Source organism: Panicum virgatum, chromosome 6N (genome assembly GCF_016808335.1).
Source record: "Panicum virgatum strain AP13 chromosome 6N, P.virgatum_v5, whole genome shotgun sequence".
Taxonomy (NCBI): Eukaryota; Viridiplantae; Streptophyta; class Magnoliopsida; order Poales; family Poaceae; genus Panicum; species Panicum virgatum.
The window spans coordinates 45,033,577-45,173,908 of record NC_053150.1 but is presented as its reverse complement, the minus strand read 5'-3'; the positions used below and the strand labels follow the sequence as shown (position 1 = coordinate 45,173,908).

Here is a 140,332-nt window from a genome sequence, read left to right as displayed (position 1 = left end):
TATAGCTTAACCGACATTCTCCTGCTGACTGCTGTGATGTACGCCTCACATTTCGGCTTTTGAAAAAAATAAAAAATGAGAGAAGATTTACTCGCTCAACTTTATAACACGGAAAATATTGTCAGGTTTACGTAACTCAGGACATGCATTCAGTTCAGTTGTGTTGTTATAAAGGTGAATTCAGTTGTCTGTTGCCGTTTGGACAGTTTTATGGGAGCGCTTGATGTGTGAATAAGGGATGTCGAGCAATTTTCACATCAGATGGTGATATTTGTGCCTTCACTTCAATTTAGATAAGTTGAGTTTAAATCTACAACCACGCGTGTACAGTTTTGTATTGCTGTGGGACTCGCATTTCATTTTTCGTGCTAGGACGCTTCCATCTTTAATAATTTTTTTGGAGAAAAATCCATTTTTAATATCATTTGAAATGATTTGTTTTCGTCTCTTTTAGACAATTTTTTATTATCTTGGAGAAAGTGGAGTGCTGTGCTGGATCCGAATTAAAATGGGCCACACTGTCCCAACTACTACTCTTTGCGAGCCATGTTTTAAATGGGCTATTTTCTTATCTAGCGAATAGCTGACGCCCATAATCTCCAACTTTTCCTCATCAAGACTAGCCTAAAAAATTTTCACGGCCTAGTTTGGAAACTCAAATAACCTTAGGTTCCCTGACATTTTCCAGGATGAGCAATCTATGGGATGTCATTTGAATAAGACATCTAGTTATCGATGGGAGGTTCTCCTTCCCTGAGTTTAGAGCATCTGTAACAGTTCCTCATCTCTCTCCCCCATTCTTAATTTTTAGAAAAAGAATAAAAAAAAGTCTCCAATAATTCACCATCCTACTTCCCCATCTGCTAATAATTGACAAATCGACCATCCTCGTACCTAAATATACACACGCATCCGTCGCCCCCCCATCCGGCGTGCGTGACCAGGCCCTCCTCATCTTCCTATGACGGCGGCGGCGGCAGGTCCACCTCTACCTCTCTGGTGCCCCTCGCGACCGCGACCCACCCGGCAGTGTCCCGTCTGAATGCGCCGCCGCATCCCACCAGCCCCGATGGGGCCGTCAGCACCAGCGCCACGCCAATGGACGCACCAAGCTCAGCGTGGAGGCGAGGCAGTGGGCCACCATGGCAGCAGCCCGCGCCAGCAGCTAGCCGCAGGCAAAATCCCGATCGGTAAGGTCGACCGCCGAGGAGGCGGCAAGTGCCCGGAGCCACTAGCACGAGTAGGAGCCCGAGCTCCACCACCGCCATAGGGGAGCAGGAGCAGCGCCGCTGCGGGGGAGCAGGAAGAAGGAATGAAGAAGGAGGACGCACAGGAGATGCGTAATTCATCTTGGGGCCATATTTTTTCATATTTGGGAAGTTAGAGCATCTCCAAGAGTGCCCAATATACACTTCCAAAAAGTAGTTTTGGCAATAAACTAAAAAACAGCAGCTCCAACAGTTCCCTAAACCACTGCCCAATATTCCCGCACGACCAAAACTGGCTGAAACTCGAGCCATTTTTGTGCCGCTCGGTCGCACTCCCAATCCTTGAAGTTGAACGGATTCCGCGCGATTTCTTCTCCTCCCTGCAGTGCGGTTTCTCCCTGGGTGCCGTTTTTCCTCTGTTCCATATGTCCTGCAGTGCGCAATGACGCAAGGCCCTCCACTGTTGAGGAGTTGTAGCTCTGCTGATGCTATCGAGGCTTGTGGGTGGAGGAATGGCAGATGTAGAAGTGGGGCGGCTTGAGTTGCTAGCAACACTGGTTGCCTATTTTGCTCAAGGAGTGGCGCATGGTACTCGGCTTGGACCTTCAGCAGCTGATTGCTTCGGTGGAGAGAGGAATAGAAAGAGAGGGAGAGGGAGGAGCTCAAGCTGCTTCGATTGGAAGTTAGAGAACAGATATTTACTGTGCAGTTAAGTGGATGATGTGGTAGTAATTAAATTATTTTACAGCTAATTTTTGGGAACTGTTGGAGGAGGGGGACTTTTTTTCTCCCAATAGTTTTTGGCAAGGTCCCAAAACTAGTTTTTTGGGCTTTATTTTTTAGGCACTCTTGGAGATGCTCTTAAAATGGGTACTCTTGGAGACAATCTCTTTTTTTCCCTCCCCATACATATTTTGGGAGTTGGCAAACAACAAGATTTGGGGAGAAAAAATAAAAAACTATTGGAGACGCAATTACCATCTTTTGGAAATTAGGCATACAAGGGATTTCCAAATTCAACACCCACCAAAGCAATTACCATCTTTTGGAAATCTCCCACCCAAACATTCGGCATCAGCGTGCTTTCAGGGGCATAAATTCGAAATCAAATTATTCAAAGAACATAATTTGCAAAAATCTGTGGGGCAGGAGGATGAATGTCATTGCCAAAGATAGACCTGAACTTTAATAATGCTGCCAAAATATTCAAAATTATACTATTACGAAATTTTGCTATTCCCCTCTCAAGTTATGTAAATTTGGTCCTCAGTTTCACAACCATAACCCCACAACGCGAAGTGCTATGACCTCGAGCGAGACATGTAAATTCGCAATCAGTAATTGCAAGGATGAACCATACTATTTAGGAACATGACACCCGAATCACAAAAGCACACGCACAGCCTTCTTACATCATTCAGGAGACCAACTATTGGAGATAGATTGACGACCAGGGTAACTTCCACCACTGCAGCACCTAGTACATAGAATTTTTTAGATAATGAAAAAAGTTCCAGCTTGACACCCCTCAAGAGAGGCTCCTACTACAGATCTAAGCACGACAGAGACGATCACAACACAACCGCATCGCCTAAGAGGTGGTGAACTTGGTGACGGCCTTGGTGCCCTCGGAGACGGCGTGCTTGGCGAGCTCGCCGGGGAGGATGAGGCAAACCGAGGTCTGGATATCACGGGAGGTGATGGTGGATTTCTTGTTGTACCACGCAAGCTTGGCCGCCTCCGCCGCTAGTTTCTCGAAAAGATCATTCATGAACGAGTTCATGATGGACATAGCCTTGGAGGAGATTCCCATGTTGGGGTGGACCTGCTTGAGCACCTTAAAGATGTATATCTTGTACATCTCCAAACTCTTGTTCACCTTCTTCTTGCCCTTCTTCTCGTCGTCCTTGCTGGCGGACTTGCCGGCCGGCAGCCTCTTCTCAGCATTAGGCTTCTTCCCGACTAGGGTCTTCTCCGCCTTCTTAGTTGCCATCTCCTCCTCAGCGAGCTTCTTCTCGATCTGCTTTGGGTGCCTTCGGGATCAGGTGGGTTGGCTTCTCTACTATCTTTGGGATCAGGGGGATTAGGAAATTCTTTGGGGATTTGGATCTGCTTGATGAAGAGGAAGGGAGGGTGGGGGTGTGGCTTTATAAAGGTTGAGAGGTGGGCCGTGATTGGTGGGAGATGCGAGCCACAGATTAGTGACGTGGATGGGTTAGATGGATTCGGTTGCACTCCGCCGTTCCAGAGGAAAAACAAAATGGAGATTGATGCGGATCGCTAACATGGCGCGAGAGATATGGGAGAAGGAGGATTTTTTAGATGCCGCGGATCAGTGACGTGGCACTATGAAGCGGCCCTACATGTTGGTGTGCCAGGAGATTTGGCATGACGGGTGTTTGACTTCGACTGTTTTTCGTTTGGTGCCTGTGTGGGGAACCAGTAGGCGGCACAACACTCAGTTGGAGAACTGAATGCTAAATTTGGTAAGACTGGCCACATGGTGTCGATGAAATCGTGATACAGTGTATATATTAACATTAATTTCAACTTATAATCATTGCTGATAAAGGATAGATGTAGGGTACACAACGATGATTTTTTATACCAACTAATTAGCTATGGTGATATGTAATCTCCTTTTAAACTAATTGCATGGAATGTTGTTCTAGTTTATTTTATCAAGTTTTTTAATCAATTAGTGACTCAAAATTATTAAGACTCACATACCTACTAGTGATACATTACAAATAGACAAGGAATGGGGGCGGACCACGATGGATTTTTCTTGTTTCCATAATGTTCACAAACCCAAATAGATTATGTATAGTTTTGGTGACTGTACATAGCTTTAGGTACTTTCGTACTTTTATGCAAAACAGTGACGATACATAGTTAGATCCAGGATTTCCTCTCGGGGCATCTCCAACTCATACTTTACTTGTGCTTAGCAAACGGAAACAATATTTCACATGGGATGCATGAGGTGCTAGAAACCAATTCTCGTTTAGACATCAATGCTTAGCAGATGTTAGCACCTATATTTGATATAGATAGGAAATGGAACAATTGAGCCACCTCTTTTTGCTAGTAAAATAAGACACGAAGCTAATTAACCATGTGAAATGCTGCACAAAACATGGCATAAATTGTAATCCTTTACACTTTTGCACATTCTATAAAGTTGTAGTAAATATAATGAGATGTGCATAATATATTTGGGGCTTGCCTTGAAAGTTGGTCAAATGTTTAGGACATGTTGCATTCCGGAGTCAGGTCGGTGGGGAGGCCATGACTAGAGGATGAAGAAGATGGAGGTGGCGGTTTGAAAAGGGATGCTTGATAACCATTTGGACAAACTGAGGGTGATGAGGACATCCCTTCTATCGATACAACCATGCCTATTTCACAGCAAGGACCAATGACTCTTCTACCGATACAGCCATGCCTATTTCACACAACGATCAATTACTCGAGCTCGTGCACAACAACTCAACTATCAGGTAAAGTCATTTCTCGCTGTCCAAACAAATTATCCTCCAAATGAGGTGCTACTAAATCCTTGTGATGATTTTCTTATGATTAGGAACTTGAAATATGAACCAGATTGGAGAATGGAGTACAATGACAACAAACAAGTGGAAGGAGGCATGAGGAAAGAAATGTTCTTTGCTCCAAAGGTTGTTCGAGGCCCATGAGTTCTTGTTAGAAAGGTCTTGGAGTCTACTTTCAGATGGATCCAACCTCATGATGAAATTCCACCGAAGATAAGCGGAATCGTCAAAATGACGTCCGGACTTCCAGACATGGGAATGTGTAAATACTGATGGTGATCAGGCAATTATCCATGAAATAGGAATATTATTTACCTTACAAAATAAAGGCACCCTAAAATAAATATACCTCATGCTAATCAATAGCAGAACAACAATACAATATTGTTCAAGCCAAATGTTTTGTCATATGTGAAAAGGTAACTAACAGTAGCAGGAAACAGTTTAGACTAGCAAAAATAATTTTATCTGCCGAACAGTACACATGAGAGGCAGATCTGGCTAAGGGAACTTGCTAAGGATACTGTAATTGGAATAAACGTAGATACGAGACTTGACCATGTATTGTAGCCTGCACGCCTGAAAAGGTGTTGCAGTATAATCACAGGAAGAGAATAGCACAAACAGAATTTCAGCAACAATTATCTCGCGGCCTAGAAACTATAATAATGATATTTCTCAAACGGACTATCCCCTGGGCCGGCGCGGTAAGGGGGGAATCCAAAAAGAGCAGTAAGTATAGGCAACAATAGGCCACAGCTCGCAAGACTTGATTCCACACAATGCCTCCTGATTCTGTAATGTCGATGTTTTGACAGGGAGAGGCGCAGTCAATGGACGAGCACCATGGAAAGGGGTAAGGCAGAGTATCCACTGATCTCATGAATTTCTTTCAAGAGCGTGAGCTCTGATCTATGGACTACACATGAGAGGCAGTTCTTGTTTCACACTTGATGAAGCACTGGATTGGTAATGAGATGCGCGGGAAGAGATGGGGGAGGGTCGGAGGAGAGTCGATGGGGCAAAAAGAAGATCAATCACCTGGCGCGGAGGGGCGGGACGAGCCGGCGGGTAGGGCGGATGGTGCGGACGACCAGCAAGGAGGGCGGCCCGGCGGCCCGGCGCCGGATGGCAGTCCGACGGCCGGCAAAGAGGGCGGCCTGCTCCCTGCGGCCTTGCAAGGATGGCCGGCGAGGAGGGCGGCCTGCACCTTGCGGCCTTGCAAGGGCGACGGGGAGGATAGCCGGCGACGAGCGCAATCGGCGGGGGGCGGCGGAACGGTGGCAGACGGGGGGTCGGGGGCGGAGCCTCCCTGCGAGGCTGCGAAATGGGAAGACTCGGACTCGCGAGTCACTAAAACTCATTTCCACCCGTACCAATAAGACTCAATAAGACTCATCTCAGTACCCGACCCGAAAAACCCAAACGGACCCGTCCCACTAGCAGGCCTAATTCCACACTTCACACCCATACGTTCAGTTGGAAACATTTCTAGGAGCCTGGCTGGCACTAACCTCATGCATATTTGATTGATTGGAATATGGGATCATACGGGGGAATGTATATATATCATTTTAGATACAAGGTAAAATTTCTAGACGCATGAGTATCCTGGAAACTTGAAGATACTAAGTGAAAATGGCTCAAATATCAACAGTTATTTATTCCAATCAGTCAAATTCAAGACATTTTGCATTTGTTGGTGAAGTTACATTTTCGCCATTATCTAGTATTTTATTAGAATAGGATATGTTTGTTTCAACTATTCCTTTGCATTTTGCCACTAAAAGTAAAGATATGGCCTATCCAATTATAGTAATTATTTTAATTAATTCAAAGCTAAGTTTGCTGCTAAAATCAACAATTGATTCTATATCAATTCATTTACTTGCGCCTTCCTAAATTATAGTTCGTTTTGACTCTTTTTAGTTACATAGTTTTTTTTCTATGCACCTACATATACACTATGTCTAGATTCATAATAATACATATGTATCTAACAAAGTCAAAACGACCTACAATTTTGAACAAATTGAGTAATAAATACCAAGTATCATGGTTTGTTGGAGGTTTACATCAAGTGTAGGATGTGATAGCAAAACATGGATGCTAAGTTTCAATTATATTTTCTTAAAACATGAGATACTTTTTGTGTAAAAGTGTACATTCATGACTTTATTCCATTATGAAACTCACCAAACTAACAAAAAATTAATTATACTATAGATAAATAGTATATTAATAGTGAACCGCTATCACAACTAAATAGTCACAGAAAATTAGCAGTGGTGCAAAACAGTGTGACAGGCATTGCACATTCCTTTGTATAAAAAATTTAAACTTGTATGTTTTTTTTTGCAAAAAGTAGATCTGTTGGAGATCTTAGGGTATCAAGCAGCCATAGCTATAAATTTAGCCCAAAATCTATAGTGCCAATTAGCACAGCTGTGATTTCAATTAGCACAGAAAAGTAGCCCAAATGTATTGAAGATCTATAGTGCCAACAAACCATAACAAAGGGGCTGTTGGGCAATCTGTTAAGAAAAAACTAATGTCATCCATTAATTGTCCTGGAACTTTGATAGATAGGCTTATATAAATTTATTATATTACATGTGTCATTGCTCATTCAAGAAGGGAAGTAAAAAATTATGTCACCCACAAAAGGGCATAGCGCATGGGGTGACCCGTATACAAAATAAGGTAGAAAAAAAATCTAATTAGGAAAGCACCCTCGTATGATGAGGTTCACATTATTCCAAGAAACCAAGAAGGAAATCATCTCGCCCAATCACGCCACCAATCCGCATTAGATCCCTTGATGGCAAGGGCTCGGTGCTTACGCGTCGGAAGAGCTGCTGCCCGATGGTGAATGCCTGATGGGAATGAGTTCGATCCGGATGGGATTGTCGATTGGGTTGTCTAGTGGGGATAATTTGGTCATTTCCCATTTCTTTTAATTTAATCTGAATAAAAATAGACTTCAATCTCTTGTAGCAAACAGGGATATTTGAATAGTGTCTTGTAGCAAGGAGATGATTTTTTAGTGGTTAGGAGCAAAAGTCACCTTCCTTCAGCCAATTTTGCCAGGTTTTAAAGACGCTTGACAATAATGATGATCAAGGAGTGAGCGCCTGGTTGATGAGAAAGCTGGGAAATGTAGGGAGAAATCTATTCATTGCTCTTTTTAGACTTTTGGGGAAGTTGCATGTATAATTTCTCTATCCTTATGTGCAGCACGATGAGAATGTCACACTATAAACATGTGTTTAAGAAATATTTCAGATTTGATCGGAACTTCCTTGCTCATCCACCCGCGGTTGGTGTCTTTTGAAGTGCTTGTTTTTCTATGAAACAGTTTTGTGTGTGCAAACAAATTTTCTTATATTATTGTGTTTCTATTAAATTTTGCAATTACTAATAGAATTGCTTGTATTAGTCTCATCTGATAGTAGCTGAGGCAACTTTGTCGTATTCATTCACTGTCCTATTGACCAAGGTCATTGAATTTCTAGTAAGAAAGCTGAAGCATCTCGTGCTGGTGGTTGGTCAAGTGCAGACGACTAGTTTTTCCCATGATCATTTTCTAGACATGTATATACTAATTCTCATCTTAATTGGTTCTTAGACTATCTAGATATGAGTATTAATCATGACTTATTGTAGACTTTCTAATCCCAAGGTGGATGTCCGGTACTGTGAAATGTTTTTGAATTTGAGGAGATGAGAGGATGTGGCGGATTTCAAAAGGTGAGGTGGTGAAACTTGAAATGTATATCAAATCCATATCATGTGTTGGTCTTTGTAATTTATGTGAATGACTACAATTGTGTGGCTTGGGATGCAGTTACACAGCGATGTCGAGTTATCCTATCTATCTATCTATCTATCTATCTATCTATCTATCTATCTATCTATCTATCTATCTATCTATCTATCTATTTATGTATAGGACATGTAAGACTATGATTGTGTGGCTTGATTGTGTTGAACTATGTGATGTGTGGATGAACTCTATTTATGATTAGTTAGGGCTTGTGAACCTTATACTTGTGAAACTCTATTTGCTAGTGTGGTGAAGTGTGGTGAACCATCTGTGAAATGTGACGAATTATGTTTTTCTACTGTTAGTGATGTATTGTTGGTTCAATTTGTAAAACCATATTTGCTAGTGTGGTGAACCATCTGTGAAATGTGATGAATTATGTTTTCTATTGTTAGTGGCGCATTGTTGGTTTAATTTTGTTGAGTGATATGCATGTCAAATGCATCATGGATATTTTGGACACATTGTTGCACCCCATGGATATATGTAGAGTCTGGGGCGCACCGGAGGCGCACCAATCTTCCAGCTCAATGTAGAATACATTTGAAGAACATTTAGGCTCGTGTGCGTTTTGGTGATTAATGACAATAGTCTTAAGGAATTAGCACATATGAATGAGAACACTTTTAGATGTTGGATCATAGTTATAAAAAAGATTGAAAACATGGAGACCCTCAATATGAAAAGAAAGATGGCATGAAAACCCTTCTAGTCTCAATTTGAATAGTCATTTTTTTTAGTTTTAGGGCATGGCATCTATCAAGGGTGATGAAAAATTATTTGACGGAAGTATATGTGAAAGGACATTCACCCTCCTAAGTGGGTTTTGGTGATTTTAAATGACAAAGTAGTTAAAGTTCTAATGTATATAAGTATGAGCGCAAATTATAAGCTATAAAGGATGATTGACGACCCTCAAATATCACTACTGGAAAAACGCACATTCGTCCGTGGCCGTTAATACCGGTTACGGCTTTGACCGGTACTAACGTGCAAATTTAGTACCGGGCCAAAGGAACAGTGGCCCTGGGAGCCTATTAGTACCGGCTGGTGGCTCCAGCCGGTACTAAAGTCTGCCACCGACAGGCTCTGACATCCGTCACCGACAGCTAGTGACAGTTTAGTACCGGCTGGAGGTTCCAGCCGGTACTAAACTCCGCGAGGAAATTTAGTACCGGCTGGTGGCTCCAGCCGGTACTAAATGTGGCGTGTTAGTACCGGCTGGAGCCACCAGCCGGTACTAATGCGCCCACTATAAATTGGTACCCTTCTTCCTCCCCGAGCCCGAGCCAGTGCCATTTCACCAGAGAAGCTCGAGCTCTGGGTTGTTCTTCCCTTAGAGAGTTGCCGCCATTTGTTCTAGTTTTAGTGAGTGTTCTAGTTATCCAAGTACGCCAAAGGTTTGCAACTTCATCCTCTCTTCATTGATAGTCTTTATTCTTCGTTTTATGCTCTATAGTTAGAGAAATTTGTGACTTTTAGAAATAGTGAGGATGAGTATGATTTCTTTAATTTATGCAATGATTTGAGATATATAGAACCGATGACTTGAATGTGGAAGTAGGTTTATTGGATAGGTTGAATATGAAAAATTTATAGACATATTTTTCAATCATTTTCTATATATTACAAATGACCGTAGCACATTTTTTATTTTTAGATTCAGATGAGCATGTGGATAGTAGAAATTTTTATAATGAGTGTAGACAATACATGTGATTGTAGTAGATATAACCATAATGTGGATAGTTAATTTTTTATAATGAACTAATGAAAGAATTATAATAGATTTTTTATTATGAATTGATTATTTTGACACTCTAGTGATGTATTTATTCAGGCTCACATTGAAACTATCTATAAGCTAAAAAATCTTTATTTCGAAACAAGTATACGTCATTAATCTCCATCCAATAGTGATGACACTACCTTTCGGGAAGACACTATGCGCTATATGGACGTCGCGAATCGGTTGGTCGCATCACCAGCACTTCCGATTGATGCGAAGACAGCATTTGACGCAGTCAGTGTGGCCGTTGTTGCACTGAGAGCATATCAACGAGCACGCTGCCTGTGCCTAGTGATGTGTTCCTATTAACTGGAAATGTTGGTGCTGCGACTGGCCGATTGGTGACATCCTTGTACCGCACCGTGTCCCCCCGAAAGGCATTGTCATCACCGCAGGGTCGAGGTTACCGACATACACATTTTCCGAAATAAAGTTTTTTCTTCTAGATGGTTTCTGGATATTGAAAAGAGTGTTCTCCTGGAACTGAAGGGTGTCAAAATAATTAGGAGTCATCATCCTCTCTTGTTTGATGGTATTTATTATTTGTTTTATGCTCTGTAGTTTGAAATATTTGTGATTTTTAGAAATATATAGAATGAGCACGATTTCTTTGATTTATGCAAGGATTTGAGATGTATAGAATCCATTACTTGAATTTGGAGAAGGTGTATTGGATAGTTTCAATGTGGATAATTTATAGGGATTTTTTTTAATTTTTTTCAAGTGGCATGGTTAATTAGTTTGGTATTTGTTATGTATTTAATTGCATTATTTTGGCACTCTAATGATATATTTATTCGGGCTCATATGGAAACCATCGAGAAAGTGAGCCTGAAACAAAGCCACGAACATTGATTGCGCATCCCTTATGGCGTGGAACGACGTGTTCGCGTTGAATTGAAGAGTGTCAAAATAATTCTAGTTTATAATTTATGTTTTCATTTTAATTCTAATAATTTGTTCAGATTTTTATATTTATTTGATTAGTTTACTGAAATTAGTTTTGTTTCTTAATGAGACATATAATTGACATGCTATTAATATTACTTATTAGAAATGCCTTTGCAACATGATGCCTTTGAGCGCCGAGCTGCGGCTCAGGCGGCGGTACGCAATCAATTGGAGCGCACCGGTCATTCGCTTGAGTCCCTTGGCAAAGAAATACGTAAATTTTGTCATGAATTTAATGTCGAGTTGCATGGTACTGATGATGATCGTGAGTTGATGGCTCTATATAATGCAAGACGTGAAGAGTCGGGGCTGGCGGAATATGACCATTCCGTGTCAAGACTTCACGAGGCATTGGTCCAAAGATCTCATGATGAGTAGTTTGTATTAGGTAGCTAGCATGTAGTGTAATGTATATATTAATTTGGACTTCTATTTATCATGTTCTATAATTTAAGCATGTAGTGTAATGTATCTATTAATTTGGACTTCTATTAATTTTGTATTTCAATGTTAAATTCATAAAAATGGTTTTTGTATTTCATTATGTTATGTGCCAATTTAAATGATATGAATACAAGTAAAATAATGTTGTTACTTAATTCAAAATTGTAGATCGATGGACCGACAATGGATGTACGGCGACCGGAGCACCATGGCGTGGATTCATGGTCTAAAGTCTTTTCTCGATGCGGTGGAGGCCGACAAGTCATCGAAAGGTTTTATGTGTTGTCCGTGACGCGTTTGACAAAATAAAAAGGAATACTCTAAGAGGAGCACTCTACATGCCCACATTTATGAAAAGGGTTTCATGGATAACTATGCTCTTTGGACCAAGCACGGTGAACCTGGAGTTGTGATGCAAGATGGTGAAGAAGATGATGATCATAATATTGCAGACTGGGCTCATCTATATGAAGCGGGAGCCTTTGAAGATGAACCCATGGACGATGCTGAAGAAAGGGACGAGGCTGGAGAAAATGCAGCAGAAGACCAACCACCTGATGAATTAGGTCAGGTTCTAGTGGATTCACAAAGAGACTGTGAAACTTTAAAGGAGTCAAAGAAGTTTGAGAAGATGTTGGAGGATCACAAAAATTTATTGTATCCAGATTGCAAGCAGGGGCTTAAAAAGGTGGGTACCACACTTGAAATGCTGCAGTGGAAGGCAGCTAATGGTGTCACCGATAAGGGACTTGAAATGCTACAATGGCTTGCTAGGGGACCATCGGCCACAATCATGCAATACCAAGGATACGAGATCAATGGATATATGTTTTACACAAGAGCCCAAGATGAAAAGAGCAGGACAGCTACTTTGGTGTCATAGAGAAAATATGGGAGCTTGACTATGGCCCCTTGAAGATTCCTTTGTTTCGATGCCAATGGGTGAACCGAGCAGGTGGCGGTGTAACGATAGACCGGTATGGAATGACAATAGTGGACTTCAAAAAGATTGGATATAAAGACGAACCATTCGTCCTCGCCAAGGATGTGACGCAGGTTTCTATGTGAAGGACATGGCAAGCAAATCTAAGAAAAATCAAGGCAAGTCCGCCGACGAGCCAAAACGCCACATAGTTCTTCTAGGAAAAAGAAAAATCGTTGGAGTTGAAGACATTTCGGACAAGTCAGAAGATTTTGATCAGTTTTACGACCGTCCTCCATTCTCTGTCGATGTTGACCCTAGCATCCTGTTGTCCAAAGAGGACGCTCCTTACTTACGCCTCGATCATGATCAAGGGACATTCGTAAAAAGAAAGGTTGTCAATGTTCCATTAAACAATGATGTGTAATCATTATGTTAAACTTTCATATTCATGTAACCAAGTGATTGATGTAATATATGGTGTATGAAATAATTTATATTTTAATTTTTATGCATTTATATAATAGTTTGCACAGAAAACACAATTGAAACAGATATAAAAAATTTAGGCTCAATATGATAAATTAATTAAATGCATACTCAATGTGATAAACATAATTAAAACAGAAAATCTATTTAATTAAGTGCATGCACATATATGATAAAACACCCAAAAACAGAAAATCTATTTAATTAACTGTTTAATTAATATGTATGAAATAACTGAGATTTAAATTTTTTATGCATTTATATAATAGTTTGCGCAGAAAACACAATTGAAACAGATATAAAAAAAATTTGGACTCAATATGATAAATTAAGTGCATACACATTAAATATATCCAACATAGTGACCTATAATACATAAATATAATTTTGCATGGTGAAAACAACATATATTTGTATTTATAATTAATTTATTATGAATAAACAACATGTAAAACACTCAAAAAGAAAACAGAAGAGCTATCTAATTAGCTGTTTAGTACCGGACCGTGACTACGCCCGGTACTAAAGAGCTACGTGAAAATTTTCCCACCATATGGGGCAGGTTAGTACCGAGCGATGCCCTTGACCGGTACTAAATGTGGCCATTTAGTACCGGGCCGTGGCTACGCCCGGTACTAATCTGTGCTGGCGCCAGTTTAGTACCGGGCGTAGCCACGGCCCGGTACTAAAGTGGCACCCCTATATAACACAGCCCCGGCCGTTCCCCTCACCTTAAACTCTTGCCTCCGCCCAGATCGATTTCGCCGCCGCTGATGCCGCCGCCGCTACTGCCGCCGTCACCATTCTGAGAACTGGGGCTGACGTCAGCACGAGTACGTGCTGACGTCAGCAAAGCTATTTAATAGTTAGAAATTTGCAGAAAATTGATGAAATTATTAGAAATTTGTTCAAATCGATGGAATGTCTATAGATATTTATGAACTTTGTGAACATTTGTTAAAATCGACGAAATTTATGAACTTTTGTACAAATTTGTGAACATTTATAGAAAATGATGAATTGCATCGAACATTTGTGAACATTAGTAAAAATTTATAGAAAATAGTACGAATGGTTACAATATTTTTCATGTAAAAAAATTATAGTAAATTTGTCGAACATTTGTAGATATTTATACAAATGAAGTAAATAGACGAAATTATAGATATTTTTTCAAATTATAGTAAATTTGTAGAAAATTTGTAGATATTTGTAAAAATTTGGTAGATATATACGTAGAAATAATAAAAATAGTAGGAAAATGTTAGGAATTGATACGCAATAGTGAAAATTGTAGAAATATTAGAAAATTCGTAGAAAATTATAGATATTTGAGCAAATTGTACTAAATTTGTTGAAATTTGTAGAAAATGTATGGAAAATTATAGAAAATGTAGAGGAATTATGTAAAATTATGGAAAATGTATGGAAAATTATTGCTTAGGTATATTGTGTAAAAATCGTCATGTCTTTACAGCTTTATTGAAGTTATATTGCTTAGATTGAATTGTGTATTAGTAGAAAATCTTAGAAAATTCAGGGCACATTTTATAAAATTCCAGGGCACATTTTATATAAGATGTATGTGATGTAAATTTTAGAAATTTTGATCTTGTATGTGTTGTCCGGCTTTATTGAAGGTGCACTTGTAAATTTTTTATACATTGTCAATTAGTACAAAATTGCATATCAAACATATGTTGATTCAAATAGGAAACGAAATGGAACCCTTTCACCGTGATGACGACGAGGCCTTTCTTGCGGACATAATTGGTACGGGCACACACCACAACGAAGAGGATGCTGCCAAGGACGATGGCAGCCAATACCTTAATGATACTGGCGATGGTGATGATAACCAGACAGAACAAACGACTGTGCAAGATGATAGCGCAGAGGTATATACAATTCGTGCTTATATATATAAACATATGCATTAATTCTGTATGTAAGTATAATGCATACTAAATACATATTTTTTAGGCATCCAGATCGACTAGGAAACCAAAACGGAAATGAGGGTCGAAGAAAATCATGGAGGGGCACACTATTATCACTTCATTGCATCCTGACGGTGAACCAAAGTCTCCGAAGGGTGTGAAGACGACGGTGGTGAATCAATGTGGATGTTATGTCAGGGACCACAGTCCCATTAGCTTCAAGCTATGGAAGAAAAATAAATCCATAGATATCGATGCTGACGTCGTTCCCGAGACCACCGAGAAAGAAATATTATGGGCAGATGTCAAACGGCACTTCACCTTTCCGGAGGACAAAGAACAGCTGTTTAAGGATTGGGTCATGAAGAAGATGGCTATTGCTTTTCAGATGTTCAAGAAAAAATTGAACAAAGATTATGTTAAAAAGGGACTCACGCCAGACTTCGAGAAAAACTTCAAGAATCAATGTCCTTATTGGGAGGCATTCGTGCAGTACAAGTTGTCCGAGGATAGCGAGAAGAAGACAGCCCAAGCCAAGAAGAATGCGAGCAAAAAGAAGCACTTCCATCATCTTGGGCAAGGAGGATATGCGTCGGCGATTCCAAAATGGCAGAAGATGGAAGATGATCTCGTTGCCAGAGGAATCATACCGGCGACTTTCAACTGGCCGTTGCGAGCAAAACATTACTTCTACGCTCATGGAGGCTCATTGAATATGGAAGATGGGTCGTTCGTCACTAGCGATGCCATAAGGGAAGCGGCCGACAGGCTCGATGTGGCACTAAAGGCCGTGTCCGAAGGTAGCTTCAAGTCAGACAGAGAGAAAGACGTGCTGACGTACGCTCTTGGCACACCGGAACACACAGGACGTGTGCGAGGCATAGGCGTAGTTCCATCGAAGCATGGCTTCAGTGGCGACATAGAGACGTATCAAAGCTGACAGAGAAGAAAGGCTGAAGTAGCAGAGAAGGTGCGTGCCCTAGAAGAACGGGTTGCTTCGATCGAAGGTGCACTTACAGCTAGCCAACAGCAGCCACCAGAAGCTAGATCAACGGCTCAGCTGGAGACTAGCCCCGTCGGCTCACAGCGTCGTAGCAGCATTGTTTCAACGGAACACCCAGCCGCAGATCGAGAGGAAACGGTTGCAGAACATTACCCCGTGGACGACATCGCCGTGAGGACCCTGTGTGAGCTTCTATTTCCGCTAAGGAAAAAACTGAAAGTAGTCGCTCACGGGGTTGCTGAAGTCCCTGTTCAAGGCGGGACAATCCATGGCATGACGATTCCAGAAGGATATGCTAGAGTCATGGTTGACCGTGTCGAGAAAGGATGGGAAGACCTCGACCTCGAGATCCCTGGAGGCGATGGAGAAGAGGAACTAGGACAGGCCCTCCACACTTGGATCTGTTGGAAAAAATAATACATAAAAATTGCAAGAAGGGATCCTAGCCCGTCTCCGAGGTCACCGCCAGCTACTCAAGGGTCTACGAGGCCCAGTGTGGATCCACCGTCACCGCCCGCAGCCCAGGACCCCAGCGTTAGTCCATCGTCGTCACCGGCCGCTTCCGGGGAGCCTAGTGTTAGTCCGCCTCCGCCATCTCCTCGCCCCGCAAAGAAGAAGAAATCTACTTAGGTGCCGCCACCACCACCTCCAAGATATAAGAAGACCCGAGAACGAAATAAGAAAGAGAAGCCCACGCCAGAGAAGTCAGGTTACGAAATGACTCCAGAGGAATTGGATGCTTGGGTGCAAGAAGACATGCGCAAGCAGTTGAAGCCAAAGAAGCCTCCGCCAAAGGAACCAGTGGATCCGACAGCGAAGAAATTCTATCTATCCATGATGTGCCAACCAAAGCCTCCACTGATATCGGACTACGGCCGCTCGATTACAAAATCATGGGAGAAGAAGAGTAATCGGAGGTACAACCAAGTTCCCCAGCTCGGCGAACAACCCAAACAAAGCGTATCCCCTCTAGTAGTGCTTTCAAAAGAGGATGAAGCTACTGCTGAGTTTGTCAAGAAAACGAACCTCACTAAAGCTCAGCTCCTAGGTCAGGAAAAAATCCCGGTTCACCAAGGGGCAGGAAGAAAGCCATTTGTACTGGGGGAACCTCTGATGTGGCCAGAGTTAATTGACACCCTACCAACAATAATGCTAGCTGCTCGAATTAAACATACCCATTTCTATCGGGGAATGGATGACATTTGGATTGATTTTGACCATTTTTGGTTTCTATTCCATCAAGACGCCCTAGACAAGTCCATCGTCAGTGTATGGTCTATGTAAGTGTTTTTTTTTGTCAATTGTATACTCTAGCTCTACTAAGTCGTTTAGATTTCTCATTCCCTCCTTTTATTTGTAATCGTGTAGGATGAAAATGCAAGAATACCGGAAGAGCGGGATTTACAACGTTGGCTTCATAGATCCGAATGTTATACATGAGGAGTGTGTACGCCAATATCCTAATCAGACCGAGAATAATTTAGTCATGTCCTTGGAAGGGCAGCACAATCGCATATTCATTCTGTTGTCGTACAACTTCAAGTGAGTCCTTTCACTTTTTGAGTCACTTCAACTAGCCAATAAGTGTATATATCTAACATTTCTTGTATCCATATGTATGTATCAATAGTTTCCACTGGATCCTACTTGTGATCGAAATTGATCGGTCCCGAGTTACTGTGTGGGACTCCTTGAATAAGCCACCAAAATTATATCAAAATCTCGTAGACATCATGCAAAGGGCATGGTCTCAGTTCCTCAAAACACAATTAGGAGTCGCGTCAACACCGACTGAGCTTGAATTCAACCATAACAAGCCGGTACGAATATCGCACATCTACTTTCATTTATTCAAACAACATGAATATTTCATAACATGTATATATGTATATATGTATATAGTGTTTGAGACAGAAACAAGGAACCGACCTCTGCGGATACTACGTATGTGAGCACATGCAATATTTTTGCAGAGATACCAAGAGGGTGACACAAGAAAACTTCGAAGTACGTATAACATTAGTAACAATTTCTTGTATCTAATTCCATCCAGGTAATAAATTAAACTATTGGTATTTATTTGTTGTTGACAGATTTGGAGACTGAAAGAGAACCTCATCGAACCGGAAAGAATTAGGGCAATTCAAGAAGCACTCTGTGGATTCCTGTTGGATGAGGTGATAAATCCAAATGGTGAATTTCATTCCGATCCAATGATAAGTGTGGCTCGAGCTGATAAACTCAACAAACACCGCAAGAAGGATGCCGGTGCCGATGACGATGCAGATGATTAGAATTATTGAAGAATTTGTCGGAAAAAACTAACGAGAATTCATACTTGTAAATATTATTGTCTTTTATCCATGTATGTATATAATTTCTAACATTTCTTTTATCCATGTATGTATATAATTTTTTTATTTGCTTTGCTCCATATACAAATATGAATTCTAGATACGAGTACGAGTACGAATACACAAACCGCTGCGAGTACGACTACTAATACTAATTAATTGAAATTGAAAGGAAAAGAGAACAAATATAAAGCATCAAAAAGAAGAAGAAAAAAATCGTTTAGTACCGGTTGGTATTACCCACCGGTACTAAACGCCAACCGGTACTAAACTACTCGGCCTAGCTGCTAGCGTGGCCAGCAGTTTAGTACCGGTTGGTGTTACCAACCGGTACTAAACAGGCCGTTTAGTACCGGGCCAGATGACCTGTACTAAGTGCGCGTGCACTTAGTACCGGAGGAGCGGTACCGGTCGGGAAACCGGTACAAACCGGGGTTCCCGACCGGTACTAATGAGAGATTTTATAGCAGTGTATGAAGGTGAAAACGAACTGTGAAATTCCTACTCAAAAAAACAAAGATTTATTTGTGTTTTATTTTTGGGAAAATTTGAAGCTATTTTGTATGTATGAAGGACAACATCAGAATTGGAGGTCTAGATGGAGAGATTTTCTACCTTTATATTGAATCCCTCTTAATTGATATTTTGGCTCATTGTTGTGTTCAATGGGCTTTGTACGTGAGCCTTTTAAAGATATCAGTACAGAGATGATATTTGTTGGTGCCAAAAAGTTTGCTACCAGATTCTTCTGAATATATATCCATTAGTGTTTGGTTAGTTTTGAATGTCGACAATTTTTTGTTGCCAAATCTATCATTTTTTCCTTTACTTACGTGTCAGCTTCTGATTTTTCAAAAAAAAATTGGAAAATGTGGATAGGCAATATCTGTCGACAGATGTAGGCCCATGTGCGATTCTACACCTTAGTTGTAGAAGTTTATTCTGCATCATATTTTTCAGTAACCGGCGAGCTATTACTGAACCAGGGGCGGAGCCAGTGGGGCAGGGCCTGCCCCCTGCTCCCGTATCACCACTACTTCCTAATGAAATGTACTAATCCTCATCTTATTTTGTTATCTTTATGAGCTAATTAGTAGGCAATTGTATGCTGCAATTCGTGCTCATTTACTTATTAACAATGCTCTATTTGAGTTACTAAATGTGCTTGTGTCAATGTATCATGTCATATTTTTGTCGCTCATACCCAAGACTGTTTGGCCCACCTATATCCAAATCCTGGCTACGTCCCTTAGCTGAACATTTCAGTGGTTCAATGATTTGACAATTATTTTTTCTAGCAATAGAAGGTGTGTTATATGTAAAATATGTTTACTTTATTTATATATATGGTACATATATATATGTATAAATAAAGCGGCTGCGTGCGTACGTGAGCAGGCTTTAGCCATTGCGTGCGTGTCAAAGTCGAATCGCGTCACCCATGGTGGCCCTGCTGGTGGGCGCAACACGATGGCGCCCGTCCTCGCGTAATTCAGCCCGTCCTCGTTAAGTCCACTAAACTAAGCATGATTGAGATTTGAGAGATGAAGAGAGCGAGCTCCTCGCGTGTTTTACTTGTAGGCTTGTAAGCTCACCACAGTAGCCACCATGCATGCAGAGTGATGGCCTGCCGCGAAACCTTAGCAGTGGTCTGCTGTCTGACAGCTCCGTGACTCCAAAACAGCAGCGAGCACATTACACGTAAGCAACTCCGCTCTTTGCGAGGCGCATGATTGAGTTTTGGGGCGGAGAGGGTATGGATCCATCTCCGGTCTTATCCACGGCGCTCCAATCGGCGGCGAGCCCTCCCGGCGCCGGCCAACTGCGCCCGCCACCCAATCGCGGGCCGCCCAAACTGCCAATAATTTAGCACCCCCGCGAAGGCGACGGCGGCTTTGTTTGCTGTGCCTTCTTCTCCCTCCTCTTGCTCCGTCGTGCGTGGAAAGGCCAGCGCACCCAGCAACCGGCGTACGCGAGGCCGAGGTGCCGATTACGTTGGGCGTATCCGCTAAAGCAGAATGGTTATACGCATCTGGTGGGTGGGTGGGGGGGAGGGGGATCCCCGCCGCCTTTTCGCGGCGCCAAAGCCACCGGCCGGGGACTCTCCGGCGCCCGGTGCCCTGTCAACCTGCCTGCCTGGACTGCTCTGCTGGGATGAATGGATGATGATTCCTTCGTTCGAGAAAGAGTTCGATGGTTCGTGCAGTGGGGCGTGGTACTAGGTTGGGTGCAGCGATGCAGTGCCCCGGCTGGCAGCGTCGCTTTCGCTTTCGCAGCGCGGTGGTCAGTGATCAGTGGCCACCCCGTGTGCCGCCGGCTGCTCCCTGACCTGCGGCGACGTCGTTGCCCCCTGGCCCCGATCCTGAATCCTGATGGCTGGACGACGCCTAGGCCGCGGCGAGGCGAGGCCCGGTTGGGACGGACGTGCGCGTACCGATCGATCGCCAGTGCAGCCGCACCACCGGCAACCAGCCAACCAGTCGGATCGGACTTGGACCCCCTGGGAATAATAGCGGGGGGAGAGAATCTCCCGGGGTCTGCGTGCGTGCGTGCGTGCCAAAAAGCGGGAGGAGACCGACCCGCTCCACCCGGCCGGTGCGGCAGGGACAGGGCGTGACCCGCCGTGGGGTCTGGGCCGGGCCGGGCGCGCGGCTCGCCTCGCCGGCGATTCGCCCCCCGTCGACGTATCGCCCGCCGGGTGGCCGCGGCCGGGACGCCGGCGCCGAGCCGCGCGCGCGCACGTAACGCGTCGGGCCGGCGTGTCGCGCTCCCTTTCGTTCAGGGACAGGTTACTGGCGGCTGATTGCCCATTTGTGGCATGCGATTGGCCAGTTCCGAGGGGGCCCGATCGCACCATCTTTGGGCCAGGCCAATCCGGTCGCTCGCGCCCGTTTACACATGGGTGGTGGTCAAATTAGAGCACCGTCTAATCCGCGGACGTTGTGCTGCGGGCACAATTATGGGCAGACTGGCCGGCTTGTCACCGGATTGGACTCGCCGCCACGATCTACGGCCACTCCGGCCGGTGGGGTGCGCCGGTGACCGTCGATCGCCGGAGACTTGGTGCTTTGGGGTGGCTGCTGCTGGTGCTGCTTCAGCTCGATCTGACCGGACTCGTCGTACGGCTGCAGGCACGCCCATTGCCCACTGAAAAAATATATTTTGATCCATGGTGCCGCCTGCTGCTGGATCATATCCGAGCGTTTTATCGATCTCCACGGTTCTGCAAATCAGAATCATCGGTGCCTCAGTGCGTGCGCAACCAGCTCTGTTACTTCGCATTTGTGCAAAAGCGGTGACACAAAAACTACTGATTACTAGTATGATCCACTGCGAATGCATGACGAGTTGCGTGGGCAGTTTGACCTGCGCACACAGCTTGTGCAGATCGAAGCGCTGTCCACTTGTCAGTATCTTAAGCCTATCTAGACAAATACTCCTACTCCTGGTTAGCAGGTGAGCTGAATACTTAGAAAGCACTCAGCTGGAGTGGTCTGATTGGTCGACCCCAATCAGAAGAAGGTAGCAGTCCTTTATATTACTTCATTCAGTCATCTGATGCAATAAACCAGATGACTGAATGAAGTAATATGAAGGACTGAATGAGTTGTGTTACTGAATGAAGTTAGATTCTTTTTCTTTTGGGTGGGAAACGTTTTCAGAGCTGTCCTAACATAGCAAGGCAATCAGAAATTCAGAATGTACTACTCCACATGCATTGGCTCAATCATTCACGCCTGATGGTACACACACGCACGATCCATCCTCTTTAACGCTGAGCAAATTAGTGGAGACGTCACATGATCCTGGCTAGTGTGTCTCACGGCCGGGCAATGCCGGAGCGCCCGGGGGGATTAAAAAACTTGCCGTGACAAAACTCGAAACCACTCACCCTTCGCCTAGCTTTTGCGTACAAAATATCGTGCGTGTGCATCCAGGCCCCGGTGACGCTCGTAGCCGAAAAAGAAAAGCAAAGGAGAAAAGCTGCGTCGTCTCTATCCCACAGCACACTGATCGATATAACAAGTCCGGAATAATCGTAGTGTATTTGGGACGACGTCAGCTAGAAAGCCTGAATAGTTCGGTTGCTGCCTGCTACGTGTCTGTCATAGGAGAGCTGCGAGCAGCAACTCGTGTCCCCAGCTGCAGGTTAAGGAGACTAAGCATCCTCTGTTTTGTTTGGTCAGAGCCTCAGAGGAAGAGTGGTGCTATTGCAGAAGCATCAGGTTGGTGTCTGAAGACTCTGAACTCTGAACTTCGTGTTACATTTTGTCGGATACGGCGCAGGGCCAACCCTGCCTCAGCACTTCATTTTCGGCATTCCTATCATGTTTGAAAACGAAAACTGCGATGGATGGTTAGTGACGGTAACTGAATTGATGGAGCTGTCAACTGTTGGCGTTGGCGACACATTGAGTCCCACCGATAGGGAGGTTTCTTTTTATTCCCTTCACTCCTGGTCTTCTGCGACTTTTCTTTCCCCCCGAGGGAGAGCATAGGCACCACAGATGTTTTCTCTCTTTCTTTTGTTCTATGGATGGGATTGTTCTCGCACCTGAAGATGCTGAAACTAGGGAAGATATGAATCGTGAATCATCTGGAGAATTAGAGAAGTGTTTAGTTGCTGGCCTGGCCTAGCTATGCTGTGCTTTAAATCACCAAGCATAACAGTTTTACTGAAGTGACCGTGTGCTAGGTACTAGGAAATTTTGGATAAACTCTGCTCAAAGCACTGTCAAAGTGTATATTTTGTGTCCAAAAATGTTGTCGAAGAGATTTTCCTTCTTTTTTTAAAAAACGCTTTGAATTAGACCATTTATATATTATATTCTAATTTTGATATCTATAGTACCTCATCTTAAGCATAACCCCTTCTTGTGTTCATATCTGTGTAGCTTTACCTAAATCTATTATTTTATTATTTGGCCAACAAACGGAGCCTCCACATTCACTCTCAAGGACTAGAAATTCACACGTTAATCGAAAAAAAATAGAAAAACAAAAATTACCCACCACTGCCATTACAATAAAAATTAGCCTAAAATACATGTGTGCCTAATTAAAAATTGCCCATCAATGACATTATGAAAAAAAATATAAATACCATTTAGCTTTGTATGAGTTACAAACATACTATTAATAAAAACTAAAGCTAACAACAATCAATCAATATAAAAAGAAAATAAGAATAATTATATGCATAATATCATTAAAGCTCATATTTGAATTGTTTTAATCAACAATAAGACATAATTTACGATAATGAACATGATGATGTATGATAACAAATAGTATAATCTTTAAAAAATAGTAAGGATGCGACGATATGCAAATTTTTGAATTTTCAATACTAGCCACGCAAATGCGCGGGCCATATGCCTAGTTATTCTGATAACACAATTCTTCTGGCCAATAAATGTGTAAACTATTTTTAAAGTGGTAAAAAAATATTAACATGAACGAATTGTAGGGTGCCAACATAATATCTTTCTGCCCACTTCACATGTTCACACAGTAGGACCACCACAAGATATACGTGACTTTAATTCATTCATATTATTACTCTTTTAGAGCATATGTTCTTGATTCTCTCATTGCTAAGTGGCATTCCATCCGAACGATCCTGTGTTAGGCACTTTGTTGCATGATCAATGATGCAAAGCTTCAAGCTAATTCGATTCCTAGGAATATTACCTCGGAGAAGATACTCGAAGGAGATAACTACCAAGGTGAAGCTCAAACCGCATCTTTCATGCTGAGTACGTATATGTTTGTTTAGTGTGCCCTTTACCCTTACGTGACAGTTGAAATGTGAAGGCACATATAAATAGATCATTTTAAAGTTTTTTTTTTCACCTGTAACAACGCATTCGCTTTATTAAACTGTGTATATCAACATTGGAGATAGCAAACATGAGTCAATCAAGGTGTGTGTGCGCGCGCGTGTGTGTAATTAAACTGAACAAATCAATATGTTCTACCTCTCTAGTCTCCTTTAGTAGTTTTTTCCTCCTTTTTGGGGCTTGGAGCCTTGTAATCTCTTGCTTGTACATACTTCCTTTTTTTTCTTTATATATGGAAAAAAATAGGTTGGGAGGTTCCCTGCTGACTTTGGTCAAAAAAATATGATCTTAAGTTGGGTTTGTCAATGGGAGTTTTAAGTAATCAGATTGTAACTGTATAAATCATATGCACATTTTAATACATAATTATCCTCAACTTAGCCTCAATATTCAAAATTAACTTGTGCAGTGTCTAGAGCCGTGCCCCCCTCATTTGAATTCACATATGACAGAAGCACATGATGGAATAATTTGTGACAGCATGACAGATCAAATCAGTACATTCAATTGTCGAATAAAGTTGTAGTATCCAAAGACTTAGGCAAAGAGAATTAAGCATCTTGTTACTGGCGCTTTAACTTTCATTAAAACTGCAAGTGTCTGAGCACTCAAGAACGCTCTACATAATATTTATCACATTTCCTTCAAAAATTCCACTAAGCGCATTCCGTTGACTTTTGAGTCAATTCACTTTTTTATGTGCATGCTTATATTTTCTGCATTCGTGAATTACAATGTAATCGCATTATATTTTGTCCATCCCCAAAGAATATACATATTTTTCTATATTTCTTGCCCCTACCTTTTTCATAATATATATATCTCAAATGTCGTATTTTGATAGAACAAAAAAACTAGTCAAAGTGTCACTTCATAGACCGCGTCGATGTCCTAAATTTTAAATATAGTTTGAATTGGAGTATAAATAGTTTAATTGATATTATCCATTTCTTGTGTGACCTAACTAATGTTTATAGGAGGGTGGGGCCATTGGAATGGACATGCACCTCAATCAACGAAAAGCTTAATGGCCCCTGCCCTTCTGCCTTTCAGCCTTTGCACAAAGCAACCACTTGGATGGCGTCACCCTCCCCCGTCCAAATCCATTTGGCAGCCTCAGCCACAAATAATGCAACGTCGTTACTTGCAACTTTAATTTGTGGACAATGCTCATTCCTCCCCATACGACTCCGGCTACAATGATTTTACATGGACAGAACGCCACGTCCGACTAGCTTTGGTGTCACTATTATATAGTACTTGTCACCCTAGCTATATGTTCGTGTAATAACAAATACTGCAAAGTACTACGAATCGCTTCAATAAAAAGGACAAAAAAAATGAGTGGACATTGTTTGATCATCCACTGCACTAAAGTGTCGAATATTATCGCCAAATCATTGGAAAATTTTCATGCATTCTCGTCATTACTAGATCATGATAAAGCAATTTATTAGGCACACATTTTAAACATTATTGATTTTGCGTGTCAATTAGGTGTTTACCGTTACAATTTCACATTCGATGTATGTGGATATTGTGAAGCGGCTTGGGCGCTAGGATTGAGGCTAGGTTGCTGAACATTATGCTTGCAAAAGCACAATCCGACACCGTTTCCACAAGTTGCTCCACTAATGATGCTATTTTAGTGTTACAGCGCCTGTCAACAAGCCAGGCAGGCAGCAAGTGGCTGTCTCTTGTGAACTTCGCACCACTCCAGCTGAAAAACTTTTGCATAAATTAGGCCATGCATGCTGTAATCTATACTCGACAATTTAAAAGTGGTAACCGAAAGGAGGGTATCTCTAGAGAATACGTAAAAGCCAGGAGGAGGTTTGGCATGAATATATCCAGGCTAAATTCATCCAAGATGAGCCAGCTGATGACTCAAGTCAAGTCATGCAAGAAATAAAAAAAAATAATCCAAATATTCTCTTGGGAAGACAAGATATGAAGTGAGCTATATAGGAGAAGGATCTACAAAAACACACATGGAGCACTTGGACATGCCCGTCCTCAAAAGCTCACTATCCATGCCCATATTTGCAAGCTACCAAACTCTACTCAACAAGATTCTCAAAACTGAAAAAAGAAAATAATAAAATATAATGCATAAACTAGCTCAATATGGTGGACCAAAACTAAAGTCTTCTCTCTCTGTCTCAGATGGGATCGAACAGAGAGATTATTTCTCTCTTAGGCAAGCAAAGCTACTGTGTGCCTCACTATAAAAGGCCCTCACCAACCCAGGCCTTCTTCTCCAGATCACCAAGAGCAAACCAAAGCTCACTCATCCAACCAAGCCGCAGCTTGACAGCTAGGTACCGAGCCTCTACCATTCACAAGCATTAGCAAAGAAGAAGAGAGCAACACGAGCAAGATGTACCACCATTTCCATGGCGAGGTGGCCAGCCTCCGCTTCCTCTCCCCGCCGAACGCTTCCTTCGCGCACCACCACATGAACATGGCCTTGCCGCCTCAGGCCTACTTCCCGCCGCCCTTCGAGCCGGCCTCGGCTTTCCATGACGACGCTGCTTCTCTACTCTCCGTCGACGGCGGCGACGTGGCCAGCTTTGAGCTGGACACCGTTGTCCGGGAAGCGGCTCACCTCGCCGGCCGCAGTGGCTCGCGCTCGCCCAGCTCGGGCTCGGGCTCGGACGGCGCCGCGGGCAGCGGCTACCAGATGAACGCGGTGGCGGTGGCGGCCGAGGAGGAGCGTCGGCGTCGCCGGATGGTGTCGAACCGGGAGTCGGCGCGGCGGTCGCGCATGCGCAAGCAGCGGCAGCTCACCGAGCTGTGGGCGCAGGTCTCGCACCTCCGCGGCGACAACCGCCGCCTCCTCGACGATCTCAACCGCGCGCTGAGGGGCTGCGCCGACGCCCGCCGCGAGAGCGCGCGGCTCAGGGATGAGAAAGCCGAGCTGGCCAAGAAACTCGAGCAGCTGCTGCGGTCGGCCACGGCCACGGAGAAGGCCACCGCCGCCGCCGCCTCGAGCGATCGCACCTGCTCATCGGAGCCATGCAACAACACCAGCGCCGATACCTCTGAATGACCGACTACATTATCCCACCCAATTTTTACTTGAGAGGATAATATAATTGGGGTATATCAATAAGAGCATGAGCATGTGTGATTATTGATTAAGCAAGAATTTAACCAGACGGAGGCATGCATGCATGCACCTTCAATCGATTCAATATTTCTAGGAGATTTTTTTTGCTGTTAATAAGGAGGTGTTTTAGTATTTACCAATGGATAAGTTAACGTGGACCAGATATTCAGATAATCATATATTATTACTCTATTCTGCGAGTTGCAAATCTGCAGCCAATGGAGCTGTAGGAACAGTGGCAAGACCAGAGGATGAGGCATGAGAGGACAGGGGTAATTTTTATTTTTTATTTTTTGCGGGTAGACAGCGGTAAAATTGAACCGTGAGATTTCCCGATTTTACTGCGTTCCTGGTAGATTTCTTGCGTTCCGTACGAGACCTTATAACTCGAAGGTTGCCATAATCCTGCGCAACTGATGAGTGATGACACGGCTCCAACTTAAATGTACTTTAACTGATCAATTATATGCTAAATTTCCTTATTAATGGATTGTATTGTATGCTTCGCGTAGTGTCAGTTGTCGAGTAGAGCTTCTGCTTTTCTATTTTAGCACAGCAGAAGCAGAGCCTGATCATGCTGTATCAGTATCAGACATTCAGACAAGCTTCGGCATATGTATCAAACAGTTTTGGCATATGAATATTGTAGCATCAAGATCTCGAACAGAACCAACCACATCCCATTCATTGAGATGCTTACCGCACAGGATTCCGGAGAACCTCAGGCAAAAGTTCAGTAACATGTGCCGCAACACAAAAATCCATGCTTTTCCGGCTTATAATCCAGTGCCAAATGAATAAAAATGGGCACAGCGTTTATCTAAAAGGAAAAGGAAAGGTTGATCATTCGTAAGAAAACACAAATAAGCACGAATTTATTATTCTCATACAAAAATGATATTTGAGGATCAAAAGCGAAAAGTAGATGCGAAAAATTTCGCTTGCAAGGCATATGAATTCATATACAATTTTCAGTTGCAAACATGCACAGGAACTCCAGGTATTTCACTGTCAAATGTAGATATGGGCTATGGCCAGGAACTCTTTGACAGAGCATGAACACACATAAATTCCAGTTGACCAGAATAGAGGAAATATATAAAATAACTGCAAAACTGTGTGGCTGAAGATAGGAACGGGTCCTGTGCACGAGCACTGAGAAAGAAAAAACGCAGAACAAAACAGATCAAGACCCTGAGGATGCGTTGCGAGTGCAAGTGCGGCATCAGGTCAGGCATGTCCAAGGGTACGTGTGAACACCGGGGTGAAAGGCAGCCACCAGCGCGAGATGCTCACATCACAGGGCCCGAGCAACAGTGAACAAAAGGCCTGGGGCACTGGCTGACACCAGGCGCCGGGTGGAAGAAGCACCAATGCACCATGCGATGTCTCGCAGTGGTGGCCATGGAGCTTTCCTTATAGCAGGAAGAAACAACTGGAAAGTACAGGAGGGGAGAGCACTTCAACAAACTGTCCCTCCCAGGAGCCAGCTTACCTGCGCAGGTGCAGTTGCATGAAGATAAGAATGACTGCTGTTGGAGTGTGTTCATCATCTGCTAGTCTTCTACTCATCATGACTTCATGAGTCAGTCCATGGGAGCACTTGGAGATTGAAAGCTGTAGCTTGCCATTGATGTTGCAGATGCATTGCAATAATTGGCATCAGAGGTGGTAGGATGTCGGTACTGCAAACGGAATATTAAGCGACAAGATGCTAGTGCCCTACAAAATTACATCATTTCAGCAGAAAAGGAATCGGAAAATATGCAAAGATCATGGATATGACACCTATAGCAGGTAAAAAGTTGAAACATCCCCATGGAGGAATAATGTTGATAGCAGTGTACTTCCATAGATACAGGTTGTGATGGGTTACAGTACACCTGCAAACATGTCTACAAAACGAAATTCAGGTTTGGTTCAAATCAATATAAGGTTAATTCGAGCCTGTTGAAAATACACAAGCTCCAAGTCGCTCATTTTAAGGATAACAGGTAGAAGTTAGTGATGTAAACTACTGAGCCCTTATCCATCAGATGGTCATGATGGATACTTGCTACACGCGAGGTGAAGATATTTCTTCAGCCAAAAATGAGGTGCTTAATTATTCGACAAGGCTGCACCAGCCAGAGATGTAGAAACGCCCTTCTCAGTATAGTTTTTTTCCTGGCAAAATTTTGCTGGATCTGCAAATAACCTTGTAAACGGCCACCTGAAAACAAAAGGAAAATGGTTGTTGCAATCAAACTCCAGATCAGTATTCCAATAAGTAAACTGAGATAACAGCACCTGCTAAGCCGAATGGTCTCAGACTGTATCACGATTTCTTCAAACATGTATCCTGTTCACAGCGTGGTGAAAAAACAACAACAAAGAGAATAAGAATTACACATACAACTCCATTACCAGTTTGCCAGCACAGACCATTGCAGTCAATTAATCAGTCAGAAAAATATAAAGTGAACTTGACTATCACAATTGTCTTATTGTTTCTACAAAGTGAAGCAATCAGTCATGAAAGAACAACTTATATAATGGCAAGGCTTTGGATTACCGATCAGTTAATCACACATGATTGACTTGTGCTATAATGGATCCGCTTATGCAGTTTTAGGGATGTTAAGCTTGGCCTCAAAGAAAATATTAGATTTCAATCTGCATGTCATTATTGTGTCAACTTGAATTTCTAGGCCAGAATCTTGGTTCAGATTAAAAGAATGGACTTTTGACATTTAATAGTTGATACCTGCACTATCAACACCATTAAATGTGCCCCAAGACTGATGCAAACTTTCAAAATTCAAACCAAACAAGACATATTCAATACATTGTCACATTGTAAAATTGAAACACCCTTCCTCAGCTGCGTCATTCTTGCTAGAATCGAATGACCAGCTCAGCTGTATTTCCATGAGTCTAGGTTACATATACAAGATATGGGCCGAATGGGCCATATGGCATACTGGGCCAAAGACTAGAGTAAGCCTATATACATATTAACACCCCCCCTCAAACTAAATGTGACTGTAAGGAATCTAAGTCAGACACATTTAGTTTGAGTACATGAAAATGATGTTGATCCCGAGTCTGAGCTTTGGTGAAGAAATCTGCTAGCTGTAGTTCAGACGGTGTATACTGAAGATCCACAACAAATTGTTGGCAATGGGACCGTATGAAAGAGGCATCAACACCAATATGTTTAGTGAGCTCATGCTTGATAGGATTGTTGGCAATCTGAATAGCACTAGTGTTGTCACAACGGAGAATGGTAGGATCAGCACAAGTAACCCCAAAATCAGACAGCAGCCAACGTAGCCAAATAATTTCTGCTGTCGTTGTAGCAAGAGCTCTTAATTCAGCTTCAGCACTAGAGCGAGAAACAGCAGTTTGCCGCTTGGACTTCCATGAAATTGACGAGCCACCAAGAAAAATGCAGTAACCAGTAACGGATCGACGATCAACATGTTCACTGGCCCAAGTAGCATCAGAATAAGCATGAAGTGTAGGTTGACTTGATGTGGCATAGAAGAGTCGGCGGGACATTGTCCCCCTCAGGTACCGCAAAACCCGAAAAATCTTTTGCTCAAATGGTCCATACTCAATTTTCTTCTTCTGTTCGTACTTTTCGTTCTGATTCAGGGGGGAGTATATTTCCACAGTTTTTTGTCAGTTTCTTTCTTTGAGGGAACCCTGCCTCAACTCTCTTGCCCTAGTGCTTATGCTCAAAATGGCGTTGCTGAGCGTAAGCATCGTCATATTGTTGAAACTGCACGAATTCTTCTCATTTCCTCTTTTGTGCCCCCTCATTTTTGGGCTGAAGTTGTATCTACTGCTGTCTACCTCATCAATCTTCAACCATCATCTCCTCTTCAGGGTAAATGCCCTGGAGAAGTATTGCATGGATCCCCTCCTGGATATGATCATCTTCGTGTTTTTGGCTGCACATGTTATGTTCTTCTACCTTCCCGTGAATGCACCAAACTAACAGCTCAATCCGTTGAGTGTGTTTTTCTTGGTTACAGTCTTGAACATAAAGGTTGTCGTTGTTATGATCCCTCAGCTCATCGTATTCGTTTTTCTCGTGATGTCTCTTTTGTTGAAAACAAGCCATATTTTCACTCTTCCAGTCCTACATCATCGAAATCTGCTGAGCACCTTTCTTTCCACTTCCTCCCACCTATCTCTCCTTCCCCACCAACTTCCTCTGTCGACATGGTTCTACCTCTTCCTTCTGACTCCTCTGCCATTCCACATGTACTACAACCACCACCTAATCCAACACCTCCACCTCCATTGTCTGTTCCACCATCACGGTCTCCACCTTCATCTGTTACTCCTTTTCCTTTTCACTATAGTCATCATCCTCGTGTTCCTTCTCCTAACTCCAGCCCTACCTTAGACGATGCTTCTCCTATCCCCACACCGCTTTATAACCTCAGGGATCGTTCTAATATTCATGTTCCCGATCGATATGGTTTTCCCACTACTGGTGCTGTTTGTGAGCCTTCTTCTTATCAGGAAGCAGTTAACCTCCATGTTTGGCAAGATGCCATGTCTGCTGAACTTCATGCCTTACACCGCACAGGTACTTGGGAGGTTGTTCCATTGCCTCCTAATGTTGTTCCGATCACCTGCAAGTGGGTATACAAGGTTAAAACCAAAGCTGATGGCTCTATTGAGAGGTACAAAGCTCGTCTAGTTGCTCGGGGTTTCCAACAGTCGTATGGTCATGATTATGAGGAGACGTTTGCTCCTGTTGCTCATATGACTACAGTACATACTCTTATTGCTATTGCTGCTGCTCGGTCATGGACCATCTCTCAAATGGATGTTAAAAATGCCTTTCTTCATGGTGATTTGCAAGAGGATGTTTATATGCATCCACCACCAGGGGTTGAGATTCCTCCTGGATATATTTGTCATCTTCGGCGTGCTCTTTATGGCCTCAAGCAAGGACCCCGGGCCTGGTTTGAGAGGTTCAGTTCAGTTGTTAGTGCTGCAGGTTTCACTCCTAGTGACCATGATCCAGCTCTGATACCATGCTAGAATCGAATGACCAGCTCAACTGTATTTCCATGAGTCTAGGTTACATATACAAGATATGGGCCGAATGGGCCATATGGCATACTGGGCCAAAGACTAGAGTAAGCCTATATACATATTAACAATTCTCCCTTAGCTCCTCTGGTTTTTCTATATGATGCAGATTTGCATTGGAAACAGATGACTTGTAGGTTTTAGAAGATATTTCGCTCATACTAAGTGACATTTAGTGATAACAAATCAAAATTCTCAGCTGTGACTTTCATTTTAATTAATTCAATAAACACGTGACGAACTACATATCAACAGCAAACCCATCTTAATTTACCAGATCATTCAGTTCTTATGAATTACCTTTTTCGGAAGTCTTGTTAGAAAAATATTTGGCCTTCAATCGTGCTGCAAGCATACCCTGATATCTGTTGATTTTCTCTCCATGCTCCTTGGTCTTTACCTCTCTAGGAAGAGTAACAAAAAGAACATTTAGGGTAAACTTTCATGTTGGGTTGTACAAAAATTCAACAAATTACTGAAAAGAGCATTAATCATTTACAGTCACTATAATTTTTTTATGGATGTAAAGATATATTGTTGATTTGTTAGGAAGAAAAATGGCAACAATGTAAAGATCACAATAAGACCTAAGTTGAAAAATATGAATCAAGTTGCCTTGGGCTAAAAGCTTGTTTCATAGTTCCAGATGGACTAACAAGACTTTTGGCATAAGCAAAACAGTGGCAGTAAATAGGGCTTAAGGTGTCCATACATTTATGCTGTGAAATACCATGATCCATCGTATACAATAATTCTCGACTCCTACTATGACAACTTGTGTAGGCATATGAACTCGAGAAATGCATTTACTGTAATGTGAGATTAGAAGTTAACTGTCAAACCAGAAAGATCAGAGCAATCCCATCACATCACTCTTGAAGAACAGACACTGTATTGTCAATGGTTCCAAACTGCTTGCAGTAACTAGCCAAGCTTCCCACGCCCAGTTTATACATAGTAGGAGAAACAATTGCTATGCAAGCAGGACGGTTTGGAAATGATATGGGTGTATCATTTTTGTTACTCATAGTACAGCTGCATCTCACACAAAAAGCTGGGGCACATTTGTCCTCAACCTCTGCAATCAAGTTTCTCACAACAAGGGAAAGCAAATAAGAAACCGCGAGACCTAAATCATCTCAAAGCATTTATGTACGTTAGGAATTATTCTGGTCAGTTCGCACATCATTTAAGAATCCATAATTGGGCACACGTGTGCAGACGAAGAAGTTCGTGTAGAGCACGGAGGCCGTGGATATCGTTTATCACCAAAAAAGTTCCAGGAAACCATTCTAGCAAGACAGCATATGACAATGCGCTTAATTCGCGAACCCAAAACCAGTCGGCCAGACGGACAGTACCCGGTACAGCTACTGAACTCGTGGCGACAAATGCGCAAACATAGCACGACAGAGGAGGGCAATTGAGAGGGCCTTACGAGAAGTAGTCCACAGACAGAGGCCGAGCCCTGGCCTCCTGCGCCGAGTCAGCTACGGCGACGGACCCTTCCTCCTGCGCGGGTGGAGATCGAGAACCCTAGGTGGTGGAGGTCAGGTGAGAGCTCAGCGCGAGCTGAATGGAGACTAGGGCGAGAGAGAGAGAGAGAGAGAGAGAGAGAGAGAGAGAGAGAGAGAGAGAGAGAGAGAGAGAGAGAGAGAGAGAGAGAGAGAAAGAGATAGGGAGGGGGGACTGGCACCTCGACGGGGCGACGCTCCAGCGCCTCGGTGGAGACCATGTCCTGCGCCGGTCGCGGCGGCGGAGCTCCGGCAGTAGGAGGCCACGGGGAGGACGGCATTGGGAAGAGGGAATGGTGCTGCTGACCGATGACCGATGAAAGCGGGCGGGGTCAATCTTGCGCGAGACAAAAGCTCGTCGCGTGGAATTCGATCTGGATGCTTCATTTTAGATCCGACAGTTTGAACTTTTCGAGACTAGTCTGAAAATTTTGAAATTTTCACACGGCAAATCTAATTGTTCATAGCAAAAGAAGGCAGAAAATGTTCCTCAATACAAGAAAAAAAAAGAAAATGAGTTAACTTTACACATGTGAGGTTTGGATTTTAGGAGAAATGAAATGGTCCAATGTATTAAGGGGCCGTTTGGATCCTCTCATTTTGAAGAAATTAAAATTAACTTAATAATCTAGGCTATTTGGCTTACAATTTAACATCCCACCACTTTCCAAACTTTAGATATAAGTCTATCCAAAAATTCGTAGGGTGAGAGATGAAAATTGATTGTATACACTACCAAACTATATTTCTATTCCATAACTTAGAACACACTACGCTGTGTTCGCTTGGCTGTGGCTAATGGCTAGTGCTGATTTGTAATGAGAGAACAGTACTGCTGACTGGCTGGTAGCTGGTGACTGGTGCTGATTTAGTATGAGAGAATAGTACTGCGGGCTGGTTGGATGACAAGCCAAGCGAACACAGCGTTTGGCTTATTTCTCTATAGTAGAATATAGCATATAAGTATCTCCTTTGTATGGCCAACAGTCCTGTACAAATATATTCCGCATATAATCATATTAGGTTAATAGATTTGTGTCATGATTTATATTATTAGAATGGGATTCAATTCCAAGGTTCCAAATAGGACTTAAGGAAAGAAATTGTGAAATGATAGAGCTCATCTTACTACTACTAATTTGAGACTATTTTTAAGACTCCACGTGAAGCCACTTAGGATACTAGGTGGACACTCTGAAAAAATTGAGAGATCCCAGAAATTCTCATAAAAATCAGAAACATATGGCCATCAATTTGACAACTATTTATGGTCATTGGATCTGTCATCTTTTCTAATAAATTATCCACCTCTGCCATTATAAAAATCGACTAAAGTAAACCCCTAAACATATATCTAAATTACACACATCTGCCATTATAAAAAAAAACTAAAGTAATCCCTAATCTTTGTGTAAATTACTCACCTATGCCATTATAAAAATAATGCAAAAAACCTTCTAAATTTACATATAAATTATAAAATTATGTCATTATTAAAAGTTAAACGACCTCTAAATCTAAATCTAAATTATATAATTATAAAAATATTAAAGTACAGCAATATAAATTTCTAAATTATTATTCCTAAAATTATTAGTATATTATTTATATTATTGTTTATATAAAAATACTACCCATGATATGTGTCACCATGTATTCATGTATGATGAAGACTAATTCACAAACAAATAGTTCAATTAAATATATATATCAAACACATATGGAGGTGTGATGCATAATAAATCTGTGGCAACTAGATAATGATAAATATTTGTATTTAAGAGTAAGTGTTAGAATATAAATAGATGAAAGAAAACATGAGATAGATAATTATAATTATTAGTTATAAATTTATTGTTTATATTAATTCTAATTAGCACGTGCAGAATCACGGGTTGATAGGGTAGTATTGAGTAATATGAATCCGTTATCAAGGTGTTGTTGTTGGAGATGACCAGCTCAAAATCCATATTGCACAGTTTTATAAGAAACTCTTTGGGACTCCAGATGTTTCGGAGATTACATTGGTGGAAAACCAAATTTCAGATATTCCACAAGTATCTCAAGAGGAAAACGACGTGCTCGTTAGTGAGTTCACGAAAGCTGAAGTAAGGGAGGTAGTGTTCCAGATGGAACATAATAAAGCCCCGGGTCCTGATGGTTTCCCAGCATAATTTTACCAAGTTTTCTGGGGATTAATTAAAGACGACCTTATGGCTCTTTTCTCGGATTTCTTTAACGAAGATCTTAACCTCTTTAGTTTGAATTTTGGGATAATTACACTAATCCCTAAAACTCAGAAAGCTACTAAGATTCAACAATACAGACCGATTTGTGTTCTTAATGTCAGCTTTAAAATTTTTATCAAAGTTGGCACAAATAGGTTGAATAAACTAGCTCAGACAATGGTTAGTCCTACACAGACTGCCTTTATGCCAGGCAGGAATATCATGGAAGGAGTAGTAATTCTTCATGAAACTATCCATGAACTTCATACAAAAAAGAGAGATGGGGTCATTCTTAAAATAGACTTTGAAAAGGCCTATGATAAAGTTAAATGGTCTTTCCTTCAACAAATTCTACGCATGAAAGGTTTCTCTCCTAAATGGTGTAGATGGATTGAAGGAATGGTGACTGGTGGGAGTGTGGGTATCAAGGTTAATGATGACATTGGTCCCTACTTCCAAATGAAACAAGGGCTCCGTCAAGGAGATCAAATGTCACCCATCTTATTTAACATCGTTGATGATATGCTGGCTCTCCTAATTAAGAGAGCAAAAGCCGATGGTCAAATAAGAGGTGTCATCCCTCATCTTATAGATGATGGTCTGTCAATTCTACAATATGCTGATGACACCATCATTTTTATTGATCATGACTTAGAACAAGCAAAAACTCTCAAACTTTTGTTGTGTGCTTTCGAGCAATTATCTGGGTTAAAGATCAACTTCCACAAGAGTGAAATCTTCTGTTATGGTGCAGCTAAAGAGATGGAGGACATTTATACCGATCTCTTTGGTTGCAATGCAGGGGAATACCCGTTCAGGTATTTGGGAATTCATATGCATCATAGACAACTCCTTAATTCAGAATGGAGTAAAGTTGAGGAGCGCTTTGAAAAAAACACTCTTGTTGGAAAGCTAAGTACCTGTCTTACGGTGGACGTCTAGTTTTGCTAAATTTAGTACTTAGCAGTCTTCCCTTATTTATGATGTCCTTTTTTGAAATCTCCAAGGGGGTACTAAGAAATCTTGACCATTTCAGATCAAGATTTTTTTGGCAAGGTTCCTCAGAGAAACATAAATATAGACTTGCAAAATGGGACATCTTGTGACGCCCGAAGGATCAAAGGGGACTAGGAATCTTAGATTTACAATTGCAGAATAAATGATTATTGGCTAAGTGGTTGGTAAATTTGCTAAATACTACTGGCATGTGGCAAACTTTACTTACTAATAAGTATCTAAGATCTAAGTCTCTCACTAAAAGCCAAACCTTACGACTCCCATTTTTGGAGGGGCTGATGAAGATTAAAGATGAGGTGCTGGTGAATGGCTCCTTTATTATTAAAGATGGGTGCCAAACTAGGTTCTGGGACGATACTTGGGCAGGTGACTTATCATTTAAAGTTAAATATCCATCAATTTATAATATTGCTCGAGATCCACATGCCTTTGTGGCTCATGTTATGGCTTTGAGACCCCTCAATATTTCTTTCAGGAGGGCTTTGGTGGATAATAAACTTGTGGAATAGTAAAATCTGGTAGCACAGATCGTTAATGTTGAGTTGGTGGACGGGTAAGTTACTTTTAGATGGAACTGGACCAAATCCGGGTTGTACACTGTTCGATCGTATTACCTGCATCTTATTAATAAACAGCCACCTTTTCAACATAAGATGATCTGAAAACCTAAGATCTCTCTTAAGATTAAGATATTCCTTTGGTATTTACAAAGGGGTGTGGTTTTAACAAAGGATAATCTCGCTAAGAAAAACTAGAAAGGGAGTAAAAAATTTTGTGGATGTAACAGTAATGAGACTATCAAACATCTCTTTCTGGATTGTCCTTATGCGAGAATGGTTTGGAGGGTAATATTTTTTGCTACTGGTTTATCTAAACCTATTTCTATTCGCCATATATTTGGTTCCTGGCTTTCTAATCAGAATAAAAAGATTAGAAATTTGATTTGGGTTGGGGTCGCTGCTGTCTGCTAGGCTATTTGGCACTGTAGAAATGATATTATTTTTAACAAAATCAAAGTTAAGTCGACTTTGCAGGTCATCTTTAGGGGAACGTACTGGTTACGTTTCTGGTCGCAGCTGCAACGTGATGAGCAAGCCAAGAACACGCCCTCCTCGTTGAGCAAGAATGTAGAGATGATTGCTTTGGAGCTTGCTAATGGAGGGTGAAAGCATATTTATCATTTGCTTTAGTTCTTGTCTGTTTTTAGACTGGTTTTGCTATTTTGTGTTTGGAACTATATGTAATAATTGGGTTGTGTACGTCTTTGGTTGTAGAGGCCGGATATCTCATCCTTTATTTAAAAACTAGTGGATGTGCCTGTGGCACGTGTTTAAATAACAATTATATTTAAAAATATCACATGTTTAAGAAATAATTATGTTTAAAAATGTATGCAGTAGCTATTATGTTATAGAGTACAAAATAATAAGTAGCAATACCCATACAGAGTAATTGTAAACTGAGGCACAATATTATTTTAAAATAATGAAATTTAAAAATACTTCAGAATATATATATATATAATCTTATTCACACTCAACAAAATTCTGAAGACAATTGCATTACCTTTTAAAGGGTCGCCCCGCGGACCCGCCTGATCCGGGGTGACCCTGGTCAACCCCGGGGCGTTGCCCGGGGTGGCTCTGGTTTTACTGCAATGGGAGCGCGGTAAACAACGGTGGGTCCCGGCCACCGTCCATCTTCAGGCCGATGGGGCGGGTAGCTCAGGGATAAGCTATCCGCCGCCTATCGTCTTATCTTCTGAGCGCACGGCATCCCCGTAATCATGGTGTTCTTACGGGGAAGCCGCGCACCCCCTCGGGCTCTGTACCGAACCCGGCGGCTGGGCGCCACAACCGCCTGGTAAAGATATTTTCACCAGGCGGGTGTCTTCGAGGGGAAGGAAGCATCCTTCCCGGGCTTCACGCGCCGGGTCAGGCCCGAAACGCTCCTGGTGGGTGCCCTCCTCCATGGGCAGACGTCCCTGGTGGGGGCCCACAGCTGCACTCAGCTGACGCCGCCGGCTGACACTGCTGGTGGGTCCGTTCTTCCTTAATCGCGCATTGATCCAGGACTATGGGTACCCAAATTCTCATTATGCTGACAATATCCCTAAGTAGGCTTGGCGGCTAAATACCAAGAGCTGGCGCGCCAGGTAGGAGATTCGGCGAGTTCATTAGTGAATTCAATGGCTGAATCAAGCGACACCAACACTCTGCCTGAAGGCACAACCCTCGTCTTTGGTTCTTGGGCCTCGGGCGGCTTCACTGGCCACCTGATCATGCCAAAGGAACCGGAGGAAAAACTTGACGATCAACCGGCCAGAGTAGCTGATGATCTCAAACTCGGCGGAAATCAAGCTTCACCCGAACTCGATTCAGAAGACCTCGGGAACATGTCGACTCCAACTCGTGCAGACGGGTTAGCCGAGTTCGACATCAAACCAAATTCTAAAAATTTCTAGTTTTCTCAAACTCTGGCAAAATATGTGGCTTATCTCAAGTCAACCAAACATCCTAAGGTCGTCAACTCAGAACTACTCGATGGAGTAGATCAAGTTTCACAATCGTTTGAAGGATGTATCAAGCTCGCAGAATCTGCTCTCGGTCCATCCAGGATACAGCAGAACCCAGAACCTTTGAACCCACGACACTCTCGGCCGGCTGACATGTTCTTTGGGATCGATCGAGTTGATTCTTCACTCATCAACTGCATCAACATAGCTGAGAATATTCTACAACACAAGAAACAGGACTCGGCGGGAAAATCCTGTGGGAAACCCGAGAAGGCAAACCCCCCGCTTGAACGGATGGGACCGCCTCTCTCAGGAAAACCTCAGGATTCCTCATCAAAACCTGTTCACAAGTGGACTCCTAAACCCAATGACATCTCTGATCCCCTATTCGATCAGGATTTTGATGAGTTCATGGAAAGCCACGACAACCTCGAACCATACGATGATCTTGAGAATTGGTCAGACGATGTAAACTTGTTCATGGATGCCATGAGCCACCCACCCTGCAAGGCTGATTCCCTATGGCAGGAAATCAAGCTTAAGAAGCAAGGAGCAACATCCAAAACCCCAGAAAAATCCAGCGAGTCTATTTTTGACAAGCCATGGACTAGAAAGCCAGAAGGACTAACCCCTACTCAATCCTGGCTACACTGGATGAACGAGAATGCCCTTCAGGTAGAGATGGGCATCCCGCTCCTTACTCACCCAAAACACACATACTAAAAAATTGGTGGTTTAACCGATTTCGAGTCCAAGTACTCCTACGATTCGAAAGAGGACTTGGACAACCTAATCCAGTACAGCAAAGAAGCCGAAACCAAATCGATTAAGAGCTCCAAAACCGATCAGGACTCTTTGCCAAACTTGGTTATATATGCGACACTGGAAGGACGGACGATGCTTCTGGAAAAGCCGGGGCTCAATACTCGATCCGTCGGGGCCTCTTGTCCTCATATCGATGTACCTAAATTCTTAGTATTTGTCAAATCATTGCTTGGAAAGCTTTGGACATTATAACTTCAAAATCACAAAACAAAAAATTTATATCTTATATACTTAGAAAAACTTTTCCTCCTACATATATCCGTAGGGGAGTGAGTTAGGGGGCAGATGCCCCCTCCTCCCCTATTAACAGCAGTTGTTCTTCTCCGAAGGGCGTCCTCCTCCCATCTACTATTCAACTACTAGCTGCTCGTTCCCGCAGAAACATAATTACGATTACGCGATCGCGCAGTGGCATCATCTGCCTACGAGAGCTGCACAGAGGAGCCTTCAAGGACACCCACTGGCTCTGTGGTTTCAAGGTTGGCGTGTCCGTCTTCCGCGACATGTGTATCGTCAGCTACTAGAATGGAAAGATGACCTTCTTTCCCAACACCGCCTCTTACCATATAGTTTCGAGCAGATGAGACCTTGCTGTGGTATACATGGCAAGATATTTGAGAATGATGTCCGTGTGCTGGCGCAGGCTATGGTAGAGGGGACAATCGCCTCTTCTCGGCTGTTTGCTATAGGGCAGAAGGTAGTTGATGCAATTGACTATCAGCTCAACCTCTACACAGCTGCGCGGTGCTTGCCATCCTTGGCTCATGAAGATTGCGACTTCTGCCTCCAAGAGCTGATGCAAGCACTGTCCGGTTCTTGTGAGGAGCATATTAGGCGGGAATGAAGCTTTGGTGTGGTGCGGCTATCGCTTGTACTACACCCCTTCTTAGGTGAACAAATAGTAGACACCAGACATAATTGAAATATTTGTTATTCTTTTAGTGATTGTAGTATGTTGTTATAACTGTTGTTTGAAGAGGATGATGAGGTAGTTGCTCACCGCCGCAAGAAGGAAATAGCCATCTAGGTTTCAGTGGGCGTGGTTGTTGCGATAGCCATAGTGCTCTTCTATAGAAAGAAGAAAAGGTTGTCAAAGAACAACTTGCCCTCTGGTAAGTTTCTCTTAATGACAGATTGTAATTGGAGGATAGTAAAATTTCATCCTAAACAACTGACTAACAAATATTGCTAATCAATGTGCAGGTGAAAAGGGAAAAGAGACTAAGTTGAAGGACATGGCATGTGAAGAAGTAGCATATCGCGTCGATTCAGAGATAGGGCAGACAGTTCTAAATTTTTCTATTTTAAAAAATAGCTTAGATACATGGATTGATTGCTTGAACATATCTCGTCCACATAGGTAGGTAGAGGAGGCATATGCCCCCTCCTCCCCATGGCGAATCCAGATGTCAATGTAGGGTGGTACAGTGCAAACCAAACTTTTTTTAAGTAGCCGTGAGGTTGAAAATATAGTCAATTTCTTTCAAAGAAAGAAAAAATACAGTGGATGAGTTTGTTGGGCCAAATCTTAGGGTGGACCGCGGCCTACCCAATCCACTCTCTAGATATGTCGCTGCCTCCTCCCTTATTAACATAATTGATTGAACGTTCAGTTTTTTTTTTGCAACAAAAACTAGACCCTCCACAGTGTGGAGTGATGCTGTTAAAAAAAATCGGGCCCCATGGTGAAAATGGGCATAGATTCCTAGACAGCTGCAGCGTTAGAAATTATAAGCATTGGAGCCATCTAAAATCACCTGGATATTTATATTAATAAAATAGTGCTCCGACCCTCGCTTTGTTACCTGTGTAGCTTCATTTGGACCACTTTATAGTCCATCTGTCGTAAAAATAAGTTATTATAGGATCCAAAATTTATCCCAACAAATAAGCTATTTTATCTTATTTAGAAAGTGCGCATGTGCATATAACAATCAATTATAGCCAATATGGGTAATAAATAGGGGTAAACATGATCATTTTGTCTTCTTGTTAATCTATCATAGAATTTCTAGAATGGCCGAAGGGAGTTATATTAGCAGTTGGCCTCTCGCATTTAATTTTTCTAGTTCCCTCCCTAGCTAATGTCCCTGTTATCATAAGCTAAGATTATTGATTCGGCATCGGTGTGTTTTGTGTGTATATGTGAGAGAGGTACACAATATCATGACCACGACTAAATTATGCCACATAATGCGACTAAGTTGGAGAGCAAGCTAAAGAGAAGTGGGAACAAAGTCATTACTCAATTCAGGATGTACTCTTTTGTTACGTCTACTTTGGCTTTGGCGTACTAAAACATGTAGGTGAACTCATCATCGAGTTCCACAAAAATCACCTTGTTCTCTTCTCAAAATGCAAGTAGAGTCAAACTCGCAAATATAACCGAGCTTACTCACCATCACAAAATCTCAATGCAACATACTAGATAACTTTGACTATGCCAGTAATAACTTGAGCATTTACGATATATAGAGTAACGAGTTACACTTACCACTAACCACTAACCAATCTTGGATGGATATGGAAAGTTAAAACATTTGAAACCTTTTCTCATCAAAGTTAGGCCCACCATACCCCTTACAGAGGTCCCACTTGTCAGGTCAAAAGTTTTGACGAAAGGGGTTGGAGTCCCATTTTTTGATAGATAGAAAATGTTTCCACCCCAAAAGCCTTGTTTTTTTTACCAAAAAATTTACCATACCCACCACTATTTTTTGGAAGTAAAAAGATATAGGATGCTGTTTTTTAGAAGTAAAAAGAGAGAGGATGGCTGATTTTGGGGATGCTGTTCTTTTGGAAGTAAAAGGAGAGGACAGCTGATTACCATACCCACCACTATTTTTTTGGAAGTAAAAAGAGAGATGATGCTGTTTTTTGAAAGTAAAGAGAGAGAGAATCGCTGATTTTTGGGGTATGCTGTTTTTTTAAGTAAAAAGAGAGAGAGGATGTTGTTTTTTGGAAGCAAAAAGAGAGAGAATCGTTGATTTTTGGGGGATGTGTTTCTTTGGAAGTAAAAGAGAGATAATCGCTGATTTTTGGGGGGATGTGTTTTTTTTTGGAAGTAAAAGAGAGAGGATCGCTGGTTTTTTGGAAATAAAAAAGAGAGGATCGCTGATTTTCTAGAAGCAAAGGAGATCTTGTCCCGTTCGTCCTGTTCTGGCCGCTGCTTTCATCGCACAGCACCACGCTCTAGGTGCCGGCTGCTCGGTGCGCTGCATGCCCGCCCGTTCCTCCGCTGCTCTTATCGCATGTCAACGCGCACTGCCTGCCCGTTTGTTCAGCGTGCTCGCAAGTCACCGCGCGTTGCCTGCCCGGCCACACCCTCGCCTCCTCGCCGCCCTCCCTCCTCCCCACGCTGCTTCATCACAACTGTGGCCTCGCCTACTCAGAGTACTCCATCCGCTGCACGTTGCCACGCTCTGCCGCATTCCTAACTGCCCGCATGCTCGGCGCGTGGGGTTCAGCTGCAGGCACCGACGCCCTCCTGCATGTTTGGTTGATCGTCGCCACCGGTGCCCCTATCCACCGAGAAGGGTGCCATTGAGGTGCGAGACTCCATTGGTTGGCGCCATAGATGGCTCTGGTCATCACCATCCGGCAGCCCTGTTCGCCAAGAAGGGAGCATAGAGATTCGAGGTTTGATTCACAATTGTTCTCCAAATGTCTCCCCCCTCCTGCATGTTTGCTCACAGAGGTGATTCTTCATTTAATTAACCAGCACCGAGATGATTCATTATTTATATTTTGTTGTGACATATTTTGATCGGTTGAAGCAAATGGATGGTCGTCGACCATTTGGAGATATCACAAATACCTTGAATCGTCTTAAGCGAAATTCACATGATCAACATGAGAACCAAGCTGTGCAAAATGGTATGTTCATGTGATCTTGTTATAACTATTTCATTTTAGTTTTGCCCATTGTCGGTGTTTACCGCCAATCCTGCTCAGGGATACCCTTAGCAGTAGGGTTTGTAGGTAGGGATCGACGGCTCCGGAACTCGATGGTGCAAGGAACACAAAGATTTAGATAGGTTCGGGCCGCGAGTTGCGTAATACCCACTAGTAGAAAACAAGCCAAAGGTCCACCTTAAAAGTACCGGTATGAAGATGAACCGGTACCTATGCTAGCATAGGTACCGGTTCATCTTCATACCGGTACTTTTGGGGTTGATAGAATCTATGGATGAGCCTTAGGTACCGGTTGGTAAAACCAACCGGTACCTAAGGCTCTTAAGGTACCGGTTGGTGTTACCAACCGGTACCTAAGGTGGTTAGTGTTACCAACCGGTACCTAAGGCTCATCCAAGGGTTACTTCAAAAGGAAAATATCTCTCTTCCCGTCACAAGTGATGTGTAGGTGAGATGGTAAGGAAGGTGCACGTGACGCAAGAAATCCCAAGTTCGAATCCCAGCCACCACCGCATACATATTTTTGACAAAAATAAATGCCATTGGTACCGGTTGTGTTACCCGGTGTTAAAGCCAAGAGCCTTTGGTCTCGGTTTTGGGGTACCGGTTGCAAAAACCGGTACCTAAGGCCTTATTCAACCGGTGCCTAAGGATCTTTTTCCAGTAATGACCCTACGTCCTGTGTGGTGGTTTGTATTGTCTTAGGTGTAGATGTCTTTTGACGGGGTCCCTGCCCGCCCTTATATATCCGGGGGGACAGGGTTACATGGAAAGTCCTAGCTGAGTACAACACGATCGGGTAGTTTCCTTGTACTGCAGCTAGTTCTACGCCTATTCGGGTAGTTACAAAAAGAGGTAAGGTACATCCATGAGCTATCCCTTACTCTAGAATATTTTATGTCTGTAAACAGTCCCGCTGCCCCGGGTCTGACAAGACCCCGAGCTCTTCGTAGCCGAGTTTTGCAGGCGTCGAGTACTTGGCTGGGTGTCTTCAAGTTCTTCGAGTAGTCAGAACATCCTTCTGGTTGCTTCTGACTCTTCCTTCAGATACATCGAGTAGTCCTTCAAGTACTTCCGTTTGTTTCGAGGCTGTGAGGTGCTCAAGCCCCGAAATCTTGATCATATATGATGCGCGAAGTACTCGTGCTCCATATGAAGTAGCCCCCGAGCCTTAGGTTGAATCGTAGAATCAGGCTGAGGGTCACTTTAGTCTTTTTCTTCTTCTTTATTTTAAAAAAAAATTGAAAAATAAATCTCTGATACATATATATTCCGCATCCCCTGAGTCTTGAATTTAAATCCCTCCATTTAGATTTAAGAATCAATGTAAACTCATGGCAAAAACTGAAAACTTTCCTGAGAAGGAAAGAATCCGTTGGCAGCTCAAATATTCACAAAATTGACCCTGAAGACTGTATAAAGCCGGTTAAAAACTTCCAAGGGTTTTACCCCTTGAACTCCTGGCCACCGTCAAACTCAGATTTCACATTTACCTCTTCTCAGTCAAAATCCAAAAGCCCCTCTCGTAGCCCCGAGCCAAAACTCGTGACTTTGAGATGGCTCTCAAGAAGAACAAATTCAAAGTTGAGGAGGGAACTGTTGCTAATATGTCCACAGGTTGGCATAAAAGCAAGATGTCTGAATCACTGGTCTGGAAGTTGGAGAATATGGGTCTCCTCCAAGAGCAGGGCATGAGCCAATGGCGCACTGGTGAAGAAGAAGATTACCCTATGGAAGATACTCTTGAGACCATTATGTTTCGCGATTTGTAGAACGTGGTCTCACTCTTCCTGTGTCAGAATTTTTCTATAGACTGCTTCAGTTCTGGGGAATTCAATTACACCATCTCACTCCTCAGTCCATCTTGCATCTTTCAATTTTCACTCATTTCTGTGAGACATTCCTTGGAATTCTCCCTCATTTCCACCTTTTCCAACATTTCTTCTTCCTTGTTCCAATCCCTAATGCCACCAATCCCGCCGTCGTTGGGGGATGTGAATTGGTACTCCGCCCTGAGAACCGAGGCGAGTACTTGGCTTATGATCCGACGGGTAAAGGGGCCGAATGAAAGAAGTTCTAGTTCCATGTTGGAAACTTTGAATCCCCACTTCCAGAAAGGACTGCTGGTGCCCCCCAAGTCCAGGAGAGCTAGTCGAGTAGAGGACCTGGTGGCAAGCAAGTTGAAGCCATTCTTCGTGCGATTGCCATTATTAAGAAAAAGGGAGTCACTGGAGAACATGTGGTCTTCTCATTTATCAGTCACCAGACGCAGCCTCTCCAGCTGCGAAAGCATCCTGCCTTTCGATATGAAGGTACGCAGGATCCCACTAGGATGTCCTCAGAACCAATGGCTCAGTCTTAAGTAATAAAGAGATGCTGTAAAGTACTCAATAACTTCGACAAGTCTTTGACGCTTCCAACACTCTTCTCGGCACAAAATCCTCCCGAGAATGCCTGGGTACGTGCTTTGGATACCATGTCGAGTACTTGTAGTTAACCATTTTTGATCTTCTGACTAAGTATTGGCTTCTTTCTGCAGAAGAATTATAAATCCTGGTATTGTATGCCTCCGACTTCTGCAAATATTGATTCTGACGACAGCAAGAAATGGAAGGTGGCTCTTGCATCAATGTTGCAAAGGAAAGTTCCTCGTCTTGATGTCGGCGAGTAAGTATATAATATTTTGTTGATTGTACCCCGTTTGCCTCAGCTTTCTTATTCAGAATCTTGCTTGGCTAGGGTCCAATATCTTTCGGCGCATGAAAAATATCAAGTCCAAGACTTCCGCAACTGGGTGTCGAGTGGTTCGGAAGAAACTAGTCGATCAGCCCCCGATTCTCCTATAATTGGGTTGATCGAGACCCCGGCTGCTAGTTTTCCGAGTGCAGACACAGCTGAGAAACCAAGCGAACCAAGCCCTGAAACATCTGATACTCCTGCGGCTACTGAAGGAGCTTCCAAAGCTGGTGGATCTGGGATTAGTGGAGCAGAAGGGTCAAAAGTTCCTTCTGTTCGACTGGTACCATTCCAGTCTATGCCTCAGTCAGCCCAAGAAGAGTTGGGAAAGGAACTATTTGATGATCCACTGTTGTCTCTAGACAATATGAAGAAACTCGCAGATTGTATGCAGTGGAGCTTTAAATTCACCAAGGTGAGTCTTCTGCCACTACTTGTCTTTGTCGAGTAGTTGTTGATGTCTGACCAGATTCGTCTTGTATGTCTCAGAATGTAGCCAATCGATCTTTCTTGAAGTCTCATGCTTTATATAAGACTGTAGACAATCGGAAGATCTTAGAGGAGCAAAAGATCATGATTTCCAAACGACCGGATGAAGCCCTTGCTGCTCGGAACAAACTTTATGAAGCAAGTCAGCAGCATCATCTGGAGATGTGTGACATGAAGCGCCAGATTAAGAACCTTGAGGAAGAAAGATTAAAGCTTCAAGAAGAAAATTCCAGGCTTTTGAAGCAATTGCAGACTGCCCAAGCCTGTAAGCACTCGATCTTTTGTCCTGATTTTGCTTTGTCATATCAATATCTGAGATATCTTCCCATCAGGTTCTCCGGAAGACCTTACTCGACTAATAGCAGCAGCTCAAGCTCTTGTGGATGTGGTTGATACTGAAGAAGAGTCGTCAAGTAGCAAGTCTTTAGTGGAGCATTTGGAAGAAGCTCCCCAGAAAATTTTTGACGTTATGACGGCTACGTCCAAGAATTACCTAACCCACATGATAGGAGTTGTCAAGTCATACTTGCCTCAGTTTAATTTAGCTCCGATAGCTAAAGGAATAGCTCCCATTTGCTCTGATGAGAAATTCCGAGCGTATTGTAAGGAATCAGAAGTGATTGCGGAGGAAATTCTGAAGAACATGGCAGAGTAGACTGCTTGTAACAACTCTTATAATCTTCAGTGAGCTCTTGTCGTTGTTCATAGCTTGTATCCTGTTGGTGTGTCTTCAGAAGCATAATCTGATACTGTAGGATAAGTATGAACTAGTCGATCAATCGAGTAGAATACCCGCATGGAGTAATCCTTAAATTTAATCAGTTATGATGAGTCCCGTCGGACTATCCAAATAGAAAAAACTTGTAAAGATACCCATAAACTACTCGATCAGGCGAGTAGTGCGTCCTTACCAAGGACTGGAGTAATCCGTAAGACAAAACTGTTAGGTACGAACCTCGTCGGGTTGCCCAAGACGTAAATGTCATAGGGATATCCAAGGCTTACTCGAGCAAGGCGAGTAAGATGTCCTTTAACCAAGGACTGGAGTAATCCTTAAGGCAAAACTGTTAGGTACGAACTCCGTCGGGTTGTCCAAGACGTAAATACTAGAAAAATATCCAAAACTTACTCGAGCGAGGCGAGTAAGGTGTCTAACTTGTAGACTGGAGTAACTACTAAGATTGACCTGTTAGGGCGAACCCCATCGGATTGCCCAAGATGGACAAAATGTAGTAGTATCCATAACGTACTCGAGCGAGCGAGTAGTTTTGCATTGACAGCAATGCTGGAGTTCCTCATAGTTGACCTGTTAGGATGAACTCCGTCGAGTTATCCAAGATGGACAACTAGTAAAGGTATCCATTCACCTTCTCGAGCTAGGCGAGTAGGTTGTGCCCTTTAAGGGAAAGGATGCAGCTTGTGTAGTTGTTCTGATGGAAAACTGTGTAAGCTTATCCCGGACTGGCGATGCTGTCAGATTGCCTTTAATGTAGTCGATATGTCAATAAGGATCCTCACTTTATTAAAGAAATCAACTGACACCACTAGTCTGCTTGGATCAAGGATAAAACTTGCGCAAGTGCTCAATGTTCCAGGAATTCGGTACCTCATTGCCATCTGCATCAGTGATTTTGTATAAACCTGGTCTTGTAACCTTAGTTACGATGAAGGGACCTTCCCATCTGGAATTTAACTTGTGCAGTCATGTCTCATCCTAAATCCGGCGAAGTACTAGATCTCCAATGTTGAAGGATCTTTGCTGGACGTTGCGGTCATGATAGCGTCTGACTCCTTGAAGATATCTAGCCGATTGTGTTAAGGCGTTGACTCTGGCCTCTTCGACTGATGCTAACTCCAGTTGTCGAGCTTCATCTGCTTCTCCTTCTTGATAGGCTTCTACTCTTGGGGATCTCCACATGATATCGGCGAGTAGTATAGCCTCTGACCCATAGGTAAGGAAGAAAGGAGATTGTCCAGTTGCTTTGCTAGGCTGGGTTCGCAGCCCCCAGACTACATGAGGTAGTTCTTGAATCCATTTGCCGCCTTTCTTGGTGTTGGCGTCGTAGAGTCTTTTCTTCAAGCCGTCAAGTACTAAACCATTGATGCGCTCAACTTGACCGTTTGCCCGAGGATGAGCCACGGAAGCATATTTGACCTCGATACAAGAGTTGTCACAGAAATCCCAAAAAGATTGTGACGTGAAGTTGGAGCCAAGATCTGTAATAATGGTGTGAGGAAAACCAAACTGATAGATAATGTCGGAGATGAAGTCCACTGCACTATTTGATGAGATCTTGACAATGTGCTTGTACTCGATCCACTTGGTGAACTTGTCGACTGCTACCAGCACATGATTGAATTCTCCTGGAGCGACGGTTAATGGTTCGATCATGTCCAAACTCCAACAGGCGAACGGCCATGATGGAGGGATTGTTATCAAGTTGTGTGCTGGGACGTGAGTCTTCTTGCCAAAGAATTGGCAGTCAGGGCACCGTCTGACCAAGTCTTCTGCGTCCGAAATAGCTATTGGCCAGAAGAATCCAGACCTATACGCCTTGCCGACTAGTGTCCTTGATGTAGCGTGATTGCCACAAACTCCTTCATGTATTTCTCAGAGGATGTCTTTGCCTTCTTCAAGGCACACTTCATGAGGATGCCTGAAGCAGAGCGCTTGTATAGGTTGTCGCCGACGAGGACGAAACCCTTGCTGCGCCTGGTGATGCGGGCAGCTTCAGCGCTTTTAGGATCAACATGTGGTGGAAGCTTGAATTCCTTGATGAAGTCGATAAACTGAGTCCACCAATCTTCATCAATCATCAGCACTTCTCTGACTGTGGCTGGGGCCTCCGTGTCAGTGTCTTGTTGGCTTTGTTCCTTGACTGATGGGTGGAGAAGTTCATGGACAAAAACTCCTGGTGGGACAGCTGCTTGAGTGGACCCAAGTTTGGAGAGGACATCAGCTCCCACGTTGTTGTTGCAATCGATGTGGTGGATTTTCAATCCTGAGAACTTGTTTTTGAGCTTTCTGATTTCTGCAACGTATGCGTCCATTGTATCCTTATTGACGTCCCATTCTTTATTGACTTGTTGAACGATGAGTAGAGAATCGCCGTAGACAAGTAGTCGCTTGATGCCGAGAGATACTACTAGTCGGAGGCCGTGTAGCAATGCCTCGTATTCAGCTTCATTGTTGGAGACCTTGAACAAGATTTGGAACACATATTTCAATTGTTCTCCCTTGGGGGAGATGAATAAAACTCCTGCACCGCCTCCATCTATCTTGAGTGAGCCATCGAAGTACATCACCCAATGCTCTAGAATGCTCTGGGGTGCTGGAATTTGATTTCCCGCCATTCAGCCAAGAAGTCGACTAGTGCCTGTGACTTGATTGTTGTTCTTGGCTTGAAGTTGATTTCCAAAGCTCCCAGTTCAACTGCCCACTTTGAGATTCGTCCAGTGGCATCCCGATTGTGGAGTATATCCCTCAATGTGAAGTCAGTTATGACTGAGATCTTGTATTCGTCAAAGTAATGCCGGAGCTTCCTGGAGGTGATTAGAATTTCATACGGAAGTTTTTGAATTGATGGATATCTAACCTTTAATTCAGATAGTACTTTGCTGATGAAGTAGACTGGTCTCTGAACACCGTAAGCGTGGCCTTCCTCCGGGCGTTCAACTACTATCGCCGTACTGACTACATGGGTAGTCGCAGCGATGTAGAGGAGTAATTCCTCACCGGGTAGTGGGAATGTTAGAATCGGCGATGACTGGAGATTATGCTTGAGATTCTTGAGTGCTTCCGCAGCTTCTGTAGTCCACTCGAATTTATCTTGTCTCTTTAGGAGTTTGAAGAAGGGTATTCCCCGTTCGCCAAGCCTAGACAAGAATCGATTCAAGGCTGCCATGCAGCCTGTAAGCTTCTGGATGTCCTTGATGGTAGCTGGAGCGTCCATGGCCACGATGGCATTGATCTTCTCTGGATTAGCCTTAATTCCTTGGTTACTGACGATGAATCCGAGTAGTTTTCCAGAGGGTACACCAAAGATGCACTTGGTTGGGTTGAGCTTCCCGCAGAATTTTCGGAGGCTGTTGAAGGTCTCTTCCAGGTCAGTAATGAATTGATCCTGGGTCTTTGTTTTGATAACAACATCGTCAACATAGACTTCAACATTGCGATGTAGCTGATCGGAGAAGCATAGTTGTATCGCACGCTGGTAGGTAGCGCCAGCGTACTTCAACCTGAAGGACATGGTCTTGTAGGCGTATGCCCCGTAAGGGGTGATGAAGGCCGTCTTAATTTGGTCTTCTTCTTTCAGGGTGATTTGATGATACCCTGAGTAGCAATCGAGGAAGGATAACAGGACACATCCTGCTGTTGAGTCGATTACTTGATCAATGCGTGGTAGCCCGAAAGGATCCTTTGGGCAGTGCTTGTTTAGATCGGTGTAGTCGACACACACCCTCCACTCGTTGTTGTTCTTCTTCTGGACGAGCACAGGGTTGGCCAACCAATCAGGATGGTAGACTTCCTTGATGAACCCAGCTGCGAGTAGTTTTGCCGGCTCTTTCTTGATGGCTTCTCACTTGTCCGGTGGGAACCGTCGTAATTGTTGCTTTTTTGGTGTTGCTTTAGGGTCGACCTTCAAGTCATGCTCGATCAACTCCTTGGGCATCCCTGGCATATCCGCTGGTTTCCACGCGAATACGTCTCAGTTGGCCCTAAGGAAGTTGACGAGCTCGAGTTCCTATTTGTCACCCAGTCCTGCTCCGATGATGGCTGTTTTGGAGTCGTCTCCCTCTTGTAGCTGGATAGTCTTGGTGCCCACACCATTGGTTGGTTTAATTGATGATTGGCTTGGCTTCTTGGAAGGCATCGACTCCTTGAGTGAGAGTTCTTTAGCAGCAGCAAGTATTTTGCTGACAGAGCTAGGAACCCGGATAGTAGAAGCGTGATTTATTGCTTCCTTGTCGCACTCGAAGGACTTGGGGAGGTCTCCCCGTAGTGAAAGGACTCCTGTGTTGCCTGGCATCTTGAGGAGCAGGTAGACATAGTGCGGCACTGCCATGAACTTGGCTAGTGCAGGTCTTCCCAAGATAGCATGATAACAGGACTCGAAGTCGGCTACTTCGAATTTGATGTACTCTGTCCGAAAGTTCTGTTCTTTACCAAATGTGACTGGGAGGGTAACCGAGCCAATTGGAGGAGAGGAATTTCCGGGGACGATGCCATAGAACGGAGCCTTGCTTGGAGTAAGCAGACTCATATAGTTGAGACCCATCTTTACCAGTGTGCTTGCAAAGATCAGGTTGAGCCCACTTCCGCCGTCGATGAGTACTCGAGTAAGATTGGAGCCCTGAACGACTGGATCGAGTACTAGCGGGAACTTTCTAGGTTCAGAGAAGCTGGTCCACTGATCCTCCCTGGAGAAGGTAATGGGGACCTCGCTATATTTGAGTGGCCTCTGAATTGCTGGTTCGACTGAGAGGATCTCTCTGAGTAGGAGCTTCTGAGCTCGCTTGGAGAAGCTAGAATCTCCTCCAAATATGGCATTGATGACATTTTGCTGCTGTTGGAAACCATCACGGTCTTTCTTGTCGTCTTCATCATCTTTGTCTTGTTCTTTCTTTGGAGCAGTTGCAGGTGCCAACTGGAAGGATTTGCGCAGGATCGTACACTTCCACATCGAGTGGTTGCTCTTGGGGTGGATTTGACATCTTTTGTTGTGAAGTATCTTGTCGAACTGGTCCTGCGGTTTGTCGCCCTTCTTACCACGCGGTGTGCGATCCATAGTGCCGACAGTGTCGTCAGGCTTACGCTTACGCGTAGGATCCCGCTAGTTGCTGGGCCCTCCACGGTTGTTGTGGCGCTTCCCGTTGTTGTCGTTGTTACGGCGGGGAAAGCGACTGCGTTCTTGCTCCTCTTCATCTGCCCAGCACTGCATTATGTCCTGTAAATCTACCACCGTTTTGGGCCGATTGCGCCCAAAGTCGCGGTATAGTGACTGGACGGTGATGCCGCTCTGGAAGAAGTCGATGACGTCGTCGTCGGCGACGTTGGGGGTGGTGGCTCTTGTGTCGAAGAAGCGCTTGACATAGGATCTGATCGACTCGCTTTGCTCCTGCTTGATCATGGATAGGGCATGACGAGTAGCTACTCGATGTAGAGACCCTTGGAAGTTGTCGACGAACGCCTTCTTGAGGTCCTCCCACGAGTGGATTGACTCGCGTGCCAAGCTTTCGAGCCACGTGAGGGGTGCGGGCTCTAGGGCCATCGGGAGGTAAAGGACCTTAGTGTTGGTGTCTCCCCCAGCAACACTAATAGCGGTCGAGTATAAACGTAATCATTGAGCAGGGTCTTGCTTACCGTCGTACTTTTGGATGTTCGTAGGCTTGAAATCCTTCGGGTACTCGATATTGTCGAAAGCCTTGCTCAGGGCTTGGAAGCGGTCGGAGTTGTCCGCAGGTTGCGCTCTGCGTCTTGCGTTGATGATGTCTCGTGCGTCCACAATGGAATCGGCTACCTCTTCCCTGTTGTTCCCACGGTTATTGTTGTTGCGGTTTGGCTGAGAGCCAGGAGCTTGATTTGCTTGTGGTTGGCCACCTCTGGGGCGATCACTACTCGCAGCTTCCTGATCCTCTTGGTTTCTTCGGTTCTGATGTTCCTGCTGCTGTTGACGCTGGTGGCCTCTGGGGGTATGGCTTGCTTGAGGTATTGCTGTTGCGGTAGCCCTTGATCGCGTACCGTGAAGCGAGGACAGGGGGTTCTGTCTCTCGAGTTGTTCAACAACATTTTTGGTGAGATTTATGACTCATTCCAACTCGGGATTCTGGGGCATCGTCATGAGTCGCAGGGTTGCTTCTGTCATTGCGGCGATTGGTGTTCTGAAGATGGGATCCGCAGCATTGTTGAATTCGTTGTTGAGGTTGCGTGGAGGGAGATGAGCACATTCGGCCGCACAAGTCCCTGCACACTTCTTTGCGTTGATTCCTTTCCTTGCGGGTTGTACGAGTGACTTCGTCTTCATCAGCTGGAGCATCTTGGGTCAAGTTGTTTGCTGAGATCTGATCCAAGGCTTCGTTAGGATCATGGTGGCTTGGAGCACCTTCGGGCTGGATGATTACCGGAACCAAACGCTCCTGAGAGAAGCTTTCCAGGTCTGATTCGTAATCAGCTAGGACAGTTCCACCGGAGCCAGTTTCCCTCTCGGTTTCGAGGGGAGTGCCGTGTTGAAATGGGAGATCATCAATGCTGGCAACTTCTCGCAGGTTGTCGAGTAGTTCTGCGAGGGTATGACCTCGGCAAGATTTGAGTTGCATCTTAGCCAGTGCATTGGTGATGAATTCCAGGCTGTCTTGAGATGACTCGACTGGATCTGGGTAAACGTAAAAAACGGGTGCCTCCCGGCTAGCGGTGGCTGATTGGTCTTCGACGTGAAGTAGGCGATCCAAACTATTTTCATAGAAGGATCTAATCATCTGTTTGTAAACAGACGATGAATTGCGCAAACCAAAGACGGGTTGCACGATAAGAGTCCCAATCCGAGTGGATTTTGGTTTGAGATCAATCTGAGTCCGAGTAGAACTCGAGTTGTTTTTGAGTTTCGGCTCGATCTAGTTGGCAAGGTCGGGAAGCAACATAACGCCACGATCATGAGATCTGGCGAGCTTGTTGGAGTCTTCTAACATGGAGCTCTTCGGCGTGGGAGAGTTGGTTAAGTAGCTATCGAAGCCGCCTGAACCATTGGCGACGCAGACCCATGAACTGAAGATGAAGGTGGCGCCTCTGGGAGGCGTCATGGTGCTGAAAGCGAAAGTGGCCATCGAACTCGCCGATGAACTCACCGAGTCCCCAACCTGGCGCGCCAGCTGTCGGTGTTTACCGCGAAGCCTGCTCAGGGATACCCTTAGCAGTAGGGTTTGTAGGTAGGGATCGACGGCTCTGGAACTCAATGGTGCAAGAAACACAAAGATTTAGACAGGTTCGGGCCGCGAGTTGCGTAATACCCTACGTCTTGTGTGGTGATTTATAATGCCTTAGGTGTAGATGTCTTTTGAGGGGGTCCATGCCCGCCCTTATATATATGGGAGGACAGGGTTACATGGAAAGTCCTAGCTGAGTACAACACGATCGCGTAGTTTCCTTGTACTGTAGCTAGTTCTACGCCTATTCGGGTAGTTACAAAAAGAGGTAAGGTACATCCATGAGCTATCCCTTACTCTAGAACATTCTATGTCTGTAAGCAGTCCCGCTGCCCCGGGTCTGACACCCATAATTCATAAACTATAACATTTGGAATTCCAGTTGATTGCACCAAGCAAAGGGAAGTTAAGCGGCAAAGGGCTAGGGAGAAATATGCAAGCATGCCAGCTGATAAAAAAAAGCCGAGTTGAATGCTAAGAGGCGAGAAAGTTATCATTAGAAAAAGGCCGAAAGAGAAGCTGCTCGGAATGATACAGAGAATCTCGGTATATTTTTTACAACCCGACACATCAGTATGTGAGTCTGCTAACTCAAAATGTATTGACCATATGCAGGTGTTGCTCCTTTGATTAATGAAACAAATACGTCCAATGGCGTTGTTGAGCAAACGACTTCTGAGTTAGACGGGACAACCACACCAGGTATATTTAAAATAAATTGTACCCATCAGTGTGTGAGTCTGCTAACTCAAATGCATTTACCTTATGTAGATGTTGCCTATGTGATTAATGAAACAAATACCTCCAATAGCGTTGTTGAGCATCTAACTTCTGAGTTAAATGAGAGAACTACATATGATTTTGATTATTCATGGTTGCATCGCAGTGATACTTTCCAAACAATTCCAATGGAAGGTACAAGCACTGTATACAAAGCATATGGTATTGTTAATTATTAATATTATAGCTAGATCATATGCATAGTATCAATTTACTAACATTCTTACATTTTTCGAATCATGTGATAGTTCTTCCGGAATTATCTCTGGTCGAGCGATGGAGGGCGAAAGACAAAAAGTACCTTAATATGACAGATGATCAGAAGGCTAAGAAAAATGCACTATGATTATGACCTCCCAAATTATCTGAATGTTTTCAGCTGCTACAATGCACTATGATTGAATAAATGTTTGGTGTACACGTGTAAACATACCTTTTTTATCTTGATCCGTGACATGTCTATCATGAGATTATTCTTATATATATTCTTGTTAGAATTTTGTTGAGTGTGAGTAAGATTATATGTATATTGTGAAGTACTTTTAAATTTCATTATTCTAAAATAATATTTAGGTCTCAGTTTACAATTACTCTGTATTTGTATTACTACTTATTATTTTGTACTCTATAATATTATAGCTACTGCATACTAATATATTTAAATATAATTATTTCTTAAACATTTGATATTTTTAAATATAATTGTTATTTAAACACGTGCCACAGGCAACGTGCACATCCACTAGTTATCTAAAAATGTAGCTAAAAGAAGAGATCATGTTACTCCTTCAAGAGCAACCTCAATATTTGGCAAACCAGTTAGAAATACAATAACGGTAACAGTCTGGCGTTGTCTCTCTACAACAAGTGTTAGGGAAATCAACCTAGTTGCAGAGAGACAGCGCATGTTGCTACAGGAGTTAGGCTGAAAGAATCGCAGCTGAATGTACTTTTGTGGTTTGAAACCTAGTTGCTACAGGCTAATGACTTAACATATGAGATTAGTGCGTCCCAACGCTATAATTTGTTAAGATCAAGAGCTGGACATTGACTACAGAGTCACTTCCATCTGAAATCTAATCTTATTAGTCAACTATAGTCCATTTGTTTAAGATCAAAGGTTTTGCCATGGTCTAACTGATCATGAAAGATGTCCACGACAGAAAAAACTTCGAGTTCAGAATCGACTGTGGTCCACTTTGATGTTCTGATGGATTAGGGGCTTACATCTAAAATAAGAATTTCGATGTTCTGATGAACTATATAAAGTAAAAGGGGTCATGACCTTTTTGCCTCGTTTTACGACTACGTGCACAACTTGCAGAGTTTGTGTTCAGGTGGCCCCTGTTCTTGTCCAGTAACTTGAAATCAAGATTCTGAAAATTTTCTTTTGTAGAAGCATTCCTTTCCTTTCATGTACCATAGATTGTTGGTATGGTCAGACAGTAGAGCAGAAGATTATATAATTCTCTACGAGCATCTCAGTTCTGTCCTTGGTACCACAGGATGTATAGATCTCTGTTTTGCTTTTCCATATCTGAAATTGCTTATTTTGGTTTTCAGTTGATCGCTTGCAGTGTCCACTGTCCAGTGTGACTACCATTACCCGTTTTTCATCCTGTCCCTGAAGAGAGGCTACCAAACTTCTCACTGAAAATGCTTGTTGTTGCATGCTTCTCATCCAGGGATGAGGACGCCACCTTGCTCTTCAGAGTTCAGAGTTCAGTTCAGAGGCGTATCTTTGCCTGCATTGTTTCCCAGCGAGGGAGGACGGTTATCGAATCGAAACGGCGCCAAAGTCGCCTTTCGCCACTTGCAGCTCTGGATTGAAAAGAATCAAACATGAGAATAGCAGGTGATAGCTGGAGTCCCTTGTGCATCTTCTGTTGTTTCCATGCTTTATTGGGCTGTGCAGACCCGCATCATACGTTTCTATGATCAAGTTCGTTCATGACGAATTATTGGCGCGGGGCTTAATTGCTGCATGTTGCTTGCCACCACACATTAGAGGAGACGCAACCGTACCTTGTTTAATTCTTGTATAAAGTCTAGCAGCTCATTGCCACCATTATACAAGGAGATTGGTGCAAAAAAGAGGTGCATTAGCTGTACTCATGTTGCCATTTTACACATATTCTTCTAGAACATGAGGCGTGCATATTTTTATTTTTATTTTATTTTGTTGATTTGGTGTGGCAAGGAAAAACAATATACAAGAGGGGCTGTTTTAGAGACATAAACCGGCTTACATCATTGTAGGTTTGTTTATGGCCATTAATTAGCTTGGCCTGTGTGATGGGCAAATCATTGTTTCCACCCTGTCCACAGCATGTGCAGCAATTGCTGCCTTGATGCTGCATGAGTGGTGTGGTTAGACAAATATTCCTCTGCTCTGGAGTTTAGGCCACATAATTCATTCCTCTGCCCCCCTCTTCCATTGTTATATAGGATACTTACCACATGATGGGCAGCCATGCCATGCCCAGCAAATGATCAGTTGAGTTCAGGCTAGCCAAGGCCACCTGCTCTCAGCATCTGCTTGGGGAATGTGAGTTGGCAAGATGATGGCTTGGAAAGCTAGCAGCAGCAGCTAGCAACACGTTTGCCTGCGATCGATACATGTTCCTGCTTCTTTATGTTTGGTTGAACTTAGGTTGTGATGATTGATGGATATTATTCTTTGCTGAGATGTTGTTACATATGGCGATTTTGGTAGGAAGATAGCATGTGTGCATGTGCCCTCTTTTTTCTGAAAAATATTCTATTGCAACAACAGAATATGCACACACACACACACACACACATTCCTGACATTCTAGATACTGGGGGAGCAGGAAACTTTATTTTCTGTTTACTGTTATGCCCACAATGACTCGATGAAACCTAAATCCATCTGGCCAGTATGTAGGTTCTGAGCTAGAGCAGTTGTTCATTAATATCTAGAAACACAGAAGGAGATTGCAAGCAACATTAAAAGCAGGGCACTGAAGATCAATGACCAGAGGTTACAGTAGATTTTTTTTTTACACGGCAACGGCTAGCCTACTACTGGGTGGTCAACGAGGAGGAGAACGCCACGGAAGGCAAAAACAAGGACCAAAAAGGAGCCTTCCCTTTGATCTCCATGAATGCATGCTCGATGCTTCTTCTAACAAGGTTCTGAGAGCTCAATCGGCAATGGCGAGAAGGTGCACGAGACGTACAGCATCCTAGTACACTAATACATATAGTCTGGTCGATCGTTTAATTTACCAGAGGAAGAAGCTTCTCCGTGAGGAGCTGCCTCTCTTGTTGTTGCCTCGCCTTGACGAGTTGCCTTCCCCGCCTTTGTCGACCTTGCCGGCTTTCTTGCGGGAGGTCGTCGGGAACTTGGTTCCCACGTCGCCTTCTTCCTCGTCCTCCTTGCCGGCAGCGCCGCTGTTCTTCCCGCGGCCTCCGTCGTCTTCTTTCTCGCCGTCTTCCGGCAGGGACGACGGCGCCTTCTCTTTGGCAGGTCCGGTGGAAGCGTCGGACGCCAGGGAATCGTCGTCGTCGGCGTCTGCGTAATCTTCGTAAGCCTTCTTGCCGCTCCTCCTGTCGCTGATGATGTATCCGTAGCCATCATCCACGCTGCTCCCTTCGCTGCCGCTTCCTTTGCCGCTGCCGCCGGCGTCGTCGCCATGCATCGGGGAGGCGAGGTACATTGTCCAGCCGGACTCGCAGCTGTTGCAGCCCTCGCCGCCGTCGTCCCCGGTGATGTGGGAGGAGGACTCCATGGCAGGCCGGAATCAGGACCGATCAAGGTTCAAGGGGGGAAGAGAAACAAGACGAGACCGAGAGAGAGAGAGAGAGAGAGAGAGAGAGAGAGAGAGAGAGAGAGGAAAAAAACTAGCTGGCTAGAGCGGACCAGAGCTGGAGCTAGCCAAAGGGAACGGAGAAGGAGAGAGAGAGAAGCTCCGAGGCTGATGAGCTCGGGAGGGAATGAATTCTGGTAGGCTATATTTATGCTTGCTCTGGGCACCCCATCAATGCAAGGCCGGAGAAGCCATTTCCCTTGTCGCCCCGGCGGCCTGCGCTTCTTGGACACCCACAGGCTGAAGGGAACATTGAAGCCTCTGACACCCGGCCACCATCATCTTCGTCATCACAGGAGACGAGCTGATGAGGCGGGCGGGGGAGGTGGGAGGACGCTGGGCACCGGGCGGACACGGTGGTAGGGCCGCGAGAAACGCCAAGATTTCTGCTTTGCGCTTGTGCTGGGCAGGAGGGGAGGGGAGGGAAGGGGAGAGCGGCCGGGAGAGGGCGGCAGTGTCCTTAAATGGGAAAGACAGGCTATCCCAACCATTTTGTTCTCTGTCTTGTCACCAAGCCCAGAGCAGGCGGAGGAGGCCTGTTCCCGGGCGCAGCGGGGCAGAGAGAGGCGGCTGCTAGGCTTCCCGGTGCGCTGCCCATGTGGCCTCGGCTCGTGGTGGGGGCCGGGCCGGCGCTGGCCGCGGCCGGGACACGGCGGCACGGCCGCCCGCAACCGGGCGACGGCGAAATCCATGGCGCGTGCGCTGTTGTGCTCGTGGGGAACTGAGAGCAATGGATGGGCATTGCAGAGGAGTGAGTGTTTGGGGGTGTTCAGCCGGTAGAAAGTTGCTGGTGAGCAGTGCAGCCGCCATGGTTGCAATGATGGTTTGAGAGCTTAGCTGAGTTGTTTCATGAGCTGCATTATTCGAATGCCATTGGTGTTTGTTTATGCGACTGCAGGATCGGTGGAGGCGGTGGAAGCGCAAGATATGAAATCTACAAGCCATGCTGAAGCTGAACGGAACGATCCTTTCCTTACCTTTCGAGCCAAAGGCTTTCAGGCTCCCATGTGCTGAAACCTGAGCTCTGAAACTGCTCACCTGTCATTGAGGCATGCAGTTTTGTCGAAGAATCCTTACCCGGAAGAGCAAGAGCGATGGCACGATCGATTGACAGTGCCGGGTTTATCTCAGAACACGTTCTACCCAACGGCCAACGCCCATCAACAACTGACAACAAGTTGACTTGCGTCTCATGGTATGGATGCTTTGATGCACCCTGACTCCTAGATGCATCCTGAACACGACACGGCGGCGATGAAGAAACAAAACAGCCCATCCATCCATCGGTCGATCAGGCGGTCAGGGTCGAGATGATCGGTGCCACAGTGACGCGGTGAGCTGTGCCTGCGTGCAGCGGCAGGCGGCAGCGCATCGCCAGAGGCCCTGAGGCCCAGCTGTGGCCGGCACAGTGGAAGTGTTGCCCGCCCTGTCCCCGATCGATGCGCGACGCCGCGCACTGGCGCTCATCAGGCACAGCGGCGCGCACAGGCAAAGGCAGAGGCCGCGCGCCCGCGCCCGCACTGGCGCCGAGCGTCGCGTCGCGTCCATCGGCGCGTCCAATCCGTCCGTCCGCCGGCACGTGCGCCCCTCTGGCTCGCGCTGCCGCCTGCCGGCAGGCCGGCCGCGGAGCGCGCGACGGAGCGGAGGCCAATCACGCCCCGCAGGGTGCCTGCAAGGCTGCGCGCCACGGGCGCGCGCATGCGGACAGGCGCACAGCGCGGAGGCGCTGGCCCGCGCTGCCCGGCGCGGCGTCGCTTACAGGTGCAGAGCTCACATGGCGTCATGGCGAGGAGGACGGGGAGCAGGCGGCGACGGGGCGGGGGCAGCCGAGCCGAGCCGAGCAGTAAAAATTTTCCGTGCGGAGGCCGGCGGCGCCGAGCTCAGGGGCCCCTGCCGGCCAACGCGTCGCCGTCGAGGGGGTAGGTGAGGCGAGGCGAGGGGAACACCGGGACATGCCTCCTGGTTCCCGGCGTCAAACTGGATTTTCTTGGCGGCCCTGCCGGGCGCCGGCCTGCTGTGCTTGTGTTGTGCCTGCCCTACACGATCCTGCCGGGCCTGGGAATTCACCGGTCCAATCAAATCAGGCGCATAATTGGCCTCGCTCCGCCACTAATTTTCCTTTTTCTTTTGCGTTCTTGACTTGATGATGATTGGGAGGCGTACGCCCGTTCTTCTCGCCGCCTCCGGCTGCTGAGAAAAAAGTCAATGGATAAAGCGAGTAAGGCTCTGTTTAGTTCATAAAAATTTTCAAGATTTTCCGTCACACCACATTTTTAGACACATGGAAGCGTTAAATGTAGTTTAATAAAATAATTAATTGCACAATTTAACTGGAAATGATGAGATGAATTTTTTAAGTCTAATTAATACATGATTGAACATTAATTATCAAATAAAAACGAAAATACTACAGTAATCAAATCCAAAAAATTTGGCTACCTAAACACGCCCTAAAAAGACGAAGAATCATGGCCCGATGGGAGGCGTCGCGGCAGCCGGCGGCAGCGTCTGCGCTGTGCTGAGGATGGGATGGCGTTGGCGCGCGCTGTGTGCGGTGTACTTGGGAGTCAGGAGGCGGGCGGGCGGGCGGCGCCACGGCGGCCATGTCGCGCATGTGGCCTCTTCCGTGCGCTGATGTGTCCGGCTGCCGGGGCGCCCGGTGCCCCGGCCACATGCGCGCGGCAGCGCGAGCCGCGCTCATCAGCGGGAGCTGCGCTGCCCGGCTGCCCCCCCTGCTCTGCGCCCTGTTCTGTTCTGCTCTGCGATGCTGGGCTGGTACGCTGTACCTTACCGACGCAATCTAACCGTTGATTCGAAGATGCGAAACATAAATTTGGTGTGGTGTCAACTGTCAAGGCTGTCAGGCATGGAAGCTCATCTTCCTCGCCGCGTCGATGGCCATGGCGCACCGACCGGCCGCGCTCTCCGAAGACGTCCCCACTGCCACCGGCGACTCCCGAGCTAACCCGCCATCCTAGCACCAGTCCATCACCGGGCCTTCCGGCCTTGGCCGTTTGGCCCTCCTCACTCGTCCGTGGGTCACCCACCGCCAGCGACCAGGGACAATCCCTGAACTCCTTTAAGCTCGGCGGCCATGGAATTCCCGGTGCCAAACCTCGCCGGTGACCATTCAACATCGTGAAAAAAGTTTGCGAATTTGAGTGGGTTGGTTGACCTATAGGAGATTTGAGAAAATATAGCCCTGCTACTTTATCTGTCCCAAAAAGAATACAACTCTTTTGAGAAGTTAAACAATATTAAATTTAACTATAGTAACATTTATGTAATATATTTTTATACTAAATTTATATGAAGATAAAAATATTAGTAATATTTTATATAAATTTGATCATATTTAAATTATTTGACTTCTCAAGAAACGAAAATTGCATTCTTTTTTGATAGAGGGAGTAAAATACATTGCATCTCTCAACGTGAAAAATAATGTAAGAAACAACGTAAAAAGTGCTCTTCTGAACTTTTGGTATCACTTGCTTCACGGACAATTCAGAACACAGCTGCCATTGCCATGTTGTGTCATCTGTGGCTGACGCAGCCACGCAGGATAAAGTTGTACCCAAACAAAAAAATCACCGCGAAGTCTTGCAGGCACGGCGCATGTCACCCCCCCCCCCCCCCCCCCCCCGGCGCACGTACGTAGAGACCGGAACGCGAGGTCAAGGCGACACGACACGAAGTGCCGTGCTTTCTCTTTCGTAGCCGCGTTCCGGTGAGGTCAGGTCGCTGGGATCCACTTGACCTGCAGCTGATCCCAGTGTTACCCAACCAGCTGGTGGATTACCAAACTGCCAAGTCACTCTGTTACTGTGTGTGTCGAACGCGGACAACAAGTGTCTTTTTTTTTTCTCCCTCTGATAAGTGATAGCTGTTCACGTTGGTACACACTGATTGAGCTTTAGTATATGCTTAATAGCACTGTCATTTAATTTTGCCATGGCTGTGCAGCATTGATTGTTCTCGTTAAAAAAGGGATGTGCACAAAGTTACAAAATGTACAGTGCGTGGTAGGTAAGAATGCTATGATAGTTTTATCATCTGCATAAACCGAGAACATTTCTTCATGTCCAGTGTCAATGTCACAAAAGATTGCAATCGGAACGACCCAACCCAACAATGTGGGGAGCACCGTACCTGAAGTCAACCACCCCGTTCTTCTGAACTGTCCAACACTCCAACTCCTAATCGACCCATAACAACATGACAAGGAAAGATGCTTGGGGAGGAGAATGCTAGTCTCTCCAGCCTTTGCAAACAGACCAGCCAAAAAAAGGGGTACATCTGCAGACTACTACTGTAGTATTTGTTATCTCACATTTTCTTTCAAAATAAAAAGGAGAAAATCTCACATATATATCTGCACATAATCCATGATCCCGGTTCTTAACCTCAGATGAACTCAACCATTTGTCTTTGTTATGTTTGTCAAATTCTTTTTTTTTCATAATTTTGCTTGTCTTGCATTAAACCAAACTCCAGTGTCAGTATCACACCATCACCATCACTACTTATATTGCTTTGTCTTTGAGTGAAGAACTTGCATGATTTGGAGGTCGTTGAGGTCTATACATGTATAATAATTAATGTATAAATCCAATGGAATGAGTAAATCATATATTCTCTATCACTGCCGGCCTTCATTTCCAAGCAGTTAACTTCTCTTTTGCAGACAAGCACAAACGGCTCAGTCCTTTCCATCAGTTTGAGGAATGTTGAGTACTCTATCCTGCTTGTGATGAGTGAATTGTCAACCGTGCGGTGTGATCGTGCGCTTGGTCTTTGGATTGCAGGTACACGGGCGTCGAGTGTCGACGGGGAGCTGTCGTGGAGGTGCTGTGGCCGATGGACCGTGCGGTGGACGGCGGTGAAGGGCAGCCGGGACCGGAGCTCGGACCGGGCGGCAGCTGTGGTGTCCACTCCTGGATCGAGGGCGCAAGCGGCGACGGAAGGCGGGTTTCTTGGTTTGCGCCACAAAACCAAGGAGGCGGACGGCGGTTGAAGACGCCAAGTCGTGGAGGCACGGGCGTCGGTCTCGGGACTGACGGAGGCGACGGGCGTCGACGGCGTCTAGGGCCTCGCTGCGGGCGAGGAGGTGACGGGCGTCGGGCGGCGTCTAGGGCCGTCAGAAGGCCGAGGCGAGAACGGCGTCTAGGGCCACGGCGCGGAGGCGGGAATCTTCCCGCGCGTGAGGTTTTGGCGGTTTTCTCAAAACCGGCCACCTACCCGGGTTTCGTGGACCCTCCAAAACCGTGGACTGGATCTTCATCAAGACGGCGGAATCGCGGAGAAGACTTCGTTTCGAAGAAAGAACCTCGGCCGTCGGATGAGATCGTTGTACAGGGGGTGCTGCAGGCCAACCGGTCTGACCGGTCCCTGGCACTGGTCTGACCGGTCTAACCAACCGGTCTGACCAGTCCAGCGTACCGGTCTGACCGATCCCGCGGGTATAAATACTCCTTCACTTGTGTTAGGTTAATTGTGGCTTTTGTAATCTGTTCGTGGACTCTCTGTTTCCCCAGGCCGCCGCCCCTGTGTTCCTCTTTCTCAGTTCATCTCTTTAGGGTAGATTTGAATGTTGTTTGTGTGAGAACTCTTATGGATTTGATTGGGAAAGGAGGCCCTAACCTCCTCGTGCCCTCTGGGGCGATTTGAATCAATCCATCTCCTCGTTTTGTGCCTTGTTTGATGAAATTTCGATTTCGTTTTTGGTGTACTTGATTGCGAGGAGTCCATGAGTTCTTTGCTGTGATTCCCGTGCTCCCAACTCTAACCTAAACCCTCTGGAATCACTGGCGTGTTCGAATTCGAGTTCTTGAGTGTTTGAGAAAACCCCAATCCCTTTTGATCTCCCCCATAATTCTCACGATTCGTTGATCTTTGGGACGAGATCTTTTGGGGATATGCTCACGGGGTAGGGGCGAAGCAATCCCCCAAGTTTCATCGGTTTTCGTGGTCGTTTGCTCGGGATTCACCGTTTGAATCCAATTTCTCGGGGGTTTTCTGGGTGCTACCGGTCAGACCGGTAGGCACGACCGGTCAGACCGGTCCAGCGCACCGGTCAGACCGGTCCAGGCAGATCAGTTCTGCAGTTTTCCCGATTCGCTTCCGATTTGCTTCGTGGTTTCGCTCGCTCGTTCGAGGCCTTTTGTGTTGGTTTAGCTTTTCCATAGCTATTCCAAACTTTGGCCAGAACGCTTGAGGGCTTGGGTGATTTTCGGGATATAGGCCGACGGTTTGAATTTTGGAAGAAATTTTGATCGGCTCCCATTCACCCCCCTCTGGTCGCCGGCTTCGGTCCCACACAGTTGTAGCATGATCAGAAACCCAAACCTGCAAGGAACCAGGCAGTTGAGGTGAGCTCTATTGCCACAATTCTTTATCACCATATATGCTTATAAATTAAACTTTGGTGACATAAGAATCTTGAACAAGTAGTCATATATAACCTGTGTGCTAAAGTTTTCTTTTGATGGGTAGCCCATCAAACAAGGAAGCTTCACCAGACAGACAATCATAAAGAAATATCAGAAGCCAGTGGTAGCATACTAGCATTGCATTTGGTTAATGTCTGGTAGGCTCTAGCACTGTGATTTTGTGTGTTTTTCCTATGTCCTTAGCTTGTTGCCGACACCAAATGATGCAAGTTTAGGACAGCACACAGAAACAGCCTTGCAAAAAGGAGGAGCAGAGGAGAAAAAGACTTACATTGACTTGTTTAGTGTCTGATCATGCCACCCTGCTTCTAGCTTGGTCCTGTCCTTCTTGTGGGTTTAGTTGGCTCAGTTAGCCTTTTCATAAACTAATAAAGATGCAGTTTAGACTTTAGACTGAACTGCAAGACAAGTACCTTTCTACCTAAGACGAAATTTAACTTATCTCATAATTCAAGAACTGAACTTGAACAGTCCACATTACTATTTTTTTCTATCTCTTTCTTTCCTTTTATTCTTTCTTTTTGTGTGTGTGTGTGAAATGCAGCCGACGTTGCTATCTCCTGCAATCAACCAGTAATCCGCCACATAAACTTAAAAAAAGCATATAAGATTGTACTGGTGGTCTCAGATTGATTGGCAAATAATTAAAGCATGATATGCTTATTCAGCATTCAGTTTCCCGATGTAAACATTCAGAATTTCCATTTGTTCTCTTTTATGATTCGTAGTTCGCCTTTTCGGATCAAACGTTTCAGAGGACAGAGGTAGGCACCATGCACCATATAAGTTCTTAACCAACCAATCTACTTTCCAAAAAGAACAAGAACAACTCTGGGTCCTACTATAGGCCATGCAGGTTGGCCATCCCTTCCTTGCTAGATATTTTGGAATTCAGTCTTCTTGTCTATTTAGGGACAATGCACTACGTACTAAACTACTAATAATGCTGCATGGAGAAAAGGTAGCAAGGACAAGAATTACACATGATCTCAACTCGAGTCTCTACCGATCGAACCATCACTAAGTTCTTTGATGCATTAATAACCAACCTTTTCTTTTCTTCTCTTATCAATTCAGTCTAGTCCAGATTCCATATCATCAAATTAAAATGTAGAACAACCACATCCTTATTATTCTAATTCTTATTTTTTTTTAGTTCAGTGTATCTAGTCCAGAATATCAGACTATCAACCACATTACTCTGAATTTGCTACAGAAAGTCTCTGAAACTTTCATACGTGTTGGACCGTATGCAAGCAGCCAAGCGGACCCATATGACGTCATAGATTATGCACACATTTTGTTGAGATGAGAAGATCATCAAGGGAGTAGTACGCACCTGAAGCCTTTTATAACAAGCTCCAGATCTGCAAATCTTCCACGAGCTCCAACAATTTGCTGCTATCATGGCGGAACGTGACCCAAGAGCAAAAGGGGCCAAATTGCCCATTGAAGGAATAAATAATTGAGGTGCATGCAGCAATCAATTCAACCAAAAAACTTAAACTGATGGAAGAGATGGGAAGAGATGGACAATTCAGTTACTCCCTCCACCCTAAAATGAGTGTTGTTTTAAAAAATTTCATACACATTACTCATCCTAAAAATGACTTTATTACCCCTAATTACTTCTAGCAATTGCAACTGAAAATCATGTTATTTATTTGTTTTTCTAGATCCTCAATAAATGCATATGCATTGAGACTAGAAAGGTAACATCTACTAAGATTGACTCTATACTTTTTCCTATACACTATTTTTTTGGTACTTAGTATTGCTTTAATTAAATAGATCTCATTACAAACTAAAACAACACTTTTTGTGGCACAAAATTTGAATGCTAAAACAACACTTAGTTTGGGACGGAGGGAGAACACTCCCCCTTATGTGTAGGCTCCCTCACGCCTCAAACGTGAAAATTAGGAATTGATTGCAATTATTTTATTTAATCGTGCACACTAGGGATTGAACTTGAGACCTCTAGCTCTGATATCATATTAAATTGTATGTACCAACTAATTCAACCCAAAAGCTAAATTGATAGGAAGAGATAGATAATTTATTTATACTTAACATAAATCCTTCCATTATAGGGAATAACGGAGGGAGGGAGCATGCCCCTCCCGCCGCTGGGTGGTGGCCGCTGCTCGTTACGCTATCACTAGCTGTCAAGGTGTGGACTTTGAATGGACAATGATATATGATATACCCAGTGTTATCCTAAACGCTAAACGGTAAACAGTCGGTCACTAGAGTGCTATATGTGGTTAAGCCGTTAAGGTGCGCGCACTGCTACTGCCTTTTTTTTTAGGGATGCTACTACCAATTAGCCTACCTAGCAGGTGATGATGGTACGTGCTAGAGTAGATAAAGAATGCTATATATACGTGCTTAACTAGGTCAAAGGTTTACATGCCCAATATAACCTAAACACGTGGAAGTGCCATACAACAATACGTGAACCATGCATCTACCCTAAGTTACTGGACTAGAATATGTAAGATGTACCTGGAAACATGTTGGCAACTAGTTACCTGTTCGCTTGACAATTATACCAGTTTTCTGCAACCATGCCATTGTTTTAATCCTTTTAAGCTCATGCATGAGGTCTCCGATGATGCCACCGTATGTACGGGTGTAACGGGTCTGTACACTAGGTAGCAGCATGACACAATCTACCGTGCAAGCACTTGACAGGTGCCGTGTATTCTTGAACTCTTGTCTGCAGAGTGCAGACTATAAATGGCAACCTTAGAATCTTAGACATGGGACTATATCTAGATCGAGTACTACGAACTCTGTGAGTGCTGTCTTTCTGAAAATTGTCTCTCAACTGTTACACACACACACACACACACGCATGGTCTACTAATTTTTTATACGGCCAACAGATGTACAAGGACCTTTTTTAATACAAGGACCTCTCTGTACGGACAAGATGCATAGTCTGAGCAATGGGCATGCAGAATACAGAGGTCTGACTTTCATTGCTGTTCATCAGGTCTCTCCGCGGCCCATGCTAGCTTGTTCATGTGCATTTTGAGTCCTTGACATTTTATTAGTGCTCGAAAGGGCTCCTAGTTATTAGTTGAGCAACAGGACACACTTGTAGTTTATGAGAGAAAATCATGTACCTTCCCATAGAGTCAGGGCCTAGGCTGACAATGCGTGCTGGCCGGGTTGAGAACTAAAACCATGTCTCTTCAATGCAGGCATTTCATAGAAAGCCATGGAATTCCTGTGTTCGAAATGATTATACAGGGCTGTTTGTTTCCACTAGTTTTTTTTTTAGCCTCTGTCACATTAAAATGAATCTTATCTTACCATTTAAAAGTATCAAATAAAATATGTTTATAAAACCTTTTTGACAGATGGGTGTTAATTTGGGAGACGAATCTAATGAGCCTAATTAATCCATAATTTGCTACAGTGATGCTACGGTAACCATCTGTTAACTGTGGATTCGTATACCTCATTAGATTCGTCTCGCAGTTTAGCCCAAGGATTCTGCAGTTAGTTTTATAATTAGACTTTATTTAATACTTCTAAATACTAAGATTCTTTTTGATGTGACATAGTCTAAAATTTAGCTCCTGGAACCAAACAACCTTTTAAACTACTACAATCAAAACCACACAAGCCATGGAATATGAGGATGATTGTGGGAGTAGTACCTGGAACTGGAAGGGAGGAAAATATATAGGAATATATAGACTATGTCACAGAGAGGATTCTCTCTGTGTCTGAATCTCAAATTTGTTAATAAATATCCATTGAAACAGATCATACACACCAAATCGACAATGTGCCGTGTTGGAGAAAGAAAAAAGGAACAGTAATGTGTCGGGAGAGAGACCTATGCGAAGAGGATCAAAAGATGCAAGGGGGAAGTCAGCTGAGGCCGCCTTTAGGGGTTTGGAGGGTGGGACAGGTGATCCGAAGAAACTATCTTATGTTCTTGCTTGCATGGCCCTCCAACCAAAGCATGCATGGAAACAATCTGCCCTGACGCAACGCCCGTAACCATTTCACAAAGCGATGAACAGGGAGGAAATCTTTGGATTTGATGGGAGCTGCTGACCTTGGAGTATATGGCCCCTCCTCTCGTCGAGCAAGACGAAGACAACCCAAGGAAAAGCCCTTCGGTTCCTTCACCTTGACTCCAACTCTCCAGGCACAAGGCCAAGCAGCTACATGACAAACACTGCATGAACTCAGCCAATCATTTTATATGTTGTGTGCTACTGCGTTTGTGTAGAATGCGAAGTTGTCATCTACTCCCTCCGTTTTTAAATATATAACACCATTGATTTTTTTTCTTCATTTGACTATTCGTCTTTTCTACAAATATTTATGCAAATAGCCAAATCTTCAAGTTAGATTCAAGAGATTCTTGATAATAGATGTAAAGGTACTCATTTCACTTCATTTAACTAACTGATTAATTAAATAATGTTGGTCAAAGTTGAAGAAAAAAATCAACGGTGTCATATAAAAAAGAACGGAGGGAGTAGTATCCAAGTATTGAACACCACCTAACCAACCATGCATCTACCATGCACGCAAGGCGTATTTGCTTTCTGAATTTGTGATATGCATACATGCTTTTAAATAAAAGAAGCATGCACGTATATGCTATAGCTATACTGTACACTGGAACTATAGCTATACTGTACACATGACTGTCTGGGAGCCTGATAATCACAGGCTTTTTATACTGAAGAATTTACTGTATTACGTTTAGTGAAATCATTTTTTGTTGCAGGGGAGGTTGGTGACCCTTCTTTGCTCGGAACAAGTGAAAATTCTGTGTGCTAGCTCTGTACATCAGGGGAGCATAGAAGCTTCTAGCTCGTGCCTTATGGAGACAACAATTACTCCTATACTACTATCAGCTAGCACCCTTCTGCCGGTACTACTTGCTTGTAACTGTCTGAATTTGGAGCAAGTCAGCATGAAGAACAAGTAGACATTATTATCATATCATATTATATGGCCCTCAATTTCTTTCAGCAAGACAAGAACCATGCTACACTCTTCCTGAAAACGACCCTCTTGCGTGCGTAGACTGACAAGTCTCTCTCTCTCTTCTTCAGTCTACACACACACCCACACCTCAGCACGGCAACCGCGAACCCATGATGCACATAACAAGAGACACAGACCACACAGCTAGGGGACAACGGTCGCAGGCGCCGGCAGCCAGTATATAAGCAGGCTGCCCGGTGGCCACTACTTGATCAAGGCGCCGAGCTATTCATCAGCATCATTCAGTTGGGTGTCGTTGAGCGTGCCACTTGTACTTGAGCTTGGCAGTTGTTTCCCATGGGGAGATCTCCTTGCTGCGACGAGAGTGGCCTCAAGAAGGGCCCGTGGACGCCGGAGGAGGACGAGAAGCTGCAGCAGTACATCCAGAAGAACGGCCATGGCAGCTGGAGGACCCTCCCAAGACTCGCCGGTACAGTGATCTGCAGCTCCTGTTCATGGACAAGAGAGAGCTTAGAATTACACACCACCAGCAGCAGCATTCAGATGATCACAGAGCTATGCGATTCTAGTGATCGATGGGAGATTTCTTAACAGTTTCATGATTGTGATGATTTGCAGGGCTGAACAGATGCGGCAAGAGCTGCCGGCTGCGGTGGACCAACTACCTGCGGCCGGACATCAAGCGGGGCAAGTTCTCGCAGGAGGAGGAGCAGACCATCCTGCACCTCCACTCCATCCTCGGCAACAAGTGGTCGGCGATCGCGACGCACCTGCCGGGCCGGACGGACAACGAGATCAAGAACTTCTGGAACACGCACCTCAAGAAGCGGCTCATCCAGATGGGCTTCGACCCCATGACGCACCGCCCCCGGACCGACTTCTTCGCCGCGCTGCCGCAGCTCATCGCGCTCGCCGCGCTCCGCGACCAGCTCGCCGCGGACCCGGCGGCGAGCGCGCAGCTGCAGGCCGGCGGCGGCGGCGACGTGGCCATCCAGGCCGCCAAGCTCCAGTACCTGCAGTGCCTTCTCCAGTCCGCGGCCACCACCATCGATGGCTTCGCCTCCACCGCCGCCGCCGCGGGTTCCACGCCCAACGCCGCCGAGGCGGCGGCTCTCGACGCTCTGTGCTCGCCGCAGGGGACGCAAGACAGCACCGCCCCGGTGTCCGCGGCCAGCGACCAGCTGCTACCTTCCTGCACGTTCCCCGAGGCGCCCGCCAGCAGCGAAGCCAACCAAGGCCTCGGCTACGGCGGCGCTGATGTCGACGTGTTCGCGTGCCACGGTGGCGCCTCGCTGCCGCCCCTCGCCGACCTCTCCGACGCCGCGAACAACCCCTCATCAGCCGACGGGTGCAGCGCCACGGCGTCGTCCAGCTTCGGTGGCAGCGCGGGCAGCCCGCTCCCTTGGCCGGAGTTCTTCCCCGACGACCCCTTCATCACCGATTTCCTATGACGACGCCACTACGCGTCATACTACTAGCTATACATCTGCTTGCACACCGAAGTACCTTCCGAACCACGCTGATACGCGTCTCCTCCCTCTGAATTTTGTAAGCTTTGGGTACACTCATACACATACGTGCGTTGGGGACCGAGCCTAGCTCGGTTGGCGCGTGCTCCAGGTGTGGAGGCCGGTCCTCCGTTCGAGCTCTGCTCAACGCGGGATTTTCCCACCGGATGCTGAGGCAGTCGTGAGTGAGTGTGCGCGTGCGTGTAGTGTGAGTGCCTCAGTATGGCGCGTTCCGAGACTTTTCGGACAGCCTCGTCTGCGTTGAGTTCGGTCGGCGTGGGCGTCCAAAATCTTAAATGACTCCCCCAGTGCTCCTGGGTGCTTCAAAAAAAAAGTATGGAGTACTGTGCTCCATCCGCCATTCTGATACAGCATTGCACATTCAGACATCAGGATAGGTCATATGTCATATACTCTGAATACTGCCACTAGCCCGGAGAGGAGTGGGTGTGTGTGAGAGAGAGATTTGCTCATGAAAATAATAAACACAACAGTGCTTGTTGTACTGATGATGAAACAAAAATTGCTACAAGTCCATCAATGCATTCCCTGAATGCAAATACATTGTTCAAAATGCACGTCTACGAGTTACCTCCTTTTGCCGATCTTTTAGCATGATATTGACCAAACAGTTCGAAAGCAGGGAGGCTTTTGTTGGCGACCAAACCTCCTAACAGTGAGACTCTCATGCCCCTGACAAACACATTGTCCGCCAAAAAAAGGTAAGGCTTTGGGGAAAAAAATAAAGAACCACAAAATAAATTTAAACCCATATTTGTGACCGATCCTTCTCTCCGTTTTTCCTGGCGAGCAGGTGCGAGTTGATTCACTCACTGACGCTAGGAGATCAGAGCCGGCCTCTTTACTGAAGACACTTCACAGTTTTCAGTTTTCACACTGCATGAAGAAGAAGATTTACACAGTGCCATAGGCCGTGGCGTCCTCGTCCACCGATCATGCGGCAACACGTGGGGAATATTATATCCGTGCGGCGAGCGAGTCGGGAGCGAGAGCGCCCGTGCGACGGAAGGTGGAGTTGGTCGCGGTTGCTAGGGAAATTTTAGGAAGCTCACGTCGCGCTGAAAGGGAAAGAGATGCTCGACTCGAACTGGGGTGGGACTGATCGGGCCGAGGCGCGCGGGGCCTGCGCGGGCGAAGCCGCGAGCCCACCCGGACCCAACGGCCCACGCGGGGAGGGGGAAAAAGAAAAAAAAAGTGAAAGCGCGAGCCGAGTCGATAAGCTCTCCCTATCGCTGAGCCCACCCACTTCCACTTTACCGCCCGCGCCCGACTCCGCCTGCTCCCCTCCCCAACCCCGCCGCGGCGGAGCGCTAAACCCTAGGCGTCGGCGGCGGCGGCGGAGGAGGAGGGGGACGAGCCGCGATGTCGCACTTCGGGAGGTCGGGGCCGCCGGACATCCGCGACACCTTCTCGCTCCTCGTCCTCAACATCAGCTTCCGTGAGCGAGCCCTAACCCTAGCCCCCTCGAGCGCCGGCGCGCGCCCCCTCTCGCTAACCGCTTCCTTCGCCTTCTCGTCCTCCTCCAACCCTTCCTTCGGTTCGCAGGCACCACGGCGGACGACCTCTTCCCGCTCTTCGAGCGCTACGGCAAGGTCGTCGACGTCTTCATCCCGAGGGACCGGAGGTGAGGGCCACGCCTAACCCTGAAGGCCTGAACGTCTCGGGTCGTGGTTCGATGGATGTTTCCTCAGAAATTTTTTTTTGGTGGTTCTCAGGACCGGGGACTCGAGGGGTTTCGCGTTCGTGCGGTACAAGTACGCTGACGAGGCGCAGAAGGCTATAGAGCGCCTTGACGGTGTGCACCGCGCCTTCTCTTTGTTATTTCTCTTTGTGGGGGCTTTTGTGCTTCTCTTAATAATTCTCGCTGAACTTTGATTTTTTTTTTGTAGGCAAAAATGTGGATGGGAGGAACATCATGGTGCAGTTTGCAAAGTACGGCCCTAATGCGGAGCCAGTGTGAGTTTGATAGCCTTTTACTTGTGACATGGCTACACGTTTACTCCGTTCACATAACAACATGTGAATGTTAATCGCTTTTGATTTAATGTGACACTAATTAAATGCTAGCAACAGGGAAGGTTGATGTGTCTGATTTAGTTTTCGTGTTTATGGTTGTATTATTGATTATGAACATTATATTACCCAGTCATATTTTACTTTAATCTTCTGATATGAGCATATGAACATACTAGTTTAGTCTTCATTCATTTAGTCTTGATAATGTGAATGGACATTTTGGAGTTTGACCCTTTTCCCTTAGTTTAAAACTACTAGCATGAGGCTCCAAACACAAAATCAAGGAAACTCTTGTCCGTCTCTGTATATTTGTTGATGAAGGAAATAGGTTGAGAATCAGTTGTTTAGTAATCTGTATGAAGAGTTGGACATTGTATTTATCTGGATTTGAGATGTACCTTTGTTTTCGTTTTTGCAAAATGCCACCAAATACAAAGCTCATCATGTGCATCCAGTTTGTCAATGCCAATCTTTACTTTGCATATGCAATCCAGTTTGCCAATCTTTAATTTGCATATATACCTTTGTTTTCGTTTTTGCAAAATGCCACCAAATACAAAGCTCATTATGTGCATCCAGTCTGCCAATCTTTAATTTGCATATGCAATCACATGGTAACCTGGGTAAATCAGTTTGTTGAGTTGACTATAAACGATCCTATAAAAAACACTTGAATTTAATCTCATCTTCCAGTCTCTCTTACATAACGTAAATTTCTTACTCTCCTTTTATTTATCTCATGAAACAATGTTGCAAGAGAATGTATACATTCATTTATCTTATCATCTACTTATTTGAACTGAGTCATCTTTTTCACTCCTGTTTTGCTTTCTGGTTATGTAGCCGTAAAGGAAGGGTCATAGAGGTTGTTGAGAAACCACGAGACAGGTCAAGAAGCCGTAGTCCAAGGCCAAGGTGAAGACCTTAGTTCCTTTTGCATTTCAGAATTATTAAATTTGTGATTTATGTTGTCCCCCCTTTTGCCCCAGTTGCTCTCCCTCCCTCCCTCCCTTCGGGTCCATTGTAGGCATTCACGTCTATCCCTGAAACTAGGCGTTAGCATGAGCACTGCTTTTACTTTTGTTGCTGAGAAGCATACTTTTGGCATAAACACTGCTTTTGCTTTTATTGCAGAGAAGCATACTTTCTTAATATAGCCATGTAGCATATCCGTAATAGCCTTCACCCTTGTTTTAGATCAGTATGCTCGGCAACTTATACTGCATGTATTACTTCAACTAGGCACAGAGACAGAGATCATAGGAGGCGAAGTCGCAGCAGGAGCAGAGAAAGGCATGGGCGTGATAGAGACAGGGACTATCGTCGCCAGAGCAGAAGCAGAAGCAGAAGTAGAAGCCGAAGTCCGAGTTCAAGTCCTGACCGCAAAAATCATCGTAGAGCAAGAGATGATGATAAGCGCAGGAGCAGGAGCAAGAGTAGGAGCAAAAGCAGAAGCAGAAGCAGGAGTAGAAGCCACTCATACCATAGGTACTTCAATATCCTCTGTAATTCCATCATTTAAATTTTTTTATATGTTGGCAACATCTAATTTAATTTACTTCAACAGTGCTTCACCTGCTCGGCGCAGTGCTAGCCCTCGCAAAAGCTCACCACCAAGGAGGAGCCCCACTCCTGAAAAGCACACCAATGGAAAGGATTTGCCTCCATCACGCAGTGTTTCTCCATCACCAAAGCATGCAGGCTCTGGTAGCCCAGGCAGTGAGAGCAAGGTTAGATTGATGCCTAACTGCTGGTTATGTGGTTTTGCTCCCATGCATTTGTTTAGTATCTAACTTTTGAAAGCAAAATCTCTTGTCAGGAGTAAAGCTTGTTGATTTGGTGACGCCTAAGAACAATCTCCCTGGGATTGCAGATCATTGACTGAGCACATTGGGAGTAAACTGCTATCAAGGTTGCTAGTACTGTATGGTTTCTAGAATTGTGTTTTCCAGTTGTCAAAGTTATGCAGTTGGTTTGTATTTCGATGATATTGTGTTTTCATGCCCATCTACTGCATCTACTTTATATGCGTTAGACTTCTTGATACCATCATATTAACTTGTTAAAACATTTGTGCATTTTCTAGTTATCTGTTCGTGAGATGGGTTGCTGTTTACTGGTAGAACGATATTGCACCGGACCGATGGTGGATGATGTTCTAGATGTTAGTCTTTATCATTGGTGTCGATGTTCGTGATGGTGCAGCTGATGATGCGGTGATGCTGATGTTGTATCGATGCCGATGCAGATGCTGCTGACTGTGGTAATCTTGATGCAGTCTCTTTTAATTTTGCTCAAAAGATTTTGAGTCAAATCATGACACTCCACATGGACCTCACAATTGGTAACAATTTTGCTGGACAATGTTAGTTCTGATCTTAGTTCCCCTTTTTCCCCCTTCGGCAAATGCTTGTCAGCAGTTATTAGTTGGAACATGTGTCGAGATTGCAGGTGTGCTCAGTGGCAACAATACACACTGCTAATATTCTCTGTATAGGAAGGTGTCGAGTATGTGTTGTCTTGTTGATCACATGGTGGTGGGCCAACATGGTGGTGGGCCAAACTAATATGCCTATCATGATGTTTTCATATTTTATTAGTATTTAGTTTCACTCCTAATTTGTGAACTCAAAGCTGCTGTACCAAATGCTCTGGTTGCAGTGTCAGAGGTTTCACTGAGAGTGTCTATGTGGAAGTGTTATATTTTTTCCTCAAATAGTGTGTATCTGGTAATGGTTTATGGTAGGATACCTGGTAGGACACCAGAGCGAGCACAGTTGGCCATCTAGTTGACTACGAAATCTGCGAACCGAAGTTCTACTAAAGGGTAAATTGTAGACCCAAGATATTTTTTAGATGATTGGCGAGCATGGCCTGTAATATGTTTGTTTTTGTATTTTTTTCTGTTAATGTCAACTATTTTAAATAGACGTATACTTTATGAAAGTCCTCATATACAATCTCAAATATGGTAGTTTGTTTATTTTTTTGTTAAAGCAAACTATTTTAAATAGACAGTTGTATACCAAGTATTTTTCATGTAACGTCAACCATGGTTGTGCCAGATCAACTGAATATGTTATCCTTTGTAGTACGTTTAGTTGGACTTGATGCTTTGGGTTTGTTTGTTTGGTGCCTAGCTTCACCATATCTAACCTTAGTTAATTTGTTGATGCCAAAGAAAGCATGGACCACAAATTTGAAGCAATACTAGTAGCCAAAATTTGGGCCATTTTTCTAAGAAAAGGTTGCAAAAAGCAACTGTGCAACCAAACTCAAGAGTGTCTAAATTTTGGCGTTGCCATGGCAATGATAGATAGGAACCAGTCCCCTAGCCTTATCATAGTAGGGAAGTTGTGGCTGCAAAAGAGTACGATAAAATTGAATCCACACTGGCAACCAACTGTGGAAGTTTATCAAACCTCAGCCAAGGAGATCATGGCGCGCCTTACCTTTGCTGTGGTAATGTTTGGCGTGAACCTAACAAGCTCTCTTACACTGAAATCACTCTAATGCGAGTTTTGATATTAAACTACTGTTTTGTTATTGTAAAAAATTTCTCTCTTGTCATGGCTGTTTTCCCGCTAGGTCCAGCTGCGTGAGATCCTGTTAGTTTTAATTAGGGATTTAAAAAGTAGCTTATAGATTGACTGATTTTTTATTTGAAAATAGAGGGTCTTAAGCAAATGGTTGTTCGGCAACCTGAATTTTATCTACGTGTAGGCACAACAGCATGACGAGTAAATGTGTTAGTTTAGAAGCTTGTGAAGAGTTGATTGTGGGATTATTATGGGAACCTAATATGGAGGTTCAACTTTGACCGAGAAAAATAGCTGTCTGTTTCCACTTGTTTAACAGCTACGTTTTCCACGATCCAAAGGGCTCTTTCCATCCTACGCTCAGCACGGTACGAAATGCATATCAGTAACGGAATTTGACTGGATTCATTGGCTGTTCTTACCAAAGTGTGCTTTAGCAGTGAGTACTAAGCTATCAAGAAACTTAAATCCACAGTAAAAGCTATTATAAGTTTGATTTACGTACTCCACTAAAAACAGCACGCAAACCAAGGTTCAATTAACAAAAAAGAACCAGAGGGCTGAGAAAAAAATGAACGAAAGAAGCATACAAAAGCAAGGCAGAACAGAAATGCAAATACAAATTACAGCGCAGGTGTGGTTCGTTAAAACAAAACCCGTGTTCGGCTATGAAAGGTTGGTACAGTGGGACAGGTACCACCAAACAGCGGGAGGTGATCTCATCTGCTTGCTTTGTTCAACTGACGACTGCCATCAATGACCAAAAGAACTAGAGAAGCTAGAACACACTATTCAACCTTCCTCTATGCATACTAGTTTAGCAAACAGTGGCACTGGCACCCTACCATTATGTACTTCCTGTGGCCCGTGTTAATGAAGAGCGTTCAAATCATCATGAACAAATGAAGAATATGTTCTGATATTGAACCACCTAGTCAGGTACTCCATTTCGAGGAGTAATTTTTCTCCGCCTCAACATTAGTATCTGATAGGGCATTAGAAATGGTTTTGCGTGGCTCTTGCCTGGTCTCAGCCTGGCTGGTTAGCTTCTGCCTTGAACTCAGTCTCGCCCTCAAAAGCAATGAGTTGGCCATCACACCGACAGAACTAAAACCCATTAGTGCTCCAGCTATTGATGGAGTCAGGATCGTCCCTGTAACAGGGAGCAATGCTCCAGCAGCAATGGGTAGTCCAACCTGAAAAGTAATTAACTAAATGAGGTCAAGCAATCAGAGATCAGACCAGGCCCTATAGTTCTAATCTAAGTTGATAATACACACGACAAGAAATTTAAAATTTATGTCCACGAGCATGTTGGTGAGGATGTATAGTTAACAGCCTATAACACACTAAAGATATGGTAGACATTGTGGAATTTATAACTACTGTGGAACTAATTTGTTCTCTTTTCTACTTCATATTATTTGATTTATTTCTATAAAAAAATTCCAGAAAGGTGAAAACAAGAAGAAATGATTGTTTTCTAAAAAAAATTAATCTGTCACCATGATACAAAGAGCCGAGTCAAAGAGATAAGATAGAAACAGAACCGAGCGTTAACTCGGGCGGTGGGCACTCCAGGTGTGGAGGCCACCGGTCCTGAGTTCGAGCATCGCTCGACTCAGGATTTCCACCCGGGTACTGTAGCATGCATGGGGTGTGTGTGTGGGGTGGTGTGAGTGCTGCAGTATGGCGCGTTCCGAGACTACTCGGGCAATCTCGTTTGCGTTGAGTCCGGTCAATGTGAGCGCCCGAAATCTTACATAACTCCCCAGTGCTCCTGGGTGCTTTCAAAAAAAAAAGAAAAAAAAAGAGATAAGATAGAAACATACAATGTTGTACAGGAAAGCCCACCAAAGATTTTGTTTCACCGTCTTCAAGGTCTCTTTACTCAACTCTAAAGCATCAACAAGCTGCATCAAGGTGAGAAACAATCAGAATGGATTTTCAAGGTAAATATACGAATGAAACTGGTAGGGGACCAGGCACAAAGGGAGTTGAATGTAAAGAATATTGCAATTTTGCGGTGACCTTGATTTGCTATGGAAAATTCCAAACTGTAGTGAAAGAATTACCTGGGATAACCTGTTGCCCATAAGTACAACTGAAGATACATCACTAGCTGCCCCAACACCTCCACCCATTGCGATTCCAACATCAGCTGAAGCTAGTGCTGCAGCATCATTAATGCCGTCACCAACCATGGCGACTAACCTGTGTGCTTTCTGAAGTTCTGATATGAACTTCTTTTTCTCGTGTGGTTTAACCTCAGCAAGAACCTAACACATTTTTCCACATTACACAGATAAGCAAAAAATAGAGATGGTAATTAGGAAATCAAGCTAACAAAAACGATCCAAATGAAAGAGACAACAAAGTTTTTTTAACACGGTGTCTTTTGTGGTGCAATTGGTTCCAACCAGATTTCCAGGTAGATAGTTTGGCTATCTATTTATGAACCTGCTTCCAACTATTTTCATTTTTGTAAACTCACGAACTATTCTAAACTGCACTCATTTTATTATCATATGAAGTAGGGATGTGTGCCCATCACAACGAGAAAAATACTTTCAAGCAGATGGCAATGAGAACAGAGTAACATTTAAGTGATTTTACATATTTGTCGTTTTGCAAGTTACATCCTTTGTTCTACTCGCTCCTACTCAAAATGTTAGGTGCAGTTTGACCCAGCGCATCTTCAAAGGTACACTTTGACCATTAATAACCTATAAATTATAGGAAAAAGTGTATTTTTCATCCCTCAAGTATTGAAGAAGTGTGAAATTCATCCCTTATATTTTAATTGGTGCAAATCGGCCCCTTAACTAATTGAACCGGTGCACCAATCATCTCCACCTCGGTTTAACATCGGTTTTGGCCACGTCATTCGCTGAAGATACAGGCTTCACAGATCAATAATTAAGGAGAGGTTTTGTCACTCAATTAGTAAACTTTCAGTCAGTGACAAGGTTGTTTTGATAAAACAGAAATAAAATTGAAGCTAGCCTCGTTTATATTTCAGTCATTCAATTTTGGTAAAACAGATGAATAATCTAAGAGAGGTTGTCATACAATTTTTCCTGCAGCACGCACGGAGCCATCTTGTACTAATTAAAGCTCTATTGCTCTCCTTCCTCATGTGAGACCAGTGACGAACTCCAAATAAACAAAGGAAGAAGCCAAATCGAATGCCAAGGAAGGAAAATCAAGAGAGGGAATACGCATCTGGCTTAACAGCACCCTCCTTCCGTACCTCTCTCCATGAATCTGTGTACACCTATGCCATGGATGAGTTGGGGAAGAATGAGCTTGTGGCTTCTGTTCTCTTGTTCGATGAGAACCAGGAGATATAGAACGACAGCAAGTGTAAAGATATGGATGAGAGCATGCCACGTGCTATATGGTTAGGTCAGTCCACAGAAACAGGCTACTGTCGGTGGAGCCTCGTTCGTCCTTCCTAACAAATACCCTAACGCCTACAGCCTGCGCGAGCTAAAGAATTAGTCAGCGAATGACGTGGCCAAAACCGGTGTTAAACCGAGGTGGAGATGATTGGTGCACCGGTTCAATTAGTTAAGGGGCCGATTTGCACCAATTAAAATATAAGGGATGAATTTCACACTTCTTCAATACTTGAGGGATGAAAAATACACTTTTTCCTAAATTATATTATTCATGACCGTGAAATTGACATAATAAGAAAATACTTCAAATATGAACCCAATTGTACTACATTTGTACAGTAATCTACAAATTCTTAGGCTAATCCTTGGTTTGAAGATTAAGAAGTTTTGTATCCTGGAATGCATGCACGCCTTATGAAAAACGAAAGGAGGGAGTGCATGACATGATAACTTGATGACAAATGCATTCATATATTTCAGATACTTCAAAATAAATAAATAATAAGTAAAATATCTGCAGTATTCCTGAAATTAATAGAAAACCATAATCAGCAGTGTATCTCAAAGATTTGCAGAGATGATATTTGGTGCATATAACAGCAAAAGAGACAGCAAGGAACCTATAGCATGTCCTGGTTAGTTTAATGCCATTCTGTAATACGTTCTTCTGGTTACTTTAGTGACACATACTGCAGAGCATTATGCCACTCAACTACAGCAATCTGGGAAAGATTTATCATTCACAAGAACAAAAGACATTAACAAAATTTCACTGATATTACCTTGTCTGCCTGGATACCAACAACTGAAGCAACATTCATAGCAGCACTTTCCTTGTCCCCAGATAACATATAAACACTAATTCCTTGCTCAGATAGGGTCTTGATAACTTGACGAGAATCTTCTCTGAGCTTATCCTCAAAACAAATTAGACCAGCTAGAGCACTATCCACTGCTACATATGCAACAGACTGGCCAAAATGCTCTGCTTCTAAGAAGGGGTTGTGAACAACACCATGCCTGAAATATTGCAACTTTAACTAGGGAACAAACTTCCATTGACGCAACATACAATCATGCTTGCCATAGCTAGTATACTGGAGCAGAATAGCAGATAGTTGCCATAATGCTCCAAACCAATTTGCATTGTTGACATAAGGTATAATGGGAAGAAGAGACAGTTAAAAGTGTCCACATTGTTAGTGAATTTAGCATAGGGCATAGCTGAAGAATAAGATGCTCATTTGTACCTTCTAATCCAATCCAATGTTCCAACAGCAACCTGTTTCTCACCAACGGTAGCCACAGCACCAGATCCTGGTTCTTCCATGAAGGATCCATCATTTGCCTGTGACAAAATACACAAGTAAAGGCAAGTGAATAAACAGTATGGTAAGACAAACATGGAATACCCATTCCAACATAGATGCATGAAATAAAGATAACAATGTGTCAAGAAAATATGGCAGAAATCTGGAGCAAGCATGGGAAACAACTCATTGTTGACTATGAGATAGCAGTTCAGCAGATATAGTCAAAACTCAAGTGAAAAAGAACATTTATCCTAAAACAGCTTCATATAACTTGTACAAAACCCAGTTAGTTCATACTTAGATCATTTTAAGCTCACATTAAATGTGCATTTCTGCTATGACTACCTTCATACTGATGCAGTTGGCAGCTCCTGCAGCTTCCATGATGGCTTTTCCAAGCGGGTGATTGGTATTTGATTCTACTCCAGCAGCAAAACTCAGAACCTCAGATTCTGTCCATTGGTTGTCCCCAAAATCCCTGATGATGAATGAGGTTTGTCAACAGGAAGATCTCAGAAATAATCTTCATTTTTAATCTATTAAGACAAATTTACCCAGCATAATACATGAAAAATATAGAACTTATCCATGGAAATACATTGGAAATTCCATGATGCTGCATCCTATTCACAGGCAAGTTTTCCAGAAAGGTATTCAATCAAATGTAAAGTCCAAACAAGGTATATCAGAATGTAAACCTAGTGTAATTAAGTACAAAATATAAATCCAAGGGAGTACATAAGAGACACTCAACTTTGTATTTGCATCTCCCCTGTCTCTGGAAGCTATTACTTTAGTTACCACAGGTCTACCAATTGTTAAAGTTCCAGTCTTGTCAAACACAACAGCATCAACATCAGAAAACTTCTCCAAAACATCACCACCACGTAAAAGTAGTCCTCTTGTTGCACCTAATGAAGTACCAACCTGGAAAAATGGTACCTGAATAAATAGTGATGCCATAGATATTAAAAAAAAGTGTCATATCCTTTGTTTCATACCAGTACAGCAGTGGGTGTGGCAAGCCCAAGAGCACAAGGGCAAGCAATTACCTGCAAACGAAGATCAATATTAAGAGGTATAGTCCATTTACAAAATAGACACCAAAATATGAGTACCATGGAATGGCATTTCTTTCTCTTTTAAAAGAAAAGGGCACATGGCAATCCAACATCAACAAGTCAAAGCATAAAAAATTGTTTGGGATTTTGCATACTATTGTGTAGCTCCTGAAAGCATCAACATGCAACTAAAGTATTCTTTAACACACATGAATCCTAAAATGAGTCATGTAATCCATCCCTTCATTTCATACATCTCCTTTATGAAAGTAATCATTTTCAAATAAAGAATTTGCACTTTTTCATACACTAGCCATCTAGTTTTAGCAACTTGAAACTCCATTCGTTTAAAGTAAAATTTCCAAGCAAGGGTGTTAAAACCTATGCCCCTTGAATTACCAGAACACTGCATGAAAGTTGCAATGCCAAAGACATTGCGCCTCCATGTTGGATAGCAGCAGGTACAAGTTGTGAACCAAAAATACTCCAGAACATATAAGTAGCAGCGGAAAGTGCCATGACTCCATATGTAAAGTTCCCTGCAACCTACCATGTAACCAAAAAACTAACATTAGATCATAGAGTAAAACTATTACTAATTCAGGTCACAATAGTGATGTGGATAGGTGAGAGCAATTGAGATTGCGTGGAATAATAGATTGATTAGGGTAACAATACATGTGTACATATATAGGCAGCCCTGAGATAGGTTTATAGAATCACAATCAATCAGGGGATAACCTGCCTATCCTAATCATCTAGGCACGGCAAGGAGCCGGCCATGGGCCTGGACGCCAGGCCCATCACGCACACATACAACACATATATTCTAACACGCCCCCGCAGTCTGATCGTCGGCAGCCTGAACGTTCAGACTGGACTTGAACTCCGTGAAGACAGAAGAAGGCAGGCCTTTAGTGAATATGTCGGCGTACTGGGAACTGGTAGGAACATGTAGAACGCGGACGTCTCCTGTAGCAACACGCTCTCGAACAAAGTGTAGATCAATCTCCACATGCTTGGTGCGTTGATGCTGAACGGGGTTCGAAGACATATAGACTGTGCTGATGTTATCACAATATATCAGGGCCGTGCGACGCAAAGGAACGTGCAGCTCAACAAGTAGTTGGCGCAACCAGGAAGCCTCAGCGACGGCATTTGCCACTGCTCGGTACTCAGCCTCGGCGCTCGAGCGAGAAACAGCGTTCTGATGCTTAGAGGACCACGAGATGAGATTGTCGCCCAAAAATACTGCGTAGCCAGAGGTTGACTTGCGAGTGTCTGGACAACCAGCCCAATCAGCATCTGAATAAACCAGGAGATCGGACTGAGCAGATGGTCGTAGAAGAAGACCCAGATGTAATGTGCCTCTGATGTAGCGGAGAATCCTCTTAAGAGCAGCAAGATGCGGTTAACGCGGGTCATGCATATGAAGACAGACCTGCTGAACGGCATAAGCAATATCTGGCCTGGTGAAAGTGAGATACTGGAAGACACCGGCAAGGCTGCGAAAATCCGTCGGATCGGCTACAGGAGCACCATCAACTGCGGACAGTTTGGGATTGGTGTCAACCGGAGTAGTGCAAGGCTTGCAATCAGACATACCAGCTCGATCAAGAATCTCCAACATGTACTGCTTCTGCGATAGGAGAAAACCACCACCAGAACGCTGCACATGCATACCCAGAAAATGATGAAGCTCACCAAGATCCTTCATGAAAAATTCCCACTGAAGAGCATCAATGGTACGGCGAAGCAGACCAGCTGAGGAGGCCGTGAGCACTATATCATCCACATATAACAGCAGGTAAACCGTGTCGCTGCCACAATGATAGACGAAAAGTGAAGTGTCGGTCTTGGCCTCAACAAACCCAAGCTGCAACAAATATGTGGCGAAGCGACTGTACCAAGCACGAGGGGCTTGCTTAAGTCCATAAAGAGAACGATTAAGCCGGCACACATAATTAGGATGATCAGAGTCCTCGAAACCTGAAGGCTGGGCGCAGTAGACCGTCTCAGACACAGTACCATGAAGGAAGGCATTATTGACATCAAGCTGATGAACAGGCTAGCTGCGGGAGAGCACCAGAGAGAGGACAGTCCATACTGTGGCTGGCTTGACGACAGGACCGAAAGTCTCGGAGAAGTCAATGCCGGGGCGCTGTGTGAAGCCGCGCAACACCCAGCGTGCCTTGTAGCGCTCGAGAGAACCATCTGCCTTGTACTTGTGCTTGAAAACCCACTTGCCAGTCACAATGTTCGCTCGAGGTGGTCGAGGAACGAGATCCCACGTGCTGTTGGCCAAGAGGGCATCGAACTCCTCCTGCATAGCACCTCGCCAATTCGGAAGGCGAGGCGTGGCGACTCACCCCCTTCCAGACGCCTAGGCGAGTATGGCGCGCGGCGAGGCGACGCCATACACATGCCTTAATCTAGATGGAGTAACACAAACATACCTCCACTACTCCATCTCCAGGACTCTAATCTCCAGTACTCTAATCTCTAATCTGAGCACACACTAATAAACTAGTAAAAGCATGGCAGAAACAATAATCAAAACAGAGGCACAGATCACAAAGGCACAGCCGCATAGATCAATAAAATAACTAAAGGTTAGGCAAAGAACAGATCCACAAGGGCACCATGCTTTGAACGGAAAAACAGAGGCCGGACGGCGGGGAACAGAAAAACAGATCCGACCTTTTCTTCTCAGCCTTTTCGCTGCTGCCCCCTTCCCCGAGCTCCCTCCTTCCCTGAGCAGAGGCCGGACGACGGGGACCGGACGGGCGGAGCAGAGGGCCGGACGGCACGGAGCGAGGTGAAGGAAGAGCAAAGAAGGGGAGAAAAAGAGAAGATATACCTCTGGGCAGCAGCAGAAGGTCGGAGGTCACGGAGCAGCAGGAGGCAGAGCAGAGCAGCAGCAGCAGGAGGTCGGAAGCCGCGGAGATGCAGGCGGGCGACAGCTCAAATTGGCGGAGCGGAGGTCAGAGGCTGCGGAGCAGCAGCAGGACGCTCGAATCGGCAGAGGAAGGAGCGGCAGGCCGCGCGCCGCCGGAATCCAGGTGCCGCCGCCGCCCTCTTCTCTCCCCCCTCTCCTCTCTTTCCTCCTCTCTGTTTTGGCGCGTTGCAGGGTTGGGGGCTCCCGCGCGGGGGTATAGGCGTCGCGATTTCCCGCGCGGGGGTAAAAGTCGGGTGATTTCCTGCCACTCGCGAGATTTATAGGAGTTGATTGTTTACTTTATGCAATCACTATAAGGACCATGGACGGATTTGGTCAACAACTTCATTTGAAATCCGTCTGTGTTGATAAAATTTGCTAAGACCGCAGTGTGTGGTGCTCGGTGTTAAGCATTTGAAAGTACTAGCCACATGCCGTGAATTATGGGTAAGCGGCAAGCCTATTAACTCCTCGGCCCGGCAAATGGACATACCTGCCACTCTTTCTTAGGGATAAGATAAATAAAATGGATAAAACGGAATTGGTAGCGCTACACTGCGACTATGAGGGACGAGGTGGGTGCCCTATAGTCGGGGAGAGTGGTTCTGTCCATGAACCGGAATGTGAAGCAAACGGTTGCTTGAGAGTGACTCGACGGTACTCCAAGTATGTGTGTTAGGTTTACCTTGCAAGGATTGAAATTCGGTTCGAACTGTTCCGCCGCTCACGGATATTGAAACTGCTTAATCTCTTTGCTACATAGAGTAAGAAGTGGAACAAGATGATATTCAATTTTGTTGGATGCAAATAATTTCTCTACCATGTTTGTATAGATAGGTGCAAACCTAGAATGGTTAAAGAAATTAGAATCTGAAAGCTAAAATTTGAATTTAAGGACCTACTCTTTGTTGCTTTTCAGCAAAAGAAACCCCAGAGCCTTCACAAACTTTGCATGTCTAGTTAAAGGGTTATGTTACACCCTTAGACGGGTCAGTCTTGCTGAGTATTAGTATACTCAGTCTTGCTTGTAACCTTATTTTCAGGAATAACTTTGGAAGACCCAAACACTAGTTTGACTTGACCTAGTGCTTTACCTCCTGGCTGGTATTTGGAATGGGATCCATCTTCAACCAGCTATAACTTGGCTGAATGATGTCATGCTTGGGCTTACCATGACATCAATCCTACGACGTTTGGTATAAATGTGTTTTCTTTTCCGCTGTAGAACTTCTCCTTTACACTTAGTTGCTGTAAAATCTTTTTAAAGTTCCCTTTTACTTAAGCTAGAACTTCAACTTTCTAGCTTCACTCTGATGTAATTTCTACCTCTTATCTATATGATGTAAAATATTGTGGGATTGTTGTATCTCTAACTCGCATTCGCGCGGGATGTATACTTGTGTTACGATCCGATATTCAAGTGGTTTCATCGGGATTTACCCGACAGACCAATGATTATACTGGTTGAGGTGCTTTTAGATGTTTAGTGCACTCAAACTGGTGTAATTCAAACTGGTTCTGCCACAGAACCGCAGGGGGAACGTCCAGAGGTAATGAGAACAATTGTCAAGTATAAGCAAGTAATATTTGAATCCTGAAACACTAGCAATAGGAAATGTCCACAAGTTGGCAGTCGCAGTGTATAAGATCAAAAATACTGGACGCACGAGAAGTTGACGACTGAAACGGGAGACGTGTATGACGCCCCAGCTGACAAGCATGACATATGGAGCTAGGTTCTTTATTACAAAAAGGAACTGTAGAAGCTACTTTGGACAAAACTTCATGACCAGGATGACCGAGACGCTGATGCCATAGCGAGTGAGTGGAGGTGGCAGCAAGGGCATGAGCGGCGGGAAGGTGCAAGGGGTATAGCGGCCCAGAGCCATTGCACCTGGCGATCACTCTCCGCGACTCCAGATCCTTCATAGAAGGACCAACAGGGTCAAATTCAACAGAATTGTTGTCAGTAGTAAACTGGCGAACAGAGATGAGATTCTTAATAAGTTTTGGTGAAACAAGAACATTATTAAGAGATAATGAACCAGGAAGGTGTGCTGCACCAGTTGCGGTGACATGAAGAAGGGATCCATCGCCGACAACAATAGAGGAAGGAAAAGGGTACCGCGGGCTAGATAAAAAGGAGAGTGAACTGGAATCTGAAGTCATGTGAGAGGTAGCACCTGAGTCAAAATACCAGTCAGTAGATGCCGGCTGGTTGAGAGACATGGTGCTGAAGGCCGAAGCGAGCGACTGCTGATCCCAGGATGACGGCAAACCCGTCATGGGGTTGTAGAAGCCTGGCGGGATCAGGGGCGCCTGTTGCCCCAGGTAAGGCGCATGCTGTCCCATAAGTGGTGCCTGAACGCCTGCTGCTGCTACGCCACAAGGGCTTGCTGGGGTCCAGCAGGTCGAGGCTGAGTGACAGGCGGGCGAGGACCGGGAAACATGCTGATGGTCCCAGTCCAAGGATTGTAGAAGGAAGGCCAGGGCCCTCCTGCGCCCTGGACAGAGCCATGGCCGCCATTAGAGCCACCACCAGCAGGGCTCTTGCCGGAGGCGCCCTGGTCGACGTTGCGGTCCTTGCCTTGGCCGCCGCGCTTGCTGCGGCGCTGCTTGGAGGAGCCTCCAGAGGACCCGGCGCCCCCACACTTGTTGCCACCACGGCCGCCGCCACTGCTGTTGTTGGAGCAGTTGGGGGCTCCTGGGTTGGGGCGGAGGGCTGCTGCAGGGGTGCAGTGGCGCTGGTGGCGGTGAGGAGCGCCGTAGACGGAGCCGTGACCTGATGCGACGCCGTGAGCTCCTCGAGTTGGAGGTCGTCGCGCACCTCGAGGAAGGTGGGCAAGGAATGCGCGCGCCGGAGTTGGCGACTGAGGGCGGCGTACTTCTCGTTGAGGCCGCGGAGAACGTTGAGGACCAATGTGCGGTCAGAGACGTCCTCGCCGAGGTCACCAAGGGCATCAGCCATGTGCTTGAACCGCTTGCAGTAGTCCGTGATGGACAGATCACCCTGCACGATGTTGCGTAACTGGGCGTCGAGGTAGAGGGCGTGTGTCTCCCGATTGCCGAGAAACTGGGACTCGATGGCGAGCCAGGTGGCGCGAGCGGTGGCGCCCCGCTCGCGGCGCTCGAGGACAACGTCGACGAGGTCATTGGCAATGGTGCCGTAGAGGCAAGACCGGACGACGCAGTCCATGCGACTCCAATCAGGGGAGTCGGGGGCGGAGAAGTCGTGCAGGACATGGTTCTGCAGCGAATACTTGCCGAGGGTGAGGAGGAACTGCTCGCGCCAGCGCGTGTAGTTGCCGGAGTTGACGTCGAGGACGATGGGAACAAGGTTCCGGATGTTCTGCACGGCGACGGCCTGGGCGTGAAGGTTGAGGACGGCAGCGGCTTCGTGAAGAAGTAGGGCGGCGTTGACGTCGCCGGGGGGGGGGGGGGGGGCTCGGAGACGACCGAGGGGGTGCTGTGCTCTGTTTCCTTATCGGAGGTAGGGGGCCTCCTTGCGTTCCTTGGCGGCAAGCGCCAGGGCTTCGCGGGCACGGGCAGCGTCGGCATCGCGCTCCCGTCCGGCGGCGGCGGCGGCCTCCTCAACCTTGGTGGCGCGGGCCAGGGCGGCCTCGCACGCGGAGCTGCGCGCAGCGCGCGCCTCTTCGGTGGCCTTGGCGGCATCCGCATCTGGGGCGGCGGAAGGAGCAAAGCCGGCCATCGGGGTAGGAGGGGGGCGCAGCAGAGGACCTCACGCACCGGGGAGAGGGGCCGCCGGCGCAGCAGAGAGCCGCGCGCCAAGGGCGCAGCAGGGGTGCTGCGCGCCGGAGAAGTTGCCCTCCGGCGCAGCAGAGATTGCACGCCTAGGTTGCGGAAGCGAATTCAGGTAGGACCTGAACTCTTGATACCATGAGAGCAATTGAGATTGCGTGGAATAATAGATTGATTAGGGTAACAATACATGTGTACATATATAGGCAGCCCTGAGATAGGTTTATAGAATCACAACCAATCAGGGGATAACCTGCCTATCCTAATCATTGTAGGACTTAATCTGCAGCTGTCCCTTATCTGTTTAAGTCAAGGCAAGTCTGCAGTTTGCTAGCAAGGCAAGTTTGCAGTTTGCTAGCAGCTTTTGTTGACTTGCAGCCTTTGTTGACTTGTGGCTCTAGGCCACTAATGTTCAGATAATGATAGAAGTTATTAGCACCTTAGAGTAGGTAGCAAATGGTGTATAAATATGAGTGCAATGCAATGAGAAAAGACAGTTCAGTTTGCCACATTCCAGTCTCTAACTCTCAGCCAACGCAGAGAGCTGTGTGTGTGTGTGCAGAGGAGCTCAGCTCTTCTTCTATCTTGGAGTCAAGGAGAGGGAGAGGAAGGTGAGCAGGTTGCTCACCTGGTTATTGTGTTCTAAAGCCAACAAGTGGCATCAGAGCCGTACGGTGTCGTTCTAGCCTAGCGGCTGAACGATGGCTGGCGAAAACTCCCCGGCGTCCAGTGCAAGCGACAAGGGGAAGGATGTCTCGGAGGTTGTGATCAGGACGGTGCGGGAGACGAGCTCGCGGGACTGGCCGCAGCTCACTCGCACCAACTATGGCGAGTGGGTGGTGCTGATGAAGTGGCGGCTCAAGGCGCGCAAGCTCTGGACGGCCGTGGAAGTCGGCACCAAAGAAGAGGATGAAGACGTCCAGGCCATGGACGCACTGCTGTCATCCACGCCACCAGAGTTCCACGAGGCCATCGGCAACAAGAAGACGGCGAAGGAGGCATGGGACATGCTGGCTTCATTTCGAGTTGGCTCGGATCGAGCCAAGAGGGCCAAGGCGCAGCAGCTGCGCAGGGACTTCGACGACCTGAAGTTCCGCCACGGCGAGGCTGTGGAGGACTTTGCGCTCCGACTCCAGTCGTTGGCAAGCCAGTTAGCAACGCTGGGGAAGAAGTTGGAGGAGGAGGACGTCGTCTGCAAGCTGCTCCGCGCGTGCCCGGCCAAGTACAGCCAGATGGCGGTTACAATCGAGGCCACCTTGGACCTGGATCAGGTCTCGCTCGAGAACGTCGTCGGTCGACTTCGCCTGGCCGAAGGGCGTTCTGATGCGCCGCTGGAGCGGAGGCAGGAGAGCGGCAAGTTGCTGCTCACCGAGGAGTGGAACGCGCGCATGAAGCGGCGGACTGGGGAGAACTCCTCAAGCCGCGGCGGGTATGCCGGCGGCAACAAGGCGCGCGGGAATCCGCGCGGGAAGGGGAAAAAGAAGAACTTCGACCTCGATGCCTGCCGCAAGTGCGGCAAGATCGGGCACTGGGCTAAGGAGTGCCCGGAGCAGAAAGAGAAGAAGGAGGAGGCCCACCTAGCTCAAGAAGAGAGCGACGACGACCACGCGCTGTTGATGGCGCAGTACTGCGCGCTGAAGGATGGCGAAGCAGAGGAGGCGGACACGGAGCAGAGGACTGCGCCGCAGCCCGTCAACCTTGACGAGCCACAGGCGCGGGTGCTGCTGGGCGCGATCGGCGACGAGCTGGAGCAGAGGTGGTACCTGGACTCTGGGGCCAGCAACCACATGACGGGGAGCAGGGCCGCCTTCTCTGACCTCGACGAAAGCAAGACCGGGACGGTCAAGTTCGGCGATGGCTCGCGGGTCATCATCCGCGGGCAGGGCACGGTCCTCTTCAGGTGCCGCAACGGCGAGCACCGCGCACTCCAGGACGTGTACTACATTCCCCAGCTGCGCTCAAACATCGTGAGCATGGGGCAGCTGGATGAGCACGGGTCGGAGGTGCTCATCAAGGCCGGAGTACTAAGCATCAGGGACCGGGAACGGCGTCTTCTCGCCAAGGTAACACGTTCTCGTAACCGGCTTTATCTCCTGGATTTGAAGGTGGAGCAGCCGGTGTGTCTCGCGGCGGCGTGCACGGAGGAACCATGGCTGTGGCATGGGAGGTTCGGCCACTTGAGCTTCGAGGCGCTTGGACGCCTAGGCAAGATGGTGACCGGGCTGCCGCAGATCAAGCACGTCGACGAGCTCTGCGACAGCTGCCTGGCCGGGAAGCAGAGGCGTCTGCCGTTCCCAAAGGCGGCCAAGTACCGGGCGCAGGAGGTGCTCCAGCTGGTCCACGGAGACCTGTGCGGGCCCATCACGCCGGCGACGCATGGTGGTCGGAGATACTTCCTCCTGCTCGTGGACGACTGCAGTCGGTTCATGTGGCTGCAGCTCCTGACGAGCAAAGATGAGGCGGCGGAGGCCATCAGGCGCTTCAAGGCGCGGGCAGAGGCGGACTCCGGGAAGAGACTGCGCGTCCTCAGAACCGACCGTGGTGGCGAGTTCACGGCGGTGGAATTCGCCAGCTACTGCGCAGGAGAGGGAGTGGCGCGTCAACTGACGGCGCCATATTCGCCACAGCAGAATGGCGTAGTCGAGCGGCGAAATCAAACCATCGTTGGGATGGCACGCTCGATGATGAAGGCGAAGGCGATGCCGGCGGAATTCTGGGGCGAGGCGGTGAGCACGGCGGTGTTCATCTTGAACCGCTCACCGACCAAGGCCCTGAAGGGGATGACGCCGTATCAGGCGTGGTATGGGCGTAAGCCAAACGTCTCGTACCTACGCACGTTCGGCTGCATCGGGCACGTGAAGACCGTCAAACCAGGCCTTGGGAAGCTTGAAGATCGGAGCACCAAGATGGTGTTCCTGGGCTATGAAGATGGGACGAAGGCCTATCGGCTCTACAACCCGGCCCGGGAGAAGGTGGTGGTGTCCCGGGATGTCGTTTTCAACGAGGCGGCGGCATGGAGTTGGAGCACGCCCGCGGCAGGGGAAGCAGAGGGGTCCGGCGGCGGCTTGACGGGCGAATTCGTCGTCGAGCAGCTGGTGATCGAGCGCCGGAGTGGCGCAGAAGAGGCAGCGCAGGAGCCAGAAGCGGAGGCGGTGGAGCCTCCAAGTCCTGGCACGGCGGAGGTTCCGCCAAGTCCTGGCGCGGCGAGTTCAGCGTCCCCAGCCTCCCCTGTTTTTCCAGAACAGGGGACCCCGACAGCGGCGGCGGATCCTGAGTTCGCATCCCCCCGTCCTCCTACTCGGAGTTCGTGGATGCCTACCACGACGGAGAGGAGCTCCGATTCAGGCGAGTGGACGACGTCATCGGTGATGCAGAGCTGCCGGGGCTGGCCTCGCGTCTCACCGATCCAGAGCTCATGCTCATGAGCGCGGAGGAGCCGGCCACGTTCGCGGTTGCGGAGCGTGACGCGGACTGGCGGAAGGCCATGATGGAGGAGATGCGGTCAATCGAGGACAACCGCACCTGGGAGCTGGTCGATCCGCCGGCGGGATGCCGGCCGATTGGCCTGAAATGGGTCTACAAGGTAAAGCGGGACGAGCATGGCGCCATTGTCAAGCACAAGGCTCGGCTCGTTGCCCGTGGTTTTGTGCAGCGTGAAGGGATTGATTTCGAGGAGGTGTTCGCACCGGTGGCCCGGATGGAGTCGGTGCGGTTGCTGCTAGCTCTTGCGGCGGCAAAGGACTGGCAGGTCCATCACCTCGACGTCAAATCGGCGTTCTTGAACGGCGACCTGGAGGAGAAGGTCTACGTCAAGCAGGCGCCGGGCTTCGCGGTGCCGGGGGCAGAGCACAAGGTGCTCCGGCTGTGGAAGGCTCTGTATGGGCTGCGCCAAGCTCCCAGGGCGTGGAACGCTAAGCTCGACACCACCATGGATGAGCTTGGGTTCGCACGCTGCGCCACCGAGCATGCGCTGTACACACGACGACGGGGAAGGAAGAGCTCATCGTCGGCGTGTACGTGGACGACTTGATCGTCACCGGAGCTCGGGCGCAGGACATTGAAGAGTTCAAGTGCGAGATGGCGGCTCGTTTCAAGATGAGCGGTCTCGGCACACTCTCCTACTACCTCGGCATCGAGGTAAAGCAGAGGAGGGACTCCATCGCGCTGGGCCAGCGCGCCTATGCGCTCAAGCTGCTGGAGCAGGCCGGGATGACGGGCTGCAAGCCCATGGCAACGCCGATGGAGGAGCGGATCAAGCTGTCAAAGAACAGCACGGCGGCGAGGGTGGACGCAACGCGTTACCGGAGCATCGTCGGCGGGCTGCGGTGGCTGACACATACGCGGCCGGACATCACGTTCGCAGTCGGGTATGTGAGCCGCTTCCTCGAAGACCCGCGGGAGGACCACTGGACAGCGGCAAAGCGGGTGCTGCGCTACGTCCAGGGCTCTCTGGACATGGGCGTCGTCTTCCCCAGGCACGGCAGGCTTCAGCTGACGGCGTTCAGCGATGCGGACATGGCTGGAGATGTGGATGGACGGAAGAGCACCACAGGTGTGCTCGTCTCCCTTGGAACCGCACCGGTGGCTTGGCAGTCACTGAAGCAGAAGGTGGTGGCGCTGTCAACCTGTGAATCGGAGTACATTGCAGCGGCCACCGCGGCGTGCCAAGTCGTGTGGCTGCGCCGGCTGTTGGGTGAGCTCACTGGCGTTGAAGCTCGCCCGCCAGCACTCAAGGTGGACAACCAGCCGGCCATTGCGCTGGCAAAGAACCCCGTCTTTCACGACCGAAGCAAACATATCGATGTGAAGTTCCATTTTCTTCGGGACTGCGTCGATGGGGGGCACCTTGTCATCGAGTTCGTCGACACCGGACGGCAATTCGCTGACATCCTCACCAAGTCGCTCGGGCGTCTTCGGTTCTCGGAATTGAGGAAGATGATCGGCATGGATGAGGTCCAGGGCTAGCAGCAGGATTAGGGGAAGTAATGTAGGACTTAATCTGCAGCTGTCCCTTATCTGTTTAAGTCAAGGCAAGTCTGCAGTTTGCTAGCAAGGCAAGTTTGCAGTTTGCTAGCAGCTTTTGTTGACTTGCAGCCTTTGTTGACTTATGGCTCTAGGCCACTAATGTTCAGATAATGATAGAAGTTATTAGCACCTTAGAGTAGGTAGCAAATGGTGTATAAATATGAGTGCAATGCAATGAGAAAAGGCAGTTCAGTTTGCCACATTCCAGTCTCTAACTCTCAGCCAACGCAGAGAGCTGTGTGTGTGTGTGTGTGTGCAGAGGAGCTCAGCTCTTCTTCTATCTTGGAGTCAAGGAGAGGGAGAGGAAGGTGAGCAGGTTGCTCACCTGGTTATTGTGTTCTAAAGCCAACAATCATCTAGGCACGGCAAGGAGCCGGCCATGGGCCTGGACGCCAGGCCCATCACGCACACATACAGCACATATATTCTAACAATAGGCTCTCTAAGACTATCACTAAACCCATCCACAGAAAAACACCACCAATAGCAGCCATAATCCAGCAGTGACGCCCAGAATACAGTATATGAAAATTAAATAGATTCCATAAGCACCAACATGAGATAGTAAGAACCAAAATTTCTACTGATCAGAAACTTAACAGGCAATGGAATGCACTGAGTATCTAAAAAGGGACTAGTGCTTTACAAGCTCGGGTTTAGAACTAACTATTTTAAATATTAATCAGAATTATGAGTAAAAAACAACCAATCACCCATATTTTGCAGTACTTACTACATAGTTTGTAAAATGATCTATAGAATTCATGGACTAATGTTCACCATGATATTCACACTATCTTTAACATTTATGTAAATGTATGAGTGTGACCCCACAGAGATGGTTGATATGGTCAGCAGGATAAAACTGAGCTTTGAACATCATACGTCTAAACTACTACTCTACTAGTTTTCATAACAGTAGGAATCAGTTCATATATGCAAATATGTATATACCTTGTCAGCCAATCGTTGAACAGGGGCCGCCCTTGTCTGGGCTTCTTCAACTAAATGAATTATGTCAGACATGACAGTCTCACCACCAGGTCTTCTAACTTCAACAGTGAGTTTACCATTCAAGTTGATACTTCCTGCTGATACTTCTGTCTAAGAAAGGAGTAGAATCATCATTATTTAGCACAATATGAAGATGCTAATACTGAGATATCACTTGAATTAAGCAAGCCAGATAACCCAAAAAAAAAAGAATTTAGAGATACATACCCCTGCTGTCTTTGTTACAGGCATGGGTTCACCTGTCAAACTTGATTCATCAACTGTACTCCTTCCAGCTTTGACAACACCATCAGCTGGGATGCGATCCTATATGATGAATAAGCAAAGGATCATATTAACATGACCAGTGCAAGAATCATACCATTCATAGTAAATTCCATCGTAAGGACGAATTTCGATGTGAATATGTAACTTAATTGCTGACACAAAAAAAATACTAAAAACCATATTTCAATATCACCAGTGTTTATGTACGTCGTACTCACCCCAGGCAGCACTACAACATAGTCCCCAACAGCAAGAGTATCACATGGGACTTCAACCAATGATGATTTCTCAGCATCGTTATCCACCATTAGGCGTGCTTTAGAGGGCAGAATATTAAGCAGTCCAGTCATATCACTGGTAGCTTTAAGCTTTGCTCTCTGCTCAAGATTCTTCCCTAGAAGAACAAAAGCTATCAACATAATCGGTTCCTCAAAAAATGTCTTCCACCCCTGCAGGAAAAATCAAATGATATAAACAAACTATCGGCACATTGAGGCCATATGTGATGCAAACTAACGATACATATTATACAGAGCTGGAGTGTAACTAAAGGAACTTGCATTGTGAAATTGCCCAACAATGTTTGCAAAGCAGGAATGAGGTTACAAGATCATGAACTTCCCAACACTTTTGCTTGGATTTATTTGGATATCATGCGGCATGCAACAGACCAATAATAGAAGTCTTTCTGGAAAAAAAGAGTAGCACCTACCAGCTTTGGGATGAAAGCTGCAATTGAGCTGACTGCAAAGGACGACAAAGCACCTAAACCAACCAGTGTATTCATATTCGGAGACCCCTTGAATAGACTCTTTAGGCCGTCAACTATTAGTCTTCGACCAGGACCGACAAATGTAAATATTGAAAGAGACAAATGAAATCCAGTGGAATGAATGAGGTGCATCAATGGCACATTAACTACAAAGAGGTGGGAAATGTGTCCCAGAAGGCAAACAGCACATAATGCCCATGATACAGCAAGTTCTCTACCTAGAAGAAAGATCAGCACATGTCAGTTATAAAGTTGGAACTATGCTATTAATAAAACAAGCATCATGGAGTGGGAGAAGCTTGCAAATTGATGATAACTTTGTCATCCAAAAAGTTTACCACTTTGTTTCAGTTGTTCAAGCTTTTCATGCATCTTTCTTTCAAAAACTGCCTGTGATCTAACCTTCGAAGAATCTGCAGGTAAAATAGACATTGCATGAGACTAAATATAGCAATAAATCTGGGGAAGGTTTCATATTTAACTAAGGGCTTGTTTGGTTAATCCCCTCCCCAAGGGGATTGAAGGGGATTTTGACTTGTGGGGGAATTAATCCCTCCCACCCAATCCCCTCCAATCTTCTCCAATCCCCTTCAAACCGAACAAGCCCTAAAGGGGAAAGCCGATGTGGAGATATGTAGCATGTCATATGTCCTAAAGTGTACAATGTACAATGTGAACAAAGAAGACTTTGTATTCATGTATATTAAGACAGGATTGCCTGACAAGCAATAAGAATCTTGAAGTACCATTATCTTTTCATTCAATGTCCAGAAGGGCGCCAAAATTCTTAAGAGATTTAATTTATGGTCATTTGACCAAGCCAATATTTTCTAGTGAAGAGAAAAAGGTATTATTTTAGCTTATTCAAACAATGTTATCCCATTATTCAAACTGATACATCACTCCCAATTAAAAAGTATTATTTTTGCGCTTTGACAATACTTGATCCATTATAGCAGCGTTTACCTCGAAGATTGGATTTGTAACCACATGTCGTCAACTGACTGGCAAGCTTCTCACCCAACTGCTCCTTCCAATTCTGAGCATCCCAATCTTCCGGCACTGCCCAGACGACTGCCATCTCTGTGGCAAGGTTAACAGTTGCTGACTGCACCTGGGGCTGAAAACATCCAAGCACATACAGACTTGTAAGCAAAACTAGAGAGCTAATATGCTTTTGACGAAAGCTCTACATTTGATCCTGGCTTAGCTAACCTCACTCTCCAGAATGCGTTTTACACTTGCTGCACATCCACCACATGACATTCCCTGCAATAAAACTAATCAAGTGGCTAATATAATTACATATTACAAGGTGGTCAGAAATAGAAGCATGTAAGGACAATATGGACCGAAATGCAGTTTGTCATTTTTTTCTATTAATTCAGAATAATCATTAGCATGGTATTATTTATTATTATGATCCAATTGAGATGAAGAAGTACTACCTGGGTGCAAAATTTTACATGAAGAGTTGAACACCACCAATAATGGAGCGGTATTCATGTTTAACAAACAGTATACTTGTCAATTGATCAAAAAGAACTCTACTAGGTTCCCTCCCTAGTAAAAAACAGTTTGAAACTGAGTAGTTACATGTTTGGTTGGTTTTTATGACCAAGAGCCTCTTCATTCATTATCAGAGTTACATTCTGAGTACAGAACCTGCCTTACAAAAACAATGGAAAAGGAATGTTTGGTTGGATATTCGTGCAATTGCCCCAAACACAGCGCTGTTAGAAGGGTTGTCAACACAAGAGATATTCGGTGGGCTCTACCAGCGGTGCTTCACTTGTTGATTTATAATTGAAAACACAAGAAAATTACCTGAACAATTCATGATGTTTGTTTTAATTCTATGATAATGTTTGTCGGTCCGAATTTAAATAAGAAAAACAGTTACAAACAAATCACAGTGTCAATCCGTGTGCACTCATTACAAGGTGTTGGACCAACCAAGTAGTAGTACCCCGTAAACATGTTTTTTATTACTTTTTTTTAGAGAAACGATGAATAGTGAGTGTATAGTGGTCGGAATAGGCATACCCCAACGTCAAGGACGATGACATCGGCTCCCTTCCCTGCCGCTTCCTCCGTCACACCCGCCCCCTGGGAAGCTCGCGGCCGCTTCCAGCCGCCGCCGCCGCCGCCGCCCCCACCATCACCGTTCCCCGCACCGCCTCCACCGCGCGGAGGACCACCCGACGCGAGGGGCGAGGCGGCCGAGACGCTCGCAAACCAGCGCCGGGGCACCGCCGCCGCCGCGGCGCGCGGTCCCGGGCCGCGGAGCGCGAGCCGCGCGAGGGAGAGGAGGAGGAGGTCGCCCGGTACGGCGAGGCCCCGCGGCGCGGACGAGCACGCGGTGGCGGCAACGGGGAGGCGGCGACGGAGCGGCGCGGCCGCGGGGAGGCGGCCGCCGACGGCGCCGCGGCGGAGGAGGAAGGGCTTGGAGCGGGAGGAGACGGCCTTGGAGAGCGCGAGGAGGGGCGTGGCCGGGTCCATCCCCCCGGAAGCTTCTAGCAGGGCCTAGTTCGCGGCGGCGGCGGTAGTAGCGTGGAGCGGCCGGAGCATTGCTGTTGCTCGCGGCGGGGATAGAGTTGCGTCCTGTCCAGCGCGGGAGGGAGATTGGGACTGGAGGCGGCGCGGCGGCCGGCAAGGCGTAATGGTGCTGTGGTGGTGGCCTGGTGGGGGTGGGTGGATGGGGTTTTCGGGTGGGGACCCTGGGGAGTGCGCGGCGCGTGCAACACGAGCGTCCGTACGAGCCGCGGTGGGCGCGCACGCTCGTGTCGTGTCTCGTCGCTGACGGCCCGAGTAACTGCGTGCCAGCAGCCAGCGGGCCAGCCAGCCATGACTCCACTGTAGAACGAACGTTAAATGCAGTCTCCATTGAGCAAGCCCAATAAGCTTGGCTAATAGCCAAGCCACATCATTTGTAGACTAACTTAATAGACCACTCATACATCGGTTAGTCTCTTCACGAATTCTAAAAATATTTTTTATTTACTTGGGACCCACCACGTTCACCTCCTCCATCCTCTTCCGTAGCTCCCACCTCGCCGAGCCGCCTCGTTCTCCGCATCTTTTTTTGCGCCGCGTGGCTTGCTCTCTCGTACGGGGCACAGTAAATCGACCGGCGCCGAAGCACGCGACAAGCTGATTCTCTCTCCTGATTTCTCTCTCCGGCACGTCGGATTTTTCTGACGTGGCTCGGCGAATCGACAAGCTAACGTGGATTATTGTACCTGCGCTAACCGGTCTGCATATCTCAGATCTGCGCATGAAGACGAAAAAAAGATTATAACAGGTGTATACTAGTAAATGAACAAGATTATTTTATGGGATTAGCAAATTGCAAACCAGGTACAATACGAAAAACTACTAAGTTATAACGTAAATATGGACGTGACAATAAATAACCTTCGTCTCCCCCCTGTATTTTTACCTTTATTTGGAATTTTGGATGCAACTCACACACTTCAAAAGAGTTACCGATGGTGCAATGTGAATTCGGAACTTGTATGTATGGGTTTTGACCATTTCATGAAAAAGGGTAGCCAGATATCGTCGAGGACACATACAAATTAGAACATTGCCACATAATTTTGGACGGCTTTATTGAAATTTTAATTAGGAGAGAAGTAGAACGATCTATATTTAGGGACATAAATAGTTTTCATAAGAAGCTTCAAAAGTCATATGCACTAGCCAATCTTGTTCATTCGCAAGGGTGAGAGACTATAAACTGCGAATTTACGAGTGTTCGGAACTCTACACCATTTCAAGTGCGCGTGCATGTTCGTATAAATATCTATCATATTTCGTAAAAAAATTTATAGTACATCATAAATATAGGTAGAGAGAAGACCATTTACGAATATGCACAAGATTCCCTCCCCTCAAAATTCGACAAGTAAGAAAGAAACGAAGGCGAGAAGCGCTAGATAAGCGGCCGTTCTCGAACCAACCCCGCCTACTCCAGCTCCAGTCCGTCCATCCGATGCCTCCGACTACGATGGCTTCCACCTCGCTCTTCCTCCCCACCACCGCCGGCGCGGCCACCGCTCGCCGCCACCCCTTCTCCAGCCTCCGCACCACCCACTATCAGGTGCCCAGCACACGCCTCCACCGCGCACCCCGGCTCGTCGTCGTCTCCGCTGCGGCCTCACCGGCCTCGCCCGCGTCGTCGCTCGACGCGCTCATCTTCGACTGCGACGGCGTCATACTGGAGTCCGAGAACCTCCACCGGCAGGCCTACAACGACGCGTTCGCGCACTTCGGGGTGCGCTGCCCGCCGGCCTCCGCCGACCCGCTGTACTGGGACGAGGCCTTCTACGACGAGCTACAGAACCGCATCGGCGGCGGGAAGCCCAAGATGCGGTGGTACGTGCGCAAGTTTGATTGTTTCATTACGGAATTGCTGGAGGCACTAGTCTCAATTGCTTGTGATGATCTTGCGCCATTTGCTCGCTTGATGCTTTGCGTAACAAATGCATTGCATTCTGGAAATGTCCTGCTTAACTGAGTCCAACCGGAATATGCATTTTGGAGAGGCAAAACGTGCTTTGCCTCGTGTGTAGAGTGAATGGCACGGATGGTAAAAGTTGACTACTCCAACAGGTTGTGCATTTTGCATTGAGGAGAGAGGGAGTGTATTTTTGCATCTCCTCTCTCCTCCAAAGTCAGTTTGCCTCCCCTTTTGCATCACCTGTTGGAGAAGCTGTAGGGCATGCACAGTAGGGCGCGGAGAAGCATTTTGCATTTGCATAGCGGGATGCCTCATCTGTTGAAGTCAGCCTAATGTTAGATAAATGCCAAAATCCAAATCACGCTTTTCCGTTTGTACAAGCTTGGTCATCATCGTGCTACTACTTTTGTTACCTGACATACTTTGGCATGTCGCATGAGTGCACATGGGCGTTCCTGCAATGCAGGTTAAGCAGGGTAAAATGCAGTGGTTCATCATATTGTGCGGGCATGCCGATGTGCAAATTGATATATGTTGGGATAAGTTGATTGTTGCATTTCAACTCGTCAAGGGAAAACTTTCGTACAGATGATGATGTCTCAGTACGTGTGAATTGTGATCGTCAGTTTTGAATTGACTAAGACTTAGAATTATGACAGGTACTTTGGGGAAATTGGGTGGCCTTCTTCAAAGATTTTTGAGACGCCACCTTCAACTGACTCTGATAAGGAGAAGTTGGTCGACATAATTCAGGTCTGCCTTTTATGTCTTGGTTTTACAACTTAATGGGTGCTCCGGAGATAATTCATTAGTACAAATGCTTTGAGCCATTCATTAATTTAATGTTAGCTTGAAAGGTCATGTGTTCTCCAGAGATAATTCATTTATCAATCTATCATTCAATTATCGTTGCTCCTAGTTGTGCATCTTGGATAAGCTAAAGATCTATGCATACCAATTACCAAGTAAAAACACATTGGAGCATACATATAGCAAATTAACAGGTTACATGGACTCAAATATATATATGGTCAAAAGACTCCACTTTCACATAGACTCGTAGGATTCATACTGACTCCTTGTATTTGTAGCACTGCTCATGAAATTAAGAAGCATGAACCATTTACATGGACTCTTTTACTACTACAACCACCTTAACATAAATGCCAAGTCTCGGATTAATATTATTACTGCACATCATATATTCAAAAACTGGAACCTCATGTACCTCCTTTGTGAACTTTCCTTGCGTGGCCTTTAATGGAAAAGACGTGCAAGTCTTTTGTGCGTTCATGAAAAAAGGATATTACAGCTTATACTATTTTACCTTCTGATCTCAAGAATTTTACAGCTGAAACCACTTAATTTGCAGGACTGGAAAACAGAGAGATACAAAGAAACAATAAAGTCTGGAACTGTACGTTCAACGCCTTCATTATTTCCTGAACTTACACTGGTGATTAAAATTAATACGCATAATAAGTCGTCTCCTTATTATCTGATGTTGATTTGAGGCGCTCTGTTGTTAGGTGGAGCCTAGACCTGGTGTTTTGCGGCTGATGGATGAAGTAAAGGGTGCGGTAATATACCATTTTGGAATATCTTTCTTTTCTTTCGAGAGAAACGTCTTATTTTCTTGCCATACTAGTGTTTTCTTCACAAATTTAATGTTTTGTTGCATTACCTCAATGATTTCTCAATGAATGTATCTATTCAACACTTCAAGTATGCAAACTGGCTTTCATGCTCTAAGTTGATTTTTATACAATGGTGTAGGGTATCAAGCTTGCTGTTTGCTCTGCAGCAACTAAAAGTTCTGTGATAATGTGCCTTGAAAACCTTATTGGGCTTGTAAGTTAAATGACTTATGTTGCTTCCATATGTCTAACCTTGATACTTCCATTGTATTCGCTGAGTTCATATATATCTCTTTTGCTCCTGTTTCTATAGGAGAGATTTAATGGCCTGGATTGCTTCCTCGCTGGTACAGTTCTGATTTTTTTTCTTTTATTATTTTATCTTTTGTACCTTTAGTCTTTTGATGTTCACTAGCAAGCAACCAATATTTACAAAAGTAAAAAAAAGGAATATATAGGGATTGCATTTGTAGCACTTATAAAACGAACATGTAATGCCGTTAAATAATATAAAATACAGTGAGCTGTCTTCAGTTTACCAAGTTGTATAAACAATAGACTGTTCAGGATATTTTGGATCATATTTCCCAAATGCAAAATATTAGATGGCTCCTTTGTCAGACGCAGTTGCAGTTATTTGGATCTGTCGGTCGCTAAGGTTCTGGTTGTGAGTGATATAAAACAAGAATCCCATAAAAAATTTACAATTCCCAATTGCTTCATACTGCAGGCGATGATGTTAAACTAAAGAAGCCTGATCCAACAATATATATTACAGCAGCAGAGGTAGTGAATACTATAGTAACAGATCTCATATATTTCTCCTTATTATTTTTCCAGAGTTGGTCACGTTAAGGACCTCCTTTGTTGTACCCAGAAATTAGGTGTAGAAAGCAAGAACTGCCTTGTGGTGGAGGACAGTGTTATTGGATTACTAGTAAGTATCCCAAGTACATATTCTATTAAAAGACTAATCCTTTTGATTATGAGAGATATTTATCTTTTAATAGGCGGCAAAAGGAGCAGGGATGTCATGTATAATAACATATACACCTTCAACTGCTAGCCAAGTAAGATTGATCTCTAGTGCTAGTTCTTGTTTGCTACAGAATGGCGTCCTGATTTGCTAACTTTTCCATAGGATTTCACGGATGCAATTGCTACCTATCCTGACCTGAGTAACGTGAGGTAGGTTCTGATCAATTTGTTATTTGTCAATTGAGATTCTTTCCATGTAAGATGAACTATAGCTGTTGTATCATTGCAGGCTTGAGGAACTCAAGCTGTTACTCCAGAAAACTCTTGTTACTGGATAGTAAAACGTTTTGTTTTCCTCAAGAGATACATTGACATTTTTTTTTATGCACGGTAAGCCATGGTAAGTTTGTTGCTATATCTACGATTCATTTTCACTAATATGTCCTATCTGGTATTGCCTCTATCAATAATATATATTTAATATTTTTAGTGTGGGTTAATTTTATAGGCAGACATGTGCAAAATTCTCTCTTCTTGTCTATCATATATTCTGGATTACTCTTTACCATTTTTTACCTGAAATACACCTCCATGAGGTGGAAAAGGTCAATAGAAGTTAAGTTCTGAGAATGTTTTAGTAATTTAAGAAAGGGAAAAGTTCAGTTTACACCCTCGAACTATCACAAGAGTCTGATTTTCAACCGTCACCTACAAAACTGGGTAACGAGGGCCATCCAACTGTCAAAATCGGATAAATTTGGCCCTTTGGATTGTTTTGTATTGTTTTAAAGAAAATTAAAAAACTTTGGTTAGATCTAAAAAATTAAAACTAATTCATTTTAAATCAGAAAAAAAAATATGAGACTAATACTTTTTTTTTTCTAAAAATGTAACTTAACTATTGTTTCTCTATTTGAATCTTATTTATATAAAATAATAGGCATAACCTTGAGCAAACAAATACTAGGAACATGAAAAAAATTGATACAAATAATTGACAAGTAGAGTGCTAATAGATATGTTACGTATTTCAAAAATGATGGCAGTTGTTTTGTTTTTTATTTAAAATGAATTACTCTTGATTTTTTTAGTTTAAATTTGAATATTTTTAATTTTTACAAAATGAAAACCCACCATTGAAACCACCCAAAGGGTCAAATTTATCCAGTTGGCCTCCATTATCTGGTTTTATAGTTAAATGTTGAAAATTGAACATTTATGATAGTTTGAGGGTGTAAACTGGACTTTTCCCGTTTAGAAAGACTGTTATGCAAGTCATATGCTTTGCCTTTTTTTATACTCAATGCAATGCAAAAGTTTAGGCAAAGCTTAAGTCGTAGTATTATTTGTTTTGTTTCAGTCTCTTGTTTTCGAGATCCCCAACATCTTTTTACTAAAAATGAAACCTTGCACTTACTTTTCGCCTTTTCAGATGTCATTCCCTGGTGGAACAGCAGGTGAATCCAAGCAGGCATCTTGTTGAATAGTTGGTGTTGGATGTAGGAACCCATGCTTGGTTCCTCAGATATGTCATCTGATACTTCAAACCCTGTCCGTCCGCGTTTGCTGGTTGCGTGCATAGGATGATTAATGTAATCAGCAAGCCGTCAAATAGTGAGTTGCAATTGTTGAAACTTTTGTTGTCGAATGAAATAAAATTGTCAAAATATATCGTTGTATTGAAAAAGATAAAATGTTTCCCGCACACATCAAAAGTGATAGAACCTACTCTCTTTATTAGCTGACTAGTAGTTGTTTTGGTTTGTGGCTTCTTTATTTTGCTTCATTACAAGGTTAGACCAAGCTGACATGTACTTATTATTGACAATTACTTGATATCCTGAACATTTGGAGTTTAGTCTATAAATACTTGGAGTCTATAATATAAAAAAAAATCAAAGCACAGTTTTGCAGTACTTGGAAAGCTATGCGGTGTTTGGATGCAATAAATCATGTAGTTTTGACAAACCATGGTATTTCTAAAGCTGAGTTTCTTTTAGTCTTAGAAACACCGTTCGTTCTTCCTCTCCTGTCTTTGAACCATAGTTTTTCGCTTAGTTTCTTAATTCCATGTTTTATTTCTTAATTCCATGTTTCTTAAACAATACGACACCCATACATCCCGTAGCTAGCAATGGGAAGTGAAAGCTTCGGGGATATAGTTTCCAACTTTCCACACTCCATCCATCCACTGAGGCATTCGTTGTGTTCGCTTACTTGTCAGCCAACCAGCCAGTAGTACTGCTCTCTCATACTAAATCAACACTAGCTACCAGCCAGTCAGCAGTACTGTTCTCTCATAACAAATAAACACTAGCCATCAACCACAGCCAAGCGAACACAGCGAATTGACTTCACTCTGCAACAAAGACTGTCTACTCCTTTCTAGTCCATTGCCTTGCCCTTTTGATTGGCAACGTGCGAGAAGGAAGTGTTATCATTAACAGAGATAGTTCATTAATTAGTAGAACTAGAGTCCTTCTCATTTCCGTTTTCCAACTTGTGGAACCAAGGACGAGAATTCGTCACTTGCTTGCCTCGCTCGTTGTCTAAGCCACAGTTTTCCACGCGACTTCGCCTATAAATTGCACGCCAAATCGCACAACATTGGACCACGCGCTTCGATCTGCTTAGTTGAAGCTTCTTCTTCCCACAGACTAGTAACCATGGCAGTGAACAGCATGAGCTCCATGCTCATGGAGCTGGCTGTAGTTGTACTATGGACGGCTTCAACTGCCACAGCCGCATCTGGCGTCGGCACATTCTACGAGAAATACATTCGTAAACCCGCTATCATCAGGAGCTCTCATTATATTATTCACGACACACAAAAATTAGAGAAACCATGCAAGTTTAAAATGCGCTATTCTTTTTATATGTATATATAGAAATCTTCAATCAAACTATTAAGGTTCTACTGACTGTGTCGTGTTGCAAGGTTTTATATATATCTTGAGAGACCGTAGCTAGATAGGTTTATCTCCTGTGTGACTATGCATGCAGCGTCGGCGTGCTACGGGAACAGGGACATGGGCAACATGGTCGCGGCGGCGAGCGACTCGTTCTGGAACGGCGCCGTGTGCGGGCGCTGCTACCGGGTGAAGTGCACCGGCGCGGCGTACGGCGGGTCCGGCAACCCCTGCAAAGGCGGCAGCAGCGTCGTCGTCAACTCAAGATCGTGGACGAGTGCGCCAGCAGCGGCGACGGGTGCCAGAGCACCATCGACCTCTCCAAGCAGGCCTTCGCCAAGATCGCCAACCTCGACGCCGGCGAGGTCAAGGTCGACTTCAACTCCGAGTGCGTACTGTACACACGGCTTCGAATCGAATCCTCTTCTGACTCGTGCTCGTTTTCACGTGTAACGTAGTATGATCTGACCTGACGATATGCATGCGTGTTTCTTCTGCAGGGGTTGCCCGTAGGGGTGTTGGAGAGCTCGAGGATGTCACATGCTTCGTTTGAGACTACTTTCCAAAGACGAGGCATACATATACAAATACAAACCTGCAATACGTACGCACGGCAAGCCTTGGCGAGGATTGGATGCCTGAATAATGCTCGTATCCGTGCAACTCTCATTATAAGAATATATATACCCCCTCTGTCAGACATCTTGAAGACTTCATGACAAATTAGTAGTAAGATTAACAAAAGACACATGCATGTAACCATGAGTATAGCGTGGAGAATTGTGTTTCGTAGTTGTTTTAATAACAAGGGACTGCCGATAGCAAGGAGCTAGCCCTTTTGAACGAACCATTCCTCTGATCAGCTAAACTAATCCTACTAATAACTTTGAGAACGAATCGAACAGGCACATCCGCACATGTAAAAAAAAAACCCTACGGAAACATTATTAGGGAAAGGGGGGTCGGAGGATTTACAGAGCCGAGCGGTTATGAGAACCACATCTAGAAATGGATCCATTTCTAGATGCAGGCTATGTAAATAACCCCTCTAATAGTACGGATTTTCAATGCGGGCAATCACACGTGGAACATGATGCAGAAACAACGGTATGCCGGGCGTGCAATGCAACACAAGCGGAGTGCCTCACGACAGGAAGAAAGAAATGCTGTGCTACAAAACAAATTGCATACGTTCTGTGTCACGGGGAACGAATGCGGCCAGTCTCTTGTCCACTGTCCTCTAGTTGCCCCCAGGCCCCCAACCTCCAAGCATCCTCAACGCCAGCGCCAGGATGAGTGGCTGTGCAACATCCGGGGGGAACCATCAACAACTCGGACTCGATCACGATTGGATGCGCGGATCGTATCACAAAGCCACACGACCTGTCCGTGCACCTGAACGTGGCGACTACCGAGCATGCCGGAGTAGTCAGTCGCCTATCACGGGGGAGTCAGCATGACTGCATGAGAGAGCAGTGCCCCTAGCGTTGACAACTTGGCAATCGTGCCAATATTCCCGTTTCAAACTCACAAAACTTCTAAAAAAAAAACCAGTTTAAATGACCAAACTCCCTTCAACTTGCACCCTAGCTATGTACAAGCTGGATGCCCTAAGATTGAACCATGTGACAAGGAGCTTTTAACTTTCGAGGCATCACAGTTCAAAAGTTGAGTTAAAATCTAGTTCACCTCGATTACTAAACAGAACTTCAGCAAGCAAGGGCACAGGATAGACAAAAGCTTCCCGGATTCAGGGGATATTATAATAACAACAAATACTAGACGCCTAATCCACCTGAGCTCAGACATACTTCACAAACCCGCTAACACACTACTGACTGGAGTCAATTTGAAGATTGGTACGACAACAAAGAGCATTCCCATCACAACTAGATTTCAGGGGCTCAATCAGGTGCAAAACCTGAGATAGGTCAATGAACAAACATGGCAGCTTGATCTCTTTACATCGAGAAGCTTTAGTTGTGCGACAAGCCAACAAACCTCACTGAGTCATTGCTCCCTGAATTACGGCTCCCAGCATTATCTACGATGCAGAAGATACAGGCATCATTCCTCGATAGTCCATCCCCAACAGGCCACTGCAACTTGTGCAGATAATGCTCAATCCTCAACAGACATCCTCTGATTCAGCAATACAGATCAACAAACAGCCGCTGCACCTCAAGGTTGCCATGAACCATTGTTGGGCATATTGTGACGACCAGACATCCTATCTTTGCATGTGGGGCAAATGAAGCCAAAAGAACCAGCCTGCTGTCCGTCAACTGGGCCAAAATGATGGAACTGGCTGTTGCACCATATGCATACACATGTGACCATGCCTCCAGTAACCATCCTTGGCAAGGATGAATCCCATCCTAACTGGACTGAAGGTGGAGGGACACTTCCCATCTGTGGTGCATACCCCAGCACTAGAGTTGGCTCCGATGTGCTCACAAAATTTTGAATCAACATGTTTCCAAACTGCGACGATACAGCAGGATGTGCAAAATTTGGTCTGGACATGCTCCCAAACTGAGAGGATTCAACAGGAGCTGCAGAATTAGGCCGAGTCACACTCCCAAGAAAATGAGAAGATTCAGGAGGTACAGAATTAGGTCTGACCATGCTCCCGAACTGTGAGGACTGAGCAGGAGGTACAGAATTAGGTCCAGCCATGCTCCTGAACTGAGAGGACTGAGCATTAGGTACAGAATCAGGTCGACCCTCCCTCCCAAACTGAGAAGATGCAGGAGTTATAGAATTAGGTTGAACCATGCTTGCAAATTGAGAGGATTCAGCAGAATGTAAATAATTAGGTCGAGCAATGCTCCCTAACTGAGAAGGTGCAGCAGGCACAGAATTTGGCCTGCCAAAGCCCCCAAACTGAGGGGTTCCAGAACTGTGGGAATTAGGTTCATCCATGCTCCCAAACTGTTGGGATCCAGTGGGTAGAGAATTATTCCTAGCATTGCTTCCAAGCTGATGTGATCCAGTTGCAGCCGATCTAAACTCTCCATGGCTAGAAAATATCCGCTGCTTCTGGGCACCAAATCCAAGTTGCAAATCACACTGTTTAAGCAATTAGCAAACCATCACATGGTTACTCAGTATTACAGAAACTCATTAATATTTATGAGACATAAATCACTCAATGCACTCTAATGATGTCAAGAACAAAAGAACGGTAAAAATAGAACCAGAACAAGTAAAGGTCTACGCTAGAAAGGTAACCCTAATAAACAAGTTATAATAACAGGATCAACAAAACTTTTCATTGGTTGGGGGCACAAAAACATAATGACTCACCGAAACAATAGGATTAAAGATTAATAATTTTTACTAATATATATTCCGAATAAAGTAATGGGCAAATACACGCTTTTGATACTATTAATGGTCAAGATGAGTGTGGCATTTGCCATATTATATAGTTTTAGAACACATAAAAAATCAAAGGGGCATATTCTTTTGTGCCATAGCAGTTTTGCTCTCCGTGCAAAAGTTGTGGGTATGATTATTCTAGCACAACTAATAATTCAGCAATTAGTCAAAACTGAGTCTGTGGAGCTGGTACAGCTCAGAATTAAGCAGTTCAAGTGGGCTCAATTCTATAAAATACATGTAGTGTGCATCCTTAAGTAAGAAGCAAATTAGGCCTTACTTTTGGTTCTTACAGCCAATCTGCTTCGTAACAAGTGTGGCATAGCACAGGCCTGTCCAATTTTTTTAAAACAGTAGCAACAAGTGGTCCGTAACATACGAATATACTTTGCGACACTTGAGACTACAAAGGTTCTTGTTGTTGGTATCGATAAGTCTGGCCAGGTATTATAGGAATAGAGAGACTATATGCACCAGACTAATGCACCTTTTTCAGATTTTGCAAATAGACCACTAGTAATTAACTATACCACCAACTAATTTAGAACAAATCAATTCAAACTAAAGTGAAGGACACTAAGAAAGAGCAGAAATTCAATAAAGGGAGTAGATGCATTTTCAGTGATAAACTAGAAGCCTGTTGAACAAAGTAGTTATCCAGATAATTGGCATGCTACGTTGACAAGTTGCAAAACACATGTCATCAGATTCGCAATATTTCTTTTACTTTATAATAAAAACGCTTCTAGGCTCAAGAATTGTATGATCAAATTAAAAGGCAATCTACGTAGTAAACAATAAAGCCATATCGAAAAGAAATTAGAAAAATAAAAAGGGAAACACTAATTTAAGTGGGTATAATATCATCATGGCTCCACTAGATCATAAAAAGTATATATATTCAAAGCATTGTTAAAGAGCTCAGGAGTTAAGAACCCAAGATATCCAGTCAAGTTTACCTGATCTTGGGTTGTGCTGGTCAATGGAACATCGCCAACCGATTGAACCGCAGAGGACATGCCAGCAAAATTGGCCTGCGTAGACATAAGACCATTGACATTCCGGCTAGTTCTAGATGCAGCATGAGGGTCACAACCAGGAACAAAATCATTATTACGGTTTTGCATCTCATTATTGGACTTCCCCATCACCTCAAGCATAGGTACATTTGGTTCATTATTATCGATGGGCCTATTGACAAATGGACCCTTCGTGATGTTGGCATCACCTCTATTAGCCAAAGAGCCCTTCATGCAGTTGACGTCACTTCCACTTCCCTTGATAAAGTTACCGGCTGCCAGAGTGTTTGATTGTGGTAGTGAAGAACGGTTAGAAGAATTGGGTTTTATGTGAGTAAAGCTGTCATTGAATTGGGCAGAACCCCTGTCAGTGATACCACTGGTAAAGGTACGTCTATTATGAGCTTCATTACCAAATCCTGATTCTTTACTTGTTCTGTTCTTCACATTATCCATCTGTTCCTTGGAATTGGATGTAGGCTCTTTACCACTGTTTTTTGTTTGCACTGGACGCGAAGCCAAACAATCAGCCTTAGTTGCCACAGGATAGACAGGTTCTGTGCCCAAATTTGCCTGATACACCGTGGTATTGTTCTTGTTGGCAAAATGGTTAGCTTTAACAGCACCGTGATCATGGCCATAAGGTCCATAACTTGGATCAAAGCATCTGGAAGCAACAACAGAGGTTTTGTTCATTGTGCCAACAGAACTAGATATTTTATTGATCGATCCAGAACAGGAAGACGTGCTAGACGCAACATCATTGTTATTAAAACTGCCAAAACATTTTGCAGTAATTGATGACCGATTAAATTCGTTGAGTGGAGCTGATGTTTCATTATTTGCACTAGCAATGGGGAAACATATCGTATCAAGAGATGAATTAAGGTTGACATCTCTTGCTTTCACAGTGTTATTGTCAGCATGCATTGGAGCAGCCATGCCATGATCAACAATCCGGTCCTGATAATGATTGGCTGTTCCAAAGGCAGTAGGTCTGGCAACCTGGTAACTTCCCAGCTGACCATTAACAAAAGTTACTCCAGCGAAGGCATTAGTGTTGCTCACAGATTGATGACTGGTGTTTGAAGCTCTTTTTGGAATTGTTACATCAGCATGAACTGTATCACTTGGATACCTAGTCACACTTGGAACACCTATAATGTGATGAATCTCTTCAGGTCTACTCTGAGCTTTGTTTGGCCCAATGAAATTGTCTGAACAATTTGTACTAAATAGCTCAGTAACTGTAGAGTTATTGCCACCATGTTCATTTGAATGATTGTGGTGCTGAAAGCCTGCTTCACCATCAGAAACCTTGTTATTCTGTCCAGGTGATTCAGTCAACTCCTGAAGGGTAAATGAAACTTCTGCTAAGGAACCATTGATTACCCTTCCAGAAGTAGCCTTATTAAAGAATGCTTCAGGTGTCAGCCCTTGATACCTTGCATGAGATCCAACATGGCCGAAGTACTGTGGTTCCTCTTCAAAGGTCTTTTGACAAATAGGACATTCAAATTTTCCATCTTTGCCTACTACTGGCCCACCAAATTTACCAGTCCTGCGTCTCTTAGCACTCATTTCATGACATGAAAAATGGTGCTGTTCATATGCGGTTCGATCAGAAAAGGTCAAATTGCATTTCTGGCAATCAAGAAAAGCAACTGGAAGTATATTTGACTTGTCCACACATGAACCAATTTGATCTTGAGAACCTAAAACCTGTCACATAATCCATAAATTAAAGGTGAACTAAAGTACACAAAATTAAGTTTTAAGCTTCCAACTTACATTATCAGCACCATCGTTAGCACATAAATAAATCTGTCCTGTGCTTTCATACTGATTAGTTACTGATTTGACCTCTGGATAGCCAAGAAGTGACATAAGGTATGCAGATACTTCCTTGCAAGTAGAAAATTGATTTCCCTTGGGGCTGGAGAGCATGGCATGCACATTTAGCTAGGTGAAAACTCATATAACAAAGTAGATACAAAACACCAAAATTGAAATGGCTTGCCATTTTTAAATGCATCAATCAAGCAGCACATCAATAATACATATCGCAAAGCAGATATTTAACATCTCAAGTTCCCAACCCGAATTTCCAAGCAGCAAAAACGAACAATGTTATTGACTATTGTGCGAAACATCATAGCAACAAAGATAGTTGTTTGAAAGTGGAAAATGTATAGGTTACTCTCTAGCATTTTTATAAAAAAATGGTAAACAGAAAATAAAGTGGTCAATCTGAGTGCATATGATGGGACACATTAGGAACATTATGATGATTGGAATGCTCAGACACCCCTTTTTTTTCAAAGGCCCTCTCACTAAACAGGTGCTGTCTGAACTGCATGTCAGTGAAAAAAAACTAATTGCATCACATTAGTCCATTAAAAGACATTATGTTCAAAACCTTAAAATTGCATAGACGATTATCAAGTAACAAAATCCAATGATCCTGATAAGCATCAACTAGGCCGTAGACCCATGGTCAGGTAGGTTGCTGTAGTGCACATACTAGAGACTACGCAAGCTTTAAAGAGTAAATAAAAAAAGTATGCAAAGCACAGAAGCAGAACTGCAGAACTTTGAAAAGGCATAAACATTGTTGGTTACTTAGACAACCATGTTGGACGCTGCTATACACCGCCATGACAAGCACCAAGACTATCTTTGCACCGAAGAAAACCCTGGACTATACCTAGCATGCTTCTCAGTTCAGTGTTCTAATAACATTATTATTAACATCTAAAACATATCCCCATTCATGAAGAAGCTGACAGGATGACAAAAATCAGGCTCTGTTAGATGAACTAATCGCTCGAACAGAAGTTTCTGTACCCAATAATTTCCAAGGTTAAGCAGGAAAAACTGATAGCATTAAGTCTATGCATAACTCACCATACACTACTACATCATCTCTGAATAAGTAAACATCAAAGCAAGTGTTAAGGTTTTTACCTAATTCTAGCATAGTTCCATTCCAGATTGTCGAGAAAGAATCGCTGGGCAAAGTGGCAAACCTCACGTAGCTGAAGCAGTGCAACCAGATGGCGCCCCCCTTCCTTTTGAGGCCGAGCTGCAGCCTCCACCCGCGAGGGAGGTGATCCCCGAAAAACGATGCATCCACATACTTCCTGCGCTGCCTCGGGCTCAACCACTTCCCCGCCACGCTAGCGATAAACCCCTGCAGCTCGGTCTCCGAAGCCATCCCTGCCGTCCGCCTCTGCAGCTCCGCGTCGTACGGGTCCACCATCCCCGCAAGCCTCACCAGGTCAACGGAGACCCCCTTCGCGTTCGTCGTCTCCCGGTCGGGGTCGGGGGGCTCCGTTAGGGCTAGGGTTTGGGGCTCGGACGGGATCGGAAGCGAGGGGTCGTCGGGGACGAAGAGGCGGCGGAGGTGGCAGGCGACGAGGTGGCTATCGGGGTCCCTGCGCGCGGTGGACGACTGGGCGGAGGCGGGGCGGGCGGACGGGGACGAGGAGGAGGAGGCGGCGCCGAGGCGGAGGCGGGAGAAGGTCTGCTTCCTGGAGCCTGCGCTCTCGTTGAAGACGGCGCGGTCGATCTTGAGGGGCGGGAGCGGGTCGGCGTCGGGGCAGCTCCCCGGGGCGAGGGCGTGCGCGGAGGCGGCGGCGAGCGCGTCCAGGTCGGACAGCGAGAGCGTCCGGAGGTCCACCACGGGGAGCAGCTCCGTCGCCATTGGCTGCTACTCCGGGCGGCGGGCGCGCGGATTCGAGCGGGGCGCCCAGGGCGGACGGCGGCGGCGGCGGCGGCGGCGGAGGGGACCGATCCGGAGCGTGCCCCTCGCCGAGGAAACTGAAGCGGTGCGTCAGGTGGTTGTGTTGTGTCCACACTGATGAAGACTTTCTCGGATGAGAACTGAACAGGCGGCGTTAGTGGAAGTCTGGAAGACGCGACTTTTCAGCGCCGTTCAATGAGGGCGGCCATGTCCATGTGGCTTTTGTTGGGCTCGAAACTAAGTGCGTTTTTGTCTTATGGGTTGTGGTGTGGAGCATGGAGGCTCACAGGCCGGGCCCAGGAAACGGAAGCTTACTAGGCTTTTGTTGGGCCGAAAAATTACGCGGTTCAGGCTCAAGCATCAATGCATGACACGTGGCGAATTAGCGGGGTGATTAGAGGTGCTTCCTCCGTTTCTAAATGTAGGAGTAGGTTGTTTTAACTTCTCTATCATTCTTAGATTTTCCTATAGAAGTAAATACTATAACCCTAAAAAATTAAAATGATCTAAATGGAGGGAGTATATCTAATCGGCCCAACACGTGCGACACGCGGGCGCATGGTTCAGATTAGTGGCAGCCGTGTATGGGCATGGGCAGCAGCTGTCTCTTGACGCGGCCGTATCGCCCTGCCTGCCACGAGTCCGCGACTGCTGAAACAGTGAAATGCTCAAATAACGCAGCATTCCGTGTACTAGAGCACAGCAGTCGCGTCCTCGCGTATGCACTCGTGTCAAAGAGACAAATACCCACTGAAAGGATGCAAAGCTCTATGATTGTCCCCAAGCACCGTCCGACATGTCACAATAACGGAATGCTGGACTTGTTTGGTTATCTCTCTTAGTCTATGAAATCTATTTGCAAATTTTTTTAAGGATGTATGTAACTTTTTGCGACGAATCTAATGACGATAATTAATTGATGATTAATTGATGATTGTCTACAGTGTTGCTACAGTACCATCCTCTAAACGTGCGATCAAAGGCTTTATTACATTCTTCAAGTTGGTTTTGGTAAACTGATTTTATTTGACACCATAATTAATAGTCAAAATATTACTATTCTCAAACAAGAAACAAACAAAACAAGACCAACCTTGCACTCAGTCTCTTTTTTTTTTGAGCGGATACACCCATCGTCTCTTAAAAAAAAAGACGTGATACTACAGGGTCAAGTACTGTGCTCCCAGCTGTTGTTGCTAACTTGTGTGAACAGTGCTGCGATTACTATTCGCTTCCTCGGGGCCAAGCTGCCGGCATTGATGATCCCCTGGACCACGCACACCGGCACACACACTACCCGACATGTACATGATGAAACCCCCGACCGCTAGATTCTAAAGACAACGAAGAGAGAACAAGCGAAAGACGAAGGAGATCAATGAACCCTACGAAAATCTCGCCGGGTGGGAGCGCCGCCGATCGATCGACGGAGGACGTGCAAAATTCCTCGCCGGATACAATGATTTTTTTCCTTTGTACCGTGTCACGATCACGGGATCGATCTCTGTTTGAATCCTGGCCTGTGACGCGCGGCCACTGCAGCCAGCGCCAGCACCGGCCGCTGCGGGTCGTACGTCGTCGTCGGTCAGGGCTCGTACAGGCGGTCGCGGCACTGGCACTTCCACCCGACGGGCTTGTAGTTGGAGAGCGTGGCGACCTCGCCGGCCGCGGCGCGCGCCCGGGTCCGCGCCCGTGCGGCGGCGGACGACGGCCCGGACGGCCCCGTCGACAGCGCGGGCACCTGCACGGCCGTGCACGGGCTGCACTCGTAGCACTTGCCCCGGCAGCTCGGCGGGCTCGACCCCAGCCGCACCTTCTCCTCCCCCGCCGCCGTCCCGCCGCCGGCGCCGCCCTGCACCACCGACAACACCACGTTACACACCGAGCCACCAAGAGTGAGCCGCGAGAAACCGTGGCAGGCAGAAGCGAGATCGCGGCACGGCACGAGCACAGCACGTACCTGCAGAGGAGTAGGAGGCTGCTGCAGGCTTCGGAGGCAGGCGGCTTCGAGGACCAAGCCGAGAAGAGCGAGCAAGAAGACGGCGCCCGAGAGGAAGGCGCGCGCGGCTGATGATGCCGGCCTCATGGCCGGGAGAAGCTTGCTGGCTAGAGCAGCGGCGTGGGCGTGGGCGTGTGCTCGTGCTCGTGCTCGCTCGCTCATTCACTCACAGTACTCGTGCCGGCCGTGGGGCGAACGGGCTGTGCGATTCCGGCGAGTGGGATAAAAAGGAGGATGGCGACGCCTAAGCACTTGAGCTTTCGAAGCGGCGGGCTGGCTCGAGAAGGCGAACGCTGAACAGTGTCACAGTGAGTGAGCTACTGACCTGCTGCCATTGCCCGTGGGCAGAGAGGGTGATGGCTGATGAGGTAAGGGGTCAAAGGAAAGCCCAACCGGAGGGCAGAAAAAACGCACATGACATGAGCATTGAGCAAGACGGATGGCACTCAAGTCTACCCAAACCAAGCCTACGTAGGCACAATTTTCCAGGACGTCTCTCGTCGCCTTGACGCCTTTGGCTGCTCTAGATTTCGAGATCTCCGGGTGTGTTTAGTTCGCGAATATTCGTGAAAAAATTATTGTAACACGTTTCGATTTTATTTGACAACTATTGTTTAACTATAGAGTAATTGGTCTTGAAAGATTCGTCTCGTCATTTACAACCAAACTGTGCAATTAGTTATATTTTTTAATTATATTTAATATTCTATGTATGTATCATAAAATTCGATGTGATGTGCGTCATTAAAAATTTTTGGAAATTTTTCCCGTAACTAAACACAACGCCGGTCTCGAAACGTTGGCTGTTTGAAGGTAAAGGTGAGATGAGATCTCTGACACCGTGCCAGGAGGCCACCGCACCGGCCGGGCACTGGCCAGTGGCCGCGGCCCACGGGGCAGTAGTTGTGTAGCACAGCAGTGCGCCAGCGCCAGTGCCCAGTGCTGCCGCGGCCGAAGCAGCCGGCCGGCGCGGTACGGACGGAACCGCGGGCCTCGCGGTCGCCGCAGTAACAGTAGAGGCTAGAGCAAGGAGCTGTGCCGTGCCGTAGCTGTGGTGTAGCGCTCCAGTTTTACTCCTAGCCTGTGTTTAGATCTCCAGAGTTTTTAAAGTTTCCGTCACATCGAAATCACATCAAAATATTAAATATAGTAAATGATGTATGTATGAAACACTAAATATGGATAAACAAAACAACTTATTACACAGTTTAGATATATATTGCGAGATGAATCTTTTGAGCATAGTTAGCTCATAGTAGAATAATATTTACCACATATAAATAAAAAATACTACAGTGCTTTTTAACTTCACTTTTCACAAAATTTTTACATCTAAACACAGCCCTACTGCTACTGGCGTTCACCAATCGCCGCCGTGACGCCGTCCAAGTAACTGGCGGGCGCCCGGGGCTTCGACGCCTTTTGACCGGCCCGCCATTCGCCGGAGACCGGAGCCAGCCAAGCCAACGGGAACCAGATCCAGCTATGCATAAAATTTTCGATCTAAAATACTAACACTTTTATTTGTTTTTGATAATTATTATCCGATTATGGATTAACTAGACTTAAAAGATTCGTCTCGCAAATTATAGATAAACTATATCATTAGTTATTTCGTACGGCTACATTTAATACTTCATGCATGCGTTTAAAGATTTAATATAACGAGAAATCTTATAAAATTTTGAAAATTTAAAGGCAACTAAATCTTGAATTTTTTTGAGAACTAAACAGAGCCTAGGTCCACGGAAGTTTCTCCGGCGTGTAATGCAGAGAGGTGATGTACTGATGTGATGCTAAGAGACAGGTGAAAGACCAAGAGGCATGTAGGCGCCTCTGGGCTCTGGCCTCCTCCCCTGGTTTGGGATAAAAAGATGACTGCTGTTGAACAACAGAACAAGGACACGCTGTTCAAGAGTATTGCAGTCTCTTGCAGTAGCTATGCCGAATCTACTGTACCTGATGTAGAATCTTCATCCATTGACCACAAGCCTCGGCTTGTCCAGAAACAGTATCCTACAGACGAATATGGGGATGTCTCGAGCATCCCGAGTCCTGGCAGGATTTACAAATCCGACCGGTCCGGTCAAATCGCCGCCCTCCGGTAGTAGTTTACCGGACCGGTTTGATCGGAAACTGGTTGAATTCAAATCCAAATTCAAAATCGCATGTGCAGCCAGTTCCGACCGGTTTACCGGCCGGAATGACTGGTTTACCGGCCGGTATGACCAGTTTGGGAATTTTTTATTATTTTGAATTCAAATTTGAATTTTGAATTGGGGCCAGTAGATCGATTTGGGAATTTTTATTTTTTTGAATTCAAATTTGAATTTTGAATTGGAGCCGATTTGATACCGGCCCAAACCATAACCGGGCCGGACCGGTTGGACCGGTTACCGGTTTCGTTAACCCTGGTACTGACTACCCCTTTCGTTGGAACATACCTGTATTAGCACATGAAGAAGGATGATATTATGGTCACATGGAGCACTATAGTCAAGGCTAAGCATCAGGTTGTAGGTCTGACCGTCCGAGTCTGGCAGAACACTCTTTGCTGGAGCTAGACAACATCATTTGTGATTGAGTAGTCATGAACTGGATCTTCTCACCACAAAGGCTGCATTTCTTCCTGCTGCGAAAGAAGCGTGGACACCGTGCCATGATTGCATATCCCTCGAGCACCCAAAATGATACACGACGCGAAGCAAGTACTCTCTCTGTCCCAAAATAAACGCAATTCTTTGACTCTTAAAAACTGTGTTTGACCACACGTCTTATTCAACTTTCTTTTACAAATATTATCACTTTTATTATGACTTATTACATCACTAATGATATTTTAATAATATTTTATTTGTCTTATAATTTATATAAAAAAATTGAATAAAACGAGCGGTCAAACATAGTTTCTAAAAGTTAAAAAATTGTGTTTATTTTGGGACGGATGGAGTAGATGTTGTTCGAGATTCTTTCAGCCCATTGATTGATTGAGCATTTGCCCTCCAATTATGGTTGAATTACCTGGGCAAAACCATGTCAGCGTCCAAAATCAGCCATCAGAGAGTGGCCCCGGAAATAGCACTGTGCTGGTGCCCTTTGTATTTCTCTGCTCACCTCCCCTGCATGATCTGGCTAGAAGCTCAAGGGGTATCCGGGTATGGCTAGGCAAGCGAGAGTGGTCCAGACTTAAGCAAATCCTCCGGTTATTAGGCCCTGTTTAGTTCCCACCCTATAAACTCCGTAAACACAAAAAAGCCGTCACATCGAATATTTCGACACATGCATGGAGTACTAAATGAAGTCCATTTACAAAACTTTTTGCATAGATGGGCTGTAAATCGCGAGACGAATCTAATGAGCCTACTTAATCCATGTTGCAACAGTAATGCTACAGTAATCATCCACTAATTATTGATTAATCATGGATTAATTAGCATCATTAGATTCGTCTCGCGATTTACAACTCATCTGTGTAAAAAATTTTGTAAATAGACTTCATTTAGTACTTCAAATTAGCAAGATTCCAATGCAAAATTTTTTTGCGTTTCATCTAAACAGACCCTTAGTCTGGTGGAAGAGCCGACCAATGCATCAATGGCGTTTGGACAGAGATAGTCCAAAGTCGTACGAATACTAGACAAGTAGTCCACCATCTAGAGCCAGGATTGGCCAGCTTGGCCAGGATGGCTGGATCGGGACTGAAAGCAAACAACACAAAATATGCTTCGAAACTTTGCAAAACTGTCAATCATTATGTTTCAAACTACTGAGTACATTATCACTGGATTCATCATAGAAAGTGCTCTCATAGTACGCCAATTTAACTAAGTTATGCCGCTACAAAAGATAGAAAAATAATGTCTCGAATACCTTAACGTCCCCTTTGGAACATTTGATTCATAGAGGAAATTCGTAAAAAAATTACAAAAAAAAGGGACCATAAAAGATGGAGCACAGAGGGAGGGTACTACAAAGATTTCAGTGAACAGAGTAACAGAATACCTTGGCAGTCTCACTTATTTATGCTAGTCATTATAAAAAGAAGAGGACGATACCTTTGCTATCTCATTTGTTCTTACTGGTGATTACTTACAAACACTTCATGTGTTATGAATAAAACTTGCAGTTCAAAGCCTTTTACTGGAAATCAGAAAGTCTTTCTCTGATGATAGTCTTTGCTTCAGCAACCATCCTTTGGACAACTTCACCAGCTGGTATGATCTCCGTGATTAGCCCAACACCCTGACCCGCATACATGACCATGCTACTGACATCACCTGTTGCCTTCGCGTTTGGTGCAGCACCAGCAAACCGATGAATATCATTGTGCTGCAACCAGAAATTTCTGTTTAGTTGCCATTCTTTATTTGAGATATATATAATAAAGGAATTAGTATACTGAGATGCATCATGTGTAAATTTCATAACGTATCAACTTCCGGCTTCCATTAAACTAATTTGGTTCAAAGGAAAGAAAAATATATTACAGTTTCACCATGTCCCAAGGTACATTTAGCAGAATGATGCTCATCCCACAAAAATGTAACCTATGTAGAGAACTTTTTTTTTTTACAAAGAACTAAAAGGAGCATGTTTTGGGGTGTATCAATGTATCAGATTCACTAAGTACAACTCTGCAAACTATTGTAGCCATTTATGGCTGCCAGAGTACCAAAATCCAAATTCTTATTGGTAGTATCTTGCAAAAGACGCCGGTTCTACAGGTAGAACTTGCTCTATGCTTTTTTTTTTTGTTATAAGTGCTGAATTCCACACCTTTTTCCACGATTATATCAAAAGGATAAGCTAGAGCTACTGTCAAACAACTTCATGGGCACAACTACATGCCTTACGTATTTTGATTGCAACAAGACTAATAAGGTTCTAACGTCCTAACTTTCAGTGTGCTCTAGCTCTATTACTGATTAAGCCTGCACAAGTTGAAATGATTTTGGTGTGTGGTCAGAACAAGTGAAAAAGAAGCCATGAAATGCATCTTGTCCTATACAAAATGAATGAAAACAATTCAAGACAAATCAAATATTCAATATACCACGCCATGGATGATAGACTGCCCAATGATGGGTTGATTTTCCTCTGTTTCCTGATCTGGGAGATTCTTCCACCCAGAATAGAAAGGTGTTTCCAGGATACGGTGTGGAGCATATGACCATCTAGCACGCCCGAACACATTTGTGTAGTCTGTGTGACTCATCTCAATTAGCTTTTCCTTATAAATAGGATGCGCAAAGCTTTCCTCAGTAGCCAGGAACCTGGATGTTCAAGGAACAATGTAATGTGATCATAAGCTATGCAAATTACAAAGTAAAGGCCCCATTTTGATATATCCCCGTATGAAAGCACGAGAGACCAAGAGAATACCTTGTTCCTAAGCAAACACCTCGAGCGCCAAGTGCCAACGCGGCAACATAGCCACGGCCGTCTACGATTCCCCCAGCAGCGATAACTGGAATGCCAGAGTCCGAAACAAGATCTACTACTCTTGGCAACAGTGGGAATAGTCCTTCCTGTTTTTTTTTTTCCAAAAAGAAGCTGATTGAGAGAAATTCATGTAAAAGGATACTTAAAGGACACAACTATCAGTGCATGTTACGCTACTAGAGATGAGACAATACAGTCTGTGTTATTATGTTTTCTCGTTTGTGTGTGCGTTTCTTCAGTGTTTCTCTGTTTTTAGTCCTTTGTGCTCTTGTGTTGGTCAATCTTAGTTTGGCCGCTTCAAGATTGTGTTTGTAACTGCTTTCTTCTTAATGAAAAACATGCTCAGGCACGGTCGCGAAAAAGAGATGAGACAATACAGCAGCCTTAAGCTGAATCAAGCCTGTATATGCTACTTTTACTGAAACGGAAAACATTTAGTGCACACGTAGCTTTCTACTTTGCATTTAGTTTCTACTTTGAGAGGAATATGCATAGGTAGCAAAATGCAGCTCTGCATTTCGCAGGAAAGCAATTCGTAGCTTGGTCGATATTCTAAATGCAAAAATGGCTGCATTAGGGTCATGTGCTTACTGAAAGATTGCCCAACAGTATTTCAACAAAGTAGAAACTAGAAACCTGATGGTTACACTGGTTTAAATTTACCTGCCCAATTACATGACCCCCTGCCTCACGGCCCTGAATAATGATTCCATCTACACCGGCTTCTTTAGCTTTCGTTGCCTCTTCAAGGCTGCCGACCTGTTCAGACATGGGAAAGTCCAAGCTCAAGAAGCAATCCATTAAAACAATGACAATAATTTACACGAACTGGGCTTCTCATGTCACCACCACCAAACACCAAATGCACTACTGTAGTCTCAAACAAGAACCAAAGATTACTGGATAGTTACCAGTGACATTTACCTTACAAAATGTTGCCAAAACTTGGCATAGCCTAGTCTGATCATCAAATTGGTAGCTCAACATTGGACACTTTTAGTAAAAAAAAGTATTATAAATTACTACCTCCTTCCTTTTGAAATGTGATGTTGGATAATTCAAAAGGGGAGGGAGTAAACAGCAGAAGCTTGCAAAATTTCAACAACCAACCCTTGCAGAGCCGTAAAGGCCTTACCAGTTACTACAGATAATCAGATCACGTGGTAGTGGCAACTGTGGATTGAAAGATTTTCGTTGAAGTTGTTGATCAGGAGCATTTGTTTTATTCATATAAGATAATAAGAATCACATCGGTCAAACATAAATGTATCACGTATGTGATCAAGGGTTAACTACTTCCATTTCATAGAAGAAATATAAAATCACCCTATTCTTGATTAGATAAATGGTAACTTTCCCTACAAATTGGACACAGAAGCAGGGATGCATGATGACTCCTTTCCGAAAGATGAAGACAAGCCAGCTTCATTTGCAAAGATTTCCTATGATATTAGGTCTAATGTATCATTATTTGCAGTTTGAGGTATTAACTTTTGCTACTGTGTGCTTTGAACATTTTAAGTGGACAATCCAGCGCTAACCCGTGATCCGTGCCTCCATTGGAACAAACACTTGCATAACAGCAAGTAAATATATGAGATTTGAAGTATGTTGGCTCTCACCTGATGCAAGACCTTGACGCCTGCGCGGTGCGCCTCTTCGACCCGCTCCCTCGGGAAGTCGCCCCAGTACACTTGCAGCACAGCAATCTTCTCCTCCAGCACGACCCTCAGGTTCTCGCCGTACGGGAACGGCAGCACAATGGCCGCCCCGAACGGCTTCGACGTCAGGCTCCTCGTCTTCCGTATCAGCCCCCTCACGTAATCCGGCGCCGGCTGCAGTCAGCACCGTAGCCAGGGATCAGCCGGGACAACACAGGAAACGTAAAAAATTGAAGATCAGGAGAGGAAGAGGTGCGTACGAAGTCGGGGAGGCGGATAAGGCCGATGGCGCCGGCATTGGCGACGGCGGCGGCGAGCTCGGGGCCCGAGATGTCGGGGCCGAGCGGCGCCTGCACGATGCCGTAGTCGAAGCCCAGGATGCCTCTCCACCCGGACCCCATCTAGTTGCGAGTTCCCAGCTCACAGCTGCCGATCTCTGACGGCCGATAGAACCAGGCTGCGTGCGGCTTCGTTCGAAAGCTGAGAGATGATTTGGATGCGGCAGCGGCGGCGAGTGGTCGGGACGTCGGGTCGGGGCCTCGCGGGGGCCCCGCACGGCGGAGACGGGTCGCTGTAGCTCCCCGGGCGATGACGACTTGACGAGCCCAACGGCGATGGAAGCTGCGGCCCGCCCGACTGCCCGAGCCCGTCGAAGCCGCTCGGCATCATGGGTCACTGCTTGGCAGAGTACAATTGCACTGCAGCGAAGAAGATGACATGACTCTTGTGCTTAAGCCCAAGCCCAACGCGGCAATTGTGCCATCATTGACGCTTCTTAGTTTTGTCGAATGAGCAAAATCATACGTACATGCAAGCGATAACACAAAGTAACGCACTGGAACCCTAAAAGCATAGCGACAATGCAAACATGTCTATGAGAAAGCACACAAGGTGATTCAGGAAGTATTTCGTTACAAAGATTTTGGCAGACGGAATACCTTTGGTAATCTCATTTATTTTCTACAGTTGTTATTTACAAATAGCATACAGAAGCAAACATGGTGATACCAGTTGTAATACCTTTGGTAATCTCATTTATTTTCAACAGTTATTATTTACAAATAGCATACAGAAGCAAACATGGTGATACCAGTTTGTTCTGATGGGTGACTACTTACAAATGCTTGATACATTGTAGATAGAGCTTGCAGTTCAGGAGGATTTTACTTCAAATCAGAAAGCTTTTCTCTGATGACATCCTTTGCTTCAGCAACCAGCCTTTTGACAATTTCGCCAGCTGGTAGGATCTCCGTGATTAGCCCAACACCCTGACCCGCATACATGGCCATGCTCTCGACATCACCTGTAGCTGTGGCGCTTGGAACAGTACCGGCAAACCGACGAATATCCTTGTGCTGGAGTTAGGAATTGTTGGTCAGCTGTTCATTCCTAGTTTCAGATGCAAAAGGTACAAAATGTGCAATTGAAGCTGCAATAAGTGGTAGGGCGAACTACTCTACAGAGATCCATCATGTACAAATTTCACAATATATCTGTGTTCATCTTCCACTAGAAAACTCGTGGTTCAAAGAAAGGTAAATATATTAAATACTATGAGCCAAGGTTTAGTTGAAAGAACGCAAATAATCCAAGCTGAAATACCATGAATCCAGAATTCTGGATGGACAAGGTCTGCAACTACTTCCATAAACCGTGTCCACAGAAAACAGCACTATGTCCTGAGGTGAATTTAAAACTAATCAATTGAAACTAAAGTAGAAGTAGGCTTCGTTCCTCAGGAAAAAAAAAACTAAGTCGGATTTAATAAAGGATATAGCCATTTCAACAATGGTTGTGTTCTGGTTCTTTATATTGGATGCAAAAGAGAGATTCTACACTTATATTTTGGGCTTCTGCACTTTGAATTGGACCAAACCACTTTTAACCCCAAAGTGTTCCACTGTTTTTTTTTCCCCTTTGGAGCACCGAATTTCATATCTTTTTTTGTATGATCCTACGGGGAAGGCAAGCTAGAGGCACCAGTCAAAAAACTTCATGGTTCCAACAACGTAACTCGTGTTTCTTGTTTGCAATAGAGTATTCAGATTCTAGGGTTCAGTATTAGTTCTTTTACTACTCTCACTGATTCAAAATACTTGACATTTGGGACATCAACATGATTTACAGGGTTTTGACCAACAATTTCTATTAATACATGACATTCAAATAAAGATAACTAAATATTTTAAAAACGCTTTTCATGATGGTCAAACTGTGTAATTCTCTATGTGTTCATGGTCAAAGTTAAAATAAATGTGGTCACCATGATTCTTCAAACAACACATATTTTGAATCAGAGGGAGTATTTAAGTGTGCAAATAATTGGACTAAATAGCACAACCGAGCAGAAAAAATGCAGAAGAAAATATATGAAAAAAATGATAGTTTTAAATTCCAAACTAGTGAGCGAATTCAAGGCAAATCAAGTATCCAAATACATACCATGCCATGGATGATAGAGTGGCCTATGATGGGCTGGCTTTCCTCTGTTTCATGATCTGACAGATTATTCTTCCACCCAGCATAGAAGGGTGTTTCCAGGACACGCTGTGGAGCATCAGGCCATCTAGCACGCCCGAACACATTTGTGTAGTCTGTGCGACTCATCTCAATTAGCTTTTTCTTATAAATAGGATGTGCAAAGCTTTCCTCAGTAGCCACGAACCTGAATGTTCAAGTACCATTGTAACGTGAGCATAATACTATGGAAACTACAAATAAAAGGCTCTGTTTTCATATATCCGCAGATAAAAATACAAGAGGCCGAGAAAATACCTTGTTCCTAAACAAACACCTTGAGCACCAAGTGCCAATGCGGCAACATAGCCACGCCCATTTACGATTCCCCCAGCAGCGATAACTGGAATGCCAGAGTCCGAAACAAGATCTACTACTCTCGGCAACAGTGGAAACAGTCCTTCCTGTTTTTATTTTCAAATTAAAGCTGATTGAGAGATCATTCATGAAATATACAGTTAAATGGACACAAGCTATAAATGCATGTTATGCTTCTAGAGATGAAACCATACAGGGTCCCAAGCTGATTCTAGCCTTGCATATAGCACATTAACTGAAATATGCATAGTGGCAGAAAAATTCTGCTCTGCATTGCTCAGGAAAGAAATCTATAGCACGGTGGAGATTCTATATGCACAAATGACTGCATAGTTGACAGGATGTGTGTTTCTTGAAGGATTTACCTGCAGCAATGCAACAAAGCTGAAACTAGAACCAGCAGGGAATACTTGTTTACCTGACCAATTACATGACCTCCTGCTTCACGGCCCTGAACAATGATTCCATCTACACCGGCTTCTTTAGCTTTTGCTGCCTCCTCAAGGCTGCCAACCTGTTCACATATCGATCGAAAGTCTAAGCTCATGAAACAATCAATCAAAACAATGTAAAAAAATTACACTAGCTAGAGTTCTCATGTCACCATCACCAAGCATCATTCACTTCTGTTCTGTCTGATCAGCTAACTTAAATAACACGTAATATCTGATTCTTTTTAATTTCCTAAGGGTAACTGATTCCCATCTCTTAGAAGACTTATGATTTTAAATCTTGTACGCATTTCAAATATAATCAGGTTGTTCTTGATGATTTGAGAATTTCAAACTTTCACTACAAATTAGCGATGATGGCATGATAACTCGTTTACCAAGCATGAAGGCAAGACATACTAATATGTTAAGGTCAATTTGTCTACCATGTCATCATTTGCAGTTTGGTGCATTAAACTTTTGCTGCTGACTATAGTGTGCTTTGAACATTTTCATTAGACAATCCAATGCTAACTCCAAACCCCATTCCATGAATCAAGGCTCTGCTGTGGGATAGACTAACCACAGATAAGCAAAATCCTACTTATTACACAGCCAATCCATGTATCCATCTTGCATAGTTGCATTGCCTCTATCACCCCTAAGAATTTCTAAACAGTAAATTGACTACAATAGCGCCATCAAGTTAAGGAAATTGGAATTACAATGTCAGGATATCAAGTGTGGATGTATCCCATGGATGGAATTCAAACAAGAACTTGCATAACAGCAGTTAAATAAGGAAACTGGCGTTTTTAACCGTACTGCTACTAGCAATGGCGCGCACCTGATGCAAGACCTTGACGCCGGCGCGGTGCGCCTCTTCGACTCGCTCTCTCGGGAACTCCCCCCAGTACACCTGCAGCACGGCGAGCTTCTCCTCCAGGACGACCCTCAGGTTCTCCTCGTACGGGAACGCCAGCACAATGGCCGCCCCGAACGGCCTCGACGTCAGGCTCCTCGTCTTCCAAATCAGCTCTCTGACGCGATCCGGCGCCGGCTGCAGTCACGAAAGTAAGAAATTGGTCTACCGAGACAACACAGATACCAAAGCTAGTCGAGGAGCACGGAGAGGATGCGGCGGGTACCCAGTCGGGGAGGCGGAGGAGGCCGATGGCCCCCGCGTTGGCGACGGCGGCGGCGAGCTCGGGGCCCGAGATGTCCGGACCGAGCGGCGCCTGCACGATGCCGTAGTCAAAGTCCAGGATGCCCCTCCACCCGGCGCCATTCTAGCAGCGCGGAACGCACTTCAACAGCTGGCGGCCGTCGATCCCGCTGCCGCGTGTTCCAAGCTGCCTGGTGTTCCAAGCTGCCTGGTGATTGGTTGCGACGGCGGCGGCAGGAGGTTGGGGAAGGTTTAAGAAGGCCCGGTTGGACCCGGCGGTTGGTCGCTGTAGAGCTCTCCGTGAGACGACACGCCGCGCGGCGACGGAAGCTGCGGGCGGCCGCGGGGGACGGGAGTCCGTCCCCGCCGCCCGCGGCGTCAGGCTGACCTCAGCAGTCCCCCCCACCCGTCGCCCCGTCGCCCCCCGCCCACGTGGCCCAGCCCCCCGCCCACGTGGCCCAGCATCGATGCGGCCGCGTCCGCCGCCCCCGCCCACGTGGCCCAGCCACGTCTGCCTCCGCCACACGCCACAGGGGGCTGCTGAGGTCAGCCTCATGGAGGACGTCACGGCGCTCAGCGCGCGCCGCCCCTCTGGGGTTACGTGGCGAGCCGGAAAGGAAGCAGGCAGCAGGCTTTTGTTTCCGAGAGAAAATGCTCGCTGGTTGCTGCTAATTCAGAGGTACTGTTTATCTTTATTCATAAATTCTATAAACACAAAAAAACGTCACATCAAATATTGGGATACATGTATGGAGTACTAAATGAAATTTATTTATAAATTTTTTTATCGATGGGCTGTAAATCGCGAGACGAATCTAATGAGCCTACTTAATCTATGATTTGCAACAGTGATACTACAGTAACCATCCGCTAATTATGGATTAATCATAGATTAATTAGTATCATTAGATTCGTCTCGCGATTTATAACTCATCTATGCAAAAAAGTTTTGTAAATAGACTTCATTTAGTACTTCAAATTAGTAAGATTTCAATGTAAAATTTTTACATGTAAAAAACTAAACACGACCAAAGTGGGTTTCGTTTTTTCCTTCTCTGCTCTCTATCTCTTCTCTGTCTCTACTAAGAGAGATTTTTTTTCGTCTTTTACGCTTTGAATGGTCTGCCGTACGTTTTCCTTCGTCCGCTCATCCGCCCGACGCCTCCTCCAGTCCTCCCCGACGGCTCGGCCCCTCCTCCAATCGCGAGGTGGGACGATCCCCACTTCCCCCACGATCTCCCCCGCGCACCCGCCATCTCCACCACACCTCTGACAGTTCCACGCGCGACCGTGCCTCCCGCTCCCCTCTCCGTGCAGATCCTCCCCTCCTCCCTGGCCTACGGGCGGTCCGGGTGCCATGGCGAGGACGGAGTCCACCGGCGTCGCCGTCGACTTCCGCGCGCCGCAGTTCGAAGTATGTCCATCTCCCACCTCTCGCCCTCCCCCTCGCTTGTCGTGTCCCTAGGCCGCGGCGGTCGCCGGCGACGTGAACGCGAGGAATCGGTAGAGCAGAGCAAGGGGGATACTTGGGGGAGGGGAAGGACCCTGACCCTCCGATCTCGTCCTCTATTACTTTTCAGCGAATACAAGTCTGTCTTTTCTCGTACACGGCATGAGTAGATATACTCAGAGGCTAGACACTGGCCGGTGGCCCGCCACAACCACGTTTACAACTCACGCTTGCTTAGCTGGATGGTTCACGCCTCTCTTCCACCGTGTCCGCCGCATCGCGCGTGACACTTCCCCCCGCCAGAGGTGTTTCTTGTCCACAAGCAGGAGATGCCGGAAATCGCTGACGGAGCACATGAAAGTCTTCCCAAGTTGCAGAATCTACAGGCAGATGAGACCACTTTACACGCACCTGAGGAATTGCAGCATTTCCCTTCTTGACCAAGCGACGTTCAAGAATCTTCTCTGGTTGGAGTGTGACCGTGTCCAGGTGGACAATCTTGTTAACATCTGAGTAAATTGGAGAATAGTTAGCAGTAAATGGTTTCAACTGTGAGACATGAAAGACATCATGGATTTTTGAATCCACAGGTAATGCTAAACGATAAGCCACAATGCCGATCTTTTCAGTAACAGCATAGGGTCCAAAGTATTTGAAGGCCAGCTTAGGGAACGAACGATTAGCCACTGACGTCTGAGCATAGGGCTGGAGTTTCAGCAGCACTTGCTCACCGACGTGATACTAACGTTCCACTCGGTTTCTGTCAGCATAAGTCTTCATGCGATGCTGAGCCTTGGCCAAATGTTCCTTCAACATGAGTAGATGGTCTGCACGATTTGTGATCAACTCAGCAACTTGAGGAGAAGCGTCTGAAGCTTCAGATGGGACAGTAGGCATAGCTGGTTCATGACCGTAGAGTGCCTTGAATGGGGAACAACCAATAGTAGAGTGATACGAGGAGTTATACCATAGTTCTGCTAGAGGTAGCCAATTTTTCCATTGTTTAGGGTGATCATATACTACGCAGTGTAGAAACATTTCGAGGCACTGATTCACCCGCTCCGTTTGCCCGTCAGTTTGTGGGTGATAAGCCGTACTCATCAGCAACTTAGTCCCATGCAACTTGAACAGTTCCCGCCAGAAGGAACTCAAGAAGATCTTATCACGATCACTGACAATGGTGGTAGGAAACCCATGTAATCGGATGACTTGGTCGAGCAGCAACTTGGCAACAGACTGGGCAGTATAGGGATGTTTGAGCGGTAAGAAGTGAGCATACTTTGTCAGTCGATCTACCACCACTAAGATGGCTGAATAACCTTCCACCACAGGTAGGCCTTCCACGAAGTCCATAGACCAATCCTGCCAAGCACCACCAGGTATTGGAAGTGGTTGAAGTAAACCTGCTGGGTGCTCATTTGTATGTTTAGCATGTTGGCATATCTCACATTGGTGAACAAAGCTCTCCACAGCCTGCTTCAGCCCTTTCCAGTAGAAGAGACCCTTAACTCGATGATATGTGGCAGTGATCCCAGAATGTCCTCCAATAGGGCTTGCATGAAAAGCTGCAATGATCTTGGTTTGCAGGGCAGAATTATTCCCAATCCACAATTTGCCTTTGAATCGAATCAGGCCATTATGCAATGAGTACCCCGAGGAATCAGGACTGTGAATAGCAAGATGGGTGAGTAGTTGTTGAGCCATGGAGTCTGTTCTATATGAATTAGAGACCTCCTGGAGCCATACTGGTTGAGCCATTGACACAGCCTGAAGTGCCATGAGGTGACCTACACGAGAAAGAGCATCAGCCACTACATTATCCTTGCCCTGTCGATATACCACTTTAAACTGAAGTCCCATCAACCGAGTCATAGCTTTACGCTGCATGTCAGAATGGAGATTCTGCTCAGTAAGATAGGCTAAACTTTTGTGATCAGTTCGGATGAGAAACTCTTGTTGCTGCAAATACGGACGCCAACGTTCCACAGCCATGATTAGAGCCAAAAACTCTTTCTCATAAATGGACAAGTGTTTGTGGGCAGGCCCTAAAGCTTTACTGAGGAACGCTAAAGGCTGGCCATGCTGGATGAGAACAGCTCCAATACCATCATCACAAGCATCGGTTTCAACAATGAAAGGAGTGGTGAAATCAGGCAAACCCAGCACTGGAGTAGTTACCATGGCTTCCTTGAGTTTGACAAAAGCTTGCCGAGCTGCAGAAGTCCACACAAATTGTTTGCACTTCAGCAAATTGGTAAGTGGCTTAGCTAACAGACCATAATGCTTGACAAAACGTCTGTAGAAACCTGTCAAGCCTAAAAATCCCTTGAGCTCTGTAAAATTGGTTGGTGTTGGCCAGTTGTACATGGCACTGGTTTTGGAAGGATCTGTAGCCACCCCATCAGCAGGAATAATGTGGCCTAAATATTCTAGTGTATGCTGAGCAAAGGAGCATTTGCTAGCTTTCAGATATAGCTGATTGTCCTTTAATTTGTCAAAGACTTGAGTCAGATGATCCAGATGAGACTCCAAAGAAGGACTATAAATGAGAATGTCATCCAAGAACACTAAAACAAACTTTCTCAGAAAAGGACCCAGAATATCATTCATGAGGCACTGAAAAGTAGCTGGAGCATTAGTGAGCCCAAAAGGCATCACTCTAAACTGATAATGGCCATGATGGGTTTTAAAAGCTGTTTTATATTCATCATGTGGCACCATCCTAATCTGATGATAACCTGCCCTCATCCAACTTTGTAAAATACTTGGCACCAAATAGTTCCTCCAAGATTTCCTCTATGATAGGCATAGGAAATCTGTTCTTAATAGTGAGATCATTGAGTCTTCGATAATCCACACAAAATCTCCAACTGTCATCCTGTTGTCGGTCGAAACCCACCGACGAGCAGCAACGGGCAACACGAAGAGCCGGGAGGTTGCTGGGGCGCTGGCAGGAACTGCTCCCTCGTCGACGGCCCGCAATTCCGTCACGCGCCCGGAGAATGTGTGGAAAGCCGGGCGTGCCACCTGACCTATACCCGATCAGGAGGGTGCGAACGTGCTCTGAACAGTTTTCTGCGTACAAAGACACGTGTAAACATAAGTCCGAGCCGTGGTCGGCTCCCCGGGACGACTCTTGCATCGGCTTTAAAGAGCCGATCGAGTCCCGGTGTCAGATGGGATCTGTTTGCATCCAGATGTGATAAACAAAGCAAATAACTACAGAAACTGCTTCAATTAAATCTAATTAATCTAATCCATGATGGTAAAAGCTTCACCGCTAGATCGGAACATCCTACACGTGACTAGGCCTAGCGAACATAACAGACAACTAAACCATAACCCAAAACAGAGGCCTAAGAACTAGCAAGAGCCGATTCCTGGAACAATCCCTATCAAGGCTAAGATAAAGCATCTATTACACCACCGGATCATCCAATCCGTTTGCAAGGCCTAACCTAGCAGATATTACGCCAACTCTTAAGAATAAGAGCAAACCATAACAGATCGGATCTATTAAACTTAAAAGAAGCCGGGTGTTGCCTCTGTGCAACTAATTCTATGCGATAAGAATTAGCATAAGATTGAAACGTGACTGTACAGAGACAACATGATATTCGTAGATGATAAGCAACGAAGCACAATAGATCTACTAAAAGTCATGCTACGAACATCAGGATAACTAGCATTACTCGCCATAAAAAATGCTTCAGTACGAGTAATACCAAGGTAAAAATAAGAACAATATTGCCCTGATCGCAAGAAGCAATCAGGGCAGCATGGCGCTTACTTGGATGAAACCCTAGGATTAGGGGTGGCGATGCGCCGAGAGTTGTTATTTGCGAGACGTGATGACGCTCTCTCTTTACGAATAACAAAGGGTACATATTTATAGTCCGGAGACTTGGGAAACAATCTAAACTAATCTTGTCCCGATTGGACTCTATCTCTAATCTTAAACTAAATCTAAAGATACACGGCCCATGTGGCCCAGATGCTCACGCAGTAGCCGATTTACAAGTCTTCTTGATCTTCTGCTTTAAGCCCATCTTGCTTTCGGCCCATAAATTAACCCTGTTAATTTATGGCGATAACACATGCCCCCAGGTTTTGGCAATGATAGTTCCAAAACCAATCCGTCGCTTCATCTTCCCGTTAATGATCATTAATCACACTGTAACTACCAAGGAAGACGCAACGTCTCTGCAACTGGCTCCTCGTAGAATGTGAAACTACCGATCCGTCTCCCATCTTTTACTATTTAACCTTATCCCGAATCGGCTCTTCTCCACAGCAAACTCCTTCTTCCTCCTGAAGCCAGTAGCGCAGAAACCCCAATCCTCCACCAGCCATGGCCATCTCTTGTTCCTCCGGCTCCAACTCTTTTGGAGATTCCTCTTCTTCCTCCTCCTCTCCTCCTTCCTCTTCTTCCCTCTCGGCCTCCTCCATCGACTCTATCCAAGAGAGCCGAGAGCCGACCCCCGAATGGAACCCGATTGCAGCGTACGAGGCGCTGGCTCCTCTGCACTGGGATGCAGAGGAGTTCGACTTCGGGGTCGCCTCCGAGGAGGACGAGCCCATGACTGAAGAAGAAGAAGACCTCCAGTTCCTGTTCCAAGAGGAACTGGAGAGTAGTGAAGACGACGCACGACGCCTTCTCCTGGGAAGGAGCCGACTCCTCCGAAGAGATCGGCTCCCCTTCCAGCGACGACACGGCGGCAGGAGGGAATCCCCACCAATTCCTCCAAGCCCCCATGGAGGGAAGCAAAGAAGAAAGCAGCAGCAGCAGCGGCGAGCGAAGCAGCAGCAGCACCGGGGACGACGACAGCAACAGCGGCGACGACGACGATGATGAGGACGACGACGACGACAACGGCGGAGACGCACCGTCGCGAAGCCCGAAGCGCCGTAGGAATTCAGACACCTACGACTGGTAGATGTAGGCAGTATCGTAGGGGTAGGATCACAAAGCCGAAGGATCGATTCCTTTGTAAAAATCGACTTTCCTTATAATGAACTTCTCATTAATGAAATCAACTTCCCTAAATTATGTATGTCTGATATTTGCTTTCCCAAAAGCCGATGGCAACGCATCAGGCTTCCATAAATATCCAAGAGCCGATGAAATTCAAACTAGAAGCAACCCGCACAGGAATAGAGTAACACTTCCAACTTGAAACGAACTCTTGAATCCGAGCACAATTCGAAAATCAAGCTCTACAAATCCAAGCAATAACTCTCCAAGCAGCCGGAATTCGAATCAGAACCCTCAACAATCAAACCCTAAGTCAACAGATATGAACCATGGCAGAATCTGCAGCTCAGACGACAAGCTCAGCAACTGACGATGCGGCAATCTGCGGCCTGAAGGTAATATTCGGCCTAACCCTTTTAGTGTTCTTCAGCTCACTAAGCTTCTGAAACTGAAACTCTGAAACGTGACACCATACGCAAATTTCTGAATTTCTGAACTTCAGGTGTCAGACATCCTTTTGCCGCATCCCTCCAATCCAAAATATTTCTGTCTTGGCCCACAAACCCATGAAAACCCCATAGATTTGATCTCTTGTGAAGCAAATAGGATTCCTTTTGTGAGTCAAGACATCGATCTGAACCTCTGGGCCGACTGCTTAAGAGCCTGGCCTAATCCACCTGAGAGCTGGATTACCTGGTACAACAGAGTAGCAAAAGCTCACATGCCCTTGTGGCAAGATTTGAACATAGCCGATGCACTTAGCTTATCACTGTCACCCCTTGACAAAGATGAAAACCTTTTGAAAACCATCGGCTATTTCTGGTCTGATGCTCTGAACTGCTTCCTCTTTAGTCATGGACCCATGACCATTACTCTGCTGGATGTTGCCATGATCACTGGCCTGGACATTAGTTCTCCTAATCCTGCTGCTTACAAAATGGCAGAAGTCCCCTTCAAACTTTCTTCCAAGGTTAACTGCACAAACTGGGGTACTTACATGAGTCAGCACATGAAAACAAAAGGTCCAGTGACTGAGAAGGAACACACAGCCTTCTTAAATCTTTGGCTAGAGCACTTCATCTTCTGTGGTCCTTCTTTAGCTCCAATTAAGAACTATCTCCCCTTGGCCTATCACCTGGCCCATGGTAATCACACCGGCCTAGGCAAACTTTTCCTTGGAGAAACATACAGATATCTCCATCTGATGACATCTAACTTGCTTAACAAAAAGAAACTGAGAACTGGAGGCCCTTGGTGGTTTATTCAGTTGTGGGTACAACTGTACTTTCAGCACCATATCCTCAACTTCCAAGGCCTAACCAAGAACTCTTTCCCTGATGAGAGTGGTAAACCAATTAGATGTACTAGCTATGGCCAAGCTTTATTCAGTCTTCCTGGCAGTAAATTGAACTCAACAGATGCAGCAAATTGGTTTATAATCTTCTACAAAGGACTAGATAATCCCCTTTATTTCCCATTTACTGAATCTGAATCCTTTGAAAACCCAACTGCCTTCAGATTATATAACTTTGCCGATGACGACAGCACTCGGCATCTGTATTCTTTGATGATTCGACCTGGCTTCCTCCCCGTTGGCATCAGCACCTCTAATAGAATTATCAAGCCAGGTTATGAATCTTACCAACTAGTCATAGCAGCTCGGCAATTTGGCCTAGGACAGGTCCCTCCCCACTTCCATATTCACCACTTGGTGGAGAGCAGAGCCGATCTGCCTGATGGTCTCACTAGCTCGAGATGCTACAACATATTTGATAATCTCCACATTCCAATACCAGCCGATCTGTCCTTCACCTCTTCATCAATCGGCTTTGATACTTGGTGGAATATCTGGAAAACTCATGTCTTCAGAAAAGCTTTAGGTCCTCGACTGCAGCAAATCGATCTTGAATATGTAATTCCTGAGGAAGGGGTACTGAATTTATGCACTTTATTCCTTCCAAACCCTCTATTCCTTTCTCTTGGCTAATCCTGCTCTTCTTGCTAGCAGCAACAAGATGGTCCAGAACCTACGACCAGCACTGGGGAGCCATTCCACTTTCTTCCAACTGCTCCTGATGTACTCTTCTGCAAAGGATCACCACCAATGAAGAAAGTGATAATGACTGTTCAGCCAGACTTACTTCAGTCGGCTTCCAAGCGAAGATAAACTCCTGCAAGCGTTGCCCCCCCGAGTCTTGACCAAGAAAAGTAAGATGATCACGAGGCGTATCATCAAGAAACCAGTACCATCTTCTCCGAGTCCATCAGAGTCTAACACCAACCAGGTAACTCATCATTCAAGAACTTCTTCTTTATTTCGTACACATGTACTCTGGTTGACTGTAATTCTATTTCCAGGACGCAGCCGAAGAAATCCCCAATGCAGAAAGCCAAGTACAACATGGGATGACTGCTACTCCTGATGCACTGATGGAGACAAACGAAGAACAAGCCGATGCAGTAGATGTTCTTGACGTCAACACCAGCTCTAACAGGACAGTTGCTCTTGAACCGTCCAATACTTCTTTTTCAGAACAGGTAACATTCCAAAACCAATTCTGAATTAGCCGATAGCTTCATAAATGCATCTTGTTCTAACTCCAGATATGCCCATAGAGCTTTGACATTTCAGGTTTGCTTTCCTTTGACCCTGCATCAATGGGTCTGACTGTCCCTGGAGCAGAGGCATCATCTTTGCAACAATCGGCTAACTTGGCACATCAACTTCAACTCAACAAAGATCTTCTATATGCTCCGATCACTTCTCTGGTTGATGATTCCAGCAAGATAAAGAACATCTTCGAGCAAATAGAATCCCAACTCCCGGAGCCATTGCAAATCAAACTCTGGCCAGCCAGCAACCTTCCATTCTTTCGGATAGAAGTGAATAAAGCACAACAGAGGATGGAAGCACGTCGCTCTCAAGCTTCTCTGAAAGCTGACATTACCCAAAAGTGCAAGGCCCTCAATCAGAAGAAGGCAACTCTAGATATCAAAGCTGACGTGTCTGCCAACATGAATAGACTCGACCTCCTGAAGAAAGAACTGGCGGGACTCGAAGAAAAGGTCCGCACCACCAAGGAACTCATCCAGGCCGAGGAAGCTTCCATTGCAAACTCCAAGCAAGAAACCCAGAAAATAGCCGAGCAGATACAAGCAGAGTTTGCAGAGATCAGCACCTTGAGTCGGCAGATAGTTACAGGCGATGACAAGGATGACGAAGCAATCATAGCACGAGCAGACACCGTCCGCACAGAAGCCATCCACGCCATAGAAGAATTCCTGAACCAGTAGATAGGCTCAAGAGACAATTAGTACTACCTGTTAACCTGAAACTTGTACTTGTTTAAAAACATCTTAAGTCGATGGTTACACATCGGCTATCTTACTTCTCATATGCATTTTTTTTGTCGGCCAACTCAACATGTTGGCCTATCTTCTTTTCTTTTTTTACTGGCCAACTCAACGTGTTGGCCTATCATCATCATTTTTTACTGGCCAACTCAACGTGTTGGCCTGTCATGATTACAGCTAGATGAATCTCATCGGCTTTTCGTTACTCGCCTTCCCACATGCTCGGGAAATACTTCTTGAGATGTTGGCCATTGACAGCAACAGAAAACTTGACGCCGTCCAATTCCTCGAGCATGTATGCATTCCCAGGCAAGACCTGATCAACCTTATACGGCCCGTGCCAAGTTGGAGACTACTTACCATATTTTCTATCTTTAGTTCCCAATGGTAACACTGCCTCCCAAACCAAGTCTCCAACCTGGAAATTCTTTGGCTTGACTTTCTTGTTGTACGCACGAGCAACTTTAGCCTTATTTTTCTTGATCTTCTCCAACGACCAAA

At 45.3% G+C, this 140,332-nt stretch overlaps 12 protein-coding genes and 1 long non-coding RNA gene across 18 annotated transcripts; 5 read left to right on the top strand and 8 right to left on the bottom strand.

Annotated features, from left to right (window-relative positions):
• Positions 1-2,510: 2,510 nt before the first annotated feature.
• LOC120680152 (histone H2B.1-like) lies at positions 2,511-3,310 on the bottom strand. The gene has a single exon (XM_039961773.1). The coding sequence runs from the start codon at positions 3,199-3,201 to the stop codon at positions 2,800-2,802; it is 402 nt and encodes a 133-aa protein (XP_039817707.1). The 5' UTR covers positions 3,202-3,310; the 3' UTR covers positions 2,511-2,799.
• Positions 3,311-26,508: 23,198 nt separating this feature from the next.
• Positions 26,509-27,627, top strand: LOC120679532 (basic leucine zipper 63-like). Its single transcript, XM_039961139.1, has one exon. It carries the CDS (start codon positions 26,704-26,706, stop codon positions 27,373-27,375), a length of 672 nt encoding a protein of 223 aa, XP_039817073.1. The 5' UTR covers positions 26,509-26,703; the 3' UTR covers positions 27,376-27,627.
• Positions 27,628-28,050: 423 nt separating this feature from the next.
• On the bottom strand, positions 28,051-34,383 carry LOC120679533. Of its 4 annotated transcripts, none has more exons than XR_005677224.1 (7): positions 34,229-34,380; positions 33,971-34,068; positions 32,833-32,936; positions 29,725-29,776; positions 29,633-29,647; positions 28,931-29,330; positions 28,051-28,255 (listed from the first exon to the last, which is right to left on the bottom strand). XR_005677224.1 is itself a non-coding variant. In XM_039961141.1 (7 exons), exons 1-7 carry the CDS (start codon positions 34,325-34,327, stop codon positions 29,098-29,100), a joined length of 498 nt encoding a protein of 165 aa, XP_039817075.1. In that variant the 5' UTR covers positions 34,328-34,379; the 3' UTR covers positions 28,358-29,097. The 4 variants fall into 4 exon arrangements, 3 of the variants coding, with proteins under 3 accessions (XP_039817075.1, XP_039817074.1, XP_039817076.1); XM_039961141.1 differs by lacking the exon at positions 28,051-28,255 and having other exon boundaries at positions 28,358-29,120; positions 29,224-29,330; positions 34,229-34,379; XM_039961140.1 differs by lacking the exon at positions 28,051-28,255 and having other exon boundaries at positions 28,358-29,330.
• A 24,993-nt stretch (positions 34,384-59,376) lies between these two features.
• On the bottom strand, positions 59,377-60,708 carry LOC120679315 (protein SOB FIVE-LIKE 4-like). The gene has a single exon (XM_039960875.1). It carries the CDS (start codon positions 60,224-60,226, stop codon positions 59,720-59,722), a length of 507 nt encoding a protein of 168 aa, XP_039816809.1. The 5' UTR covers positions 60,227-60,708; the 3' UTR covers positions 59,377-59,719.
• An 11,290-nt stretch (positions 60,709-71,998) lies between these two features.
• LOC120677242 (transcription factor MYB93-like) lies at positions 71,999-73,760 on the top strand. Its single transcript, XM_039958389.1, has 2 exons — positions 71,999-72,214; positions 72,364-73,760. The coding sequence occupies exons 1-2, from the start codon at positions 72,082-72,084 to the stop codon at positions 73,194-73,196; spliced, it is 966 nt and encodes a 321-aa protein (XP_039814323.1). The 5' UTR covers positions 71,999-72,081; the 3' UTR covers positions 73,197-73,760.
• Positions 73,761-74,488: 728 nt separating this feature from the next.
• Positions 74,489-77,375, top strand: LOC120678791 (serine/arginine-rich splicing factor SC35-like). Its single transcript, XM_039960158.1, has 8 exons — positions 74,489-74,712; positions 74,820-74,898; positions 74,990-75,069; positions 75,164-75,230; positions 76,134-76,205; positions 76,533-76,778; positions 76,858-77,020; positions 77,110-77,375. The coding sequence occupies exons 1-8, from the start codon at positions 74,637-74,639 to the stop codon at positions 77,113-77,115; spliced, it is 789 nt and encodes a 262-aa protein (XP_039816092.1). The 5' UTR covers positions 74,489-74,636; the 3' UTR covers positions 77,116-77,375.
• A 1,936-nt stretch (positions 77,376-79,311) lies between these two features.
• On the bottom strand, positions 79,312-101,040 carry LOC120678867 (copper-transporting ATPase PAA1, chloroplastic-like). 3 transcript variants are annotated; one of them, XM_039960285.1, is made up of 17 exons: positions 100,429-101,039; positions 99,598-99,651; positions 99,349-99,502; positions 98,721-98,795; positions 98,323-98,600; positions 97,829-98,059; positions 97,551-97,649; positions 97,284-97,433; positions 85,007-85,153; positions 84,548-84,598; positions 84,301-84,473; positions 83,892-84,024; positions 83,484-83,581; positions 83,016-83,253; positions 80,905-81,108; positions 80,662-80,742; positions 79,398-80,025 (listed from the first exon to the last, which is right to left on the bottom strand). In XM_039960285.1, the coding sequence occupies exons 1-17, from the start codon at positions 100,882-100,884 to the stop codon at positions 79,765-79,767; spliced, it is 2,883 nt and encodes a 960-aa protein (XP_039816219.1). In that variant the 5' UTR covers positions 100,885-101,039; the 3' UTR covers positions 79,398-79,764. The 3 variants fall into 3 exon arrangements, with proteins under 3 accessions (XP_039816220.1, XP_039816219.1, XP_039816221.1); XM_039960287.1 differs by having other exon boundaries at positions 99,598-99,662; positions 100,429-100,523; XM_039960286.1 differs by lacking the exon at positions 85,007-85,153 and having other exon boundaries at positions 79,312-80,025; positions 100,429-101,040.
• Positions 101,041-102,316: 1,276 nt separating this feature from the next.
• LOC120678937 (haloacid dehalogenase-like hydrolase domain-containing protein At4g39970) lies at positions 102,317-107,210 on the top strand. The gene is made up of 12 exons (XM_039960398.1): positions 102,317-102,762; positions 103,507-103,600; positions 104,220-104,264; positions 104,377-104,427; positions 104,624-104,698; positions 104,798-104,831; positions 105,215-105,270; positions 105,362-105,421; positions 105,495-105,554; positions 105,626-105,672; positions 105,752-105,852; positions 106,895-107,210. Exons 1-11 carry the CDS (start codon positions 102,380-102,382, stop codon positions 105,798-105,800), a joined length of 954 nt encoding a protein of 317 aa, XP_039816332.1. The 5' UTR covers positions 102,317-102,379; the 3' UTR covers positions 105,801-105,852; positions 106,895-107,210.
• A 1,270-nt stretch (positions 107,211-108,480) lies between these two features.
• LOC120678938 lies at positions 108,481-109,192 on the top strand. The gene is made up of 2 exons (XR_005676893.1): positions 108,481-108,759; positions 108,872-109,192. It is a non-coding gene; the product is annotated as an uncharacterized LOC120678938 (long non-coding RNA).
• Positions 109,193-109,987: 795 nt separating this feature from the next.
• On the bottom strand, positions 109,988-116,675 carry LOC120677231. The gene is made up of 4 exons (XM_039958379.1): positions 115,804-116,675; positions 114,566-114,710; positions 112,715-114,496; positions 109,988-111,443 (listed from the first exon to the last, which is right to left on the bottom strand). The coding sequence occupies exons 1-4, from the start codon at positions 116,478-116,480 to the stop codon at positions 110,553-110,555; spliced, it is 3,495 nt and encodes a 1,164-aa protein (XP_039814313.1). The 5' UTR covers positions 116,481-116,675; the 3' UTR covers positions 109,988-110,552.
• Positions 116,676-118,022: 1,347 nt separating this feature from the next.
• Positions 118,023-119,053, bottom strand: LOC120679046 (EPIDERMAL PATTERNING FACTOR-like protein 1). Its single transcript, XM_039960532.1, has 2 exons — positions 118,480-119,053; positions 118,023-118,371 (listed from the first exon to the last, which is right to left on the bottom strand). The coding sequence occupies exons 1-2, from the start codon at positions 118,678-118,680 to the stop codon at positions 118,105-118,107; spliced, it is 468 nt and encodes a 155-aa protein (XP_039816466.1). The 5' UTR covers positions 118,681-119,053; the 3' UTR covers positions 118,023-118,104.
• Positions 119,054-122,363: 3,310 nt separating this feature from the next.
• On the bottom strand, positions 122,364-126,226 carry LOC120678778 (NADH:quinone reductase-like). The gene is made up of 6 exons (XM_039960128.1): positions 125,882-126,226; positions 125,583-125,795; positions 124,624-124,719; positions 123,901-124,046; positions 123,572-123,791; positions 122,364-122,847 (listed from the first exon to the last, which is right to left on the bottom strand). The coding sequence occupies exons 1-6, from the start codon at positions 126,020-126,022 to the stop codon at positions 122,656-122,658; spliced, it is 1,008 nt and encodes a 335-aa protein (XP_039816062.1). The 5' UTR covers positions 126,023-126,226; the 3' UTR covers positions 122,364-122,655.
• Positions 126,227-126,541: 315 nt separating this feature from the next.
• Positions 126,542-130,517, bottom strand: LOC120678207 (NADH:quinone reductase-like). Its single transcript, XM_039959357.1, has 7 exons — positions 130,485-130,517; positions 130,036-130,176; positions 129,735-129,947; positions 128,875-128,970; positions 128,397-128,542; positions 128,064-128,286; positions 126,542-126,976 (listed from the first exon to the last, which is right to left on the bottom strand). The coding sequence occupies exons 1-7, from the start codon at positions 130,515-130,517 to the stop codon at positions 126,785-126,787; spliced, it is 1,044 nt and encodes a 347-aa protein (XP_039815291.1). The 3' UTR covers positions 126,542-126,784.
• Positions 130,518-140,332: the final 9,815 nt, after the last annotated feature.

Coding starts and splice junctions, on each gene's coding strand:
- LOC120680152 (XM_039961773.1), bottom strand. CDS start 3,201: ATGGCAACTAAGAAGGCGGAGAAGACCCTAGTCGGGAAGAAGCCTAAT.
- LOC120679532 (XM_039961139.1), top strand. CDS start 26,704: ATGTACCACCATTTCCATGGCGAGGTGGCCAGCCTCCGCTTCCTCTCC.
- LOC120679533 (XM_039961140.1), bottom strand. CDS start 34,327: ATGCCGTCCTCCCCGTGGCCTCCTACTGCCGGAGCTCCGCCGCCGCGA. Junction 34,069..34,228: donor TGGAGCGTCGCCCCGTCGAG/GTGCCAGTCCCC, acceptor TCCACCACCTAG/GGTTCTCGATCTCCACCCGC. Junction 32,937..33,970: donor CTGTCTGTGGACTACTTCTC/GTAAGGCCCTCT, acceptor TACTCTTCCTAG/AGAGGTAAAGACCAAGGAGC.
- LOC120679315 (XM_039960875.1), bottom strand. CDS start 60,226: ATGGAGTCCTCCTCCCACATCACCGGGGACGACGGCGGCGAGGGCTGC.
- LOC120677242 (XM_039958389.1), top strand. CDS start 72,082: ATGGGGAGATCTCCTTGCTGCGACGAGAGTGGCCTCAAGAAGGGCCCG. Junction 72,215..72,363: donor GACCCTCCCAAGACTCGCCG/GTACAGTGATCT, acceptor GATGATTTGCAG/GGCTGAACAGATGCGGCAAG.
- LOC120678791 (XM_039960158.1), top strand. CDS start 74,637: ATGTCGCACTTCGGGAGGTCGGGGCCGCCGGACATCCGCGACACCTTC. Junction 74,713..74,819: donor CGTCCTCAACATCAGCTTCC/GTGAGCGAGCCC, acceptor TTCGGTTCGCAG/GCACCACGGCGGACGACCTC. Junction 75,231..76,133: donor GGCCCTAATGCGGAGCCAGT/GTGAGTTTGATA, acceptor CTGGTTATGTAG/CCGTAAAGGAAGGGTCATAG.
- LOC120678867 (XM_039960285.1), bottom strand. CDS start 100,884: ATGGACCCGGCCACGCCCCTCCTCGCGCTCTCCAAGGCCGTCTCCTCC. Junction 97,434..97,550: donor CTGTAACAAAGACAGCAGGG/GTATGTATCTCT, acceptor CTCCTTTCTTAG/ACAGAAGTATCAGCAGGAAG. Junction 84,025..84,300: donor AGGGGAGATGCAAATACAAA/GTTGAGTGTCTC, acceptor ATTCATCATCAG/GGATTTTGGGGACAACCAAT.
- LOC120678937 (XM_039960398.1), top strand. CDS start 102,380: ATGCCTCCGACTACGATGGCTTCCACCTCGCTCTTCCTCCCCACCACC. Junction 104,428..104,623: donor TGGATGAAGTAAAGGGTGCG/GTAATATACCAT, acceptor ACAATGGTGTAG/GGTATCAAGCTTGCTGTTTG. Junction 104,699..104,797: donor TTGAAAACCTTATTGGGCTT/GTAAGTTAAATG, acceptor CTGTTTCTATAG/GAGAGATTTAATGGCCTGGA.
- LOC120677231 (XM_039958379.1), bottom strand. CDS start 116,480: ATGGCGACGGAGCTGCTCCCCGTGGTGGACCTCCGGACGCTCTCGCTG. Junction 114,497..114,565: donor CTAACGATGGTGCTGATAAT/GTAAGTTGGAAG, acceptor ATTATGTGACAG/GTTTTAGGTTCTCAAGATCA. Junction 111,444..112,714: donor CCAGCACAACCCAAGATCAG/GTAAACTTGACT, acceptor TTGCTTAAACAG/TGTGATTTGCAACTTGGATT.
- LOC120679046 (XM_039960532.1), bottom strand. CDS start 118,680: ATGAGCGAGCGAGCACGAGCACGAGCACACGCCCACGCCCACGCCGCT. Junction 118,372..118,479: donor AGCCTCCTACTCCTCTGCAG/GTACGTGCTGTG, acceptor TCGGTGGTGCAG/GGCGGCGCCGGCGGCGGGAC.
- LOC120678778 (XM_039960128.1), bottom strand. CDS start 126,022: ATGGGGTCCGGGTGGAGAGGCATCCTGGGCTTCGACTACGGCATCGTG. Junction 124,720..125,582: donor GCGTCAAGGTCTTGCATCAG/GTGAGAGCCAAC, acceptor ATGTCTGAACAG/GTCGGCAGCCTTGAAGAGGC. Junction 124,047..124,623: donor GGGGTCATGTAATTGGGCAG/GTAAATTTAAAC, acceptor AAAAAAAAACAG/GAAGGACTATTCCCACTGTT.
- LOC120678207 (XM_039959357.1), bottom strand. CDS start 130,517: ATGCTGGGCCACGTGGGCGGGGGGCTGGGCCAC. Junction 130,177..130,484: donor TGGGCGGGGGGCTGGGCCAC/GTGGGCGGGGGG, acceptor CCGCGCTGCTAG/AATGGCGCCGGGTGGAGGGG. Junction 126,977..128,063: donor ACTCTATCATCCATGGCATG/GTATGTATTTGG, acceptor TCCTAACTCCAG/CACAAGGATATTCGTCGGTT.